The 121,896-nt window shown below is 43.1% G+C and overlaps 4 protein-coding genes and 2 non-coding genes across 28 annotated transcripts; 1 reads left to right on the plus strand and 5 right to left on the minus strand.

Moving 5' to 3' along the window:
* Positions 1 to 4,672: 4,672 nt before the first annotated feature.
* Positions 4,673 to 31,859, minus strand: CCNB1IP1 (cyclin B1 interacting protein 1). 6 transcript variants are annotated; one of them, XM_058738352.1, is made up of 9 exons: positions 31,798 to 31,859; positions 28,583 to 28,707; positions 24,539 to 24,632; positions 23,384 to 23,502; positions 18,639 to 18,715; positions 18,340 to 18,488; positions 15,306 to 15,638; positions 7,887 to 8,220; positions 4,673 to 5,658 (listed from the first exon to the last, which is right to left on the minus strand). In XM_058738352.1, the coding sequence occupies exons 7-9, from the start codon at positions 15,600 to 15,602 to the stop codon at positions 5,456 to 5,458; spliced, it is 834 nt and encodes a 277-aa protein (XP_058594335.1). In that variant the 5' UTR covers positions 15,603 to 15,638; positions 18,340 to 18,488; positions 18,639 to 18,715; positions 23,384 to 23,502; positions 24,539 to 24,632; positions 28,583 to 28,707; positions 31,798 to 31,859; the 3' UTR covers positions 4,673 to 5,455. The 6 variants fall into 6 exon arrangements, with proteins under 6 accessions (XP_058594335.1, XP_058594336.1, XP_058594338.1 ...); XM_058738353.1 differs by lacking the exon at positions 23,384 to 23,502; XM_058738355.1 differs by lacking the exons at positions 23,384 to 23,502; positions 24,539 to 24,632; positions 28,583 to 28,707; positions 31,798 to 31,859 and adding an exon at positions 18,807 to 22,456.
* On the minus strand, positions 22,199 to 22,345 carry LOC131518530 (small nucleolar RNA SNORA79). The gene has a single exon (XR_009265199.1). It is a non-coding gene; the product is annotated as a small nucleolar RNA SNORA79 (small nucleolar RNA).
* Positions 24,278 to 24,354, minus strand: LOC131518536 (small nucleolar RNA SNORD126). Its single transcript, XR_009265203.1, has one exon. It is a non-coding gene; the product is annotated as a small nucleolar RNA SNORD126 (small nucleolar RNA).
* A 6,986-nt stretch (positions 31,860 to 38,845) lies between the features above and the next one.
* PARP2 (poly(ADP-ribose) polymerase 2) lies at positions 38,846 to 47,652 on the plus strand. Of its 3 annotated transcripts, none has more exons than XM_058738374.1 (16): positions 38,846 to 38,987; positions 39,978 to 40,139; positions 40,431 to 40,501; positions 41,097 to 41,147; positions 41,356 to 41,452; positions 41,862 to 41,937; positions 42,569 to 42,671; positions 43,652 to 43,811; positions 44,071 to 44,209; positions 45,518 to 45,581; positions 45,660 to 45,794; positions 46,065 to 46,192; positions 46,347 to 46,446; positions 46,801 to 46,899; positions 47,140 to 47,264; positions 47,383 to 47,652. In XM_058738374.1, the coding sequence occupies exons 1-16, from the start codon at positions 38,945 to 38,947 to the stop codon at positions 47,540 to 47,542; spliced, it is 1,713 nt and encodes a 570-aa protein (XP_058594357.1). In that variant the 5' UTR covers positions 38,846 to 38,944; the 3' UTR covers positions 47,543 to 47,652. The 3 variants fall into 3 exon arrangements, with proteins under 3 accessions (XP_058594357.1, XP_058594358.1, XP_058594359.1); XM_058738375.1 differs by having other exon boundaries at positions 40,431 to 40,492; XM_058738376.1 differs by having other exon boundaries at positions 38,861 to 38,975.
* A 104-nt stretch (positions 47,653 to 47,756) lies between these two features.
* TEP1 (telomerase associated protein 1) lies at positions 47,757 to 92,917 on the minus strand. 14 transcript variants are annotated; one of them, XM_058738359.1, is made up of 55 exons: positions 91,912 to 91,933; positions 88,977 to 89,564; positions 87,469 to 87,651; positions 87,023 to 87,157; positions 86,106 to 86,267; positions 85,551 to 85,712; positions 84,710 to 84,784; positions 83,216 to 83,337; positions 82,849 to 83,006; positions 79,599 to 79,708; positions 78,831 to 78,921; positions 78,413 to 78,599; positions 74,201 to 74,369; positions 73,449 to 73,607; positions 73,192 to 73,269; positions 72,286 to 72,416; positions 71,913 to 71,972; positions 70,571 to 70,729; positions 69,722 to 69,898; positions 69,372 to 69,492; positions 68,663 to 68,787; positions 68,287 to 68,400; positions 68,064 to 68,181; positions 67,710 to 67,904; positions 67,415 to 67,590; positions 67,172 to 67,328; positions 66,880 to 67,059; positions 66,339 to 66,431; positions 65,912 to 66,044; positions 65,605 to 65,755; positions 65,224 to 65,357; positions 64,926 to 65,014; positions 64,552 to 64,666; positions 63,672 to 63,915; positions 63,356 to 63,479; positions 62,421 to 62,545; positions 62,197 to 62,296; positions 61,829 to 61,984; positions 61,470 to 61,682; positions 61,063 to 61,216; positions 60,744 to 60,956; positions 59,961 to 60,121; positions 59,606 to 59,719; positions 58,289 to 58,396; positions 57,791 to 57,923; positions 57,634 to 57,710; positions 57,119 to 57,251; positions 56,844 to 56,980; positions 56,569 to 56,693; positions 55,136 to 55,279; positions 54,888 to 54,984; positions 53,870 to 53,975; positions 53,559 to 53,764; positions 53,351 to 53,455; positions 47,757 to 48,074 (listed from the first exon to the last, which is right to left on the minus strand). In XM_058738359.1, exons 2-55 carry the CDS (start codon positions 89,538 to 89,540, stop codon positions 48,015 to 48,017), a joined length of 7,818 nt encoding a protein of 2,605 aa, XP_058594342.1. In that variant the 5' UTR covers positions 89,541 to 89,564; positions 91,912 to 91,933; the 3' UTR covers positions 47,757 to 48,014. The 14 variants fall into 14 exon arrangements, with proteins under 14 accessions (XP_058594342.1, XP_058594347.1, XP_058594344.1 ...); XM_058738364.1 differs by lacking the exon at positions 47,757 to 48,074 and adding an exon at positions 50,369 to 51,578 and having other exon boundaries at positions 91,912 to 91,932; XM_058738361.1 differs by lacking the exons at positions 47,757 to 48,074; positions 91,912 to 91,933 and adding exons at positions 52,678 to 52,897; positions 92,778 to 92,917.
* An 11,861-nt stretch (positions 92,918 to 104,778) lies between these two features.
* On the minus strand, positions 104,779 to 114,161 carry KLHL33 (kelch like family member 33). 3 transcript variants are annotated; one of them, XM_058738377.1, is made up of 5 exons: positions 114,002 to 114,161; positions 112,945 to 113,718; positions 107,613 to 108,537; positions 107,334 to 107,501; positions 104,779 to 107,226 (listed from the first exon to the last, which is right to left on the minus strand). In XM_058738377.1, the coding sequence occupies exons 2-5, from the start codon at positions 113,696 to 113,698 to the stop codon at positions 106,674 to 106,676; spliced, it is 2,400 nt and encodes a 799-aa protein (XP_058594360.1). In that variant the 5' UTR covers positions 113,699 to 113,718; positions 114,002 to 114,161; the 3' UTR covers positions 104,779 to 106,673. The 3 variants fall into 3 exon arrangements, with proteins under 3 accessions (XP_058594360.1, XP_058594361.1, XP_058594362.1); XM_058738378.1 differs by having other exon boundaries at positions 113,989 to 114,161; XM_058738379.1 differs by having other exon boundaries at positions 114,030 to 114,159.
* Between the last annotated feature and the right edge of the window lie 7,735 nt (positions 114,162 to 121,896).

A 121,896-nucleotide genomic window follows, 5' to 3' on the forward strand; every position in this document is an offset into this window, starting at 1 on the left:
CCACCCCCATCGTGGAGCCAGAGCGACATCTAGGGTACTGGAGGCTTACCTGCACCTGAGTAGAGGAGCTGGTTGGTTTGGGTTTTACATGTATCCAAACGTTATTTTTAATTTTAAAAAAAATGGACAAATTATAAATTTGACAAATCACAATGGTAATTTATGATTTCAGGGAAAAAACAAAAATTCTCCAGTTTTCTTATGAGAATCACTATAAAGTTATAATGTAAACACATTTCTCAATGTGAAAAGGCATAAAATTTCCTTTATAGATAACGTGTCACTTATCTATCATGTAATATCAAATGTACCTGTAATGCCTTAAAGTAAATATGATTCTTTTGAGCAAAAAGAGCCAAATCAAAGACATCATTAAGGAAAAACATGCATACGAGACTGAATTCTATGGAGGACAGAGGCCATTATTTTACTTATTTTTAATTTTTTTATGTTTATTTATCTTTGAGAGAGAGGTGGGGGAGAGGCAGAGAGACAGACAGAATCTGAAGCAGGCTCCAGGCTCTGAGCTGTGAGCACAGGGCCCCATGCGGGGCTGGAACTCACAAACCCCAAGATCATGCCCTGAGCCACCCAAGTGCCCCTATTTTACATATTTTTAAACTCAATAGTTCTGACAGAGCTCTAAGAACATAGTTTCTCAGTTAATGGGCAGCAAACTGACTTACTGGTTAAATTAGCAACCATGCAGCTGCCTGACAACAATTGGATAATTTAGGAGTAACTGGCTTCTGGACATTAATTTTAATTACTTTGAAAAACCATAATTTAGTACCAAATGTTTAAACACCCACTATAATTGCTAAGCTGTAAAGTCAGCTTTATAACAGATCAGCTATACAAAAGTCATCAATTTTCTTCAAAAAAAAAAAAAAAAAGCTAGTAGAAATCCCAAAGAATAAAGAAAAAATTACTAAAGGTCACATTTACTAATCTAGTACCATAAGTCCAGTCTTAGGCCATCCCAAGTAGCTGCAAGGAGGAATGGCAGAGGTGATGATGTTGGAAAAGGGTACTTCGTTTATTTATTTATTTATTTATTTATTTATTAGCTTTGGGGCGCCTGGGTGGCTAAGTAGGTTAAGGTCTGACTTCAGCTTAGGGCATGATCTCACCTCTTCTGAGTTCAAGCCCTGCGCAGGGACTCTGTGCTGACACACTGTGTCTCCCTCTCTCTGCTCCTCTCCCACTAACGCTTTCTCTGCCTCAAAAGTAAATAAACGTTAAAAAAAATTTTAACGTTTATTTACTTTTGAGGCAGAGAGAGACAGAGCGTGAGTGGGGGAGGGTCAGAGACGGAGGGAGACACAATCCAAACCGAGCTCCAGGCTCCGAGCTGTCAACACAGAACCCAACGCAGGGCTCAAACCCACAGGCCAAGAGATCAAGACCTGAGTCGAAGTCCGATGCTTAACAGACTGAGCCACCCAGGTGCCCCACCCAGAAAAGGGTACTTCTTAACCTGTGGGCCCTTTTGTGCTGTAAGGCAACACAGGATCTAGCAGAGAGGAAAATCGATGAGGCGGGAATTTAAAACAAAAGTTTTTGGTTCGGATGGTAAGGAGGCCCTCAAGAACAGCAGAAATCAGTATATCCAGGAGGCAGGGCTGGAGTCTACTTCGTGAACTAGAGGGTTTCTTCTTGGTATCCAAGTCCCTTTTAAATTTCTTCAAGTTTTTTAGCCAGGTTTGATATGTCATAATTCTGAGCCAGATACATTCCAAACACGTTGCCAAAAGTAAATCCAAGCAGGATCTGGAGCATGGGGTCTGCAAGGAGGGGGAGGAGGGTGCAAAGGGTGGCTAAGAGCTGGTTTTCAAGGAAGGGCACCACGGCAAACCAACTTAACCCAATACCTGTAGCTCAAGAGAGGCTCTATAAATCACTTTGAGTTCATAAACTTGTTTCTTTCCCAAATCCTGGAAACATACTAGTCTCAACTTAATTGCATGTATATTTTTGTTCTGTATCTTTTTATTTTGGGGGGGGGCAGGGGGGAGAGCACCAGCAGGGAAAGAGCAGAGAGTGGGAACAGAGGATCTGAAGCAGGCTCTGCGCTGACAGGCTGATAGCAGCAGATGACGTGGGGCTCCAACTCACAAACCACAAAACCATGACCTTAGTTGATGTATGCCATTCAACTAACTGAGCCACCCAGCAACCTCTGCTCCGTATCTTTCTACTTATACCAAGATTGTATTACCACCTCCCCCTGCCAAAAAAGGACAGGTTAAGACAGTGTATGCCTGTGTTGTAAGTTTAAAATTTTGAAGGAAATTGAATATTTTCCAAACACTCAGGATGGTATCATGAAAGCCATAACTAATACACTGACAGTATATTGACACACTCTTAATGCCAATATATTGACTACATCTAGAATATATAAGAAACAATGACACTGTCTCTGTAAAGGGAAATGGGGACCAAGAGTTGTCAGTGGGCAAACAAAATTCTTTTGCTGTGTACACTTTTGAATTTATTATGTACATGTACTATTCAAAAACAATTTAAGTTTTTTTTTTTTTTAATGTTTATTTTTGAGGGAGGGGAGGGGCAGCAAGAGAGGGAGAGAGAATCCCAACCTATCAGCGCAAAGCCCAACATGGAGCCCGAACTGATGAACCACAAGATCATGACCTGAGCCAAAATCAAGGGTCAGATGCTTAATCGACTGAACCACCCAGGCACCCCAGAAATAAATGTAATTTTTAAATAAAATATTAGTTGCTTCTACATAGCCTATCTCGGAGAGAGACACAAGACACTGACAACAGTTGCTTTCAGAAAAGTGAGGTGACTGGGGGACAGGGGTGAAAGGGATTTCACTCTACGCCTTTTTTTGTACCCTTGTGCCATGTGAATACATTAAACTCTTCAATAAGAAACTTTTTTAAAGTGGCATATAATAATCCTAATAAAGGCTCTCTTTACTTTTTTTTTTTTTAACGTTTATTTATTTTTGAGACAGAGAGAGACAGAGCATGAACGGGGGAGGGTCAGAGAGAGCGGGAGACACAGAATCGGAAGCAGGCTCCAGGCTCTGAGCCATCAGCCCAGAGCCCGAGGCGGGGCTCGAACTCACAGACCGCGAGATCGTGACCTGAGCCGAAGTCGGCCGCTTAACGGACTGAGCCACCCAGGCGCCCCTCTCTTTACTTTTTATTTATAGCTTATTTGTATTTCAAACTGATCCTGTGGGGTCTGGGGAAGAAAAAGAAAAAAGAAAGAAAAACTGATCCTGTGAACCTAACAAAAGAAGCAAAGGTCCAAGGCAGATATCATGAATATACATAAAATTATTTCCCCAAACCATTTTCTAGCAAAATTTAAAACTGCTTAAGGAAGAAAAATACTTTGTAACATAACCTATGAAATCTGTGTTAACAGCTATGAAATGGGGAGAAGGGTTTTAAAAGATTTTTAACCTTTTTCTCAGACACCATTTTAACTTTGGAATACAGAAAAAAATAATTTTTAAGTGAAGTTATATTCTATACTACTAACAAAGAAAACATTACTTCCTTTCTATCCAATTATATAAAGCAAGGGTATTTACTTGCCTTTCTACAACTAAATATAAAACCTCTTCAAATGCTTTCAGTATGACTTTATTACCCAAATAACAATGGGATTTGACATTTAGGGTAATCCCATTGTATTTCCTCCCAAACTAATAAAAATAATAATAAAATCCAAGAGGTAGAGAAGGGTTAAGATAATTTAATTCAGTCCTTCATTTTACAGATGTAGAAGCAAATTCCCAGAAAGTTTAAATTCAAACTCACAACCAATAGGAAAAAAACATAATTGGAACCCAGGTGTCCTGCCTCTGCAATCAGTATGCTTTCAAGTCACGCCCCTAAAAGGATGTAAGGTAACTGAAAGTGTCATTCAAATTTCTTTCCTGGCTCCACATTTTTCAAAATTTTTTTTAATGTTTATTTATTTATTTTTAATTTTTTTTAACGTTTTTTATTTATTTTTGAGACAGAGAGAGACAGAGCATGAATGGGGGAGGGGCACAGAGAGAGGGAGACACAGAATCGGAAGCAGGCTCCAGGCTCCGAGCCATCAGCCCAGAGCCCGACGCGGGGCTCGAACTCACGGACCGCGAGATCGTGACCTGAGCTGAAGTCGGACGCTTAACCGACTGAGCCACCCAGGAGCCCCAATGTTTACTTATTTTTGAGAGACAGAGCGTGAGCAGAGGAAGGACAGAGAGAGAGGAAGACACAGAATCCGAAAGAGGCTCCAGGCTGAGCTGTCAGCACAAAGCCCCACGCAGGGCTCCAACCCATGAACCGTGAGATCGTGACCTGAGCCAAATGAAGTCGGATGTTTAACCAACTGAGCCACCCAGGGCACCCCTTAGCTCCACATTTTAATGTTTATTTATTTTGGGGACAGACAGAGACAGAGCGCGAGTAGGGGAGGGGCAGAGAGAGAGGGAGACACAGAATCTGAAGCAAGCTCCAGGTTCTGAGCTGTTAACACAGAGTCCGATGTGGGGCTCCAACCCACGAACCATGAGATCATGAGCCAAGCAGAAGTCGGTCACTTAACCGACTGAGCCACCCAGGTGCCCCCACATTTTAAATAAGTAATCTGTGATAGTAGTCAGAAATGCTATTTAATAAAGGAAAACAAGGAATAAATCTTTAAAAGTATTTTAATTAATATAATCTCTTGAGATCAATAATATATTGTTTAAATTTTCTGCGTAAGTAGGCCCAAGGCAACTGCTGGCAAAAGGGTAAAGAAAAAGTAATTTCATTTTAAAATAAATGCCAAAAATCAACTTTACAAAATAACTTTATCAATATGAATCATTTTAAAAAAGAAATATAAGACTTCATATACATGCATCAAATTGTACTCTCATTCACTGACATGAACACACCTCCACAAACTAACAAGGGCAAATAAATAAATATATACAAATAGATATACATGGCCAAATAACGAACTACAGATTCACCTGCCATTTCCAGAGACCAAAATCTTCTTATAAATACACTGGCAAACACAGCAAAATACCAATATAAAGGAACACATATATACATATATGCATAAATACCAGAACCCAAAGTGACATGTAGACATATACCACAGTGCTTATATACACATACATCATAAATAAGCATGTAGTCCAGAAAGAAAACAAATGGTGATCCACAAAACAGTCAAAAATATACCCTTTTCATTGCTGGTGAAAACTTAACAGTTCACAATAAAATTGAGTTTAATATAATGCTCATGTCTTAAATAATGGAAACAGAAAAAGAAACTAGACTCTAAAGCCATTCCTACAGACACTGAGTCTCTCATAAAAATATAACAGCACAATGATGGGGACTCCTACCCTAACTAGAATAAAGGTAATTTGCTAAATGAGACCACTGAAAGTGATGAGAGAAACATTGTGTAAAATGAGCTAAATTCTTTTCACTTTAAAGGCCCTGCTAGAGATTTGCTGCTGCTCTACTTCACGACCTGGGGAGGCAAAACTAAAAAAGCTGTTGCTGGGTTCAGGTGCTGTGGGAGAAGCCACAAAAAATGGTCTGAACTGAAAATCTCCATCTCCACCACCCCGATTTCGAACTGGTGTACTGTCCAAAGGAAACTTGGAGTTGTTCCCTAGGAAAAAAATAAGGAGAAAACTTAAGCATCCATTTGCTTACAGATCTTTAGGTACAAAAAGACAAAATTCATTTAATAAATATTTTAACAGAATCAATTCCTATAAGACAGTAAAATATAAACTTAATATTGGATAGAGAAAAGGGTTATGATGGCTCCTACTCCCTCCCCCAACCACAGTATATACTATACCTTCTGCTGTGATGCACTTTCCAGTAGCTATGAACTCATCACCAAAAGTAATTTTACAGTGAAATGTTTTTAGTATAGCCAGAATTTACAATTCATAATTTCATTCATTATCTATGTAATCTACTTCAAAGGAATAGTGTGTGTGTGTGTATGCGCGCATGCACGCACGCGTGTATATAAAGCCTTTTGTCCCAGGTTCTTTAAGAATAATTTTATTTATTTACTTACTTTTATTTTATTTTTGAGAGAGAGAGAGTGCACCTAGCAAGGGGGGTACATACAGAGGGAGAGAGAGAATCTTCAGCATGCTCATCTGGTGAGGAGCCCAATGCAGGGCTCAATCTCACAACCATAAGATCAGGACCTGACCCAAAATCAAGAGTCCGACGCTTAACTGACTGAGCCACCAGGAGCCTCTAGAATAAAATTTTTTTAAAATACTGCCATAAACAGGAAATATATATCAACTATGAAAAACTGGCACATACTCACAGTCCAAGATTAGAATAACATTAAAAAAAAAATCAGACAATAGATCTGATTAAATAAACATTTTAACAACTTCCACTGAACCATTCTTTGGCTTCTACAAGTTTTAAATGGAGTATGTAACTAAAAAAGAATGCTGACTATAAACATGCTTCAAGCCAACAGCTGTAACAAGAGATAAAAGTAGAAAGGTTAAGGGGCATCTGGGTGGCTCAGTCAGTGAAGCGTCCAACTTCAGCTCAGGTCATGATCTCACGGCTTGTGAGTTCAAGCCCCACATCGGGCTCTGTGCTGACAGCTCAGAGCCTGGAGCCTGCTTCAGACTGTGTGTCCCTCTCTCTGCCCCTCCCCTGCTTGCACTCTGTCTCTCACTCTCTCTCTCTCAAAAATAAATTAAAAAAAAAAAGTTAAAAAAAAAAGGTTAAGTGTGCATATAAAGTGAAACAGGAAAGAACTGATGAATATAAAGAAATCAACATAAATATGGATTGTAACAAGGAAAAAATATCTATAATGTTAATATACAATAACACTGACTAAATTATAATTATGATTAACTGAAATTTAAGCAAAAACTTGTTTTTGCTTCAATTCTTATATCTGATATTCTTCACCTTATTACTTCCTGCCTTTTCTAGGACATCTCTTCCCCTACTAAATGTTTTTCCTCAGGCTGTAATTCAAAAAACACGTATTTAGGAAATTAAGCACATGAAACTTCACTTTTTTACATTCCAAAACTAATTTATACTAATAGCATAGCAAAAATCACTTGGATTGTATTATATCAAGAATAGTATAAAGAGAACTCAGGAAGAGACACGAGTTTCATTGTATCTGTCAAGGCACCTAACAAGCAGAAAAGAACTGGTAACTTCCTAGATTGTGCACTTCCAGAAAGCAGGAATCCTATCTGCATAATCCTTATATTTTCATTGCCTAGGATTATGTCTAGCAGACTAGTACATGAAGTATGTTTGATAAATACTTGATGAATGAACAAAAGCAAACCAACAATAACTTAAGTACTGTGCAATCAGTATTGCCATGTGAAAGAAAATGAAACATGGACTTCTTGAGGATAGGAAATGGTTCAGTGTGGGCTCTGAAGATAGTTCTGTAACTTAACTAATTTACTGAAACTTTCTGTGCCTCAGTTTTCTCATCTGTAAAATAAGGGTAATAACTACTTCACAAAGTTTTAAAAATAAAATGAATATATGTAATATTATAACAGTATCTAGTCCTTAGTAAGGAATCAAAAACTGGCAACTAATATTACTGCAAGGAAACAGCTTTTCACTTAAAGTATCAATTTGCAAACTATTTTGAAGAGATTTACTGTTTACAATGAAGATATAACTTAACCACAAGCAAATAAAAATAAATAAAAGCAAAGATGTACATGTTTAGACCTGGATAAGGAATCTGGAACCTATCACCACTCTAGGCCTTTGGAGTCTCCACTGACTTTCTAGAACTGTGCAGAACACAATGTGAAAGATTTAAAGAACAGTTATTGGATATTATATGTCCTTTCTTACCTAATGGAAAGCCAAAAACACCAGATTGTGCAACCATGGATGGTTCCAGCATACTTTCTTGGTTAGCAATAGTGATGTTTCGCAGCCTGAGGCTATCATACAGGCCTTGGAGCTTTTGATACTGACGATTTCGCTCCATAAGTTTCTCAGAGATGTCACTGAACTTTTTCTTATATTCTTCTAGCACTTTCTTCATGGAGGTGACTTCCCCCTTCATAGAGGTCAATTCTACATCCTTACTCTGTATTTGCTGAGTGTATATCTTCTCCATCTGTTTCAGATGGCCCTCAGCCTTGCTGAAATTGTATTCTTGATAGAGACGCTCCTGATGTACCTGCCCCAAGAGAAAAGGAGATTTTTAAGGTAATAAGTACAAAGTTATATATCATAAAACTTTACACAAAAAGATTTACACCAGGACATTACTAATTTAACATTTAGAACCAGATTAAGAAGCAAACTAGACGTACAATTGGATGGTTACTATAGAAAATAATACACCATGTCACTAAACGCATAAGAAAAAACTCTGGAGGAATACTCTCAAACTGCTACCATTATACCAACAAAAGTATCTATCTAACCCTGAAAAGTGACATGTAGTCTTAGTATTTTTAAAAAATATGAATGTCATATTTCAAGTAATCCATAATATGGAGAACAGATAAGACAGTCTCCAATTATCCCTGTCTCCTTGTACTTAGATTGTCTCCTACAATGTGGGCAGAAGCTGTGACAAGAATACAGGTAAAATGAAAAGATGCTGCTTGACATTACATAAGACTATAAAGTCGGCCTTAGCACACTCTCTTGCTGGCTTTGTAAAAGCAAGTAGCCATGTTGCAAAGGCCAAGGCAAGTAATTGAGTACAGCCTTTGAGCAACAGCCAGCACAATACTGAGGTCATAATGAATCTAAACATAAGACTGTACACAACCTTCACAAAAATTAACTCAAAATGGATCACAGAACTAATGTAAACACAAAACTATAAGATTCCTATAAGATAACAGAGGAGAAAATCTAAATGATCTTGGGTTTAATGGTGACTTTTTAGATGCAACACAAAAAGGCACAATCTGAGAAAGAAAGAACTGATGAGCTAGATTTCATTAAAGTTGAAAATTTCTGCTCTGCAAAAGACAATGTCAAGAGAATGAAAAGGCAAGCCATAGACTGAGAGAAAATATCTGGGGGCACCTAGGTGGCTTGGTCAGTTAAGCATCCAACTTCGGCTCAGGTCATGATCTCATGGTTATAAGTTCGAGCCCCCTTCGGATCCTGTCTCCCTCTCTCTCTGCCCCCCCACGCTTTCTCTCTCAAAAAAAAAAAAAAAAAAAAAAAAGACATGATAAGTCTGTTATCCAAAACATACAAAGAACTCTTAGAACTCAACAACAAATAACCCAACTTAAAAAATCAGTCACAGGGGCGGGCACCTGGGTGGCTCAGTCAGTTGAGCAGCTGACTTAAGTTCATGTCATGATCTTGCAGTTTGTGAGTTCGAGCCCCGCATCAGGCTTTGTGCTGACAGCTCAGAGCCTGGAGCCTGTTTCTGATTCTTGTCTCCCTCTGCCCCTCCCCTGCTCACACTCTGTCTCTCTCTGTCTCAAAAATGCATAAACATTAAAAACTTAAAAAAAAAAAAAGTCACAAACCTTAATAGACATTTCACCAAAGAAAATAAACAGATGTGAAGTAAGCATATGAAAAGATATCCTGACAAAGCTGTAATCATCAAGACAGTATGGTACTGGCACAAGAACAGACACTCAGATCAATGGAACAGAACAGAGAACCCAGAAATGGACCCACAAACATATGGCCAACTCATCTTTGACAAAGCAGGAAAGAATATCCAATGGAATAAAGACAGTCTCTTCAGCAAGTGGTGCTGGGAAACTGGACAGCGACATGCAGAAGAATGAACCTGGATGGACCACTTTCTTACACTATACACAAAAATAAACTCAAAATGGGTGAAAGACCTCAATGTAAGACAGGAAGCCATCAAAATCCTTGAGGAGAAAGAAGACACAAACCTCTTTGATCTTGGCCGCAGCAACTTCTTTTTTTTTTTTTTTTTTTTTTTTTTTTTTTTTTTTTTTTTTTTTTTTTTTTTTTTTATTTATTTTTGGGACAGAGAGAGACATAGCATGAACGGGGGAGGGGCAGAGAGAGAGGGAGACACAGAATCGGAAACAGGCTCCAGGCTCTGAGCCATCAGCCCAGAGCCTGACGCGGGGCTCGAACTCACGGACCGCGAGATCGTGACCTGGCTGAAGTCGGACGCTTAACCGACTGCGCCACCCAGGCGCCCCGGCCGCAGCAACTTCTTACTCAACACGTCTCCAGAAGCAAGGGAAACAAAAGCAAAAATGAACTGCTAGGACCTCATCAAAATAAAAAGCTTCTGCACAGTGAAGGAAACAATCAGCAAAACTAAATGGCAACCGACAGAATGGGAGAAGCTTTTTGCAAATGACATATCAGATAAAGGGTTAATATCCAAAATCTATAAAGAACTGATCAAACTCAACACTCAAAAATCAAATAATCCAGTGAAGAAATAGGCAAAAGACATGAATAGACACTTCTCCAAGGAAGACATCCAGATGGCCAACCGACACATGAAAAAATGCTCAACATCACTCATCATCAGGGAAATACAAATCAAAACCACAATGAGATACCACCTTACACCTGTCAGAATGGCTAACATGAACAACTCAGGCAACAACAGATGTTGGCGAGGATGTGGAGAAAGAGGATCTCTTTTGCATTGTTGGTGGCAATGCAAGCTGGTGCAGCCACTCTGGAAAACAGTATGGAGGTGCCTCAAAAAACTAAAGATAGAAATACCTACGACCCAGCAATTGCACTATTAGTCATGTATCCAAGGGATACAGGTGTGCTGTTTCAAAGGGACACATGCACCCCCATATTTATAGCAGCACTATCAACAATAGCCAAAGTATGGAAAGAGCGCAAATGTCCATCGATGGATGAATGAATAAAGATGTGGTATACATATATATACAATGGAGTATTACTCAGCAATCAAAAAGAATGAAATCTTACCATTTGCAACTACGTGAATGGAACTGGAGGGTATTATGCTAAGTGAAATTAGTCAGGCAGAGAAAGACAAATATATGACTTCACTCCTATGAGGACGTTAAGACACAAAACAGATGAACAGAAGGAAAGGGAAACAAAAATAATATAAAAACAGGGAGGGGGACAAAGCAGAAGAGATTCATAAATATGGAGAACAAACTGAGGGTTACTGGAGGGGTTGTGGGAGGGGGGATGGGGTAAATGGGTAACGGGCATTAAGGAATCTGCTCCTGAAATCATTGTTGCACTATACGCTAATATGGATGTAAATTTTAAAAAATAAAATTAAAAAAAAGAAAAGATACCCCATATCATGTTATCAGGTAAATGCAAACTAAAACGAGATACTACTACACACCTATTAGAATGGCCCAAATCCAGAACACTGATAACTAGCAAGGATGTGGAGCAAAAGGAACTCTCCTTCATTGATGGTAGGAATGCAAAGTTACAGCCATTTTGGAAGACAGATTTCTTATAAGACAGCAGTTTCTTATAAAACCAAACATACTCTTACTATACAATCCAGAAATCATGCTCTTTGGTATTTATCCAAAGGAACTGAAAACATGTCTTGCACACAAATGTTTATAGCAGCTTTATTCATTATTACCAACACTTGTAAGCAACCAAATTGTCCTTCAGAGGTGAGTGGATAAATAAACTGTGTAAAATCTAACAACAGAATAGTATTAACATTAAAAGGATATGAACTATCAAGACATGAAAAAACAGAGAAAATTTAAATGACTATTACTAAGTTAAAGAAGCCAATGGAGCGCCTGGGTGGCTCAGTCGGTTAAGCGTCAGACTTCAGCTCAGGTCATGATCTCACGGTCTGTGAGTTCGAGCCCTGCGTCGGGCTCTGTGCCAACAGCTCAAAGCCCGGAGCCTGCTTCAGCTTCTGTGTCTCCCCCTCTGCCTCTCCCCACCTCACACTCTGCCTCTGTCGATCTATGAAAAATGAATAAACCTTAAAAAAATTAAAAAAAAAAAAGAAGCCAATGAAAAAGACTACAAACTGTAGGATTCCAACTGTGTGACAGTCTGAAAAAGGCAAAACTATGGAAATAATAAAAAGATCAGTGGTTGCCAGGGGTTAGGCGAAAGGAGGGATAAAGTTGGTGCACAGATTTTTAGAGCAGTGAAACTACTCTGGATGATATTATCATGGTGCATATAAGTCATTATACATTTGTCCAAATTCACAGCATATATATAGCACAGAGAGAACCCTAATGTAAACTATGGACTTTGTATGATAGTGACATGTCAATGTACGTCCATCATTTAAAACAAATGTACCATCGCGGTGGCAGATGTTGATAATGGAGGACTATACATGTATCGAAGACAACAAATATATGGGAAATCTCTCCATCTTCCTCTTAATTGTGCTATAAACCTAAAACTGCTTTAAAAATAAAGTCCCTTCGGGGCATCTGGAGGACTCAGTCAGGTAAGCGCCCGACTTCAGCTCAGGTCATGATCTCATGGTCTGTGAGTTCGAGCCCCATATCAGGCTCTGTGGGGACAGCTCAGAGCCTGGGGCCTGCTTCAGATTCTGTGTCTCCCTCTCTTTGCCCCTCCCCGACTCACACCTCTGTCTCTATTTCTCTCAAAAGCAAATAAACATTAAAAAATTTAAAAAATAAAATAAAGAATAAAATCCTTTTAAAAAACAAAAAATATGGCCCTCAGTTTCACATGCCACTAGGAAGTGAATGCTGCCAGAGCATGAGCTTGGAAGCAGATCTTTCCTCAGTTGGCCATACTGTAGCCCCTGTCAACACCTTGATTATAGTTTTGAGAATCTGAGCAGAGTCCATGCTTGAACTCTTGACCTATACAAACTGAGATAATAAACATGTTGTTTTAAGCCACTAAATTTGTTGATTAAGCCATTAAGTTTGTTACACATATACAACTACTATATACAGACACAAATTTTAGCTTATCTTTGGATTCACTATCCTTTATATACTGACAAGAATGAAATATGACCACTCACCTCTAAATTTTTTTTTAATTTGCCCATTCAATATAGCGTGATGTAACTCCACCAAGTCTGGGTTACCAGTCCCTTCTATGTAGTCCCACAGCACTCTGTACTTTCCTTATAATGTACACATTACAATTATAAATGTCTGGGGTTTTTTAATCTTTATCACCACTAAACCGTAGCCTTCTTGAAACTCATACATTTTGTTCATTACTGTATACTCAGTACCTAAGAAGGTGCATGAAATATAAATGTTTCCAGAAAATATTTGAATAACTAAATAGAAAAAAAAAAAAATTTATTTCTGACTACCTTACTCATTCACTGCTTTCTACCATATTTGAAAAGATGAAAACAGTAACACATTCATGTTCAATCAGTACTATCCCCCAAATAGGAATCCACTTTAAGATATAGTGTCTATTCATTCAGTCAATAAATATTTACTGACTTAAGACCAGTAACTATGATGGTCACTCAGGACCCAGAGATAAAGTATCAAAACTTGACATAAAGAACTCTCCCAACTAGAAGACATGAACAAGTATGCAGATAATTATAATACCATATAAATAATATAATAAAAGTACACATAAGATACAGGAGCATATAAGAGGGATGCCTTACCCAGAAAAATATAATGAAAGGATTAACTTGTTGACAAGCAAAATCTTTAAAAAGCATTATAAATGTATATGCAAGATATACAATATAGTCAAGGACACGATTAAAGTTCTCCACAGGAAAGTCTTTCTAAGAAGGTACCAGAAATCATGAGTTAAGGATGTGAACTTGGTAATAAGGATGCTCATCATAGTGGTTTTAATAAACTAGAAAAAAATTATGAGACATTTCTATTATATCAAAAAAAAAGACTAATAAAAGATAAATAAAAAAAGAGATAATATCTTGCAATATCTGAATTACATACATATAAAGAATTCTTGTAGTACCTGGGTGGTTCAGTCAGTTGGGCATCTGACTTCAGCTCAGGTCATGATCTCTACAGTTTGTGAGTTCAAGCCCCACGTTCGGCTCTGTGCTGACAGCCCAGAGACTGGAGCCTGCTTCAGATTCTTTGTCTCCCTCTCTCTGCTCCTCCCCCACTCATGCTATGTCTCTCTTTCAAAAATGCATAAACATTAAAAAAGAGAGAGAGAATTCTTACAAATCAATAGGGAAAAAACCTACAGCAAGTGAAATAAGCAAACTAAAACAGGCAATTCATAAAAATACATGAAAACATACAAGAAAATGTTTTCAGCTAACCGTCATCTAAGAAGTGCATATTTAAACAAGATTTTACTCTACTCATTATCTAATTGGTGAGTAGAAATATGAACAATCAGGCACCCTCATACATTTAAGGGACACAAAAGGTCCTACCTGGAGGACAATTTTAAAATACTGCAATTTGGGGAGCACTTGGCTGGTTCAGTCGGTAAAGCATGCAACTCTTGATCTCAGGGTTGTGAGTTTAAGCCTCACATTGAGCAGAGAGATTACTTAAAAATAAAATCTTTTAAAAGTTAAATTAATTAACTGCAATTTTTAGAACTTTGAAATATGTATTCATCCACTTTCAGGAATTTAATATTAGCAAATAATTAAATACGTGAATTTGATAAGAATGCTCATCACATTTTTTTATAACTTGGAAGTAATTTATGATACAACTATTAAAATTATGATTATAAAATAACTAATTTAAAAATACTAAAATATTCTAGTAATCATAATATATTGTCAGCTTTAACTGATATTATCCTACTTTGGGACAAAAAATATATATATGTAAAACATATTTATGCCCAAAAAAAGTCCAGGAATACACAAAAATATCAACAATGATCTCCAAGTTATGGAATTATGGGTGATTTTTTTTATTTTCTTCCCTTTGGATTTCCAAAAGTAAACATATGACCTTTTTAAATTTTTTTTTAGTGTTTGTTTATTTTTGGGAGAGAGACAGAGACAGAGCGTGAGCAGGGGTAGGGCAGAGAGAGAGGGAGACACAGAAACCCAAGCAGGCTCCAGGCTCCCAGCAGTCAGCACAGAGCTGACGTGAGACTCAAACCAACAAACCACAAAATCATGACCTGTGCCAAAGCTGGATGCTTAACCAACTGAGCCACTCAGGGACCCCTAAACATACTACTTTTGAAAAAAAAAATTGTTAAAAAGAAAGTTTTCTATATATTCACAAAAAATAAATACAAACACAGTGAAGGAAAAACATTAGAAGATTCCACATGCCTCCAATCATACTGTCCAGAAAAACTAGCCTAAGCACTAACCTGATACGTCCAGAAGGCCAGTGCACGGGAGCTGATGTCCAACACAATCTCTGGTCGAAGTCCTGCCAATACCATGGCTTTATATTCCTCTGATGGACTGAGTTCTGTGCGGACAATGTCTAGCTTTCCAGAAAGGGTACTGTTGCAGGCAGGGCAGATAGCTGGTGAACGACTAAACTCACCACTGCCATGCTGATCACAGAAGATGTGAGAGCAGGCAGTGACCCACGCATAACCAGAGAGTTTGAGACGACACTTGCGATAATTACAAAGCAGCATGTCTTCACACAAAGACATAATAGAAAGTGAGGTCTCCAGATGCTGAAAAGAATCCTAATAAGGGGTAAATGAAAAGGCCAAATAAGTCAACTTTTAGTGAAAATGAAATAAATAGTAAATAAACAGACCATGTTTTCATTTAATTACGATAAAATAATGTATTTTATTGTTTTTGTAATTATTATCAATGTTACATTGATTTCACTCAATATTAACTGTGTTCTTTTGTGTAAACCGCTAGAAAGTCCATGAAAAAGAATTTTAAAGAAACAAATTAAAGACACTAGTGGTCCAAATCTTACTAAAGCCAAAAATAGTATGTACGTAGAAAATAAAGTTCAGGAACATTTTGCAAAGTACAAACAAATAAAAGTTAATTACGTCCTTCGCCATTCCTCAATACCTAAATAAAAAAGCCAAATTTATGACCGTCCATAGTTTGCTAGCATATTTTAGTATCACTTCTCACACTTGGCAGACTTAAGTCCAGGCACTGATTTCAACCATTCTTTAGTGCAAAGTGTCTTTTAAGTTACATTTTTAGGTTTTTCATAATACATGGACTTCTCAGATTCTTTACCTGCATTGCCTTAACTAAAAAGCCGGTAGTAATCTGCTAGTATTAAAATAATTTAATTCGTCCAAGCAAATGACTATTATGAAACCTGAACAACTGTATAAAAGCTGCTTTATCATCAAACAATTCCTTGCAAACAAATTGCAAGGATAGCATTCAATATTAATACAAATACTATTGAATGCTATCCTTGCAATTTTTTTTAAATGTAAAACTAAATAAATACTTTTAGGTTACTTTTCAATATAGCGTCCACTCTCACTGGAGTTTTACTAACCGAGACTGGACAGCAATATTGTGGATATATCAAAATCATATACTGTAAGAAATAATTGTGACACATCAATTATACACCAAGGAAAAATGTTCACATTTATCAACCGATAAATTCTGTCAAGAATGTTGCCTCAGTCACAGGGGTCGACGAGGACGCTCTGACACCTTTATCCCCAAAGTACCCGCTGAGGTAGGCTCCAAAGGTAAATGGCACCTTGCAGCCGGAGTTATAAGGCTTATTTTACCTTCAGCAGGGTTAATAGGCATGGGGCGAGCAGAAAAGCTGGGACGTTTCGAACCAGAGCCTTCTCGGGCAAAGCGAGGGGAGCGGCTAATTCCCAATTTTCCCTGACTGGGGGAATAAAGCCAATTTAGTGAGCTGTCCAAGTTACCGAGGGCCAAGTTTTTGAGAATTAGACTCACAGAAACTTCACTCTGGAGTTGTTGGCCTGCTTCCTGCGGTCTACGGAGAAAATAATAATACAAATAAAATATCTAACCTGAGGCGCCCAGATAAAGCGCGGGAAAACACCGTTGCCGCCACAATTCCACAACTACTGTAGGGAGGGCTCGGCCTGCGGCTCTTACTACATCTGAGAGCGCACGCGCGGGGTTGCCCCGGAGCCTGCCGGGTACTGGGCACAGGGCTTCGTACGGCTCGGGATCCTGGGACCGGTCAGGCTGTGGCACCCAGACTTGGTTGGGGACGTATTCCCGGCGCAGGCGCATATCAGGCGCTGTGAGGGTGCGAGTCTCACGTAGTGTGGTCTAGGTTTCCCGTTTGGGAGCCCAATGGATACAGCCATTGAGTTCCCTTCACTGCCCTCGAATGGCAGAAGAGTTAACATCCTAGCCCTCCTGGGTGTAACAGCTGAGGTCAGTCTCCCCAGGTAACAGCAGGCAGGGGGGCGAGAGGCAGTTGAGAAGCTAACAGAACCTCTGAGTACACAGGCGTGTTTGTCCTAGAAACACTTGGGGATGACAGGCTGGGCAGCACATACTTCCTAAGTAGGAAAAAGTCCCGGAAATGTGATGCCCGTAATTGGATAGCTATCACCTCCACATTCTAGTTCTGCCATTTTACTTTTTATCCATCTTGGTACAGGGATCTTTATAGCTTTCACATATCTTCTAGATACATTTAAAAATAGAAGTTTTCCTTAGTTTATGATGTTACCAACATTTATTACAGGGCCTGAAATGAAGGGAGAGGATCAGGGGTCACAGCTTTTTTGAGGTGATCTACCTGTGTGCTCTCCTGGACCTACTTTTAATTGTTTAAATGTTTGTGCCTGTTTTACCCTAATGCTGTCACCTGCCAATTTCTTTTCTGTTCTGTGTAACCTGCGTGGTCTTCTGCTCAATCTATAGAAGCCTATTGGAATTCATATTAGAAACTAAGCTGAAGAGGGCTTGAGGGGTCCTCAGAATACAAGCCTTAATGCTGTCTTTTGCAGCCACCTGTCCGCATAATGTGTAGTAACAGATACTATACACAATGGACACCAAAGCCCTGTAAACCCCTTTATGGGTTGTAAATCTCTAATACTAACCCTTTCTTCTTCAAACAAAACCTATCCTAATTACACAACTTTTGGCTAGTTTTCTGTCTACTTCCAACTTGTTCACAGTAATTAGAAAGGGTCCTCTTGGCCTTTGTACACATTTCCTAAAATGTCGTCTGAGAGTTTACAGTGGTAACTTAATTCTGGTGTACAAACCGGATTCAAACAAAAGTGGGTGTTCATGTGTAAACCCCTAACATCTCTTTTGCATATCTGAGCAGTTTATGCATTTCCTGATTTTAATTATGCCAAATATACTACAAAAGTGTAGAATCTAAAGTTAGAAAACACAAAGCATTCAAATTCAACCAATACCTAACTTTGTGATCTAACTTACCGTTGTACTGCAACATGATCTCTTCCTGCTTCTTCATCAAGACCATTGATTCCCCAAACCTTAGGGTTTCAAAACTAAGTCAGTTTCAAAGTCAGTCTCAAATTTCCTCTAGAGTCAGTTTCACATTTCCAACCCATTTGGCTAAAAGCCTGTAAGAATAATATACATATTATGTGGGTGTGTATGTGTGTGTATGTATACTTTTTTTTGCCAACATTTTGCCGGATAGAATAAAAAGGGGCAGGGGGCTACAAAGACTTAGTATCCCAGTTATCTGGAACACCAGGAACTGAACTAACCTCCTTCTTAGTGGCATTGTGTCCTCTTGTTATGGCAAACCTTTCACTGCCTTCACTGGCTCTTTTCTGGAGGGCTCCTGGGGATGAGATTACTAAAATCAATCAAGGCTGAGATACAGAGACCCATCCACCAAACAGAACTTTTTAAAATACTGGTTTTTGGGGTACCTGGATGGCTCAATTAAGCATCAGACTTCAGCTCAGGTCATCATCTCCCGGTTTGTGAGTTTAAGCCCCAGATCAGGCTCTCTGCTGACCTCTCAGAGCGTGGCGCCTGCTTTGGATTCTGTGTCTGCCTCTCCCCCACTCATACTCTGTCCCTCTCTCTCAAAAATAAACATTAAATTTTTTTTTAAATATTGGTTTTTATTATTAAATATCAAGCATACAAAAAATGTGACAAATGACCATCATGCAGCTTTAATAAACTGAAATCTTTCTCACATTTGATTTTCTTTTAAATGAAGTAACATATTATAAATATAACTGAAGCCTCCCCATTTTCTTCTACCTCTCCAGAGGTAAACAAGCCAGATTTTGGTATTTATCATTCTCATGCATGCTTTTATACTTTTAGTATATATGTATATATCAATCTTGTTTTGCATGTCCTTAAACTACTAAAATCTTATTTTGCATGTCCTAAAACTACTTATCATAGTATGCATCACTTTGCTATTTTATTAACTGTTTTTGACATGTAGTCATGTTAATACACATACCTTTCACTAATTCATTTTAACAGCCAAATTCTAAAAATTTACCACAATTTATCCATTCTTCTAATGGACATTTCTTCCAGGTTTTTAAAATTAAAAACAATACTTCAATAAACTTTCTATACATGTCTTCTTGAATACACATGCCAAGAATTCCTATAGAACATAATACCCAGAGACTGGATTTGTGTATAATCAACTTCAAATAAATTTCACTACCACCAGCAAAAATGAGAGCACACTGCTTCAGACTCAGCAACATATGCAAGTGTCATTTTTCTGGTTTTGTTTTCATTTTTGCCCTTATGATGGCAGTAAAATGGCATCTCAATGTTTTAACATGCCAATTCTTTGATTATTAGTGAGATTAAGCATCTTTTCAGGTGACTGACTACTCAGAGATCCTCATCTGTGAATTACTCATTCATATCCTTTGATCATTTCTATATTTCTTTGGAGTCTTTTGTTGATTACATGGTATGTAAACCTAAGTTTTAATTTTACTATATACGAATTTATCAATCTTTCCTTTTGGTGCTTAAGTCTATTCCAATGTCATCATATTCCTTGTTTTTCTATAGGTTTAAAGTTTTGCTTTTCATTTATAGATGTTTGATCCATTCTTCCTAATATAAGGATCTGGATAAACTCTATAATTTGTGCTTACGCATTATTTATACCATTTAATTACAGATTATCTTCACATTTCAAAAATGATTTTTTTATCATAAAGTTTGATATTGATCTTGGGTAGATATTAAGTATCTATCAGCTATACGGAGTATATACCACATTGCTCTAAAAATTTCAAAATAGTAATCTCTCCTGTTATCATTGAATCTTAGAATGTTAGCATGATCTACTCTAAACTAATTTGATACTTATATTCATTTTAATGGAAGAATCCTAATCTAAAAATTAGATTTCAAATTCTAACAAATTATTATAGTGACGTACCATTTCTATAATTCTAGTATGAGTATTAAATCCCATTTCAAATCACAGGGATAAGTACTAGACTTCCAATACCTGAATTTGTATGTTATATCCCTTGCAAGTAAAATATATCCTCAGGGATATAAATATACTATGTAGGGCAAAAAATTCTTTACAGTATAATTTAGCCAAAACAATTATAAGTATTTCAACATTAACTATAAAGCAGAAATAATGACTTTTTAACCATACCTGAGTGCTCTGTAAAACTTAAATCAATGATAAATGTCCAATTAAGACTATAAATAAAATGCTCATAATAAAAGATATCCTATTAAATATCAGTAAGCTTTTGGGGTGCCTGGGTGGCTCAGTCGGTTAAGACTTCAATCGACTTCAGCTCAGGTCATAATCTCATGGTTCATGAGTTCAAGCCCTGCACTGGACTCTATACTGTCAGCACAGAGCCCACTTTGGACCTTCTGTCCCCCTCTCTCTCCCCCTTTGCTGCTGGTTCTCTCTCAGAAAAATAAATAAACATACATACATACATAAATATAAGCTTTTATATAATTATTCCTCAAACCCAGTTTGTTTTGGCAGCCATTCTTCATTGACCCTTAAAGGATCAAGCATCATAATCAAAGTAATCTCTACACCCAGCTTGGGTCTTGAACTCACAACACTAAGATCAAGAGCAGCATGCTCTACCAATAAGCCAGCCAGGCACCCCAAGTATTAAGACTTTTAGGTAGACTCACTGGTACCCAGATGTACCTATATATACAATGTACCTATATATACATTTTTCATCAGAGGCAAAATTTAAGTCCCAATTATTACATGTAAATGTCTTGCCAAAATGCCATTAAAAAGGGTGCCATTTTCCAGGAACTTAAAAAAATATCTAATGGAGGTTTCACTTCACATATTTTTGAGTATCTACTCTAAGCCAGGCATTACAGATAAGGAAGTTTTCCTGCTTTCATGGAGTTTACAATCTAGCAAAGAATCTAAGAATGATGAAAGAAAATATTTTACTCTTCCTGCCTCTTACATTTTTGCAAGGTTTTTTTAACTAATTTTCTTGCATTTCTTTTAAAAAATTTTTGTTAATGTTTATTTTTGAGACAGAGACAGAGCATGAGTGGGGGAGGGGCAGAGAGCGAGGGAGACACATAATCCGAAGCAGGTCTCAGGTTCTGAGCTGTTGGCACAGAGCCCAATGCAGGTCTCAAACTCACGGACCTCGAGCTCATGACCTGAGCTGAAATCAGATGCTTAACCAACTGAGCCACCAGACACCCTGCAAGTTGATTCTATAAACCCTTTCTGAGGAGAAGTCTGTTTCCATCTTTAATTTCCATCTACTTTCATGCTGTGAAGAAAAATACATTTTTTAAAAATGTTTATTTATTCTTTGAGAGAGAGAGAGCACAAGCAGGGGAGGGAGCAGAGAAAAACACACAGAATCCAAAGCAGGCTCCAGCCTCTGAGCTATCAGCACAGAGCCCAATGCAGGGCTCATAAACCGTGAGATCATGACCTGAGGTGAAGTCGGACGCTTAACTGACTGAGCCACCCAGGTACCCCGAAAAATACATTTTTAATACTAACCTAAAATGTGTAAGCAACCACTCGGTAGAAAATTGATCAGTAGAAACTCATCAGTACAAAATGATTAAACAACTTAAAATGTAAACATGAATGACTTCAGTTATTGTTTCAGAAACTCTCAATTTACTAAACCACTTTCTTTCATAGCCCTAGGTCAGTGCTATTCAAATACTATTGCAGTCAAAGGATTGTCAATAAACTTACACATCCTTATGTTTTAATGTTAGTTTTGTTTTATTTTTCAATCACAGGTACATTGTCTTAACCTAGAATCACCACCTGCTTTGTAATTGTTTGACTCCGCAAAAATCAGAAGACACTAACGGACGGCCAACCCATCCCCATGGTGCCCTGAGTGAAAACAAGTCAGCTTGGATATATGATGGACTAAAATCTCACTACCTAAGCTCTAAGCAGTGAGAGGAACAGCCATCAAAATTTATCTCCAACCACTTTAATAAATGTTTTAAGAATGTTTTAATGTTTAAGAATGTTTTAATAAATGTTTTAAGAAACATTTATAAAAATAAAGATATTAAGTCATTCTTTTTTTTTCAAGTCAGTCTTAATAGGAATCATTACATCTAAATTTTTAAAAAGTCAATTAAGAGCTAAATGAACCATCAAGTATCATCTGCTCCAGCTAAGACAAAATGAGGAATAGGATGATAAATAACTCTGTGCCAAAACAAGATCAATCAACTAAAGAAATGTTATTGGAACAGTCACATAGAGATACACACTAGTCCTGATTATCATACTTACTACCATAATTCTAGAACTTTAAATTAGGTTTTGTGTGCTGGAGGTAAAGATGTCAGAAACCACCAGGTAGAATAGTTTAAGATAAATATGCACATGGACTTTGATGATAAAACAGCTAATATCTAGGGGCACCTGGGTGGCTCAGTCGGTTAAGTGCCCAGCTTCGGCTCAGGTCATGATCTCATGGTTCATGGGTTGGAGCCCCACATCGGGCTCTATGCTGACAACTCAGAGCCTAGAGCCTGCTTCAGATTATGTGTCTCCCTCCTTCTCTGCCTCTCCCCCATTTGCACTGTCTCTATCTGAATCATAAACATCAATAAAAAAAAAAAAAAAAAAAAAAACAGATAATATCTATTGAACAATCACGATATGCTTAAGCAGTGTTCTAAGCCCACAAATTTATTATCTAATCTTCAAAGTGACATACTATTCTTTTGAATCTGGCACTATTATTCTCATAAGATATTAAGACACTGAGATGTTAAGAAACTTGCCAAGGTTACATAGCTATTAAGTGACAAAGGATTGGTTTGAACTCAGTCTCACTCCAGAATCTATGCATAATATACTATGCTACCTCAACATCTTTGACCTTTTAAAAAATTAAATCTGTAGCAACTTAGCAGCTGGCCACGAAGCCACAAAGTTGAATTTTCAAAGATTCATATGTCTGTCAAAGCTTCTCAGCTTCAACATAAGCCTTACCACAAAAAAAAAAATGTTGTCATCATCTGTTGTATATCCAGGACTTACAACACCCAAGAATTCCAAGCTGGGAAAGAAGTCAGACTCAGATCTAGTTTTGGTCTCCTGAAACGTCATTGCTGCAAAAAGACATAGCCAAAGCTGAAAGCTATTTCAAGTACTAATGTTATTTTGGATTATTTGCATTTCCTGTATTTCTCCCTCAGATGTACCCCATTCTCTGCTGAAGCATGCAGGCACAGATAAAAAGAATAGAAGCCTGTTCTGTGTAGGTTCAATTAATACAATACATGAATATAATAAAGTCAGAAAACACAGGGTAACAGGATCACCCTTAGAATCCAATTCTAGAAACAATAATCCCTAGTATTGAGTATATCCTTTCATAAAATTTCTGAAGTAAACATAAGTATATGAAAATATTTAAGCATAAAAGGGATTAGGCACACTGCTCTATAACTTGTTTTTAACTCAATGTATCTTGAATATCCTTCCATTTCAAAAAAGGTAAACCTGTATCAGAACTTTTAAGTGACTATTTAGTGTTGCATTTTATGATCCTGACAAAATTGACTGAACCAACTCTGAAATCCTCTTAATCTTATATATAAATTAATAAAATAGTGATTAGTTAAAAACCGCCAAGTAAAGTGGGTGATAGAATTATACCAGTTATCAGTGCTTTTTCTGTAGTGTTTGAATGTTTACACTGAGGAAGATTCTTGACCCTGGTTCTATCTCAAAAAGATATCACAAAAGGTCAAAGCACACAACAAAGTATTGTAGTGTCAGATCTGTAATTCAAAGATTTAAGATTTACCTGGGACTGGGGGGCTAGATCCCAGTAAGAATTCCAAGAAGCAGAATTCAACTCCAGGTGTTTGCCCTAGCTTTAGTCTGCTCAGAGCATGTGTTTAATCAGGGTGATCAGCTGAAACACGGACTTAACATGCATTTCATCATGGCAAACTGTAGGTGACTGATGAAGGGCAAACCACCACAGGCTCCCGTCTCTAAACTAGGAGGACACTCTTAAGGTTAGAACTAAGGTTTTTTCAAACTACCAAATTCCAGCCACTAAGGACACTGAACCCCAAAACTTAGTAGATGATTAGAAATCCAAATCAAGTAAAAAGACTTTTCTTTTACACTTACCTCTGGTATCAAATCCATCAGCTTCTATCTAGAAATTAGTTGAACCACACGATCTACCAACTACCTGCATATCATCTTTCCAAATGCATCATCTCTGAAAAATAAAGAGTAAATAATAAAGGTTATGATTACAGGACTTAAATGCATACCAGCCTACTCCCAAGCCACATCTCTATAGCCTCAAGGAAAATTAACCTCAAGGGAAACCATTCTTTGTATCAATCTCCAACCAGTAATATAAATTGACCCATCTATTTGGAGAATGAATGGCATGAAATGCCCAAATGCCCAAACTCAGTATCACATTAGGACAGGACTTCTTACACAAGCTCAGATTCTTGTATAAATTTAAAAGTTTGGGTAAAACTGTACAATAAGTTTAACCAAACTCCAAAAGTTACATGTCCAGAGTCTCACAATAAGAGAACAATATGGAAAAGGAAGGAGCCATGTGCTGGCTGCAACCAGAGCTTTGCAGTTATGAGAACAAATTCAGTGAGATGGGGCATAAATGACATGGGTTACTGCCAACCTTTCCAAGTCCACAGGGTGTTCAACTACAGAAAATACTTGTAACCAGTCATTAGATTCACAAAATCCTTTAAAAAAAAAAAAAAAAGAAAGAAAGAAAAAATAAGGAAAAGAAAAAAAGGGCGCCTGAGTGGCTCAGTTAAGTATCTGACTTCAGTTCAGGTCATGATCTCACGGTTTGTGAGTTCAAGTCCCGTGTCAGGCTCTGTGCTGACAGCTCGGAGTCTAGAGCCTGCTTCAGATTCTGTGTCTCCCTTTCTCTGCCCTTACCCTGCTCATGCTCTGTCTGTCTCTCTCTCTCTCTCTCTCTCAAAAATGAACAAATTTTTTTTAATAAAAAGAAAAAAGAAGGAAAGAGCCAGGAACTCATAAAATAAATAAGGTAATCTCGGGCCCATGGCTTACTCAGTCAGTAGAACATGGAACTTTATCTCAAGGTTTGAGTTCACGCCCCACATTGGGCATGGAACATACTTAAAAAAAGAGAGAGAGAGAGAAGGTAATCCAAAATAGTTAACTTTTTTTTCAAAGCATGTTTCAATTTCATGAGACAATGCTGATTGTATTTAACATTTACTTTTGGTAAAAATTTATCACAACTAAAGAAAACTTTCCTGACATAGCAAAATTGAATTAGCATCATTTAGAACCCAAGGCAGCCACAAGATGGCAATATAAGAAAGCATAATTTCCTCTTCCAAGGCTCCAGTGTAATCTAACTTTCAGGTGAAAGCCTAGACACAAAGCTCATCACTGCAGGCAATCTTCAGACTATTCCCTATTATTAACTAGAAAGTTTCTTGTATTATTATATTTAATGATAATCTAAAACTTACTAAAACTATTATATTTTTATTATGTTCCTTTTCATACAACAATGTGAAGATTTTAAAATCCATAACCTCAGATACAATCTAGTTAGAAATACAAGACTGATGCAGATTAATGTCCATGGGAAGTACCAAAAAGTGGTATAGCAAGGATTCTTAAAAATAAGAATCATTGGTCAGGGTGCCTGGGTGGCTCAGTCGATTGAATGTCTGGCTTCAGCTCAGGTCATGATCTTGCGGTCTGTGAGTTTGAGCCCCGCGTCGGGCTCTGTGCTGATAGCGCAGAGCCTGGAGTCTACTTTGGATTCTGTGTCTCCCTCTCTCTCTGCCCCTCCCCCACTCATGCTCTGTCTCTCTCTGGGTCAAAAATAAACATTTAAAAAAGTTAAAAAAAATAAATAAGAATCATTGGTCATAGTAGTCTTCATGAAGAAAAAAGTTATGTATCTTGAATGAGCCTTAAAATAATACCATATTGTATATTTGGAAGTTGCTAAGAGAGATCTTAAAAGTTCTCATCATAGGGTGCCTGGGTGCCTCAGTTAATTAAGTGTCCAACTCTTGATTTGAGCTCAGGTCATGATCACAGTTTGTTGAGTTCGAGCCTAGCACTGGGCTCTGCATTGACAGCACAGAGCCTTGCTTGTGAGTCTCCATCTCTCTGCCCCTCCCCCACTCACACTCTGCCTCTCTCAAAATAGATAAACTTAAAAGGGGCGCCTGGGTGGCTTAGTTGGTTAAGTACCTGACTTCAGCTCAGGTCATGATACCAAGGTTGGTGAGCTCAAGCCCCACATCAGGGCTCTGTGCTGACAGCTCAGAGCCTGGAGCCTGCTTCAGATTCTGTGTCTCCCTCTCTCTCTCTGACCCTCCCCACGCTCATGTTCTGTCTCTCTCTCTCTCTCTCTGTCTCCCAAAAATAAAATAACATTAAAAAAAATTAAATAATTCTCATCACAAGAAAAAAATTGCACTACCCAACAGGTAACACCACATACAGCTGTTAAATTTTAAATTAAATTCCTCAGTCACATTTTAATTGCTCAATAACCACGTATGGCTAATGGTTACCATGCAGAATACAAATATAGAACACTTCCATCACAGAAAATTCTGTCGGATAGCAGTGCCTTAAAGGATGGGTATGACTAAAATAAGGTGACAGAAAGGGAAGTAGTATCTAACATTCTTAAAAATTCCTATTATCTGGGGTCACCTGGGTGGCTCAATAGGTTAAGCATCCAACTCTTGATTTCAGCTCAGGTCTTGATCTGATGGTTCCTGGGTTCAAGACCCATGTGAGGTTCCACGCTGATAGTGCGAAGCATGCTTGGCATTCTCACTTTCTACCTACCCATCCCCTTCCCCTCTTGTGCATACACAGGTACACTCTCTCTAAATAAATTTTTTTAATGTCTATTCATTTATTTTAAGAGAGTGAGAGAGCACGAGTGGGGGAGGGGCAGATCGTGAAAGGAGAGAGAAAATCCCAAGCAAGCTCCCCAATGTCAGCACAGACCCCAACAATGGGCTCGATCCCAAGAACCATGAGCGCATGACCTGAGCTGAAATCAAGAGCCAGAGGCTTAACCCAGGGACCCCACAAAATAAATAAGCTTAAAACAAATTCCTATTCTGTCAGAAACTTTAAAAATCATTTCACTCAAACTTTATTATCCCATATTTATTGTTAAATTTGAGGCTTAGAGAAATTAAATTAACTAGCTACTAAGAGCTATTAAGACCTAAGATTTAGGGACACCTGGGTGGCTGTCAGTTAAGCCTCCAGACATTTGATTTCGGCTCCAGTCATGATCTCAAGAGTTCTGAGATCGAGCCCCACATCAGGCTCTGCAAGATGATGTGGAGCCTGCTTGCGATTCTCTTTCTGACCCTCCCCCCCTAAAATAAGTACATAAACATTTTTTTTTTAAAGAGGATTTAAATTCAGTTCTGTCCACTTCACCATGCTTCTTCCTACAAGAAATAGGAAGCAGAGTTACAGAAGATGGTTGGTTTTAGCATATAATGAGAATGACATACTGGCTCAGTAGGTCAGAAAGAAACTGACGTGGTTTAAGTACCTGAGAGATATAATCAAAGTGTTACTTTACTCCCATCTGACAGTTGAATAACACTTTAATTATTTAAGGCTGTTTTCAGATGACCAGCATATTAGATTAACTAAGGGAACATAAGTAAGACATGAAGTGCAAGCTTTCTACAGTTCTACCAATGGCATTCTACCAATGAAGGCCATTTCATAATTACTAAGCATTTAGGGAACTCAAGTAAATATTTTATAAATACCCCATAAACTACCAATGACCCACTCATTTTGTCCCCTGTGAGAAGTAAAAGCTTCTAAGTACTGGTATTCATGGCCAAAACATACATTTTATGTATGGGAACAGATGCTTCATGAAAACCTGATATAAACTACAAACTGATAATACCAAATCTGAGGCTTCTAAGATGACAATTGCCTATTCAGTTCCATGCCAATTACTCAATGCCCACTGTGTGCCTAGGATTATGGGATACAACAGTAATTTAAAGAACCTATCTTTCTGAGATAGAAAAGACACATATTCATGGGACACAGAGAACACTTTAAGGCATTATCTTAGTCAAAGTTCCAAGTACTTGCTTTATGGTCCCATCAGCCTTTAACCATTCCTACCGAGAATGTCCAAATCCAAGCCCACTTGATTGATGTTACAGATGATTTCACAGTGCTACTTCTGGGCTGGCACATAGGCTTTTGAAGACCCAGGCCTGCATTCCTCCATGGATTCCATCTTCAACCTGAAGCAAAAGGAAAACACAAAATTCTGCATAGGAATTAAATGCTACACTGTCACTTGGCATAGTTCTCTTTTAGAGATAGCTCTATAAGGCACTACTATCAGAAAAGATTCCAAGTTTTGTTTCTCACTCACTGTCAGCTATTTTAGCCCAAAATACCAGTGGTTTTAACCTCAGTGCAAGCAGAATCCACTCAGAGCATATATAAAAGTGAGGAGCTCAGAAACACAGACGGGCCATGCAGCTCATACCAAAAGACAACTATTTCACCAGGGTCACAAATGAAATACTACCTGAGGGCTTTGGATCACAACATCAGGAAAGAATAACTTGAAATCAGAATACAACAGGCAGTAAAAGTCTACTCTGTTAACTTGATGTTTTATCTATTCCATTAATACTTTGCCTATCTCAGAATTTACAAAGCCCTTTCTATATATTGCCTCATTTTGCAAATATAGGTCATCTCCATCTTATAGGTCTGTAAGCATGGTTTGGAGACTAATGGCAGGCACCTTTGTGGTTAACATAATGGATTTTTTTTTTTTTTTAATTTTGAGACTCTTCAAATTTTATTTTTTTTACGTTTATTTATTTTTGAGAGAAGGAGAGAGACAGAGCATGAGTGGGGGAGGGACAGAGAAAGAGGGAGACACAGAATCGGAAGCAGCCTCCAGGCTCTGAGCGCTCAGCTCAGAGCCCGACGCGGGGCTTGAACTCACAGACTGTGAGATCATGACCTGAGCCGAAGTCGGATGCTTAACCGACGGAGCCACCCAGGCGCCCCCATAATGGATTTTGAAGTCAGACAAAACTGGAGCTTGACTCCCCCACCTATTTGCAACTTTTCTAAGCCTTGGTTTCCCTTTCTGTAAAATGAGGACAAATACCACCCACCTCTTAGGGCTGTTGTGAAGATTAAATGAGGTAAAATAAACATAAAATACTTTGCACAGTAGCTGACATGCAACTAAATTGTTTAATATGTTGTTTCTATTAAGTGTCCAAGCTCAACCAGCTAATGAGTAGGAATGGGGATATTCTGCCTAAAAATTTCACTTTCACAATATCTTGAAGCCCAGAAAGTCACTCCCTAATGGGAGTGACACATCCCTAATAAGTCCACTTTCAAATCCAAGATACTCCTAACTGGAAAACTAGAGGTTTCACAAGACATGATCTTAGCCTTTTATGACTTAAAAAAAAATAAATAAAAAAGCTTTGGTGGAATTCCCAGAAGCTTTTGTTTTGCATATTTTCATCCCAAAAAAACATTTGTTTTCCCTAACTTAATGCTAAAATATGAGTTTACTCACTCAACACTGTTATTTCAGGAAGATATCCAGCATGCATTCTGCTAAGTAAACACTGGAAACATGCTCCTTCTGCCCATGTGGTTTCTCTGGTTCATGTTGCCATTCCTTCTCAACATTAAATGTGTTCACAGCAAAATAAACCATCCCTTAAACTGAAGTGGGCAAAGATCCATTCACATAAAAGCCATCAGCGTGGTTTTGCTTTTGATAAAAAATCCTTTATTGCTCAATCAGGACATTTATGGTGTTGGTTGGTTTCCAGTTATCACCGTGTACAAAATAAATATAAGTAACAGGAAGCAGTGCATGTTTAGAGTCCTTATAAACTATATCAAACCCAACTGAACTGTGGCATGTGACAACTGACTTATATACAAGGTTATTCATTTTGGGGTAAACAACAAGACTGTAAACTACCTAAATGTTCACCAATAAAGCTTAAATTATGGTATGCACATACATTAGATTACTGTGTAACCATCATAAAGAATATGGATGTTCTTTATTCATTTGGAAATCTCAAGTGGGAAAAGATACATGGTAGAGTATGTAAGAGGGGAGGGTAAAATACATATATTTGCCTATACTTATATAAAATATCTCAGAAAGTATACATAAGAAACTGTTAATGCTGTTACTGGGTAGAGAAATTAGGCGACGTAGGAGACTTCATGATACACGCTTTGATCCCTTTTTAATTTAACCATGTAACTGTTACTTTCCAAAAAAATAACATTAATTTAACAATAAAGTGTAAGAATTATAAGGATTTTGAGAAGTCTACAACATTCTATTACTACATTCCATCCACTAGTTTATTTCTTTCACATCTTCTGCCTGGAAGAATAATGAACACATACATTGTATTCAAACTAATGTATATCAAGGAGGAAAAAAAAAAAAGGGAATCCATTTACACTCAAAGTCACCAGGCAAGACTTTTTATAAGAAAAAATATATCCAAAATAAATTTACTGCTTACTTCTAGAAGGTATATAACATTTATTATAATGCCTGGCCTTCGTATATTTTGATTTTCAACAGCGGGACCTCATAGTGGTCCACTGAGTTACCCAAGGTCACTGGAGGAGTAAACTGTAGTGCTAGAATTTGATTTGGGCTTGTCCCGAGCTAAGGCCCCTGATTTTTTCTTTAGTAGTTCTTAGGCTTTTTAGGGCACCCTCACTACAGTGGCGACATTAAAATTGGGAGCTCCTCTGAGGGCTCACTAAAATCATCTAACTTCAGAGTTTGCTGCCTAGGCTCACTAAGAAAGCTATAATGAATGCTCTGAGCAAAGACCAGGGAAAAAACAACGTTCGCTACAGCTCCCACAAACGCAGTGAGGGCCTGGGCTCTACAGACACGAGAGAAAATGTACTAGTCTGAACCTCTTCCCAAGGTCTACCCTCCGGCCAGGGAGATCTAAGTCAAAACAGCATCAGAATAGTAACAATACCTTCCCCTCCAAGCAAAAGGAATCCAGGTATTTTCCAGGAACACGGGGACTCTGTACATGAAGCAGAGTCCGTTGTTTCTGGGTCACCAGGTCTCGGGGAAGGAAGGCAGACCCAGTGCTGCAGAGGCCCACGTGGAAATAAGCCAGGCAGAGCATTTCACTGCCTTCTCCCAATCTCCACAGCCGAAATTAATCGCCTTGTGACTCACACACACTCTAATGTTTGCTTGAAAAAAAGGCCTGCCATCAGGATACAGGGCTCAAATGGAAAAGAAATTCAGAACAATCAGGGAGCAAAATTAAGTGCATACTCACCAGCCCACCACCAAAACGGAGAGACTAAGTGGAGAGACAGGAAGTGGCTTTGAGAAGTGGCCTCAGAGTCTGATTGGCTAATGAGTTAAAAGCAGGGTCCCTCCTCCTTTACCTTAAAAGGTACCGAAATGATACAACCCCCCCCCCCCTTCACCTACTTGTGTCTTTATAGAACAGTGATGCTACTTGCACTATTTTTAGAATGACCTTTTTAAACCAAGTTTCCTTTTGAGTTCAAGTACTTAACACAAGCAAACATAGGCTAATTCAAGCTATTTATACACATTCTTGTTTAGATGGCCCTACTGTAAACAATTTTGTTCCTTTAGGATAATTTCCTAACCTTTGGACTTCAATAGGGTTAATTTATGCAAAGTAACAGGTTTCATTATAAACAGTCTAGATCCATTCAAATTAGAACTTACCTTCAGGGTAATATTCCAGTTAACAAGCCGAGTGACTAAAAGATGGGTGTGGTTAAGCGTTTAGGCTTTGAAAATTTAGTTGCATAAACCAACCTTATTAAACTAACCCTTATCTTTGTAGCTCTTTCTTCACCGGTTTCTACTACTAGTTCAAAGCCCTTTGTCTTTTGTCAATTCTTCACAAATTTATTGTCTCTTTGTCTAAAAGTTTAAAAGTTTCCTACTCTGGTCACTTCTTCAGGTCTTCATTCTGTGAAGGTTCCCACGTACATACATGTGAAAATTCAATAAAACTTGTATGTTTTCCTCTTGTTAATTTTTGTCAGTTCAATTTTCAGATCGTGCCAGGGACTCTAAGAAGGTTAAGGAAAACTTTTTCCTCTTTTAGAGTAGCAAATGAAAATCTCTATTTCAAGGTGCGGGACAGGGATATTCTGAGACATTTCACATAAATTGTGATAGTTTCCAAGACATTTCTAGCTGCACAATCTGGAATAAATTTCTTAAACTCTCTGAGACTCAATTTTCTCCTCTGTACCATGGGGAAAGTAATACCTACCTCCCTAATATATATACAAATATATGAAAGAGTCTAACAAAATGACTGGTCATAGTACATAGTCAATTCATGTTCTCCTTCCTTCCTTGCTCATCCTTCATTCTTAAATAGAGAGGAAATGAAAAAGTAAGTAACTGCTTGCATGACTTTACTTATAAACTTGTATTTGTTTACACATCATACAATTCTTTCAAGATATAAGAAATCAATGGAAATTAGTTTTTGCTCCTAAATTCTGTGATTACAGACCTATACTCACTCATAATTTCCTGCTTCTTAAAGTAACAAGATTACATTGCAGATTTTCTTCTTCTCCAGTGAGCGATACTAGCAGATCATTTTGGAACCCCAGAAAGATGAGTATAAGGCTCTCTGAAATCACTGTGGAAAAAAAAACTACTTTAGTAAAGAACTTTAGAATACCAAGATGACATATAAAGGCAGAGGTGCACGGACCCTACGTGTTTCAAGGGTGGATAGGAAAGGCTGCCCAGTCTCTAAAGTGAATTCAGGAGAAGGGAATGCTCCTCCCTGAAGCCCTAAGTATTTTTACAGAATTCTGGGGAAGAGAGAGGCTTGTTGTTCTTAGTAAGGCACTGGGAAACAACAATCTCCCCATCCTCCACACACACTCTAAATTTGTGGAAGAGTTCATGTCAGTTACATATCTATAGTTACCAAATGATATAAAGAATATACAGTATCACAGATTTAGCCTATTATCCCAATTCCTGCTGTACCATTATAAACAAAAACAAAAGCAAAAGAAAGCAAACAAGTTTCCCCCAAAATCACCCTTTTTCAGAAACCTCCTTTCTCAGCTCCCTCTGTAGTCACCTCTGTGGTAGCTACTCTGTTCATCTCTTTTGCTCCACTTAATATTTCTCTTCATCTCTTCCCCACTTCCATTCTTCCATAGGATATATTTTACAAGAAGTCCTTGACCTTGAGACACTCCTGGGTCCCTTTGCTGTAATCACAATCCTTCACCAGGCTTTTCAGCTGGTTTCTTCCTTCTTCTCTGGACCTATAATTCCTTCCCCTTCCCACTTTATCCCATCAGTAGCCCTGCTGATACGTCTTCTCTTTCTTCCCCATTGGTCAGGCTCTGCGGGTCTTCTGAAACCTTGCTACTATTTCATTTCCCAAAAGTTGAACAAATTTATGATGCCACAGCAATATGAATATTGCTGGCATGTCCATGGAAAGCATACAAAAAATATCTTAATGATTACAAGTCCGAGCAGTAAACTCACACTTACATTGTGCAAATACGACTGTTAAAATTTTTTATCCTTCTTTTTCCACTTTCTTTTCCTCCTTCTCTCTCTTCCTCTTCACTTTTCTTCTGCTCCTGCTATTTCTCCCTATATATTTTATAGATTCTGGGATTTCAGAAATTTTTTTAGATACTACTTCTATACCTTCTCAGAACCCAAATAAAGAAAATAAAATCATACTTATTTCTAGATTGTTTCAGCCATTTGAGGTTTGCATGATCCTAGGTACGAACTAAAAGATTCTTATCTGGACATGGGAACTAATTACCCAGTCCAGTGGGATACAAACCTAAACTTGTCATTAGGAAGAGTCCTTTTCTATTTTAAAGAAATATCTGTTTAATCTTGGGTATCATAAATCCATTTTTCACGCACTTTACTTTTTGAAATATGTAGACTTCCCCCGAAATTATGTATCTTTTATGTCTAGCTTGATTAATCAAAGTTTTCCTGTCATTATGACATGATAAAAAATGTAAATACATCTTAGGAATATCACATTATAATCAGTAATACTACCTAAAATATTCACTTACCAGGATATGAAGTCTTGATTTGCAGTTGGCCCTTCTCTTTAATTACAGTTGTCTTGACTAATTCATCCTTTTTTTCCATCATTTTTTCCTTAATGTATCTTCAATGTAATATGACAATTTTAAGTGCACAGAAAACTAGAGAAAAGAATATGATGGACATCTCTACATAGATTACGTACATTTAACAATTGTCTGTATTGTACAATATTTGCTTCATTTGATTATTTTGGTTGAAGTATTTCAAAGCAAATTCCAGATATCATGACATTTCACCCCTAATTCATTTTTTATTTTTATTTTTATTTTTTTTTTAAATTTTTTTTTTCAACGTTTATTTTATTTTTTGGGACAGAGAGAGACAGAGCATGAACGGGGGAGGGACAGAGAGAGAGGGAGACACAGAATCGGAAACAGGCTCCAGGCTCTGAGCCATCAGCCCAGAGCCTGACGCGGGGCTCGAACTCACAGACCGTGAGATCGTGACCTGGCTGAAGTCGGACGCTTAACCGGCTGCGCCACCCAGGCGCCCCCCTAATTCATTTTTTAAAGGAACTTTTTAAAAATCATAGCTACAATACCATTACCACATCTATATAAATAATCCCCTAAAATCATCTAATATTCAGTTCATATCTGCATACCCTCTTGCTCCCAAAAGGATTTTTATTGTTGGCTTGTTTGAACCAGCATCCAAATACCAAACACTGCCTTTGGTTGTTATGCCTGAAAAGTCTCTTTTAATTTAGAACAGTGCCAATCTTATTCTTTTTTTCTTATAACAATAACTTGAAGAGAACAGGACGATTGTCCTGTAGAATACTAATACCAATACTTTGCATTTTTATGCCATATGAGCCTGAAAAATTTTTCCATGTCCTTGCTTTTCATATTTGCAGTTTATTCATATCTTTTGTTCAGTTATCCACAGAAAATTTTGTTTCTCTTATGACTATTAGATAGCTCTTTATGTGTTAAGTACATTGAATTCAAATTTTAAACACTGTAGCTTTCCATTAGGCATTTTCTAAAATTCTTTCATTTTCTTTTTTAAGAATCAATAGGCAAATGTATTATTTTCCTCTGTTTTCTTGTTTTGTTTAAGACCTAAGAAAATTTTCATTCACCACACATTTGTTAAATAGTTTCTTCTAGTTATCAATGATATGTTTTAATACTGTTTTGGTTATGTTTACTTTGTGTCTGACTATAAAAAGTTATATCTTCAGGGCATCTGGGTGGCTCGTTCTGTTGGGCTTCCGACTTCGGCTCCGGGCATGATCTCATGGTTCATGGGTTCAAGCCCCGCATTGGGCTCTGTGCTGACAGCTTGGAGCCTGGAGCCTGCTTGGGATTCTGTGTCTCTTTCTCTCTCTGTCCTTCCCCTATTCGTGCTCTGTTTCTCTCTGTCTCTTAAAAATAAATAAACATTAAAAAAAATTTTTTTAAAGTTATATCTTCAAAATATATCTCAGTAATTCTCACTCTGACTACCATAAAAAATAACAACTAAGAGAAGAAAAACTAAAAATAAAAATAAATTTTTAAAAATGTGGGGGGTATGGTAATTACTACCAAGAAACTTGACCAATACAATAGTCTAATAGATAAAAATAAATTTTGGAGTTACGTAGTAGATCTGACCTGCCTCTTATGAACTGGGTGTTACGAGCTAAATTGTGATCCTGCCTCCCAAATGCATATGTTTTAAACCCTCCCACGAGCTCAGAATGTGACTGTATTTGGAAATAGGACCTTTAAAGAAGTAATTAAGGTAAAACAGGTCATATGAGTGGGCCTTCATCCAGCATCACCAGTGTCCTTTTAAGAAGATGAGATTAGCACATAGACATAGAGGGAGGATAGTGATTGGGAAGACAGGGAAGAAGACAGCCATCTACAATCCAAGGAGAAAAGCCTTAGAAGAAACCTACACTGTAGACACCTTTATCTTGGATTTCTAGCTTCCAGAATTCAGAAAATAAACGTCTGTTGTTTGAGCCACCCAGTGTGTGAGCTAGCTATGGCAGCCCTAGCAAACAAATAGACTGTGTGAGCTTGAATAAATTACTTAAAATGTTCTAAAGCTCAAATTCTTCAGCCATAAAATGGGGACAAAAACAATACCTACCCTGTAGGGTTATTGTGAGAATTAATGTATGTAAAGCTCATAGCATAGTAAGCACCAAATAAATTCTAGCTTTTATTATTTTGAAGATTAAATGAGATTATGCACGTTAAAGCACTTTACTCAGTGTCTAGTACACAAAGAAAGCTCTGCTGAGTATTAGCTAGTTTTAATAAATTTTCCATTTTTAGTACATTTTCCTATCTCCAAACTAATGCCTTTTAGACCAGTCTAGCTTATTTGTGCTATAATTAAGTTAGATGCAACAGATTTTGACCTACCAATGAAAGAAATTAACCAAACCAATCCCATCCAACAAGCATTTGTTGAGCATCTACATTTTGTTAGATTTATTCCCAAATACTTAATACTTTGATGTTATATTAAATACTATCATTTCTTAAAAATTCTATTTCTATTTGTTTGAAGTTCTGTTATAAAAATGCAATTTATTCTTACAGGTTATTTTCTATCAGCCTTGTTAAACTTTCCTATTGAGTTAAAAATTTTATCCTGTAGTTTCTTCTGGATTGTTTATATTCACAATCAAACCACATGCAAACAATGAGAATTTTGTTTTCTTTTTTCTAAATTTTATGTGTTTTGATGAACAAAATTCTTTAATTTTAATATAATTAAATGCATTAATATTTTCTCTTATACTCAGTGACTTTTGTCTTAAGAAACCCCTTCCTTACCTCAAGATCTAAAAGATATTTGTGTGTATTTTCTGCCTAAGAGTTTTCAAGTTTTATTTTTGAATATTAGTCCTTAACCCATCTGTCGTTCATACACACACACGCAGTAGGACAAAATATAATTTCTAGTCTAGCTTGCTGTGGAAACTAGCTGCCTCTCCGGCTGATCTCATACCACGCTTCCTTTTGCACTCATTGTTTCAGCCATTTTTGTCCCCTGTTCACTTTGTGATTCTCCAATACAGCTCAACTCCTGTCATGGCCTCAGTGATGAGTTCCGCAGTTTACTCTCCCATTAGAACTTCCTTCCATTGTAGCTGTACTTTTGCTTCTGCTTGTGTGATTACTTGATTAATATCTGCCCGCAGCTACACTGTGAACTCCATGAAGACACGAGTTCTATCTTGGCCAAACTATTCTCTATCTTGACCAAACTATTGTAACCCCCAAACCCAGTAAGGTCCCCAATAAATATTTGTTGAAGTAATGAATATATAAATATCTCTGTATCTATACATATAATGAAAATCACCAACACCAGGGTTGCCAGGTGTTATCGGTAAGAATGAAGACCCTCACATTCAGAGCATCTGGGATGGGGAGCAGGGATCTGAAGTCTGTTATGCTTGTTAGATGCACTGCCCTCACCCTCTGTGGGGCAGTGGCACCCAAATATCTGAGAACTCCTAATGTCATCACCAAGTACCTTTGTAAAAGCCAAATGACCAGGTTTCTCCGGTCTTTCAAAGTCTCCCTAGATCATTAGCATTCCCATAGCTCCCCTGACCCTTGTATCCCCCTTTCTTCCCCTAGCCAAACTCAACTTTCTGAAGCTTTCACTACTCAAACTTCCACTATTAGAGCTTTCTATTCTAGCATTTCCACTATTAGAGCTTTCTATTCTAGGATTTGTAATTGTAACTTTCTCCCTGTCCCGCTTTATTTTTTTCAAAAGGAGGACGGGGGAGAGTAGTCTGAATTGGGTTATGAGGCCCCCCCCGTTGGGGGGTACCTCACCTCAGCCATTGAACTCACTTCGCTGGCCGTGAGTCTTTTCCAAGCTCCGGCTAAGGAGGCATCCGCCAGGCCCCTCCTCGAGGGCGGGGTCCATGGCATCTCCTGCCCAGTCTGCCCTCGCGCGGAGCCCCGTTCTCTGGGAACTCACCTCCCCGAAACTCAGGGAGGACCCTGTTAGGGCCGCTTTTGGCCCTAGTCTCAGACCTTCCCAGGGGACATGGGGTAGAGTGACTTAAGGCACTCAGCGCGTAGCCCCACCGATGAGCTTCCCTCCGCCCTATGGGAAAGGGTGGCCCCGCCGAGCATTTATAAGACTCCCATACCTAAAGACATTTCTCAGTTATGGTGACTTCCCACAACACACAGCAACATGCAAATATCGAGGGGTGTACCGCCCCTGTCCTTTGTAGACGTCTTCTCTCCAGGACGCACGCGCGCTGTATTCCCGCCTTGTGACTAGGCGGGCGATTCCTGGGAGAGGGTTGATGACGTCCAAGTTCTGGCTTCATGGCGGCCCGGCGGCGGGGGACTCGCAGCGGTAGGGCACGAGGTTCGGAGCACATTGTAGGGGGCTAATGCTGGAGGGGCGGGGAGTCTGAAGGGAACGGTGCCCTCTGCCCTAGCCCCTCCCCTTCCGTCGCCCTTTGACCCGCCCTTAGCTATCAAGCTAGTTTAGGTGTAAAACTTTTAAAATTTCGGTTCTCAGACCTTTTTGGATTACAGAATTATGAGAAGGGCTTGCTTGTAGACATCTAATAACTAACAGTGCCAGCACTATTTTAGACACCTAATGTCCAATTAAAAAAAATTGTGAGGTGCATCATTATGTATCACTAAGAAAGGAAAAATGCTTCCAACTAAAACGTGATCCATTGCTTATATGTCATCCACTGTAGGATGCATACCAGTTTCAGAGATAGTAAAATTCAGGTTTTAGAATTGATGAGCCATCATACTCTCTGTGTATTATGTTTTTAAGTGCGTAAGTCCATCCTACAAATTATATACCATTTTTGTTATCCTCTGGATTTTACAGTGGGGGCAACTAAAGTACAAAGAGATGAAATAACTTCTACAGGGTTTCACAGCCAGAAGAGACAGGGCTAGGCTCTAAGCTAGAGACAAACTCCAGAGCACTCTACTAACCATAATCTCATACCACCTTAGTTTGAGGATAGGTGTTGAGAAAGTTTGGGGGCACGAATAAATAGAGATAAGCAGGCTATGAGACTCTTGCCTTAGGCTATGAGCTCACAAGAGCCCATGGGGCTCCATTTTAATTTAATTTAATTTAATTTAATTTAATTTAATTTAATTTAATTTAATAAGTTTAGTTTATTATTTGGCTAGAATAGCAGTTTAGGAAGTGATTTCTCAGACTATTATCAAGAACAGTGGTTTGCAGTTATTATTTCTTTGTAAATTTACAAAACCATCTTGAGCCATTTGTTTAAAAAGATGATGTTTTTTCAAAGTAGGGTCGTGTTCATTGGGTACTCATTCTTTCTTTTGGTTCTTTGCCCATTCTTTGTGCCCGTAGCTTCTGCAGCATTAAACAAAGCTGGAAGAGTTAATAATAGCAACGTAGCTACAGAAGACTGGCCTCCTGCAAAGAAAACTCGAAGATGCGAAAGGCAGGGGGTAAAGAAGGAGCCTGTGACTGAAGGAAAGACCAATAATGACAGGACAGCAGATAAGCAAGGTCAGCTTCAAGTGGTAGGCCAGGGAGGCTAGCAAGAGTGTCTATGGGAGGCTGTGGGTGAGGGATGTCTTGTTCTTTCAACTCTTCTTCCTTTCTCAAAGATATAATTAATATTCTATCCTTTGGGTGTAGTACTCATCTACTTTCTCGGAATCTTCAGTTTCATGTAGTTTAAACAGCTTGAGAACTGGGCAGATCAGGGTTGCTTGGGAAGGGCAAAGTTAATTATGACATGATAGCTATTTTCGATCCTCATATAAGTAGCTGTAGTCTGTATCTGTCTTTCCTCAGAGTCTGTGAAGACTTTGCTGTTAAAGGGAAAAGCTCCTGTGGACCCGGAGTGCACAGCCAAAGTGGGGAAGGTGAGAGACTCCTCTGCGCATTGGTTTCTCAGAAAGCAGTTTTTCATTTGTTACTTGGATTCTTGTCCAGAACACTGGTAGGATTCATTTTAGGAGTCCTTTCCCAAATACTGCTTGTGATTAATTTTCTCTAAGGCTAGGAGATGGAAGTGGTGGAGTTTGGGGATAATAATCAGAGTATTTCTAAATTCTGGGGTTGTCATCAGCTTCCCACACCTCATTCTCTTTCTCAGTTAGAAAATTATACCATTATCAAGGAAGAACCATCTCTGTTCTAATGAGAAACTGCCCTGGTATGGCATGAGTTACTGATAAATGTGAAAAGGTTGTGAAGAATACAGAAAAAAGGCTTCCTCTGGAGGTTTTAACTGTCAGAATCATTTGTTTTTCTGTAATTACAAAAAAAGCAACGTGTTTTCATTATAGGAATAACAGGTTATGGGGAGAAGAACATACTTTGGCATTTCTTTCCTTGGAAGATGGCTGTTGGCAGTGCTGGAGAATGACACCTTGAGGCAGAAGAAAATTTAGTGTCACTTAGGATCTCATTAGGGCTGAAACAATACTAATGTCAATTTTTTCCTTCTCTCTCTAGGCCCATGTGTACTGTGAAGGGAAGGATGTCTATGATGTCATGCTAAATCAGGTAAAGGGAGGAGCCATTCTATTTATGGCAATTCTTCTTGATAATTACTGATGACAGTGTCCCAATGCCCAGATCTTTCATTCTGAAGTCCCTTATATTAGCCTTTTCCTTATAGCAATAACTGGTACCTGTGACCAAGGAAGAGTCATCGGTTTATTGGCTTCCATTTGTAAACCTCTCTCTTATGTTCATATTTCTCTCATCATAGACTAATCTTCAGTTCAACAACAACAAGTACTATTTGATTCAGCTCTTAGAAGATGATGCCCAAAGGCACTTCAGTGTTTGGATGAGATGGGGCCGGGGTAATGACTTTTATTATGGATCTTCTGATTGGTCATTCAGAAACCCTGAAGCGGCTTAGTGAGTAACCAAAAGATCCCCTGGGTTTCAATTGGTAGAATGGAGGCTCTGTAACCTGGGAGGAGCTTGCAAATGGAATAGCAAGCATCCTCATTGGAAAAACCTAGGGCAGCCTGTTGAGGCTGGGAGTATCCTGCAGTTGGTCTGCTAATGCTGCTCAGGGACTGTGGCAGTTAGCAGGTAACTAGTATCAATAGGATCAGCTTCCTGGATCCATTCACCTTTCCTTCTCCCCTTCCTGCCCATTTGTCACATGCTAAGCAGGGAGACCTTAGAGAGCTGGCTTGTTTCGAGAGAGAACTCTTCTTGGATTGGCAGGAAACCATCTTATGTGTGGCACTTACTTTGCAGTGGGGAAAATGGGGCAGCACAGCTTGGTGGCTTGTTCAGGGGACCTCAACAAAGCCAAGGAAATCTTTCAGAAGAAGTGAGTACCAAAAAAATACTATTCTTCTTGGATGTGTCTTCTTTAAGAATTTTATAGGAAGTGTGATTTGGCCTCACTGTTAATGTATTTCCACTGTGACATTCTGTGACTGAAACGCCAAACTGCCTCTTTAGTTAGTGATTATATCACCTAATGTTGAAATTGACTAAAAATAGAAGAATCTAATATAATTAGCACATGACCAACAATTAAGGAAACTTGGGAAACCCAAGTGGGTAGGATGAGAATATTGCAGCTAGAGTTTTAAAAATTCTTTCACTATGATGTGGATGCAGAGCTTTCTGGAGTCTCTGAGAATCTTTCAGAGACAGGGAGCAGATAGGGATCTTTAGTCTAAAATCTCAATGGCTTATGTGGTATTTTGGGGCCTTTAAGAAGCTCAAGGACCCTTTTTTCCCATCTTTTTGTTCCCTTTGTCTCCAGAGCTTTTCTTTCTATTCAGGATCCTAATTTAGAGTCCAGATTTGTGGGAAGTTGGGTATAAAAGAGTTCTAAGAAGTTTGGGGGTTGGGGGGAGACATAGTTTGGAGATGTTCTAAGGAAACAATTATAAGCCCATTCCTAGTAGACCCTTATTTGTAAGATATTCTCACCATCATGGATTCTACAGATTCCTTGACAAAACAAAAAACAATTGGGAGGATCGTAAGAAGTTTAAGAAGGTGCCTGGAAAATATGATATGCTAGAAATGGACTATGCCACCAATGCACAGGTAAACCGACTACACATTTGGGGAGAAAACTGTTTCCTTTTAACCAAGGTGAAGTCTAACAGAATGGCTTAGATCAGGTCCTAGACTAGAACAGACCAGGGTGTCTTGAGTCTTGCTGTTCACCACCTAACTGAAGATAACAGCTACCTCAGGGATAACTTTCACGGATCTTTGTAATCTTAAAGGGACTATAGAATGAAGATAGAAAATGCTGTCTAGTCTCTACTGTCTAGTATGGTTCTTATAAAATCTTAGGTCCTGAAGTTTAATGTATGGATCCAGAGAGGAGTAATATATAGTCACAGTGATGAAACTGCATTTAAAGTTGTCTTCACTTTTGGGGCGCCTGGGTGGCTCAGTCGGTTAAGCGGCCGACTTCGGCTCAGGTCATGATCTCGCGGTCCGTGAGTTCGAGCCCCGCGTCAGGCTCTGTGCTGACAGCTCGGAGCCTGGAGCCTGTTTCAGATTCTGTGTCTCCCTCTCTCTGACCCTCCCCCATTCATGCTCTGTCTCTCTCTGTCTCAAAAATAAATAAACGTTAAAAAAAAAAAATTTTTTTTTAAATAAAGTTGTCTTCACTTTTGGTTATATACTACCAGTATATACCATACCAATAAAGAAAATAATAATAATTTTGACAAATTGAGTTGCAACCAGGATGCTGAAAACTGTTACATACAGTATCTGAAAAATGTAAAAGTCTTAGTCATTTTAAGATGAGAAGATCTGAGACATAGTAGCTGTCTTTACATACTTACCAGCATATTAGGAGAGCCTTTTAGACTTATTCTGAGTGTTTAACTATGGGAGGCAGTTGTAGGAGTCACACTGAGTACTCTAACTACGTTAATAATGGAATGAACCTGTGGTCTAGCAAAGGCTGATTGATGTTCACCTGACAGGAATATTGTAGAGCCATCCCTTGTAGGGACCTCAAAATAGATACTTTCATATTTTTCTTTTCTTTTTTTTGGCTGTAGAATGAAGAGAAAACAAAAAAGGAATCTCTTAAATCCCCCTTGAAACCAGAATCGCAGCTAGATCTCCGTGTACAGGAGCTGATAGAGTTGATCTGTAATGTCCAGGCCATGGAAGAGATGATGGTAGAAATGAAATATGATACCAAGAAAGCCCCTCTCGGTAGGACTTCAGATTCTATCCTACATTCCCTCTGTATATTTCCTAGTTCCTTTCATGGAATATTTAGTCACCTTCATGATTTAAAGCTTGCTGATAGTATGAATGAAGAACAGGAGGTCTGGGGTAACGGGTAGTATGAGGGGAGAGAAGCTGTTTTGAAAGTTGAGTGGTGAGAGTCTTTGTTGGGTAGGCATGTGAATACAGTTTACAGGGTAAGACTCCACGTGTGGGATCTGATGCTCTTTGGCTGGGCCTACAGGGAAGCTGACAGCGGCACAAATCAAGGCAGGCTACCAGTCTCTTAAGAAGATTGAGGATTGTATTCGGGCTGGCCAGCATGGACGAGCTCTCCTGGAAGCATGCAATGAATTCTACACAAGGATCCCACATGACTTTGGGTAAAGCCTGTGCTGTTACTTCTCTTTGGTCTTCTACCTAACCATATCCCCTATATCACTCAGCAGCAACTATAATTTTTTTAATCTTTCATTTCTAATTAAATGATCATCTTGGATAAACACAGAGCCAAAATAATTTAGAGATAGCCTATTTAGTCGGCTTACAAGTTTGGAATGCAAACTCCTGACCTGATTACAACCATATTTTCTGACCAAATGGAAGTTACCCAAGAGAATATGGGTCTAGCTATCTAACCAACAAGTAAAATACCTTCAGACATATAACTCCCTAATTCAAATGATTGTAGGTATAATACATTTTATCTTTGTTGATGCTATATTCTGGTGTTGATTCTGTTTTTATTCCTTTCATTGCTTTATAGAGCTCTGTGACCTAAAAATAACCCTAAGTGGTCAACAGGTCTACTTCTGCTTCTAGACAGGACTATATCCAAATTATTCTTTATGGATATTGATATAAAGATTCATCTATTATTTAAAAAAATATGGGAAATAACAAGTGTTGGAAAAGATGTGGAGAAAAGGGAACTCTCATACACTGTTGGTAGAATTGTAAATTAGCACAGCCACTATGGAAAACAGTATGGAGATTCCTCAAAATACTAAGAATAGAACTACTATATGGACCAGCTATTCCACCTCTGGATATTTATCTGAAGAGTATGAAAACATCAATTTGAAAAGATATGTGCATCCCTGTGTTCATTGCAGCATTATTTACAATAGCCAAGATATGGAAACAACCTAAGTATCTATTGACAGATGAATGGATAACAATGTGGTATATTTATACAATGGAATACTACTCAGCCATAAAAAACAATGAAATCTTGCCATTTGCCACAACATGAATGGATGGATCTTGAGACTGTTATGCTAAGCAAAATAAGTCTACAGAGAAAGACAAATACCATATGATTTCACTTATGTGGAATCTAAAAAAAAACAAAACAAAAACTAATTCACAGATACAGAGAACCAGACAGAGGAAGGTGGTTGGGGGTGGGCAAAATGGGTGAAGGAGGTCAACAGTATGGTGAGGGATGGTAACTGGACTTGGGATCACTTTGTAGTGTATACAGATATCAAGGTTATATACATAACCTCTCTTCATATATTTATATATTTGGAACCTCTCTTTATATATATACAGATTCTCCCTCACGTGGAAAACCCCAGTTTTTTATACTTATTTTCTAAAGGACCTGTCTTTAGTCTGTTACTTTCAGTCACATGCCTTCGGTCACACATCAGAGAACTGATTATGAATTATATCTCTGTTCTTAGACTCCGTACCCCTCCATTAATCCGGACAGAAAAAGAGCTGTCAGACAAAGTACAACTACTAGAGGTGAGACATGTGTAGATTGGGAAGCATTAACTCTGTTCCCAAGTTCCTACACATTGATCCTGCGTCTCATCTTGCCAGGCTTTGGGAGACATTGAAATTGCCATTAAGCTTGTGACGATGGAGCTGCAAAGCCCAGAACACCCATTGGACCAGCACTATAGGAAACTACATTGTGCCTTGCACCCTCTAGACCATGAAAGTTATGAGTTCAAAGTAAGAAAAATGATCATGTATTTTCCTGCCTTTAAGACCCATCCCCCTAATCCCACTGTTCTCTGAGTGCTTCTGGTTAAGAGCAAACTTGTACATAGAGCAGAGTTTTTGTGTACCAGGAACTGGGGAAAGTACAGCTCTCTCACTGCCTTGTGAGACCATTAGGGAGCAGGAAGTCTGCCAGTTTTTGCCAGAAGCCCCAAGGTTCTTCAGCTCAGTCTGGTCTCTTGTACAGTCCATATCAGCCATTTCTTTCATTTTTTTTCACAGGTGATTTCCCAGTACCTACAGTCTACTCATGCTCCCACACACAGGGACTATACCATGACCTTGCTGGATGTTTTTGAAGTAGAGAAGGAGGGTGAAAAAGAAGCCTTCAGAGAGGACCTTCATAACAGGTCTGAGTTTAGCTTTGGGTTTGGGAAAACATTCCCTTGCCTGAAGTGTGGTTATGGGACTTCTGGAAAATGGCAGAAAATGGCTTTTTTGTGCTTATGGCCTATCCCTGCTGGAGAGCAATAGAGGGCAATAATAATAATGGCTTTTCCCTAGGATGCTGTTGTGGCATGGTTCCAGACTTACTAACTGGGTGGGAATCCTGAGCCATGGGCTTCGAATTGCCCCACCTGAGGCTCCCATCACAGGTTACATGGTGAGTAGAAATTGAATCCTGGAAGGAAGCTCAGGGTAAAGGATAACAATAATTTTCGCAGTCCTTTTTTTTCTCTTGTATTTCTAGATTAGGATTCTTCCCAAGAATTAAAACAGCTCACTAAAAACCCTAACATTTCTTACCTTTTCCCTCTTCCTTTAAATTCCTAAAGATATCCCATCTACCCCCTCAGAAAGAGAGACTCACCAATACATCTGCCTTCTCTGGCAAGGAGAAACGGAGAAGGGTCTATATAGTGTTTAAGATAATGGCAACATAGGGTCACTGGTATAGGCCTCCTTTCTAACACAGTGGGTTAAGCAGCTGACCTTCATGGCTGTTGATATATTTCAGTTTGGGAAAGGAATCTACTTTGCCGACATGTCTTCTAAGAGTGCCAATTACTGCTTTGCTTCTCGTGTGAAGGATACTGGACTGCTGCTTTTATCAGAGGTGAGATGAACATATTTATGATCTCTAGTTTGTTATGAGTTCCTATTTTTCCAAAGAGAACAGTTTGACTCTGGAACCAGGAGGTATACCTGGGAGAACGTGAGAGGGGACCAAGGGCAATTTTCATTCTGTTCCTCTGCAGGAGTAGGGGAAGAAAGTACTGATGGGATTTTCTGTTTGGCCTTAGAGCCATCCACTTCTCAGTAGGATGTGGGTGTTAAAAGATCTTTTGCTTTGCAGGTAGCTCTAGGTCAGTGTAATGAGCTACTAGAGGCCAATCCTGAGGCAGAAAGATTACTTCAGGGCAAACATAGCACCAAGGGACTGGGCAAGATGGCTCCCAGTCCTGCCTCCTTCATCACTCTGTAAGTATTCAGTCTAGAGGGCCAGAAGACTCCTTTTGGTCAGATAAGACTCTCTACTTTTTGTGTTCCAACTTTTGACACTGACGCCGATGTTGACACACTTTCTTCCACTTGGCAGGAATGGGAGTACAGTACCCTTAGGACCAGCAAGTGACACAGGAATTCTGAATCCAGAGGGTTATACCCTCAACTACAATGAATTCATTGTCTATAGCCCCAACCAGGTCCGCATGCGATACCTTCTAAAGGTACGGTTTAATTTCCTGCAGCTGTGGTGAATGTCAATAGTAAATAACCCGGATAAGATGTGATCTTCAAACAAGAAAATGTGTAGTGTTGTACTTTTGACTTTTCTGATATTTTATGTAATAAAAATAGCACAAATCTACCATTGGCTTCTTTGGGCTCAACTTCTCCAAATACCTATTTCTTCTCACATTCGTACTTCTTCATTTTCAGGACAGAAAGTACCCATTGCTCTATGTATCCCACAGCTAGCTACAAATTACTCAGGATCCTGTTTCTTCACAGAAGAATAGCTTCTGTGCATTGACGATGCTAATGGATAGTGATGTTTTCCCCCCACTTAATTCAATTTTTATGCAAACTGAAGTTTGTTGGGTATTCTTACAAGAAGGGTAGAGACAACAGAGGCCGAATTGTTCCCTTGTTCCCATCCAAATCTTCTAACTTGACTTTTTCCCCCATTTACCAACTGCAGACCAGGTCTCCCACCACTTATCTTAGGATTCAGCAGATGTCCAAAAATCTGGAAGCACTTAGAGGACTTGTCACTAAGCCTAAATACATCTCAGGGAGGAAAGGAGAGAATAGAATGAATTTTGACATACCCTGTTCCATTTAAGAAGTACCAAAGTCCAGGTCAGATCCAAAGACTTCCTGATTATTTGTAAACACATGCAACACAGACACACACACACACACAAACACAGACAAAACCATACTTCACTAGATAAAAGTGAAGGTTATTTAAATGAAAACAGTAGCCTGTAACTTTTTAGAGATCAGATTACCAGTCAAAACTTAAAATGTACATACCCTTTGACCTAAAAACCACAGATCTGCATGTTTGTATAGATGATGTCAGTGTAGCGTTGTTATATGTAAAAAAAGATCCCTAGTTAAATATATTCACTCATTGAAATACTGTGCTGCTATTAAAACTAGACTACACACTTCCCCAAAAAGTAAGAGTATTTCCCAACTCATTCTATGAGGTAACATGAAACCAAAACCAGATAAAGTTATCACCAGGAAAGAAAACTATAGATCAACTTCCCTTAAGAGTATAGATGCGCAATAAAATGCTACCGAGCCTAAACCAGTAACAAAACGGATGATACACCATGATGAAGTGAGATTTATCAAAGGAATGCAAAGTTGGTTCAACATATGCAAATCTATCAGGGTAGGACAAAAGTCACATGACGATCTCATGAGATACAGAAAAGGCATTTGGCAAAATCCAACACCCTTTCATGATAAACATTCAGCAAAGACTGGAAAGGAATTTTTAAAAAAAATTTTTTTTAATGTTTATTTTTGAGAGAGAGGTTGAGACAGACCATGAGTGGGGGAGGGGCAGAGAGAGAGGGAGACACAGAATCTGAAGCAGGCTCCAGGCTGATCTGACAGCACAGAGCCCAACGTGCGGCTCGAATTCATGAACTGCAAGATCATGACCTGAGCCAGTTGGACACTTAACCAACTAAGCCACCCAGGCACCCCCTCAAAAAAAATTTTTTTTAAGTGATCAAAATTAACATCACCAGTAAGAAGTCATGTTGATAACATGTGCTTCAGATATGATATAACAAGAAGGACATATCATATCTTTTATTCTTCCCTTAAATCCACAATCTTAGTTCACTCATGAAAAAACATGAGACAAAACCAAACTGAAAGACATTCTACAGAACACTGAACCAGTATTCTTCAAAAGTGTCAAGGTTATAGAAAGACTGAAAAACTCACAATTGGCGGAGACTAAGGAGACAGGATGAGTAAATGCAATGTATTCTGGACTATAGAAAATGGGAAATCTAAATGTGGCTATGGAAGTTGTTAGTGTTAGAGGAAGCTTGGTGAAAAGTATATAGGAATACTCTTCTGGAAATCTTAAATGATTTAAAAAAAAAGGATTAAGAGCCATTTTACTGGAAAAACACCAATGCCAATAGGTTCTTTAGGGGTATAACTGTGTATCTGGTTCCTGGTTCTCCCCAGTACGAGATAGGATGATACCTCTCTCCCTTTTGACAGTGGGTAGGGCTATGTGACTTGCTTTGCTCACATTTACAAAATATGAGTGGAAGTGATGTGTTTTATTTCTAGACTGAAGACTTAGAGCCCACAGATTTTGTTTGTTTGGTTGGTTTTTGCCACATTTCATTTTTCCTGCCTTTGCAGTCACTGAAAATGTTAAGCGTGAGCAAAGTAGAGCAGAATCGCTCATGAATCCTTGCTGTGGCATGAGAAGAAATAAATCTTTGTTATTTTAAGCTGTTGAGATTCTGGGGTTGTTACCATAGCATAACCTCACTATCCTGACAGAAAACACATCCATTTTCCTGGACGGAAAGATAAGGTATTTGAAAGAATATCAGCTCCACATATATAAGTTTTTTGAAAACTGAAGAATTTAGCCCAGATTTCATCTGACCAATTAAATAAATACCAGTAATGAAGACATTTTTGAGGAAGAGTAACAAGGTAATACTTGCACTATTGGGTCAGTAAAAGAACAGTCAAGCTAGACTTACTGAACACTTAGCACATCAAATGTTTCACCCACTGCGACTCATCTAATTCTTACAATATCCCCAAGAAGTAGGTCCCATTATTGTTCCTATTTAATAGACAGGGAAAGGGAGGCATGGAGATTTGAACTCAGGCAGGCTTTTTCCAAGTTCATGCTTTTAGCCACTTGGGTACCGGGTTTCTCTTAAATAGTGTTTCTCAAACTTTCTGTGATGAAGGACCAATTGTTTGTTTCTTTGTTTTAATTTCTGGTCTGTCATGGAACAATACTTTCATAAAATTTAATAAAAATGAGGAACTAGGAAAATGAAGTGAAAAGCATACAAACTACAAGCTTCAGTTTTTATTATTAAATTTGTCAGATATATAAGATTACTGTTCAAATTTCTATAACAATTTCTAAATGCTTACTCTCAATTTCTGTACTTACTGTGAACCACTAATAATTTGTAGACTGGCAGGGCACCTGGGTGGCTTAGTCAGTTAAGCGCCAGACTTCAGCTCAGGTCATGATCTCACGGTTTGTGAGTTTGAGCCCTGCGTTGGGCTGAGCCTGGAGCCTGCTTCGGATTCTGTCTCTGCCCCTCCCCCACTCATTCTCTGTCTGTCTCTCTCAAATATAAAAAATAAAACAAAAAATAATAATAATAATGATTTGTGGACCGGCACTAGTTTACAAACTAAACTTTAAGTAGCTCTGCTCTCGATTTGAAAACAGATTGTGAATAGACAGGTAGAAACATGTATAAAAATTTGGTATATGAAAAATATATTTTTGTGGATGGGTAGGAGAAGACTGCTCTGATGTCCTATGATCCCACAATCCAATAGCTATAATTGTGGAACTCATCCAGATACTAGGAGACACTGAATTTTTTCTTAATGATAAGAACTCAGAAGATGTTTAAACTAAAACCTCAACTCCCTTGGGCACATACTTACTTTTACCTAGAGTCTCTTCTTCTTGTCACTCATAGCAAGTATACTCTGACCTTGCCAGATACAAGGTCTACAAGATAAAAAAGATAGAAAAACCCCTTCAAGGAGGCCTGGCCAACAAGGCTGAGTCTATTGAGCAAAGGTCAAGTTAGCCTTTTAATTTTCTTTATCTCCATTCCTCTAGCCTTCGGTGGGGTGCTTTTGTAGAATTTTTAAGCATGGAAGACAGACATCTAGGGCTTCCTCCTGTCCTTGGCCCATGCTTTCAAAGGAGGAAAAGGCCAAAGATTGAAATCAGCAACTTTTAGGATGATGCCATGCCATGGATCTCTAGCGTTTCTAGGTAGTATTATAAATCATAAATTTCAAAAAACCTTCATTTGGACTTCTAGTCACAAGGTGTATGGAGGAGGTGGTCTTGAAAGTATTTTTAGAGTCCTTGCATGAGGCACATGAGAAAAGACAGAAGCATGACCTATGATGAAGACATCAGCTGATGGCATTTCTTATGTCTTTATCCTCTGGCTGAGGGAGACCATGAGGCATTGGTAGAGGTAAGGAAAAAGTCCCTCAGGTGATTTCTCCATGTAAAACCTAGAATCAAGGTGCAATGAGAACAAAACTCAGTACCCCTCAACTCCCCAAATCCACAAAACTCATTTCTAGGTCAGAGTGCAGTGGTATTTCTTTAAGAGAACCTTACCAACCAGGACAAAATCTTGGCTTCTCATATACAAGTCCTTGAATTCTTGGGACATAGATCTTTAACCTTTCCCTAACCCTTAGAAAGGGCCTCAGGGAACTTCCTCTCCCATAAGATAGAATTACAGGAAAATAAGGTTCTAGAGCTTAGAAGGATCACAGTCCCTGGTGAGTCCATTGATATAATTATTCTACCTTTTCATTTGTTTTAACCTGTGTGAACTTCAATTTGAGAGATACACTTTTGTGATTTCTTCCAAGAATGCAAATTACTATATTGACAAATGTATGTAAGTCAAATGGCTGCTGCTGCTCTGTCAGAGGGTGTGAAAACCAGAAGTCTCGTTGTAGTTTCAGTGGCCTGGCTTTTCATCTCTTAGCTGGGTAGGTAGTTCTGCATAGAAGACACCGTTTCTATGAGTGGAGCCTAATGTTCTCTCTAAATGCCCTAATTGGGCACTTTCAACTCACTCTTCCTTCTTTTATGCTTTCTTCTTTTAGTTTTTTTTAATGTTTTATTTATTTATTTATTTATTTATTTATTTATTTATTTATTTATTTAGGGAGAGAGAGAGAGAATCCCAAGTACACCCCGCATTATCAGTGTAGAGCCTGACACAGGGCTCGATCTCATGAACCGTGAGATCATGACCTCAGCTGAAATCAAGAGTCAGATGCTTACCCAACTGAGCCACTCAGGCACCCCTCTTATTCTTTGTTGACTAAGTGAGAGGTCTTCAGCTCTCTGTTCACACTAAGTGCTGGCCAACATCACTCATCCCTCCTACTGGCAGGAATGGTATCTTAGGATCCTGGGGTTAGCAAATGATAGAAGATTTCTAAAGCCTGGTTTCAAAGAATGTCTACTATAGATTTGGTTCTTTTTCTTGCAGTTCTAATAAGAATTAATGTTAAATCAGAAAAAAAAAAAAACATTAGAACTCCCATATTCTTGGTCCACATCCACTTCAGAGCATAGGCAAGACTGCACTTGAGGTTTTCTGACACTTTATTTTTAAAATTTAATCAAGAAAGTAGCCACTGGTATCTTCAAGCTTTGCATCTCTAGCACAGTGGTGTCTCTGCCTTCATTCCCAGGACAGAAAGTACACATTGCCCTGTGTGTCTCCCACTGCGAGCTCCAGGGTGGAGTTAGGGCCCAGCCAAGGTTCCAGGCAGCTCACAGCCCCTTCGCATTGGAACAGGCCCAGCTACAACGGGGAACAGAAAAGGGGGAGATAAGGGCTACAAGCCTAGGGCCTCTTTACTAACTTGTTTATCTCTCACATTCATGCCTTAAAAAAAAATTTTTTTAATGTTTATTTTTGAGAGAGAGAGAGAGACAGAGTACAAGCAGGGTAGGAGCAGAGAGAGAGGAAGACACAGAATCCAAAGCAGACTCCAGGCTCTGAGCTGTCAACACAGAGCCTGACGTGGGGCTCAAACTCACAAACAGTGAGATCATGACCTGAGCTGAAGTCAGATGCCTAGATGACTGAGCCACTCTGGCGCCCCTCACATTAATGCCTTTAATCTGGAAACAGGTCAGTTGCACGTCATAGCAAAGACAGAAGAAACCAGATTTTTGATCTTTTGTACACTCTTTGCCTAAGTTTCCTCTCTTGTGACATCCTTTAGCCCTTCTTACACATATATGCACTTACCAGTTGCATACTGGGTCTCTCCCACAGCTTAACATCTCTGTCCTTTGAGGCTGTCACCAGCAGCCCTGGCAGCACATGGAGAGCCGTGACAGAGCCCGAGTGAATCTTGGAGGGAAAGGAGAAGCGGTATGGTGAGCTGTTAGGAAGCATCAGTCTGTCAGACCTAGAGCCTCCTTCCCTCTATTTGTGATCCTTCCCTCAAACTCACCTTTCTACGCTGCTGTGTCTTTAGCTGTGGGGGCGGTGACCAGCTATCTATGCTGTCATTCATAGATGGCTCTGTCCCTGGAGTTGGAGTTTCAGGCATTTCTGCTTCTTTCTGCCAGATGTCACCTGTGTCCCATTCTCCTTCCTGGGTGCATTTGGCGAGTTTCAATAGCATCCCATCAGAACTGGCACACAAATATGACGACTCTGCCATTTCAAGGGCAGAGGTTAGAGCTAGGTTTCCAGCCTTGAAGGACCTACCATCCCCCACAAGGCATCTCCAGACTCCTTCAGTCCACTCATCACACTCACCAGATTCAGGTTTGGCCTGAGTTACTAACACTAGGGTCCCATTTGGATTCTCCAAGGTCAGATCAAAGTTCAGGCTCTGCTCAAACTCTCCTGATTCCTTTTGCCTCTGTGAAAGGATGGCTCATTTTGTTTAGCCTACTTGCACTTGACCCTATCCTGCCAAAGCAACTCTTTTCAGCTCTGGGCTATTGAGAACTTTTCTTAACTGTAATTTAGATGCAGTAAAGCATATGAATCTTACATGTATGTCTGAATGAACTTTTACACATGTACACATCCATGTAGTCACTGCTCAGATCAAACTGCGGAACATTTCCATCACCCTGGAAACTTGCCTTCACGTCCCTTCCCTGTCAATGCCAGAGCACCCCCACCCCCTGTGCTAACAACATTCTGAGTTATCACTGTAAATTACTTCTGCTTGTTCTTTAACTTCATTTGAATGAAATCATGGAGCATGTACCCTTCTGTGTCTGCCCTCTTTTACCCCATGTACTGTCTATGAGATATGTCTGTTTTGTTCCAGATATTAGTACTTGCAGTGGCAAGGCAAGAGAGACATTAAAAAATGCAATTAAGAAAACTCCTATGTTGATGGTTTCCCATGATCTTTTTAAAACTAGAATCCTTTTTTGTATCAAAAAAACCTCATAGGAAAGCCGAAACCCACTATAGAATGCTCCAGTGAAGGAAGAGAAGGGAATTTAGAACCAATGCCTTTCCCTTCCTCTTATCCTCAATCATGGTCCCAAGGTTTTAAAAATATTGGTCCTGGGGGGCACCTGTTGAGCATCTGACTTTGGCTCAGGTCAGAATCTCGCAGTTCGTGAGTTCAAGCCCCACATTGGACCCTATCAGCCTGTCAGGGCAGAGCCTGCTTCAGATCCTCTATCCCTCCTCTCTCTGCCCCTCCCTCACTTGCGCCCTCCCCAAAATAAACAAATATTAAAATATATATGTATATATATATTGGCCCTGGACAAATGCTCATTTTAATACATACTCAAATAGGACTTACAATGAAATAAAGAACTCCAGAGTTCCCTAGCTGTAGGACAAACACACCATAGTCTTGATGGGTAGACAACATAATAGGATATTCTGTAAAGCCGCTCCTGGTTTATAAGAAAGAAAGAAGGCAAACCCATGAACATCTCTCTATGAGATCCCAGTATTTTGTTCTAAGTTAGACCAAACTTCAGGGTAACCACTAACCCACTTTTCCTCTTTCTGTAGCCTGAGAGGAAACAGCATTTTGGATCCTACCAGATTATAGAGGGAGCATCCCCTGGCTTCATGTGCAGCAACTCCAAATCTGCTTTGGCCAAGATGAGGGTGTGACCGTCTGGGGCCAGGGCCACACCTGTCAGGAACCCTAAGTCCTCCAGCAGAACTCGGTTCAGGCGAAGACTGGAGCGCAAAAAAGTTACATGAGACAGAAAGTTCCTATTTTAGTCCCCCTCTCTCAGGCTCCTCTGCTCCCCATGAATTCCTTAGGAGTGAAGTACAAACACAATGCATTACCTTCACTATGAATTCTCTTCCTCTTTCTGTTTTCCTTCTGTCAGTATTCATTATCACCATCTCCTTACCTGCCCAAACTAAGAATCTCTTACATGCCTGTCTTTTCCTTCCATCCTGGTTGATAAGCACTGCGGATTCTACTTGTTACAGATGCCTAAACCTCTCTCCCCACTTTGCATCCTACTGCCCAGCTCAGGGCCCACATTATTTCTTCCCTGGACTAGAACAACTAATGTAAAGGTGATCTCCCTGCCCTTCACATCTTTCTACTACTATCCATCCTCCATACTGCCACTAGAATCCTCTTCCTCAATTTCAGATCATTATTCTGTTCAAAATTCTTAGCACTGTGCTCTCCACAACCTGGCCCCAGTTTATCTTTTCAATCCAAATTCCCCGACACCCCCACCCCCACTCTCACCAAGAATCCAACATTTGGCTGTGCCCAGAATATACCATGCACTCTCATGCCTCCTTGCTTTCTGTTAATGCTACTTGCTCTTCCTGAAACATCATTCCCTTCCCTTATGGGTCTAGAAAACTCCTGCTCATCCTTTAAGCCCAACATCAAACAGCAACTCTTTTGTACACCATAAATTTCTCAAATTCTGCACCCCCAGGAATTATGTATCTCTCTCTTCATTATAGCACTAACCACTCTGCATGTTGCTGGTGGTTTACTTAAGTGCACATTCTTCCACTGTGCTTCCTTAATTAAAAGGTAATTTCAGGGGTGCCTGGGTGACTCAGTCAGTTAAGTGTCTAACTCTTGATTTCGGCTCAGGTCATGATCTCACGGTTCATGACTTCAAGCCCTGCATTTGGCTCTGCCTGACAGCGTGGAGCCTGCTTGGGATTCTGTCTCCCTCTCTCTTTGCCCCTCCCCTGCTCTCTCTCTCTCTCTCAAAATAAATAAAAATAAACTTAAAAAAAAAAAAAGGATTTTCAATCTGGTTCATACTGCCTGGTTCAGAGCTTAGCATAAAGTAGGCACTTGGTAATTATTATTTAAATTGACATGATGAGGAACCAAAAACAATTTCCCAGGGTCCTTTCCCCACTTACTAACATCCTGTTAGTTCCTAGTTCAGAAGTAGAGGTGGAGTGATTTGCTCAAAATCCTGGGTGTGAGGAGACCACCGTGGTATCACATTAACCCAGCTGCCCCCTTTCACCTGAAATTTCTCTGTGTCGAACCCTTCTGCAATTCCACTTGCCACTCGCTGACTTTTTCATTAGCACTGAGAACAATCAAGGTGTGTGCTGAGTACCAGATCAGAGCACTGATGGTGCCTGGAGCCTTGAGAACACAACAGGTCCATTTCAGTATTCCTGAGGAGCCAGGACTAACCTTCCTTCCACTCCCAGACATCCCTCTTACCCCAGCACATGCCACTACATGCACAGCCAGAACTCACATACACAAGGAACCAAGGTTGCCCCAACATACCTGTGCTGTGGCCACAGCTTTAGCTCCATGCCACAAGGTTAGTTCCCCAGTTTGATTCCCAGACACTGCCATAGAACCATCTGGGGCCCAGGCCACAGCAGTGATGGCTGTAGGACTCCTGGGCATATACCTGTCATCTGGAGAAGGAAGGAAGTGATGGATTAGAAGCTGAACCACTATTGAGATGAAAGAGGAGATATCAGGCCACCCTGACCTTCATGGTCCCATGAACACACCACTCTTTCATATGTTGCCTCGCTCCATGACTCACTCACCTGCTTCCTTAGGTACCTGCCAGAGCCGAATGGAACCATCCTCTGAGGTAGTCAACAGGAGGCCTGAGGTCTCTGAAACAGCAGCTGCACTGATTGGACCACTGTGTCCCAGGAGGGTGTGTGTTTGAAACACCTAGGAGGGGGGTGCCTAGGTGGCTCAGTCAGTTAAGTCAGTCAGACTTCAGCTCAGGTCATGATCTTACAGTTCGTGGGTTCGAGCCCTGCACAGGCTCTGTGCTGACAGCTCAGAGCCTGGAGCCTGTTTTGGATTCTGTGTCTCCCTCTCTCTGCCCCTCCCCAACTCTCTCTCTCTCTCTCTCTCTCCCTCTCAAAAATAAATAAACATTAAAAAAAAAAAAAAAGTGAAACACCTAGGAGGAAAGGATGGAGGTGGGCCCAGCGGTGGGGGGAGGGGGAGGCACAGGAATGTCAACACAACAAAAGGCTGTTCCACTATACCCCCTCCACTCCGCCCACCCCCCCCCCCCCCCCCCCCGTCCTTTCAGGGAACTCACCAAGAGTGGATGCCACAACCGTGTGGCCCCATCCAGTCCAACAGTCACCACTAGAAGCTCTGACCCAGGCTGCCCAGCTGATAAGGCACAGAGACTAAGTCAAAAGAAGGGAAGAAGCATGGGCGAAAGGGAGGGAAGGGAGCTGACAATCCCTTACCTGGCTGGGGCTCCAAGGCAGCTGCACAGTGGCTGATCGGTCCTGAGTGAGCAGGGATGCTCGTCAGCTCCACGCCCTGATGGTCCCACACTTTCAAGGTCCCATCTCGGCCCACAGACACCACATGTTCTTCCTGCCCCAGAGCACAGGATCAGTACAGAGTCCTATTGAGCAGGATATGGGGAGTGTGACTCCTACCAGGAGGTGAGGGCAGACCACTAAAGGCTTAGGCATTGTCAAAGAGTGAGGAAAACGCAGGGACAGAGTCTGGGTGGCTCAGGACTGCAATCCTGCATGAGGTCCAGATACTAAGCTGCCCTCTTCCTCCCATCACACCAACCCTCAGCCTCAATATCCTAGATCGGTTCTAATCCAGGCCCGAGTATCTCATTCTTTATACTTCTTTTACCTTTGAGATTAGATACCCAAGGCACCCAGTGTCCCAAAGCCTACTTAGCTTTCCTAGAGCCCCCACTGAGCTCTCCACTGCCTTCTCACCACGGCTACCACGGCGCTCACGGCACTCTGATGACCTAGGAACTGGCCAAGCTGCTGTTTCAGTTCTGGGTCCCATAGCCCCACAGAGCCATCACTGGAGCAGGAGACCTGCAGAGTCAGAGGTTGGAGGAATGGGATTATCAGCATGCTTCCAGCATTTTTGTGTGTTTATAATATTGGGGAGGAGCAGTAAGGCTTGTGATTAAGAACATGGGATGTCCTGGGTTCAAATCCTAGCTCTGCCATACTTTACTTTGTGACCTGGGACAAGTTCATGTCTCTAAGCCTTAGAATTCTTATCTACTCAATAAGGATAATAACAGTGTATCTATCTCATATGGCTGCTGTGGGGCTAATGCACCTGCCTGGACTTAGGACTTAGCACACTGCCTAGCACATACTAAGCACTGAATAAATAGGGGCTATTGTCCTTGTTATTAATATAATGTCAGTCAACAAACCCAGACAAAGGTGAAAAGTCTGCAATGCCAAGAAAAGATCCAGCTGCCTAAAATGCAAGGACAGGGCAGATATGACAAGTTTATTCAACTGATACTCCTTTCTCATCTCTTCTTGAGAATAAAATAGGGACTCTGCATTGGAACACTAGGTTTTACCAACCTTGAGCGCATAATTTGAGTTGGTTTTTTTTGTTTTTTTTGTTTTTTGCCTTAGGACTAAAGAAATCATAGCAATAGCCTTTAACTGCAGGGACAGGGCACACTAAATCCTTAGGGAGACAGTGTGTGTTCTTGTTAACAGCATGGGCTTTCTTTTCTTCTTCTTCTTCTTTTTTTTAATGTTTATTTATTTTGATACAGACAGAGAGCATGAGCAGGGGAGGGGCAGAGAGGGAGACAGAGAGAATCCCAAGCAGGCTCTGCACTGTCAGCACGGAGCCCCACGTGGGGCTCAAACTCACGAACCATGAGATCATGACCTGAGTTGGAATCAAGTCAGATGCTTAACTGACAGAGCCACCCAGGTACCCCAAGTGCATGGGCTTCCTTATGTTTACTGGTTCAGTTCATAACTTACCTGACCTTAGAAATGTTCTTTAATCTATCTGAGCTCTATATCCTTGTCTGTGAAAGAGATAATAGTAGTATCTGTATCTGCTTTACAAGGAGTTGTAAAGAGTAAAAGAGGCAAGACATTCAAAGAGCTTAGTTCAATGCCTGGCACATACTAAGTGCTCAATAAATGTCAGCTATTACTATTATTATAAATGGGTGTTAGAAATAGGATGAGATGGACAGTGTTGTCCTCCCCCAGGAACCCTGCTGAGCTCTGCCCCACCCCCACCTCTTCCCTTACCAATAGATTGTCTTTGGTCCAGGCACAGCCAGTGACCCAGTCACGGTGACAAGCAGAGAAGGAGTAAATCAGAACAGGGGCTTTGGGCATCCGCACATCCCAGCAGAAGAGATTCTGGATAGGTCCCAAGAGAGGGGGCAGTCAGGACCACAGGAGGGAGGCAGGAATACCAGGGCCATTTGGGGCAAGAAATTTTAAAGGGAAAGGGGATATCAAGGAAGGGATGGTGGGCAGATGCGGCAAAGGAGATATGGCAAAACAAAATGCCTTAGGGAGCAATGGGAAATGGGCTGTTGAGGAATCCAGGGACCAGAGGGGCTGTGGGGCCCAAGGCGGGAGAACCCCTGTGGCTCACCCTGTCCCTGCCCCCAGTGGCCAGCCTGCCTCCATCAGTGTTGAAGCTACAGCAGTTTACAGGCCCCTCATGTCCCCGGAGCTCAGTGCCACAGGGAAAGTCTTCTGCCTTTTGGGGCAGTGTCAGCAACTGCTTTGGCCAGAGCCGCACTGTGAAATCTTCTGCATTGGAAATAGGGAGAAGGGAAGATTCTCTGAAAGAGGAAGTGTGACAGGACCCCAAAGACAAAGGCAATCATGCAGGGCTAGGGCGATGTCCCACGGCACAGCTCCAGGGAGAAAAGCAGTGAGTCATAGGCTGTGGAAAGCCTGAATAGGGGGTTAGTCATCATATGAGTTCACAGGACAGGAATATCAGGGACTCCCAGCTCTCGATCTTCAGCTGTCTAACTCCCTGCTACATCTCCAGACCCTCCTCTTCTCAAGTGCCCACTATTACTTGGACCAAGCTTCCTACCTAGAGAGGACTAAGGCCTCTCTCCTCATTTTCACCTCAACATCTCTCCTCATAAGGGAATATCATTCCTATACAAAGCAAAGTGTCCCACTGGGCAGAAACTCAAAGAATTATAGGGATTACAAAGAGGTCCCAGAATCAGGGCTAGGAAATAAGAAGAAATAGTCTAGACTGCTTATGTAAGATAAATGCATTTAAAACCACTTTCAAAGTTGTAAAAAAAAAAAAAAGTATGTGTGTGTATTTTCTTGTATGCATACACATATAAATTGAGGGAAACTATTAGCATCTTTAAAAGAAAGCTGCTCACTGCCCACCCAGCAGTACCTGATGCAGAAGCTAAGAGTTCGTTGGAGGTGGCCAGTCCCAACACGGGTTTCTGGGATCTGGACAAGAGCCAGAGGGACTGAAGGGAACTTTCCGTGAGATGCCAGCCTTGCAGGGACCCATCTTCTGCACCACTCACCAACACCTTAGGGCTGAGCCAGGCCAGTGCCGACACTGCCACATCTAGTGTTTGACACTGAGCCCCCTGGGAACCTAGAGAATGACCAGAAAACATAGAGTAACACATTCCAAAAGGGAATTCAGGATAGGGAGGTTCTTTCCAAAGGCCCAAACACCCCATCCTCTCTCTCTTCAGTACCTGAAGCAACTTTATAGATCCTAATGCCATCTGCTCGGTACCCAACAGCCACTCGATCGCCATCTGGGTTGAGAGCCACAGAGAGGGCAGGAGAGAGGGGAAGGGAACCAAGGCATCCCCGGGGCCGACCCAGAGATCCGGACCACACCTGAACCTGAGGGCCAAGAACAGGACTTAAAGATACACCACTTCCACCCCCAGAGTGACAGCCACCCCCATGAAAGTCCTCCTTCCAAAGAGTCTTCTCTGGAGAGCTGCTCGCACACACACCTGCACCCCTCTCCCTGTAGCTTTCACCAGCTAAGCTCCTCCCCTGTCTCCCCGACAAAGGCTCCACCCTTACCCAAATATTCCCTGCCTTTTGTACCCCCTCCTCAGAACCCACCACCAGCCCTCTGCAACCTGACCTTGCCATCCTCTCCGGCTGTCAGTAACTGGCACCCAGCGCGCAGGAAAAGGGCAGCGGCCACTGTGCCATGGTGGGCAGGGAAGGCAGCCAGCCGTGCCCCCTCATGCCAGGACCACAGCTCCACCGTCCCGTCCAGCCGACCCACAGCCACAACCCTCCCAAGCACATTGAAAGTCAAGGTACGGACGGAGGCTCCTGGGGTTCCCAGTTCCTACACGAGGAGGTAGAAATGGAAATGTCGGGAACTGCTCTCAACACAAGCCCAAAGTGAAACAGAACATGGGTGTCCGTCACTCCACATCTTCTGCTCCCACCCTCTTGAGCTTCCTCCCCCAGGGCTACACAGGACCATCTCACCTTGATAGCTTTGAGCCCGTCCACATGGAAGAAGCTGAAACTGCCAGCCCAGCTGCCTATAGCTATCACCTGCCCTTCTGGGTGGAAAGTAATGCAGTTCAGGGGCCTGGGACATGTATGTTCGAAGGCCAGCTGCCAGCGGACTGTGTCCCACAGCTGAAGGAGAGAGAAGGAGAGGAGTCTAGATGCTGAGTACAGATGCCTGAGCATCACAGTCCCAGAAGCCACCTTATCCAGTCCCCTGCCCTCAGCAGGGAAGGCTTCCCCCAGCTAAGCAGTCAGCAGCTCTGCCTCACAAAGAAAACAACTTCACGGGGCTGACTTGGCAGTTAAGGCCACTTTGACTACCACAGCCCCTTGGTCATTACCTTCAGACATCCTCCCAGGCACACAGTGGCCAGCAGTCGGCGGTCTGGGCTGAGGCAGCAGCCGGTGATTTGGTACTGGTGAGCCTTGGTCTGGAGCACCCTATCCCAGGGAGACAAAGTCAGGCTCCTGGGGCCCCTGGCCTCCCTCATCTTTCTTCTCCCCTGGGGGCTCCCGACAAGCAGGGAAGGCCCTCACTCCCAGACATGAGGGAGGGACCCCTTACCGACAACCTTGCTTCAGGTCCCAGAGCTCCAGAAGCCCATCAAAGGCAGTGAGAAAGAGGGCACTGTCCGAGAGGAATGAGCAAGAGGATACCCCATCACAGCCGCTCACCAAAGACTTCTCCTCCTGTGAGAATGAGCAGGAAAGCATGCTCAGGACATTCCCTTGACCCCCCAATGTCCAGCACTCCAAGCCCCAATCAAAAAGGAGGCCAAGGCAAGAAGGGCTGGAGAAAGTGTGGCCCTTTGTCCCCACACCAGGAATGCTTGTTAAAAGTAAAAAGCATTGGGCCCAACTCCAGATGTCGGCCAAGCTCAGGTTCAAGTGGGGCCACAAAGTCTCCCCTACTCCAAACCCCATAAGTATCCCCAAGTCACAGAAGATTCTAATGGGTCTGAGGAGGGAATGGTGTTACATGCATGCATGCTATGAGGGTGGGGGGGTGATATGGGTGGGAAGCAGAGAGAGGTTGTGGCTGTGGGACCCACCTCTGCAGCCTAATCTGCTGTTACTATCCCTTAAGCACCCTCTACTCATTCCAGCAATTTCCAGGAAACATTCTCCCCTATGCCTTTCACTCAACTGGAATGCTTGCCCTTGTCTGTCCCTGTTCTCCGTTAAGTACCGGCTATGTTTTGGTTCCTTTTCCCCTTGTATGTCATATCTTTCAACAAAACTGACCACTTGGTGGGCAAAGACAATGTCCTACCCCTGTTTTCCTTGTGATGCTTAGTACAGTACAGCCTCAGTACAACTTTGAATGGAAGGTGTGACGCAAATATTTGGAAAGCATGATTGATTTTGTGACCAAGCTTTCGATCTGATGTGAGGAAATAAAAGTTGCTGAATCAAACAGGGTGAAAACAGGCGGGGTTGGCTTGCCTAGTCTGTGAGGCTTTTTCTGGAGGCAAACTCTGCCCGCCTTGAGCATCATACCTGCCAGGTTTTCAGGTCCAACAGGTAAACCATCCCACTGGCTGTGCCCACAGCAGCTCTTTGCCCCCTGGGGCACAAGGCCACTGCAGTGGGGGATGAGGAAACTGTCAGAGACAGGCTGGAGCTAGAGAGAGTAGCAAGAAAGGGAGGAAATGAGGAATCAGGGAAGGAAGCAAATGGAAACTCGTGTTTGCATTTCTGTCCCTGAATCCCCCTCTCCACAGTGACTTTGGTCTGTCCTTTTTTCTCCAGTTTCAGAAAGGACTGTAGCTTGCTCTCTGGTGGGCTTACCAGCATCTGGGGCCAAGGGCCTTACCTCTGCCGGCCCCACACGGTGTGGGGCTTATTCAACCATCGTAGCATGTGCTGGAGGCGCCAACGCCGCTGGGAAAGCTGGGGTGCCTGGTGGCAAAGAGGCGAGTCCAGAGGCTGGTTGGCTGCCTGCTGGGGCAGGAGCAGGGGGTACTGGTTGAGGATTGGAGCCTGCTGCCTCAGGAATGTGTGAAACACAGCAGTGTCAGTCTCAGGAAGACTTGGTTCCTCTTCGGGGACTGAGGAAGCTGTGGAAAAGAAGCACTGTGTCACTGGCGGGGCTAGCCTAGACCCCCATTAACCCCATTAGCCAAGTATGTCAGGCAGTGTCTAAAATGTCGTCTCACAAAACATAAGAGACTCTTAAATATAGAGAACAAACAGAGGGTTGCTGGAGGGGTTGTGGGAGTGGGGATGGGCTAAATGGGTAAGGGGCACTGAGGAATCTACTCCTAAAATCATTGTGGCACCATGTGCTAACTAACTTGGATGTAAATTATAAAAAATAAATAAATTTTAGAAAGTAAAAAAGAGAAAAATAAAATAAAATGTCTTCTCAAAGTCTTCTGACCCCACATCAGGAACACCCATTAGACGTACAAAGCCGTAGGCCCCACTCCAGACCTAGGGAAATGGAATCTGGGGACCCGGAGATCTGCAGTTTGAACAACAATCCTAGGTAATTTTATACCTATTAAATAATGTTTGGAAACCTCTGGTCTAAGAGATCTGGGCAGAAGGTCCCCTGAAAATTACTTGCTTACCCCCTTGGCATTTTTAACCTAGAAGAGAAATTTAACTGTTCTTTGCATTATACCTCCCCCGGAGCAGACCCCCCATGAACACACCCAGGAGGCCCAGATCTCAGAGAAGCCACCTCTCACCATAGAGGGCATGGGCCTCCAAGAGCCGAGAGACCAGACCCAGTTCCAGATGTGCAGCCACCACGTGAAGATTGGTGAGGAATTTTGCAAGAAGGTCACGGTTCCCGCTCTGGAGCTGGGAAGGTCATTGGATTCATTAGGATATGAAGAGGCAGGTGAGGAGGAATAGTCTAGTTTTAGACCTTGTCTGTGCAGCCAGGACCTCAACCTAGGAGCTGGGACAAAGGACCTCAAGGAAGAGGGCAGGAAAACTGAAAGGAGAAAGGTAGAGGGGCATCATGGTAGTGGTGATGGTGCAGTCAAGAGGGAGTGGGGTCTCAGAACAGTCAAAGCAGCTGCTTGGGAGAAGGTGTCTATGGGATCTCGAGACTAACCAGGTGGTGAGGCAAGTCTCCCAGAGCCTCAGGAAGGCAACTTCGGAAGATGCCCGAGGCATCGGGGTCACATGTCTTCCAGAGCTGAGCTGCAGGTGTGGATCACAGAACAGACGTTGAGATGGGCTCAGCCCTAAAGCATCTCCAAAGATTGTATTCCATAGGCTACCGCAAAAGCCATTTGCTCACTGGGGTGGCAGGTGAGGGGCCAGCTGATGGGGAGCACCAGTAGGTGGTCCTGGCCTCCGGGTATAGGCCCCACACTCAGTGCCCCGGGGTCACTTTGGGCTCCAATCACCTGCAATGAGGGTGTGTGCTGTCTTCTCCAGCCCTGGTCTCTTCCCGTATCGACATCTGGCTGCTGTCCTCAGGGGCCCAGCAGGGAGGCAGAGCCGGGCACCGGTGCGCTCCAGGGGGCCCTCCCCTAGCAAACTGTCCTCATGTGAGGGAAACAGAGCAGGAGAGGAGGGAAGGGGGCCTGTCAGTGAGTACCTGGCACAGCTGTGGACTCCCGTTCCCATCCCATATAGTGGTAACTTGAGTGGCAACCCATTCAGGGCCTGTGTGTCAGGGCCTATACTGAGGGGAGGGTGGAATGAAGAAAGGACCACATGGGGTTCTGGCTCAAAGATGTGAAGGCACAGGAGGTTGGTGGGAGCTCAGCTGGGGGCAGCTGTACCTGCGCAGACTCTGGACGAGGTAGGCGAATGGGCCCATGGGGAAGGGGTCCCCGCTGTTACCAGCAGCCACTGCTTCGTCCCAGCTCTTGGTTCCCCTGGGAAGTATCCGCCATGCACTCAGCACTCCGTACAGCTGGTCCACAGTGAGACCTGCAAACCCCAGCTCTCTGAGGCCCTCACCAAACCACACAGCACACCCATCCCATGACACCTGGCTCCTCCTCACACTGCTCACGGAGACCCCAACTGAACCAAGGTCATCCAACCCCTGAACTCTCGTTCTCCCAGCCCATCCCAACCACTGACCACTGCGTGTGGCCTCAAGGGTGGCCAAAGCTTGGGGAAGGACATCAGGGCCATGCTCTTCCTCCAGGGTGCCCAGGATGTGCTGCAGCAGCAGGGGGACAGTGGCCGGCAGGGTCCGGAGTCTGTCAGACACCTGGGAGAGGACGGAGACCGGGCTTTAGCCAGTGAGGGGAGGAGAAGAGGTGGCTTTCGTTGTGGGGAGGGGAGTGGGCAGGTGGAGAAATCATGGGAAAGGATGAGAAAAGGAAGAGAAACAGTGGGAAAGAAGTGAGGGTAGTGGTGAGTCGAGATGGGGAATGGTGATTACAAGATGACACAGGACAGGGTACGAAAAGTAGAGGGATGGGGGTGAAAGGAGCTGAATGAAGAATGGGAAGTGGATTAGGACTTAGAAAATAAGTGGTGAGGGTTTACATTCTCAACCAACCTGCTCATAAAACGTGTAGAGCCTCAGGTGATCCGTGACCAAGCGCAGGTAGAGTGGCAGGGATGATCCCCGCTTCACCAGCAGCAGCCGCATCTGACAAGACGAAGGGGACTCAGTGTGGGGAGCAGAGAGCCTGCCACAGCCAGTCCTCAACCCCCCTGAGCTCCACCCCAAGCACCCAGCCCACTGCAGGGCAGTTCCTCCTCTGAGAATCCCCAGCAGTGACCTGATGGCATCACCTCACAGCCATCCCTTTGCTATACTGCTCTGCCAGCCAGCCCTACTTTCTGGAAAGCCCCTGTGGTTCAGCCCACCCCACCCAAGAATCACAGCCTTACTCCTCCCCTCACTGGGATGGACCCCGGGAGGCTATCTCTAGGGGAAAAAGGCTGGCTGGTGTTATAAGGAATCCTGGTTATCTTATTAACAGCATCCCCTGGCACAGAGTTCCTGCAGAAACAAAGCAGTAGGGCTGCACGGGGCAGCTAGCAGCCTCAGCACCCTGGGGCCTCACACACTCCAGCCCTGGCCCACATCCAACCTGGTTGTTAAAAGGTGACTCCTCCAGCCGCTTCCCATACAGGGCCAGCTCCTCTCTCACCAGCCGGGCCCGGGCAGATAGTTTCAGAGGCCCCAGGGCCACCACATGGGCACCTTGGCTCTGCTCCAGGGTCTCCCCCAGGCCTGCGTCAGTAGACACGCTCAGTACCAAGTGCACCCGCTGTGATATTTGGGCATAAAGAGAAGAAGGTAGAAGGAAAAAGAAGAGGAGAAGGCTGGAGAGCCCCCGTCCCCACTACTGCATCCCACCCCCACCTCCTTCTCACACTCACCGGGGGAAGTGTCTTTGGGATCCAGTCTGAGACCAGCTGCCCATGCTGACCCACCAACCTGTCAGCCCCATCGATGATCAACACCAGGGTTTGGCCACTTTTCAGGGACTGAGCACAGTTGGGCAGCAGTTCCTGCTGGAGCTCCCATACCAGGCCCCTGTAAGGACCAGGATCAGTGAGAGAGGGAGATACAGGGTGGCATCATGTGGAATCAACAAGGCTGGACTAATGGGGGATACACACCGGTAGGTGGTGGCAAGGGCACCTGGCTTTTGCAGTTGGCTATGTAGATAGGCACAGAGGCGTCTGAGCAGGGTGAGGGCAAGACCCTGGTCAGGGCGGGCCCCTGAAAAGTGGAAGAAGACTAACGGGGCCACCTTGGCCACATCAGGAGCCTGCAGTGCTGACACAAGGGATGCCTGCATGGACAGCAAAGAGAAAACATGGTCACATTGTTACATGCACAACTCCCTGTGCCCTGCTTCCTTAGCCTACATGGCCCTCACTTCCTCCTGCCCGGGGCTCTGAGACTATGTACCAGGAAGGCCGTCTTGCCCTGTCCTGACTGCCCGGTCACCAGGCTCAGCCTCCCTCGGTGCAGCGTTAGCTGCTTCACTGTGTCCTGAAGAAGGTGCAGTCGGGCAGGACTTGATGGATTCTGCAGCTGCTGGAAGGTGGCCTGGACCAAGTCATCATCTGGGATGGACACTGGCTGTTCCAGCTGGGCCCCAGGCTGAGGACACATGGGACAGTGACTGATAATGTTTCCATGCCCCTCAGGAACCCCAGACCTGAAAACTCACAGAGCCCCCACCAAATTACTTCCCATCCAGGACTACCCAGACCACCTTACCTTCTCTCCACTACCCTGGCCATGGGCGCCCCTGCTGACCTGTAGGTAAAGCTTCTGGATCATATTCCACACATCCTGCAGGACCAACTTTCCAAACTCCTCCAGCCCCCCAGCATAGGGCCGGCCGGCTGCCACACCCCCCCATTCACAGGGGTATCTACAGGTGAACCATGCACAAGCAGAGTCAGAGTGGGCCTGGCCCCACTCCATATATTCCTCCATGCAGGGGCTCTCTACCCACCCCACCCCCACCCCAGCTCACCTACGACAGGTAATCCCTTGTTGTCTGCTCAGGTAGCTCTTCAGTTCTGAGAGTCGATGTGCGGCCTCTTCAGACTCAGAAGTAAAGTCAGATTTCCATGCATCTGGGACACAGCTGACCACCAAAGATACCCCAAAAGTGAGGCTACACTCAGACCCCAGCCTCTCTTCAGCCCCAACCATCAGACCTGGCTGTGGTTCCCTAAAACTCCGCAAGCAGAGATCACCTGGCTTCAGTGGCAAGGCTTATTTGGTGCTGCAAGGCAAGCTTTCTGAGCCTTGTACTCTCTTCTAGCTCCCCCTCCTGTACTCTGAATGCTATGGAGAGAGAAGATCTGGCCCCTGAGCCTGCGAGGTCCAGAAGCAACAGCAGGTACCTGAGGAAGCCAGAATCCCGGAAGTAGATGAGAGCTTGTGCAGAGGGCTGCTGACGAAGGCCCCGATTCAGGAACTGCATCACCTCCATCTCTGTCACAGAGCGACCTGGAGGGTACTGCTGGGCCTGCAGGGAGAGGGCAGAGAACAGGCTGGTTCAGTCCCAGGTCACACTGACCCCTCCCTTGAGACCTACCAAGACCCTAGGGTTCCTGCATCTCAGCAATATTCCTCCCTCCCTCCAGACACAAGCCAACAAAACACAGCTAGTAGCTAACATGTACTGAATGCCTGTCACATGTTGAGCATTTTTAAAAATAGATTTCTAATCCTCATAGTAACCCTACAGTATAGACTCCACTGTTCCTCTTTAATACATGGGGAAGTTGAGGCTAGGTTAGGATAAGCCGTTTCCCACAAAGTCACACAATCTATAAATGATAGAAGGGAGATCAGAACCCAGATCCGTCTGATAGCAAACCCTAAACAGACCTACCCTCTTACCTCTCGCATCCCTTGGCCAACTGGGAGGTACTTCTCAAAGGAATTCCCTCATCTATGACTTGGCCGCTTGCAGAACCTTCCGCCTGGGTTTCACCTTCAAGTCTCAGATCTAGTCCCAAGGTTCCTGACACACTGTGGCTTCTCTCCACACTTGTCCCAACCTTTGTTTCCTCCCCAGACCCCACTCCAACCCCCAACCTGCCTTACCCAGCGGAAGTGAGGATGGTCAGGGAGGTTGTAGTTGGGGGGAACGTAGCCATAGCGCGAGCCCAGAATCCCCACAAACAGCTGCGAGTTCTCCACCTCCCCAAGGCACACTTCCAGTTGTCTGCAGACATGGTTATGGAGGCATTGGATCAGAGAATACAGGTATAAATAGGAAGATAGGGCCCTGGCTCAAAACTGAGCCAAGTAAAGGCAGACTGCTCTTGTTAGCATCCAAATAGCAGCCCCTGCCCTAGGCCCTCAGACTCCCTTGTAGCCTCAACCCTACCCACCTCAATTCTCCCACTCAAGCCCCTCATCTCTGTCCCAGCTCTTCTCTGTGGCCCCCTCACCTGTTCCTCCGGGTCTCCTCCTCAGTGACGCCCCAGCGCAGGTCAATGGCATGAAGGCTGATGTGGTGAGGGGCCGCTCGGGCCTGCAATGCTGGCAGCACAGACCTCAGCAGCAGGTCCCGCTCCCCGTGCATGTCCCGGAAAGTGGAGGAAATGAAAAGCCTGATGCTGCGCCATCTGGGGGTAAGCAGAGGCTTGGGCTCACTCTAGCAATCAGCCCCACAACCCAATTCCACAGATGCGGCTGAGCACATCCTTCAGCACAAGCCAGTACAAGTAAGGTATGACAGATGCCAGGGGGAGGTCCAGCAGGCCTCCAGAGAATAACCTGCTTATAGCCTCTCCTGCAGAGCCCTGGAACTTAAACCCTACTTGCCATTTCTCACATATCCCTCTTTGTCAGCTAATTATTATGCACTTACTATTTGCCCATTCTGTGAGGTAAGCACCATCATTATTTCCATTTTACTAATAAAAAACTAAAGTTTTTAAGAAATTAAAAACAACTAGCCCAAGATTCAAGCTACTACTTGGCAAAGCTGTGATGAGAAAGCCAGAGCCTATTCTCCTAAGCCCTCTGCCTGAGCCCTGGCTGTATGTCCACAGTGCATGCTGCCCGCTGCCTGCTGCCCGCCTCACATCTGACCCCCTGCCCAGGTAGAGAAAGTAGTATGCTCACTATCTGACAACTTCCTCCGTCAGGGAAATCCCTACCTGGGAAAGAGATGAGTTCTACTTAGTGAGTAGAACAAACAGCATCTCCACAGCCAGAACTGCAGCCACCAGAATTTCTGCAGGTTTTGACCACAGTGTCTCCCGATTCACAAAGGCATAGAAACATAGACTAACCCATGCTGGGAAATCAGAGCCAAGGGGCTTAGAGTGACCTCTTCCAGTGGCCGGAGAGACAGGTCCCCAGTCTTTCCTGGGGGTGGTGGAATCTTGAATATTTTGTCCATTTGCCCCACGTGCTCTAGAAGACAGGAGACTCCACGCTCTGCAATGAACCTGACATAAATATAACAAAATAAGTAAGAGTGAATACCAGAGTCAGAATCAGGCAGGTCTTCCAAGGGGGCAGGGGACAAAGATATAGAGAGGTAGGTCACCCAGTTAACTGGAGCCCCTTAAGAAGACAACCATAAGCAGTGAATGTAGACTTAAGATAAACAGGGGTGCAGAACTACAGGGATGAAGGAACAGAGAAGACACCCAGCTCTAGCATGGTCATCATGGGCTTTCTGTTGGGCCAGGGGTAGTTAGGCTGGCAAAGGGTCAGATTAAAGATTAAAGACTAAGGCCATCCCATTCAGAGCTTGATCAGCTTTGTATCAGCTGTGAAAGCTCTCTGGAGGAGGAATGGGCCTGAGGCTTCCTACTAGCAGCTGGGGGGCGATGGAGGCATACAAAGGAAAAGGTAGGAGAGAGAAAACAAGTAAATGAGAAGGCTAAGCATAGAGACAAAGTTAAAGGATTTCTGTAAATTTGGCATCTATAAATAAATTTATATTTATATATATATTTATATATATATATAAATATATATATATTTATATATTTTTTTATATATTTATTTATATTTATATATATTTTTATATTTATATTTATATATATTTTATATATAATATAATATATATATTTTTATATATATATTATATATATATATTTATATATATATATTTTATATTATATATATATTATATATATATAATATATATAATATATATATAATAATATATATTTTATATATATATAAATATTAATATATATATATTAATATTTATATTAAATGAGATTTACTCTGGATCAAGAATGGAACAGAGGCGGCAAAGAATGAATAGAAATGATGTGACCAACCCTTGCGTTGTTCCCTTAAAAGAGAACAGTGCAACCTCCCCTGTCCCCTTCTCCTCTTTCCTACTAGGTGTAATGCAAAAATGATGACTGGGGCTGGAGCAGCAGTCTTGAACCGTGAGGTGAAAGCAGAGTATTTGAGGATGGTGGAACAGTAAGATAGAAGGTGTCTGGGTCCCTGTAACATTCTGCTGCTGCTACATCTGGACAGTGGCAAAAGAGGAATAAACTTCTATCTTGCTTAAAAACAGAAGTAAGTGGAGTAGAAGACACAAGTAATCTCTGAAAGACGTTCTAACAAAGCCCCCAACCCCTTGTGCGTCCATTCTGTACTCACTTCAGGATCCCGTCATTACAGCCTGAGAGTGTCACGTCATTGGGATTTGAATCTGATAATCTGGCAAAGGAAGAAGCAACCATTAGAAACAGTGCCAGGAACACAGAGGCCCTGCGCTCTAGGATGGATACCCCACCTCTGCATGTTTAATTAGGGTCATGTGCTAGGTTGGGGCTGGGATGGACCCCTACAAAGGGGTATGGAGCTAGGCTAAAGACTTCAGAGAAGGTTCTAGTATTTGAAGTGCAATCAAGGTAGGAGGCAGAGATGGAAGGCATCTGGTGAGTGGGAATGCCCCAAGCTCCAGTGGGGGTAGAGAGGAAATATGAAAACCTATCTTTTGGCACTGGACAAGGAGTTTGAGCGTCCTTACGTGTCACATATCCTACTTAGGGGAACACAAACAAAGAGGCACTTGGAATTCACATGCTGCCAGAAACGCTGTTTGGCCTCATTTATCAGTTTCTCATACATATCATTGCCGAAGAGGATGACCCTGTCCACCTGTGAGATGAAAAGGGAGGGGCTGAGAACAGGGAGCACAGGGACAGAAGAGATGCTAATAAGCTTAGGACATCAAGAGAAGAGATCTCTGGGGCTGAGGGGATTAGGAGAACTCTGAAGGGAACTGAAGGGAATGGAAATTGCCTCTCATGAGAGTCCTTAGGATGGGGGAGCCACTACACCCTGACATGGAGGGGCGAGAAAGTGGGGGAGGGGCAGTGGTGTGCTGTAGCTGGCTCACTCAGGCTCACAAGAGCTAACTGTTACTTTTTAGGAATTTTGTGATCCAGTTGTTAAATAGTGCCACTGCTAAACATTGAAGAGTATAAACATAATTAAATAAATTATATTAAAAACAAAGGTAATAAATACTTGAAACTCATCATTTCCTAGTTATTTTACTACATTTTACCATTATCTAGATCTTATTTACATACTCGATCTACGTTGTAGAAATACCATATAATGGTGTGCTACTGAGCATCTCTTCTCACCTCTGTTCACTGATATCATGCTGGCAGCTTGAAATCAGCCATGATTGGAGTAATTTACACCTTAGAAACTAGCAAATGCTATTAACCAAGATTCATTTTTTTCCAGAGCACCGGTTGTTAAACAATTACCAGCACACCACACGGCAGAGGGCTGCAGCCAGCAGGAAGTGGGTGTGGGTACTGCCCCTCATTTGAAAGATGACCTTTGAGAAATTACACACATCAGTTGAGGAGGGAAGGGTGAGGGCGGGAGGGTTTCTCAGGGACTGGGGACTACTCACAGGGACCCTTTGGGCAGCCAGAGACAACAGGTACTTCCCAAAAGTGTGCAGGGACCATTCATCCTCTCCATCTGGCTCCTGAAGGAAAGAGTCTCATGTTCCTTATTTGCATGGGAGACAATCGGTAAGCAACAAACACCAAATACTGCTTGGGAATCTTCAGCACTGTATATATCCAAGCCTTTCCTGATTTTCCAGCCTGTGTCCAGGGCTGTGACCATTCATGCATTTTTGCATGGTGGGGGCAGGTGTCTGACCTGGACTTGAGCCTGGAGTATGCCGGCCGTCTTCAGGATACCTTCTTCTGCCTTAACTGTGATAGTCTTCACAGTGCCTCCTCCGCACAGTAAGAGATCCACCTGCTCCGCCCGTGCAATTACCATCCCAATCAGCAGCAGCACATAGTTTAGGTGGGGCTGATTGGACAAACATCAGGGTGAAATAAGGATCTCCTATTTTTTTAAGTAGGCTCCATGCGCAACATGGGGCTTGAACTCACCACCCTGAGATCGAAAGTCACATGCTCTACTGACTGAGCTGGCCAAGTGCCCTGGCTCCCCTTTTTTGAAATCCACCCTTGCCCATCCAGCCCTGAAGGCCAAACGCCTCCAGCCTCCATTAGTTGGGGGAAAAGGACAAAATCTCCAGTTAGGAAGGGACAGCTTCAGCAGCTTTCAGTAAGAGCTGGCCAGGGTGGAGAAGGGCCAGCAGTCCTGCCCAAATTCAACATTGGGATATAGGATGTAAAAATGAAACATACTTCGGTGACAGAAATTTAGAGAGAATTAAGCACCAGCCAAATGTGAAATATAAGTATTGTAATCCATAAACAGGCTAGAGACCACATTCTAGGAACTGTCCCTAGGAACCAAGGTCTGATACCAAGAAGCAAATGTTTGCCATTTATTTCAGTTCTGAGTGCTTCCTTGGGAGAACCACATCTGGGAACAGGATAGTTCTCGGGATCCCCAGCATCCTACCAACCCCCCACCTTTTAATTTTTTTTTACCCCTTCTGGGTTGCGCTTGGGACAGAACTGGTCTGCACCGCCATCTGTCAGATAGACCAAGATGGTGCGGCCTGGCAGCGGGGGCACGTTGTGTTTCACGGAGAGGTTCACAGCTGTCTCTAGGGCCTGACGATACCGAACCAGCATCTCACCATCATATTTCCACTGTCTGCAGGCAGAAAAGACACAGAAGGGCTCAGGGGCTTCTATATTTGCCATTTCGAGGCAGATGGGAAGATGAGAACTTGCCACCCCAGAATGAAGTGTTCACACCACTTCCACAGCCTGCCTCCATTGCTGCCATCCTATAGGACTCTTCTAACCCAGTCTCATGGCTGGAGAGGAGAAGTCATCTCCTGATCCACTCTCTGAAATCATTTGCCACACTTCCCATAACAATCTATACTTACTTCATGAGGCAAGATTTAACTTACTTTTAAATTGTATTTTAAAGAATATTAACTCCTTATTCCAAACACTGGAAATTATTTTTTTAATTAATTTTTTTTTCTTAACATTTATTTATCATTGAGAGACAAAGCATGAGCATGGGAGGGGCAGAGAGAGGAGGAGACACAGAATCCGAAGCAGGCTCCAGGCTCTGAGCTGTCAGCACAGAGCCCGACGCGGGGCTCGAACCCACAAACCGCGAGATCATGACCTGAGCTGAAGTCGGACACTCAACCGAGCCAACCAGGCGCCCCCGAAAACTGGCAATTAAAGGGGACAAAAAAAAGAACATTTGTCCCACGTTTCTAGTAGAATCTTTACTTCAGGGTAACTAAACAGCTTTAGTTGATAAGGCAAGTTCTTTTTAGAATTCCAGCTAATGAATATGGGAATGGAGAAAATTCCCATTCTAGAACTGTTAATGAAACAATTGGTTCAGGAAAAGATCACCAATGGATAAACTATCAACTTCCAGTGAAGAGATCAGGCTATAACCATTTAAACACATGGGTCAATCTTCGTTAACATCACACTGAGTAGGACCACAGATCTTTGGCGCCTCATGATCCTTTATCCTATGAGGAAGTTAAAAAAAAAAAAAGTCTGCTGGTCTCACTCATAGCATACAAAGGATCTCCTATGAAATATTCTTGCAAGAAAAAAAAAAAGTGAAATCTGAATCTGTACAAGCCTTTGGAGTTAATGCCCTCAGTACATGAAACAGAAACAAGTTAGAAGACACCATGAGGAAGTTGACAAATCCAGAATGTGGGACATTCTGCAGAGCCCTTGAACCCAGTGTCTACAGCAAGTCAATGGTATGAAGACAAAGAAAAGATTAAAAGAGATATGAGAGACTTAATAATCAAATATAATGTGTATGCCTTATTTGGATTCTGATTTGAATAAAATTGTAAAATCATACTTTTGAGATAATTGGGAAATTTGAGTATGGACTAGATAATAAATGATAATACCAAGGAATTATTTTCAGTTCTATTAGGTATATTAATGACATTTTAATTACATAAGACAATATCTGTTTTAATTTCTTTTTCTTAAGTACTTACTTAAGAATAAATAAATTTTGAGAAATTTTGAGAGAGAGCTAGCATGAGCAGGGGAGGGGCAGAGGGAGAGAGGAGAGAATCCCAAGCAGGCTCTGCACTTTCAGCACAGAGCCCAACTTGCGGCTCAAACTCACAAACTGTGAGATCATGACCTGAGTCAAAATCAAGAAGCTCAATCAACTGAGCCACCCAGGAGCCCCAAAAATGCCTGCTTTAAAAGACACACATGAGCGGCGCCTGGGTGGCTCAGTTAAACATCTGACTTTGGCTCAGGTCATGATCTCACAATTTTGTGCGTTTGAGCTCCACATCAGGCTCTGTGCTGACGGCTCACAGCCTGATGCCTGCTTCAGATTCTGTCTCCCTCTCTCTCTGTCCCTCCCCTACTTGTGTTCTGTCTCTCTCTCTTTCTCTCATATATAAATAAACAAAAAAAAAAAATTTTAAAGAGACACACATGAAATATGAAAGGATGAAATAAAATGTATCATAATATTCAGCATTTGTTCTTAAGAACATCTTCCACCAAAAAAGAAGGGACCAAAAGAACTACAGTAAAATCTAGATAATCACTGAATATGGCTAATAGTTTTATGAGAGTCCATTATACTATTCTCATTATTTGTGTTTAAAATTTTTTCATAATAATGTTTTTAATCTAGAAAATTCAATAGTCCCTACCAGTATTATCCAACAGAATTAAATTACAATTAATGGAATGAAATGAAATGAAAATTACACATGTAATAAAAAATGTTTAGTAGCCACATTAAAAAAGTAAAAATAGGAGAAATTAACTTAATATGCCATTTGATTTAACATGTTAAAATATTTTCACCTTAACACATAATTAACACAAAAGTTACGAAACAGATATTTTACATCCTTTTTCATACTGTCCTCAAAATCCAGCACATCTCAGGCCCAATTAGCCACATGTGGCTAGTGGCCACTATATTGGCCAGCAAAGGCACGTTGTTTGGCCTGGATGCCAAGCTTGATTCTTTTTTCTTTTTTTTAAACTTTTATTTATTTTTGAGACAGAGAAAGAGCATGAACGGGGGAGGGTCAGAGAGAGAGGGAGACACAGAATCTGAAACAGGCTCCAGGCTCTAAGCTGTCAGCACAGAGCCCGATGCGGGGCTCAAACTCACGGACCATGAGATCATGACCTGAGCCGAAGTCAGATGCTTAACCAACTGAGCCACCCAGGCATCTCACAAGCTTGATTCTTAAATGGCCCTCTGTACAGTCACTGATTCACTGATTCAGGAGATAATCAGGCCACTGAGCGGCCAGGAACCTCCTAGTAGGTTAGATGAGCCCTGAATTTGTCTTGAATGAAAATGAATGAAGATACTACTGAAGCATCTAAAGCATAGAGTGCTGGGACTTCATCAAACTTACAGAACAGGGTTTATGTCTGAGTTTGAGCCTGCTTGATGTTAACTATCTTTATATATATGTAAAGACTATATATCTATATATATAGAAATGAGAAAGTAAATGAGTCAGAAAATAAGGACAGAGAAAGAGAGAGAAACAAAAAGAACAAACAGATATCTTAGAGAAGAAAAGGAAACTGAACCAGAGCAGAAGCAGAGGACACTAGCATACACTAAGAGAAGGGAAATGTTATGCAGATTCACAGAACCCACAGAAACCTATAAAACAATCACATAATAAATAGGAGGCCCAGGGGCGCCTGGGTGGCTCAGTCAGTTGAGCATCCACCTTTGGCTCAGGTCATGATCACACAGTACCTGAGTTCAAGCCCCACATCAGGCTCTCTGCTGTCAGCATAGAGCCTGCTTGGGTTCCTCTCTTTCTCCCTCTTTCTCTGCCCCTCCCCCAACTCAAAAATAAAAAATAAACATTAAAAAAAATAAAATAGGGGCGCCTGGGTGGCGCAGTCGGTTAAGCGTCCGACTTCAGCCAGGTCACAATCTCGCGGTCCGCGAGTTTGAGCCCCGCGTCGGGCTCTGGGCTGATGGCTCGGAGCCTGGAGCCTGTTTCCGATTCTATGTCTCCCTCTCTCTCTGCCCCTCCCCCGTTCACGCTCTGTCTCTCTCTGTCCCAAAAATAAATAAAAAACGTTGAAAAAAAAAAAATTAAAAAAAAAAAAATTAAAAAATTAAAAAAAAAATAAAAAAAATAAAATAAAATAAATTGGAGGCCCAGGGGCGCCTGGGTGGCTCAGTCAGTTAAGAATCCGATTTCAGCTCGTGTCATGATCTCAGTCTGTGAGTTCGAGTCCCGCGTCGGGCTCTGTGCTGACAGTTCAGAGCCTGGAGCCTGCTTCAGATTCTGTGTCTCCCTCTCTCTCTGCCCCTCCCCTGCTCATACTCTGTCTCTCTCTGTCTCAAAAATAACTAAAAACATTTAGAAAAAATTTAAAAAATAAAATAAAATAAAATAAAATAAAATAAATTGGAGGCCCACAGTTTTTTTTTTTTCTATGATCTCACCACAGGACAATGTTAAAGACAAGGTTTGCTATGCAAGAGACAATTGGAACCAGGCAAGTCTGAGCCACTGGGACAAGTATGTCTTACAGAATAAAATTTGGGGTTGTCAGATGACTCCCAAGCCCTGTAAGGGTGCCTCTTGTTGCCCAGCCTTTGCTCCCAGATAGCACACGCACATATGCACATTTGTGTACGTGTGCGCGCACACACACACACACACACACCTGGCCTTTTGTATTTTCAGCTTTTCCCGCTTAAGCTGCTCATATATCACAGGTATCATCATTGTTGTCCGAAGTTCCCGACGACTTGGGTTGCGAGGATACCTCCGATAGGTCCAATTCTTGTTCTTTCTCGCATTTCTAATCATTATTGAATGCATCAGTTTTGTGTTGGAAGGAAGTGGCAATGCTGTGTGAAGACAGGTAAGCATCTGAGTCAAGCAGCTTCTAGTCCCTCCTCTTGTCCTCCCACCAATACCGGTCCTGAGCCTGGACCCTTGGGCTGGCAAGTGTCTCACCTCTGCCCACCCTACACTCTGAGACTAGAAAGCAAGAGGCTGACACATATGAAGGCTCCTGTTTCACCTACTCTCAGACATGAGAAACAAATGGGATTCAGAAGAAGACAGATAATAAATACCTTTATTTCTGAGTTGAGTCTCAAGGTTACTGATGGAATCATGGGCATTAAGGAATCTGAATGGAAACTGCCGACTGTGGATCACCGATTTCTGGAAAGCAAAGGAGGGGTCATCACGTTGGGCTCTGTGCTGACAGCTCAGAGCCTGGAGCCTGCTTTATATTGTGTGCCCTCCCCCCGCCCTGCCCCCGCTCACGCTCTGTCTCGCTCTGTCTCTCAAAAATAAATAAATGTGAAAACAAAACAAAACAAACAAACAAACAAAAACAAACAAAGGAGGGGTCATGAGCAAAGTATCAGGGAGTATGGGGTGGGGAGGTAATCAGGGGCCTTAGGAGCCAGGAATCTGAGATAACTACTCTATTAGACTTGTGGGCAAGTGAGGACATATAAAATGGATATTACAGAAGAGATACAGAGAAAACTGGAGAAGAATAAAGAAAAAAGAAAGTTGTCAAGTGAGAAAATGAGAAGAGGTAAAGAAAAATGGAGAAGTAACAGAAGGAGCCTTGTGTCTTTTATATCAGACTCCCTCTGAAGTCAGTTACATCACAAAAGTGCTTCTTCTTGGTAAATCAGTAATCCCAGAAAATAAAAAGGAAAAGTTTTTATACTTGAATCTCTGGGGGTTGTCTCCCTAGATCTGTCTCCCCATGTACCTGTGTATAGCTCATGTGGAATTAGCTTGGTAGCCATGACCTTCCCCAGCCACAAGGAAGATGTGGCAGCATCTCCACACCCACTAGTCCTCCTGAGCCTCACACATACCTCATGCTGGAGTTTCTGGAGCACAAGCTCATGGTGGCGGGCACTGATTCCAACCCGCAGCAGGTTGCACAGATTCCGAAGCATGGCCATGAAGGGTAGCTTCCCATTCTCTGTGGAGGGTCAGCACAGGGTGAGGAAAGCAAACAAAGGACGAGTAAGAGAGGTCACAGACCAGAGCAAGAAGTCATGTAGAAAATTCAGGATGGAGAGAGTGAGGTACTATAACATGTGATCTATCCTACTCAAAATGTTTTAGAGGTCTGGAAAGATAAAAACAGGATTGGCCTGAAGTGTGGAGCAAGATTTATACAATACTGTTTATGGAATGTCTGTTTGAATAAACAACGTCTATTATTACTTTGTCTGCTGGCTCTAGCCCTAAGATTGGACTTAACTGACAAAACATATTCTCTTAATCTAGAGTAATGATTTCCAAGGGCGCCTGGGTAACTCAGTCGATTGAGCATCCATCTTCAGCTCAGGTCATGATCTCACAGTTCATGAGTTCAACTCGGAGTGGGGCTCTGTGCTGACAGCTCAGATCCTGGAGCCTGTTTCGGACTCTGTGTCTCCCTCTCTCTCTCTGCCCCTCCCCTACTCGCACGCGCGTGCACGCGCTCTCTCTCTCAAAAATAAACAAACATTAAAAAAAATTAATTTGTTAATGATTTCTAAACAGTATAGATGGTGAAATGTGAAATTTCCTAGTGTAAGTTTGTTTATTAATAAATACATATGTACTGCAATCAGTAGTTAATATTTCTAGGCACAATATACACCTAAGGTAAGGTTCACCTTCAATTATAGTGAATGTAAGTTCATATTTCAAATAATCTTCCTGCTTATTTCTAAGTTCTCTGGCAAACTTCTTGTGAAATATGATTAAATAGTCATTGCTTTTCATTTAAATGCAGGTGAAAAAGATTTGCACTGAAGCAGAATTTCGCCCCATCACTTTCTTATCATCCATTTGTTTTGTAATACTAGTATCATCTTCAAGTCATAGTTTCTCAATAATAATCTTTTTAAGGCTTATGCCTATTCTATTTTATTTTATTTTTGATGCTTATTTTTGAGAGAGATAGAGTGCAAGTAGGGAAGGGATGGAGAAACAGGGGGACAGAGGAACCGAAGCCAGCTCTGCAGTGACAGCAGTGAGCCCTCATATGGGGCCTGAATTCACATGAGATCATGACCTAAGCCAAAGTCAGATGCTCAACTGACCGAGCCACCCACATGCCCCAAGGCTTATGTCAATTTTAGATGGTTAGTTTGGTTAAGGCTGAATAATAATTCTAAATCCACTTACAATTCAAGGATAAATACTGATAAGTCATTATGCAGAAACCAAAAAAGAGTGAGGGGATTTCATGGATGCACATTGTGAAACCCCTACTCTTCCTCAATAAACTTGAACTCTCATATGGGACATGTACCATAGAACACATGGACTGAGTGATGATAGGGGTTTGATTCATATGGTAAATAGTGGGAAAATTCTTTCTTTTAGATAAGGGTAAACATAAGGAGGAGGTGTGATAGTTTTCCTGGGTACCCCCAGAGGTGTATTCAGACCACTTTAGAGACATGACCTGTCAGCCCCTGCTCCCACCCCAGGCTCTTCCAGCAGCTTTCATCAAGAGAGTGGTGGTGTCTTTTTTTAAGGTGAAGTAAGTCTCCTTTGAATTATAGGGAGAAGCTTTCAGCCTTCTCGAAGTCCTGGGGTTCTCAAGTTCATAATTCTGGTTCACAAAGTGTATAGAACAATTAGGTTGATATATACCATGTAAACTATGTGTGACAACTGGTAAACTATTACATCCTTCATCAACTCATAAAGTGTTCTCAACTATTGCTGTGTATGAAAGGCTTTCTAGATCACTCGGATAAGAAATTAAGTCAAATATCATATTTATGATACTAAAAAATAAATTGAACATTTATCCTTTACACTGAGAAATTCACCGACTGCATTCCAAAAAACTGTTAGTGCGTTATTAATGAGCCCTGTGTTCTCCAAAGAGGGGTCTGTCTATGTAATTACACTTAATCTTAGATTTTATTCTTATTCTTATAATTATTTACATTTTTTGTATTTTATTTATTTATACTTACTTTCAGATCTGTATTTACATAATTATATTTTATGTATTTCCTAAAGTACATAATTTATTCGTACATATATCAGACTGTTTTAATTATATATACATATATTCTGGTATATTCCAAAACTTTTTGTGTAATATAAGATCAAAAAACTCTGGAGACAACCAGATTAGACTATGGGCATTAGTCTCAGCCTAGATAAATGACAGTTTTAATTTTCAGGGGCAGAGGGAGGAAGTGGAGATGACACATACCAGAATCATCTACACATCCTGGATGCCATCCTTCAGGACAGACTTCATCCTATTCCACTCAAAGTATCAAATGTTGGGGAAGAGGCTATCAGGCATGTGTGTATGCATGTGTGTATTCAATTCCCATGTGATTCTGATGGCTACACCACCACAGTGAGAGCAGGGACAGATAAACAGCTAAGCAATTTGGGCTGCCGTGAGTATAATCTGTACTTGGCAGTTCACTGAGAAACAGGTCAAAACAAATGGGGCTTCTGAAGCTCTAAAATATGAAGTCTCCAAAACTCAAGCAGTCAAAAGATCTACAGCAAGATATTTTTCAACACATAGAAGCTGACTTGAAATTTTCAAAGATGAAAGAGGAAGTAAAAAAAGACAAAATCGCATAGAAAGAGCCTTCTATAGTTAAAAATAGGCTAAAAGACAAACAGAAGACTGAAAGTAACTTGGGCCTCCCAATTTAAAATGTTTTTTTTCTTTATCAGTATGGGCAAATGCCCTAAATAGTCCATGTCCTAAATATGGGTTTCTGTGGAGATTCCAATATGCCGTGTGCCAGTCCTATCTTGTTTGGATGGCTTACCCAGTATGATGCAAGTGAAATCAGAGAGAAGGTACCACTTTTGTCACGTGTCGGTAGAGGCTGGTGCATCACCTAGCCACATCTGGAAGAATGATCTCCCTTAGGATGCCAATGCTACTAAAAGCAGGTACCCCTGGTCCACTTTGGTACGGTCAGTGGCAAACCTCATAAATCCGATCACTTTCAGTGATGCAACCACCAGGCAAGAGAATAACTGTACCATGCCATGGAAATTAAGTCAGGGTCCAAAATGTAGAGGTATGCACGGGGAAGAGAGGAAGGGCATATAGGGTCAAAGTTACTCTACCAATGAGTTCCTCCCAGACAGAAGCTTTGTTTCCCCGCAAGCTCAGCTCCCGCTCCCAGGTCTCCGGCCGAGGGAGCTTCATCCGCTTCCCAGCTCTGCTAGAATCCCATGGCCCAGGGAGGCGACTTCGAGAAAACTTTTGTAGGGTGGATGGGTATCTGCAACAGAGGAAGAAAAGCTTATCATTTCCAGGCCAGCTGAAAATAACTCAGAAAAGAAAATGTCAGTCAGTCAAAGTCACGTTTACAGGCCATGTCTGCCTAAACTAATGTTGCCGGGGTCAGAACTACAGGCGCTGGGACCATGGATGTTGAAAAAGCCATGGCGTTACCCAGGTGGAAGGTATGCTCAGGGTGTGTCTTCTCACCTGTAGCCCAGCAGAGCTTGGACATGCTGAGCAGGCTCCTGGATATGCAGTCGCCGTACTAACTTCTTCAGGGTGAATCTCGGCTGAATTTTCTTTGGCACTGCATTGTAGGTCTCCTCAAACTGTGGAAATATCCCTCAAGTCACACAGGGGTCATTTAATCTATGACCATAGTCACTTGCTTCAGAAATCAGAACCTCAGACCTCCTATAGCTATGAGGTCATTTCTTTCCCCAAAGTAGATCTAGGTAAAGAGTAGGAATGGGGGCAAAAATCTCCAGCAACAAGAGTTTCTGCAGAGAACACATGATAGTAGCTCTTTGGGGTCACTGTGTTTATTTATACAAGATTGAGCTAACAGTAGTTACCGTGAAATAATTGGCTTGTGAAAAACAAGACTGGGATAAAATGAACAGAGAACATTTTATTCTTAGAAGGAGGGAAAGGAAAAAAGCAGCTCTTATTTAAATCACTGAGACTTGGAGGAGGAGGTAAATGGAGGTATCAGCACAATGCAAGCTGTGAGGAATGAATAAACTGAAAGAAGTGGCTTCCAGAATCATCTGTGGTAGAAAAGCCAAGTTTGGTTTGTATTAGGATAAAGAGAAAAAATCAGTTGACCAACTGAAAATGTATTCTCTTATAACACTACCATACATTTTCCTAACAATCAATTTTAATGATGATTGGTGATAGCTAACACTTATTCAGTGCCATGTACTGTTAGTATGTATGTATGTATGTATGTATGTATGTATGTATGTATGTATTTAGAGAGGGAGAGACTGCAAGCCGGGGAGAAGGGCATAGGGAAAAAGAATCCCAAGCAGGCTCCACACTCAGCACAAAGCATGATGCGGGGCTCAATCTCAAGACCCTGGGATCACAATCTGAGCAGAAATCAAGAGTTGGATGCTCAACTGACTGAGCCACCCAGGTATCCCAGAAATACTTCAAATTCAGTAACTGATTTAATCTTCACAAAACCCCAATGAAGCACCCAATGAGGTGCTATTATTATCCCCATTTTACATCTGAGAAAACTGAGGGAAAACAGGGTAAGTCATTTGGCTAATGTCACATAGCCCACAAGTGGTGGTGGTGGGATTGAAACCCAGGACTAAGTCCTGATTCTATGATCTTAACCACTAAGTGCAGTGCCTTATTTGTCATTAAGGCAAAAAGGTTTTGTTTGGTTTGTTTTTCAAACATCCCATGAAAGGCAGATGTTTCACACATTTTAAAGTCACTTATCCCGCTGGACATGCCACCTGTCAGTAAATACCAAGGGGGGCAAACTGAAAAATAAAAGGAGCCTTTCCCTGTGCTCTCAAAATCTGACCCTATTACCATGACCGAGAAGTGACCAGGTAGGAAATTGATATGTGCCTACCACACCATTAGTATTTCTAAACTAAATGGAATTCCATTTCAAAATATTAGTTGAGAAAAAGTTGAACATGCACATATAGAACCCCAGAACAAGGTACTCACCTTCTTCTGTTCATCTTTAAGAGGCTTAAGGTACCTTGGCAAACGTTGTGTCTCAGAAAATGGTCGCCCTGTCTTCTGCAGGGACAGAAAAGCAATTTCATTTTATTATTTATTATTTATTTTTTTAATGTTTATTTGAGAGAGAGAGCGAGCACGCATGCGTGCACAAGCTGGAGAGGGGCAGAGAGAGAAGGACAGAGAAAATCCCAAGCAGGCTCCATGCTTAGTGCAGAGCATGACACGGGGCTCAATCTCACGACTGTGTGCAATCATGACCTAAGCCGATATCAAGAGTCAGATGCTTAACTGACTGAGCCACCCAGGGGCCCCAATTTTTATTTATTTTTTTTAATTTGAGAGAAAGAGAGTGAGTGAGGGAGGGAGGAAGAGGGAAAGAGATAATCTTAAGCAGGCTCCACACTCAGCGTGGAGCCCAATGTGGGGCCTGATCCCATGACCCTAGGATCATGACTTGAGCCGAAACCAAGTCAGATGCTCAACTGACTGAACCACCAGGTGCCCCAGAAGAAGCAAGTTCAAAAAGGGAAATGGAGCTTGTCCCTAGAGAGGTTCATTCCAATAGTTCCAAAAGCCCCTCTACCAAAAAAGAAGCCACTCTGGAAAGAGGTAAGCCCTGCCCCCTCTGCCCCTGAGCTCTGCTCGGCTCTTCTGCCTTTCTCTGACTCCTTTTATTTCTGGTAGTAGGAACATCCCAGATGCTCAGTGTGGGACCTCCCAGAGTCAGCATGTTCCTTCAACCCCCCCCCCCCCCACCAACCCCTGCCACCTTCCAGAAAAAAGGGGCCTGGGCTGTGAACCACCAGGTTGACCAGGGACTGACTGGAGGGAGGGGGCGCCGGTGGGGGCGTCTCTTGGCCCGGTGCTTCCAAGGGTTGTACTTAGCCAGCTGGTACTCATCAAACTGGGCAAATTTGTCAGTCATAGCTGCACGCAGGCAGGCAGGCAGGGGCACCAGCTTGTCCTCCTCTCCTTTAGCCAGGTCCTATCAGAGAGGGAGGAGAGGCCATCAGAAGTAAGACACAAACCAACCCTCTAAAACAGGGGAAGACCACTTCATGGGGTTAAGTGAGAGCACATAATTCGGAGGTGGTTCCGAGCCCCAGCTCTAAAGTGACAACTTCTATGATACTAGGCCAGTCATAAACACGAAGTCCAGAATCAGACCAATTTTCTCAAACTGCGGTCCAGCCCTTCTCAATCATCTTCCCCCTGTTGGGCAACCCAACCCAGTCAAGGGAGAAGCTGTCCTGCCTAGGCTGTAGGGTTGAAGACAGCTGAGGGAAGGTAAAACTGGCTGAGAATTTTCTACAGGGATGCAATGAGCAAAGGAGAAGGAACCAGTAAGAGCCAAAGCTCAGGAAACTGAGTGCCATACCTGGTAGAACTCAGCTACCTGGATCCAATCAGAAGGCAGCTGGACAATGGCACAGAAATATCGTCGCAGGTGAGGGCGGCAGACGGGCAAGAAGGCAGCAATGGCTAACATTTTGTTGGCCACATCCCGGATGTTCAGCTGCTGCCTAGTGTACAGACATGCCTAGGGCACAGGGTGGGGAAGGCAGGCATCTTGGCCTCTTGTCCCACAACGTCATGCCCAAAACTAACTTGTGACCCTAATCTGCCTTCATAAAACCTTTCCTGAGCCCTTTATATGGTCTATAAAATAGAAAGTCCAAGCCTCCGGGCTTGGCATTCTACATCTCCATAATCTAGACCTTATCCACCTTTGCAGCATGGCTTCTTTGGAGTCTACTGATCACCTCCCAAGTCAACCAGGCACTTAGAAGGCTTCCCACCATCAAGTTCTATGGAAATTTTACCCAGGGTTCAAACTGCTGATTAAACCTGATGTCTTCCAAAGCCTCATAGAAAAACACTTTTTCCCCCTCTCCTCTGCTTCTGAAGCATTCACTACCTATTACTCCATTTGCATTTATATAATACTTGGTAGTGTTCAGCTTCCCTAACAATATCATAAGCTCCTTAACAGCCAGATTCAAGTTTAATTACATCTGTTAGAATGACCCTCAAGGCATAGCACTGTGTACTTAGCCTGTGTACTTACTAAACAAATGAACCCTAGTATACTCTTTCCCAATCTCATCCTCCCCTGCTCCTCAGAGAACCCCAGGGACTAGCCCGCAGACTCACCCAAAGATCCTCTTCCCTTCCCAAGTGAACTTCCTCCTTTCCACCCCCCGTACCAAGCTGGCCACCGACCCATCACACACCACGGCCACAGTTCCCACCTCCCTGCTTCCCACTCCCATCCTCTGCCTCACAGCACAGTACCTTGAGGATGAACTCAGGCTCCAAGGGGGCAAGTTCACTACAGATTTCGAAGAGGGACACCGAGGTAGGGTCATGTGCATCTTTTATGTTTACATTTGATGCCAGCGTGGAGCACAGCAAGCTCATGAGAACCATCTGAGAATCAGGAAAGAGAGGGGAGAAGGGAAAAAAGAGGGAATGAGGACCAACTCAAGCACCCGCACAGGCCAACTTAGGAAATCTAGAACAGAGAGAAACAACTCCACATTCAGGAAGATGTTTGTCCAACTTGAGAGGTTTGAAAAGAGGATTAGGGAGTGAGAAATAAGAGCTGGGCAATGCCCCCTCTCTTTCCCCTTCCATCTGTGGAGGGGATCTGGCTCGGCCTTTGGTCACCACCCCTCCCATGCCACCCCACACCCACCCCTCCACCATCATCAACTTCTCTCCAGCTCTGGAACTGTTACCTTCTTTTCCTTAATGGCCTGGTCAGTGGGCTTAGAACAAGATCCAGAGTCCCCAGCAGTGAGCTTCAGGACCGGCTCCTCGACTTTCTCCTCGTCTCCCAAGCTTAGATTATAAAAAGGCATTTGAACCTCTGCCCGTTCCTTCTCTTCTGGCATTTTCTCTTCTGAAGAGGAACAATGATCCTGGGGATAGTGGCACTTGTTAATCACAGCATGCACCCACAGTCCCTCAAAGACTGATCTGAAGGCAGCTCCCAGGGACAGGAAGAGTCTACATCTATCTTCTATCATCTAAACTCCTCCCCCTCTCCCTTTACTCCCCAGCACGGATCTGTCTTGTCTGAGGTAGTGACCCCTCACTGTTACACACACCATCTTTCCTGATTCAAGCTTCTGATGCTTTGGGATCTCCCCCTGCTTTTTTCTCCTTGTTGATGCCACAGCTTAGGAGCCTGGGGCCCTTCACAACACACCTCCTAGGGTACTATTAAGGTATTTTGCATTCAGAAGAAAAAGGGCCAAGTCCCAGATCAATCCCCCAGCAACCTTGAGCTGCTTGACCTCAGAGCCTCAGCTTTTTCATTCCCTACCACCACCTACCTGATGGTACCATTAGATTAAATGGGATAATATATGTACGGCCCTTTGCAAATTGCAAAGCCTCAAATAAATGTAAGATGGCAACAGTAATCCTGAAAATGACCCTATGAAGTAGATTTTCATTGACCATATTTTTTACATAAATTAAGTAATTAATTTTTTTTGAGAGAGTGCGTGCAAATGGGGGAAAAGGACAGAGGGAGAGAGTGAGAGAATCCCAAGCAGGATCCACGCTCAGTGTGGATCTTCAAGTGGGGCTCTATCCCACGACCCTGATCTCACAACCCAAGCCAAAATCAAGTGTTGGGCACTCAACTGACTGAGCCACCCAGGAACCCCTCATTGAACGCATTTTAAAGAGGAAGAAATTAAAGCTTCAAAAAGTTAAATCTTGGCCAAGGTTGTATGGCTTGTAATTGGCAGAGATAGTACAGCCTTTGCCTCAGTCTGAATCCCAAGTCCAACAGAAGGAATATGTGTTTATCTACCGATTCTGCCCTGTATGTTAAATGCGCTTGTACAGATGTGTACAAGTGGATGTACCTTTACACATATACATACAGGAAAGTGGACCCTGGTATAGCAGATGTGTCTCATGCCTGATGTAAAATCTCATAAGCACTTAATTGACTGTTCCTGCAATATCACTACCTCTCCTCCTGAGCAGAGGCTTTCTCAGGACTGAGCCTGTTTTGGCTCTGTTGTCTAGAATATCTGAACCAGATATGCAATAAAACTAATGATGCTGAATAACACAGTCCAAGGGTAAAGGTCACCTCAGGAAGAGGCTCTGAGGGCAGAAGGTACACAGGCACAGAGCAGCACAGAGGGAAACTGGCATCAAAATCTAGGGACTACAGCATCCAACAGACATGGGTGGATTCAACATGAGTGCCTGGAGCTATTACCAAAGCTGTTTCAGGAGATCTCTCTGTGGCAGAGATGGATTTAAAGGCCCCGGGACAGGTCAGATGGCCTAGCCCCTCAGAAAGGCACTGGCCCCTCCAAGTTGGAGGCTCAGAGAGCAGGCAGTTGCTGATGTTCAGGCTACGATCAGCTTTCACCAAATCAGCTCTCTGGAGACAGTGGAGCAAGGGGCTGGCAGACACAGTACTTTTTAGAATGGGGAGTGTGGCCAGGCACTGATTCTCCAAGGAGAGGATGTCTGGGTGGGCAGACACATGCCCATGTGGTTTCTCCATGGTCTTCAGGTCAGGAAGGGTGGCCAGGCACCGGTTTTCTAAGGAGAGGATGTCTGGGTAGGTAGACACATGCCCACATGGTTTCTCCAAAGTCTTCAGGTCAGGAAGTGTGGTCAGGCACCGGTTTTCTAAGGAGAGGATGTCTGGGTGGGCAGACACATGCCCATGTGGTTTCTCCATGGGCTGCAGGTCAGGGAGTGTGGCCAGGCACTGGTTCTCCAAGGACAGAATGTCCAGGTGGGTAGACACATGTCGATGGAGTTTCTCCATAGCTGGAGCCCAACCAGTATATGCCTAGAAGGAAAGAAAGACAGGTGATGAGCTCCTGGCTTCACTGGAGTGCATTTGCACCGGGAATATGTCTTTTCAATAGTCCTCCTGGCAATGCAATGCCAGTGATGTGCAGGCAGAGAACAAGCAAGGACTGGGTTCGTTCTAAGGACGCATTCAGAGATTATTATACAGAGAGAATACAAGGAGTACTCTAAGTGAGAAGAGTAGGGAAAAGGTAAGGCAGTAGCTTAAGAGCAGGGAAGTTTAAAAAAAAAAAAATGTCTGGAGATGAAAAGGACATGTCTTCTCATGAAAGAGCCCCTTAAAGCTTGAGTGTGATCCCAGCTAAATATAGGGATCACACTCATAATCTGAACTCTAGATTCTTAGCTCTAGAGGAACAAACATTTTGATCAAGATGTCTATATCCACCAACCTCAACTTCCTTGCCTCCTACTCACTGTTCAACCAACTAAATGGGATTCTGTGGCCCCTATTCCTCCAAAGCTATGCTATTGGTTAACCAATGGAATCCTTGTTACTACAAGAACAGACACATCTTGGTCCTTATTTTAATTCATCTCTCAAGCAGAATATGACCCTGTTGCTTACTCTGTCATTAAAACTCTACTTTCCTCTGGCTGCCTTGGTGCTACTGTCCTGGTTGTCTTCTTACATCTCTGATCTCCTCCTTATGAAGATCCTTTCTCTGTCATCCCCTGAATGGTGAAGCTCCTTAGAATTCTATTCTAATCCTTCTATATATTTTCCCAGGGAAGTCTCACCTACTCTGGCTCCATATAACATTTTCATGCTGGCAACTCACAAATTCATTCCTTGACCTAGATCTCATCTGAGTTTCATATCCATTTATCCATTTGCCTGCTGGACATCTCCACTTGGATGACTCAAAGGTACCCAAAACTCCAGACCCCAAATGTATCACCTTTCTCCCACTCATCCCCATATCCAATCCCTCTCCTTTTCCCCCCTCTGCTTACAGGGGTATGGAGTGAAATAGACTTGAGTTTGAATCCTGATGGAACCATGAATCTACTTGGGCTAGTTACTTAAACTCTCCGTGCCTCAGTTTCCTCATCTACAAAAACTGAGCTAAATGCCTACCTCACAGAGTTATTACGGCAATAAATAAAAAATATTAAGCATTTAGAGCAGTGCCTGGTAATTAGTAAGTGTTCAATAAATGGAAGCTTTTATTATTTGTTATTATCATCATCCAGTAAGCTACTAAATCCTATTGATTCTACTCCCTCAGCGTCTGTCAAATCTATCTAATTCTCTCCATTCTACCCACCACCACCTTTGCTGAAACCCTCCTAGCTACATGGCACACAATATGTAGATCTGTCTAAAGGAGCTCCTCAGTACATACCCCAGCCACTATTTACTACATCACCTTGTTTATTTTACCATGAATAAAAAGTGATTTTGTTTGCTTACATGCCTACTTGTACATTGTTTCTCCTTACTAAAATAAAACTCCCTGAGGGTCAAGGAGCTCCTCTTTCTTGTTCACATATGCATAACCAGCATTGTACACATAACCTGGCTTCTGATGCTCTCCCAGCCTCATCTCTTATTGCTACTTACATCTAAGATGCAACCATACAAACTCTTTTAAGCTTATGAATTGCCCAGGTATCTCTTGACCTTGGATCTTTACACAGGCAGACGCCTAAAACACTCTTCCTTGTGCCAAGACCACTCCCTTCCCCAGCCCCTCCTTTACCAGTCCAAATTCTACTTTCCTGCCACTCTGCAGGCCTCAATCTAATAGTTCTTCTAAGGAACCTTTGCTGACAGCCAGGGCCGTCTGATGTCGATAGCTCTATGTTCTCACAACAGCAAACTTTCTCTATCATAGACACATCCTTATATTGTAATTGCCTGTTTGTCTTCCCCCCTACTAGACTATAAGTTCCTGAGGACAGAGACCCCTTTAGCCTTGTTCACCATTGTTTCTACAATGCCTAGTCAGTGGGATTCAGAGGCTTTTGAGAATCTAGTGAAAGCTATGTAGATTTTTCACAGAAAAACATGAGTATATTCTATTTTGCACTTAACTGTCAGGGAGCCCATTCATGGATCTCCTAGAATCCCCATTAACAGCAATTTTAAAACCTCTGCCTGAGAAAATGCTTGAATTTATACCATTACGCGTGTATTTACTTACTCATTTGGACAAGTGCTTATCTCCTATTTACATTTAAGTACTTTAGGAATAAGTATGCTGTTAAGTCTATCACTTAGATCTTAATATACAAGAGCTTAGGGACAGGAATGCAGAATACTTCCAAGACTTGAAGGGATTGTCAAACCAGAACTAGAAAAGACAGTGATATCTCACCAGATACCAGTGTGAGCAAATCACATCAAGAATGTCGGCCTCTGTGCCCTGTACACTTCCGTCATGTCTTTGCATTATATAAGCCCCTAGGGAAAGGAGTGGGGGAATCTCGGAACTGACTCAAGATTGAAAACAAACAAACAAAAAACTTACAATAAAAAGTAAGTTAAAAGAAAAATAGGAGTTAAATATTTTTTGCACCCTGGAGTTTGTGACGGGAATTCAGCTGGACTACCAATGAAAAGTAAAATCCCATCTCTAGCTCCGTTCTCCAGAGATCACCACGACTAACAGTTTGCACGGTTTCAGACACTTTTCTATGCATATACAAATACATGTTTCTCCACACCCCCCCCCCCCGCCCCTCTTCTTCCTGTCCACAAACAGGAGCATTTTCCACACTTAGTGTGTCTTGGAGACCTTGCCATGTTAACACATGAATACCCACTTTTAAGTGGGCTGCCAGTCTCTCCTGTTCCAGCACACCTCCTTATTAGAGGCAGTGCTCGCACCACCTACGGTTCACTAGCGGCAGCTACTCTCCCTTCCGAGGAGCACTCCGGGCGGAGGAGTGAACACTCATCTCACCTGGTCTCTTCCCGGGGCCTTCCATCCCCTGCCCCTCCCTCCTCCTCACGGTCCCAGCCGGCTCTCCCATTTCCCTTTCACACCCACAATCCCTCCCTGAGTTCCGGGAGGGCGCGGCGGGAAGACTCCACCCCCCCACCCCCACCCCCACCCCCAACCCGTCGGCGCAGGCCCTCCGCGCTCCCGGGCGCTTCCTAAGTGGCGGCACTGGGCCCTTCCCCGCCGGCTTCCGGCTGCCGAGCCCAGCCCCGGGTCCCAGGGCCCGGGCCGACTTCTACCTGCGCCTGGACCGCCCCCGGATCCAGTGGGGCCGGCGACCCTGGCTGTCGGACGCGGGGCCTCTCGGTTCTCGGCGGCCGGAAGCGGGAGCTGGGCTCTTGGCTCCACTGTTGGGAGGAGTGGAAGCCGGAGGAGGAGCTGGCGGGGAGCGGGGAGGGAAAGCGTCCGGGCGGGGTGTGGCAGCCCTGGTGCAGGCCTGCGAGCCCAGCGCCGCTGGGAAGTGAGGTGCCCGTAGGGGATCTGAACACGTGAAGGACCCTGCAGCCCCCTCTGGGACCCGAGTTTACCAACCCCCTCCCCCCCCATTTCCTGGTTCTTTTTCTCCTGACCAAATCCCAGTTTCGCTAAATTTCCTCTCCTTTCTCCTGTTACATCTTCAAACTCCGTTTCCTGGGAAGGATTTTGGCATGTTCTCTGCCTATCTGGACTCCTTTTCTCTTGGTGTCAAAGAGAGTTGGACTCTTAATTCATCGTCAAGTTACTTGGTGAAAATGGAAATAAAAGGTGAGGGAAAGTCTAAAGGCAATGAATGGCCTGTAACCAGATGTAGATATGGAATAATTAAGGCGGAGTGAACTGAGAGCGTGCCAATGTCCATCTGAGAGAGATCCGTGGATTACAAAGAATCTATTTGGAACCATCCTGAAAGGCTAAGCAGAACTCTTCCCAGAAGGTGGAGCCAGGGGGAGGAAAAAGACAGTGACCTCTAGGATGCTAATTCTAGGGCCATTTCATAAAGAGCAGAGCCAAACAGATAATAACAGAAGAAATGTGTTTACATTGGGTAAGACAGATTATCTGTCTTCTGGAAGATATCCCCTTCTTTAGGGAGGTACCCTTCATTCTCAGATAAACACCTGAGCTTCAGCTCAGATTTGGGTGCCCCCAAATCCTATCTTCTCAATTTATTGAGCCAGATTCGTTTCTTTCCTTCGATGCTTCCCTTACTACCTACCCTAGCAGTCCCAACACTCCCTTCTTATAACAAATGTTTTTATGCCCCCTTTATAACTCTGAACTACAATTTGTAAATAATGTATTATACCTACATAAACAATTTTAAAATTTATAAAATGTCTAAAGAGATATAAAAGGGTAAAAGGAAGATGATTTTTTATATAACACTATGTGTTTATGTATGTAAATGTTTGAGAGGGCCCTGCTTGGCTCAGTCCATTAAGCATCTGACTCTTGATTTTGGCTCAGGTTATGATCTCGTGGTTCATGAGACAGAGCCCTGTGGCAGGCTCTGCACTGTCAGCAAGGAGCCTACTTGGGATTCTCTCTCCCTCTTTCTCTGTCCCACCCCTGCTCATGTGCACACATTCTCTCTCTCTCTCTCTCTTTTTCTCTCTCAATAAATAAATAAACTTAAAAAATATGTTTGGGCACAATATTCAAGAAGACACAATATAGTCCTCAGATGCATGCAGCTCTATATAGAATCACCTTGAATGTAACAGCCACAACTCTAGCATGATATGGGGATGTTATGATGGTAATTCAAATACCATGAATAGAGGTGCTGATGTGGCATGATTTTCCAAAATGACAAATAATCTCTGGCAAATTTTTGAACAAAACAAGGCGTGATCATCCCATGATATTTATAGCAGTGGCACTCTGGAAAGTTCAGGATATATTAAACCAAATATGAAATGCCTGTGTTTACATTTAAAATAAATTCAGGTCCTAATTTCAATGGCTTTTCAACTACACAAATGACTGGCAAGTCATTCAAAGTTGTCAGTGATGCAGGCATGTTCCTCATTATGTGGGAGGGCCCTGCACAGTTGCTGAATGTCTACCAATCTTGGCTAGATGTTAATCCTACTCATTAAATGTCTATGGATAACTCTAATGATTATGAGAGCAAAAAAAGCTTCCATGAATTCCTGAACCCACCCCCCAGGCACGTTACTGCCCATTGGAAGTCTGCCTATAGGGGAAGGGGAGGAGTTTGGTGAAAGAACACAGATCTAGGGAACCCCCGAGAAAGAGGCTGTGCAAGGAGACAGGAGTGGTGGCGTATCTAGAAGATGGAAGGAAGAAGAGTCTACCCAAGACTTCCTTCTGAAGGCCTAAATCTACAAGACCTCTTCCCCTTGGAATAAGGGAGGTACTGTAGGTAATTGTCCCAACCTCAAGGTGTCCTCCTCTGTAGCTCTCTGTAGGAAATGTCTGCCTGCCCTACCAGTGAAAGAACAGCACATGCAAGCCCTTCCAGCTTAGTCCAGTGAGCACTGAAGCCTCAGATCTGAGGACACTAGGGATGCAGGAAGAATAGCAACTGGGGACTACCACTTCCTAATTTACTACAAAGATCTAGAGTTTACTTTCTGATTAGTTGCAGCAGCAAAGGAATTCAAGGCCAGCAAAGCCTAAACACTGGAACCACTGGAGAACTTTTAAAAATTCCCAATCCCAGGCCACACCCTAGACTAATTAAATCACAGTCTCCAGAGTAGGACCCGGGCATCAGCAGTTTTTGAAGCTCCCTCAATGATACTAATGTGCAGACAAGTTTGGGAACCTCTGCCCCAGGGTCTTGCTAATTTAACAGTGGGCTGTGGACCACCATCAGCAGCAGCACCTTGTTAGAAATGCAAACTCTTGGCCTACATGCCTGATCTGTGAATCACAAACTATAATTTAACAAGATTCCCAGATTATTCCCACTCACATTGAACTTTGAGAAGCACTAATCTTAACAAGAGGAGTGCACCCTTAACAGCATTTCCAAATGCTGGAGGCCGAGCCTGGCGACTGGTGTTTTAACAGGTTCTTTGGGCAATTTTGACATATGCTGAAGTTTAATAACCCCTGATTAAAACTAGGATTGTTGCTTACCATCCTCCATTACCCACCCCCCACCTTGAAAATTTCTGATTCAGTAGATCTGGGATAGGACCCCAGAATTTGTATTTCTAACAAGTATTGCTCAGGTAATATTGATTCTGATCTCTGATCCCAGGACCACATTTTGGAAACCACTGGTCTAGAGTGATTCCCCAAAGAGATAGTCACTACCTACCCCAGTGAAGCTTAATAAGGAATGCCCTTTGCCACATCTGAATTTCATATATATATATTTCATATATATTGGGCCCAATTTGATTCCATCTCAGTTAGAGAGCCACTGACTGATCCCTAAAGGATATTTCAGCTGGACTTCGAGAGAGCCAGATAAACTCTCTCTGCGTTGCAACAGAGAAAATCTCTCAACTGGCAAAAAGTTTACAAAGTCCAAGCTTAGCTTTTCTTTCAGGTGGACAATGCTAAAGGCATCTTGCCAATATTTGTTCTTTTGAGTTCTGCTTTTCTAAATTAGCCACCCTCTTGAGGAGAAGCAACCTTTCTTCAGATTACTATCATTGATTAAAGCAGGGAGTGTTGCCAAACAAATAACTATACCAGAGCTGAGGAGGCATTGCATTCTCCACTGTGTTAACTTTCATAGACTGATCTTATTTGCCTCATTTCCTAGTTCTTAGAGGATACCACTCCGTTTTTCCTTTATATCCAGCCTACACCACTAATTGCTCATCAGTGGCACTGAGCTACATGTCTAAGTGATGAGTGTGGTGTCCAGGCTGATTCCTTTCTGGGGTAAAGGAGCACTATCCTCTCAGCCCTTAGAAGTCCCTTTATTTTTTTTAATGTTTATTTATTTTTGAGAGAGAGAGAGAGAGAGAGAGATGGGGGGTGGGGAGGGGCAGAGAGAGAGGAGGACAGAGGATCTGAAGCAGGCTCTGTGCTGACAGCAGTGAGTGGGGCTCAGATTCACAAACCATGGGATCACAGCCTGAGCAGAAGTCTGACACTCAACTGACTGAGCCACCCAGGCACTCCTAGAAGCCCCTTTATTTAGGGCCTTACCACCTATGAATATTGCTCATCTCTTCTCGTCAGTTTTATTGCACATTTCTTGTCCTCCCTCATTTTGATTCAACAAACACCTGTTCACTAATATAACATAATAAAGTGTCAACTACACTTCAATTAAAAATATTGTTTAATCTGTTAAGCATCTATCAAGTGCAAATGATAGCATGTAAATTGTATAAAACATGAGTTCTTCTCAAGGCTTCATGGTCTCATGAAGGAGATAGATACATGCAGAAGTCACAAAAATACCAGGCAGATTATGAGAAATGCTATATTCCACTAAGAAACAAACTATAGGGTTATGTGGGGAAGGGACTTTGAGCAATTACCTTGAGGGATAGGACTTTGAACTGGGAAGGGCAGGCCTCCGATAAGAATGTAAAGGCCAGCGCCCTGGGTAGCTCAGTCTGTTAAGTGCACAACTCTTGCTTTGGCTCAGGTCATGATCCACCGAGCCCCTGGTGGAGCCCCAGTCACACTCAGTGTGGAGCCTACTTGGGATTGTATCTCTCCCTCTCTCTCTCTGCCCCTCCCCCACATGTGTGCATGTGCACTTTCTCTCTCACTCAAAATAAATAAACAAACCTTTAAAAAAAAGATTGTAAAGACCACTGGTTTCAGTGGATTTTTCCTCATTTTAAATAATTGCCTTTAGATTTACAACTTGTGTTTCTGTTCAGTCTAACCACTGCCAACTTTAAAATATCGCACAAATTGTGATATATGTGATATCCTACTACAGTAGTACTTGGCATCCCAAAGGAGCCCTTCTGGGCCATCTGAAAGCCACAGAAGCCAATCAGTAGGTTACAACAACTTCAGGGCCTTCTTTCTTCTGACTCCTCTGACTCAAAGCAACCTCGCGACTGGTCTCCAGCCTGTTGACATTTACCAACACCTCTCTTCATCCTCCTTCAATGAGCGTTTCCCACTATGAGCCCTCCTTCCCTGCCTAGTCTCCTTTACCAGGTATGGCAGATTAAAGAAGACCACATATTTTTTGCTTCTCCTGCCACTGAGAAATGGAGTCTGATTTTTCCCTTCTTGATTCTGGGCTGACCTGGTGACTTGCTTGACCGAGATACATGGCAGAAGTGTCAGTCTGTGACTTCCGAGGCCAGGTCAAAGGAACTTCACACTTTCTACCCAGGACTCTTGGAATACTACCTCTGGGGGCTGCCACATAAGTTCAACCACCCTTAGACTGCCACATGGAAGAGCCACATACAGATGCTTCAGTTAACAATCTCGGCTGAACTTAGTTTTCCAGACATCATCACCAAACATGTGAACCAAGCTGGCTTGGGCACTCCAGACTAGTCCACTTGCAGCAAATACAACCAAGTAACTTCTATCAATGAAAATAGGACAGAAGAATCATCTAGCTAAACCCTGTCCAAATTTAAGTGAAACCAATGACACACAAAGTCATGAGAAATATAGTAAAATAGTTTTTGTTTTAAGTCACTAAAAGTTTTGGGTAGTTTGTTATGTATCATTACATCATTGGAACACTAGACCTGCAACATTTAAGGCTAGTTTACATCAGATTACATTGTAGTGAACTCATTGTCCTAAAATCTTGGGGTTTTTTTTTCAAGTTTATTCACTTTGAAAGAGACAGAGAGCACAGGCAGGGGATGCGCAGAACGAGAGGGAGAGAGAGAGAATCCCAAGCAGGCTCCTCAAGGTCAGTGTGCAGAGCCCAATGTGGGGCTCAAACTCACAATACCGTGAGATCATGACCTGTGCAGAAATCAAGAGTCGGATGCTCAACTCATTGACCCGCCCAAGAGTCCCTCCTTAAATCTTCTAAATCACTTAATTCCCCATACATTGGTTTGTGCAATAGTTCCTTGTAATAGAATTGCTTATCATGGAGGTAGGTTAGCTAAAGTAGATGCCAATCCATGTGGCAAGCAGATCTGCCTGGACAAGGAGCCTCATATTTACAGAATAGGTTACACTCCCTCATCATTCATTCAACAAATATTTATTCATTGATATCAAATTAATCAACATCCAAACCAATCTCTGGGATGTATGCAGTGAAGTCATGTTTTTCTAATAGCTGTACGGCCCATAGTTAGAGTCAACAAGTACAAGGAGACACTGGATCTATCAGATCCAGCACTCCTTCCTACCCTTGATCTAGTCTTTGTAGTGAGGGAAGTGGCCCTGTTTCTCAGCTTACAGAGAGGTATTGGGAAGAGGTCTCGACAGAAGACAATGAATAGATTTAATATACTGTTCCCATATATTCTTCTGCCTTTTGCATAAAAATTTAGTATCAATTTCCATACCCTCTTGGGATACTGGTTTTTAAAGAGTATCAGCACTAAATGATCCCTGTTGTCTAAAACCTAACAAACAGGTAACTTTGGCACCTTCTCTTTGCATATTAGCAAACAAGTGTTTAAACAGACTATGCAAGTAGTCAGAGGTCATTTGGGATAGCCACATTCTAGGTATGTAGCCGCAATAAAAACTTACCAAAATTCACTTCAGAAGTTACTATGGCCAGGTACTCTAGCACTTAGCATCATATCCCTTAGCACTGCCTCTTGTAAGGACCTGGAAAGAGGAGTCCATGCTGTGGATTAGTGATCCTGGAGGCTGTAAACAGGGCTTGGACAATCTTACCTCTTGCTTGCTAGCCACATTTTAACAGTTGGAGAAAAACAGGTCTTAACACTTTCCTAACTCTCACTTGACAGTCCAAAGGGTTCAAATGACTTGCCCAGGTTGAAATAGTTGGTCAGAGAAGGAGCTAGGACTAGAACACCAGTCCCTTGATTCACAGTCCAGCCCTTGGCCACAGTAGCACCTGCTTCCTTTGACATGTCTTTAGCATTATTGTCTATAGAAGGTCACTGCTAAAATGAACCATTGCCCTGAAGGCCTTTTACATGAACACATTAAAAGAGTATATCGGGGACGACTGGGTAGCTCAGTCAGGTAAACATCCAACTCTTGATTTCAGCTCAGTTCATGATGTCTTGATCGTACCATCAAGCCCCACATGGGGCTCTGCATTGAGCAGAGCCTGCTTAGGATTTTCTCTCTCACTCTCTGTCTGCCCCTCCCCTTCTCACTCTCACACTCTCCCTCTCTCTTCCAAAATAAATAAATAAACGTTTGTTTTTTTTTTAAAGACCATGTCAGCAGTCCATAAGTCTTGGAAAATGGGACCTGCCTGAGAAGTACAGACTCATGTCAAGAAAGTAATCATATTGGGGCTGCCTGGGCACTCAGTCTGTTAAGCATCTGACTTCGGCTCAGGTCATGATCTCAAGGTTCATGAGTTTGAGCCCCATCTGTGCTACAGCTCAGAGCCTGGAGCCTGCTTCAGATTCTGTGTCTCCCTCTCTCTCTGACCCTCTCCTGATCATGTTCTGTTTCTCTCTCTCTCTCTCTCGCTCTCTCTCAAAAATAAATAAACAAAAATTTTATTAAAAATATTTTTAAAAAGTAATCACATTAAAAATATGATCAGGACACCTGATCTCATATAGGACTTGAATGCTGTTACTGGGTGGGCAGGGCATTTCAAAGTAAACTTTGTATGTTAAAATAGTGGACTTGGGGGCATCTTTTAATGGCTTATAGGAACAATGAAACAAAACATGGGAATTAGGATGGTCCCAGGAGGACTGGAATACTTGGCCACCATGTTAGAGTAATCTAAGATGGGTGGAAATGGTATAAAATTGTATAAATTTGCACTCTGGAGTCCAACAGATCTGTGTTTAAATTCAACTTTGCTATTGATGGGCTGTGTGACCTAGGCCACAGAAAAAAATAAGATAAATAATCTCATAAACCCTGAATGGCATAAGAGACCGGCCCTTGAGTCTGCATAAGACCAGATGATGCTGATATGGTAACAGGGCCAGTCAGGGTCCTCTATTTGAAAAGTTTCACCCGGTATATTGTACTCATAACAATCCCTGACTCAACACATCTTAATAAATGAAACAAACTATTGGAAGAAGAGCCCCTTGCTCTAGCTGAGCTTTGAAATTCATAGTATGTGTTATAGTAGTTGGATGTCAGATTCTTCAAGATTACGTCTCTAAGCCTCCAATACCATGTATACCCTTTAATTTCTCCCATTTGTAGAGTCCAACGATGAGTTTCATGAATAAATCCTGCCCCTCCGTGGAGATGGATCTACGTCGGAGAGATGGCACAGTAAAGAAAGCAGGCTCGAAATCCTTCTACTTGAGTTTAAATACACGCTCTACACTTACAAACTGTGTAACCTTGGCTAAAAAAAATTCACTGCTCTAAGCTTTAGTTGCCTTATCTGTAAAATGGGGGATAATAACAGCATCCACTTTTGATGGGTTGCATTGACATTTAAACGAGATCATGTATATAAAGCATTTAGCACACCTCCTGGTACAGAGCAAGCATTTAAACAATGTTAGCTATAATCTCCAACAAGTGGTTTTTACTTTGTTATGAGAGAGTTGGCTTTCATCAATGACACTTTGCTTGAAAAGTATGTATTGGGGATCAAATTGCCTATCTGATGATTAGTCAGGCTGGTATATAGTTAGAAGAACCTTAACCCCCAAAATGCTTTTGCCTTAGCTAGAATCCCGATGAACCCACATCCCTATCTTGGGAGCAATGTTAGACCAGAGTAGCTGGGGATAAACTTTGTAACCCTTTGTGTGGCACTCATGGTCTCAGGGGCCTATCTTGTTTGACATCATCTAGCTCACTGACCTAAAAGGATGTGGCCTGGGAATGCAAGCTGGTGCAGCCACTCTGGAAGACAGTATGGAGGTTCCTCAACAAACTAAAAATAGAACTATCCTACGACCCAGCAATTGCACTACTAGGCATGTATCCAAGGGATACAGGTGTGCTGTTTCGAAGGGACACATGCACCCCCATGTTCATAGCAGCACTATCAATAATAGCTAAATTATGGAAAGAGCCCAAATGTCCATCAATGGATGAATGAATAAAGAAGATGTGGTATATATATGTATATATATAATGGAGTATTACTCGGCAATCAAAAAGAATGAAATCTTGCCATTTGCAACTATGTGGATGGAACTGGAGGGTATTACACTAAGTGAAATTAGTCAGGCAGAGAAAGACAAATATTGTGACTTCACTCATATGAGGACTTTAAGAGACAAAACAGATGAACGTAAGGGAAGCGAAACAAAAATAATATAAAAACCAGGAGGGGGACAAAACAGAAGAGACTCATAAATATGGAGAACAAACTGAGGGCTACTGGAGGGGTTGTGGGAGGGGGGATGGGCTAAATGGGTAAGGGGCACTAAGGAATCTCTTCCTGAAATCATTGTTGCACTATATGCTAACTAATTTGGATGTAAATTTAAAAAAATAAAATGTAAAAAAATAAAAAAATAAAAATAAAAATGCAACAGATTTTTGTATATTGAAAAAATAAAATAAAATAAAAAAATAAAAGGATGTGGCCTTGGAACTATCAAGGCACACTTAAGGACTACCAGAGCATACTTTTCTAAATGTGCCTAGAATTCCTTAAGACTGTCCCAGGCTCTGGGGCTCACAACTATAACAGCACTCTGATGTTTATAGTACAGCTAGTCTTCCTGTTTTATGGATTAAGATACTGGCATTCAAAGTGATTAAGGGATTTACGATTACCAAAACAGTAATTGATTTGGGGCTCGAACCCAAGTTACTGATTCCAATTCAATGTGCTTTCAAGCTGTACCTTTTTTCCATCATTCTAATCACAAATACAGATGATTATATCTTGAATCATCAACTATAACAATAATATCATGAACATCTATCTCTGAGGAAAAAAAGACTATAATCTCATGGCTAATGACATATACTTTATCCCTGCATATATGTATTTTTTTTGTATTGCTAGTACCTGTGATAAATTCACACTTTTCCACCTATAGCCCCTTGATCCCAAAGGCTAGCCAGTATTTCGAATATAAATAGCCTGTGGCCCTGAAAGAGTGTTAGGACTTTCCTGACTATAGACCTAAACCATGATGCTTGTTCAAGCCATCCACTTGATTCTTAGGTAAAGATATGTCACATGGAAACTGCTCTCACAAAAGACTTTCCTCTTCATTATCCAGACTGTGCCACATTCCTTGGCTCTTTGCACTTTACAAAGAAGGGTTTGAATTACATGATTTCTAAAATCTCTTCATTCCATGATTCTATTAAATAATCTTTCTGTGCAGTATTTCACTCTTCTGGTTGGACACTGTTGCTTCTACAGTCCAGACCATCTGGGTAAATAAGGATACATGGTTTTGTAGCTAGTAGGATCTTTCACCCTCCCTTTTTTTTTTTTTTCCATTTTTAACCCTTTGCTGCCTTCAACTTTCCAGGTGTCCAAAGCATCATACATGTCGTGTATTTGACAGAGAAAACATTGGGACAAGAAACCAGTTACGTTTCTATTTCAGCAGTTCAAAATCACATATGAGTCAAGTGAAGAAGAAAGATAAGGGGAAAACAAGCCTAAATGACTTCAAAGCTTTGTGTCTAGGAAAAAGGGCAAATGAGAGTGTCAACGAAGCCTGATGAGTCTGAAGTCATGATAGGGGTACATCCAAGTAGAGGTGAAGAATGCTGAAAAAAACAATAGTCTAGAACCCAGGTGAGTTATTACGACTTTAGATGGAGGTGAGCTTTCTGAAGAGGAACATAAAACAAGGTAAGAGAGGAACATGGGCAATCTATAATGAGGCACAGGAGACAAAGGACTCAGGTAGTCCAATGCATTTACTGGTACATCAGCCCACATGCTCAATCCTATTCAGTCCCTGAGTCAGTCTTGAAAAGATGTGAGCAATAGTAGAAATCCCTCCCTCACTCACAAAGGAGGTTGAAAGAAGAGCATAGAGGGAACTAGTAGGGGGAATATCTAAAACACCTTGCCTCTGGGGCGCCTGGGCGGCTCAGTTGGTTGAGCGTCAGATTTCAGATCAGGTTGGTTGTGATCTTGCAGTTTGTGGGTTCGAGCCCCGTGTTGGGCTCTGTGCTGAGAAGTTCAGAGCCTGGAGCCTGCTTCAGATTCTGCATCTCTCTCTCTGTCCCTTCCCCGCTCGTGCTTTGTCTCTCAAAAATAAAGAAACGTTAAAAAAATAAAAAAAAATAAAAAAAACCAAAACACCTTGCCTATCATCTGATGTACCAAAGGTAAGAATCCTGGGCCTCTATACACTCACCAGACTGTAGCCTAATCCCTGGATGGCCATGATTGCCCACTCTGTGTGAATGTTTTCCAGCCTAATTCCTGTTTCTCCTTCCTCTTCTGTTCTGGGGTTGCAATACTACCTTGAATCTCAGACCACTTGGCTAGGGCCCCAACCTGTTACTTGCCCTATATCAGTCCTCTCTCACTGAAGAGTGGACTGTTGACTGGTGTCCTGCTACAAATCAGAGGCCTCCTTCTGTCTTCTCACTCTATCCCTAGTTTAAAAACTAAATAATGAGGGGCACCTGAGTGGCTCAGTCGGTTGAGCATCTGGCTTTAGCTCAGGTCATGATCTCACGTCCATGGGTTTGAGCCCTGCATCGGGCTCTGTGCTGACAGCTCAGAGTCTGGAGGCTGCTTTGGATTCTGCATATCTCTCTCTCTCTCTGTCCCTCCCCTGCTCATGCTCTGTCTCCGTCTCTCAAAAATTTTTTTAAAAAGTTAAAAAATAAACCCTAAAAACTAAATAATGAGAGCTAGAGACTTCTATAACTAATTACCTCCATCTGTATACTTTTGGACCCTCAAGTTGTCACCTCCACCTGGGATGGAGCCATTCCTTTGGACAATATTATTTGGTTTTTCTGGATACCTGTTTGGATTGGTGAAATAAGAGAAGGCCCAGGAGAGTGTGCTCTCTGGAGCCAGGGGAGGAGAAATTTTTTAGGGTAAGAGTCAGTTTTCAAGCCAGTTGACACCTGCAGAAAGATGAAGGAGAATGAGGATGGCCTTAGATTATTTGGTGAGAAGTAGGTCATGGTGACGACGAGGCAGGGTAGTTTCAGTACTGTGGTGGAGATAGGAACCAAATTACAGGGGATTTTTGAAAACTTTTTGTATTAGAGAAACTCAGACGAGAATCATTCAACAATGATGAAACCTTTATTTAAGGCTGTTTTTGCCTCCAAACCACAAAGAACATGTTCATAGAAGTTAATCTTAAAGACTGCATATTCATAGTGTCTCAGTACCTTCAATTTCCTTCTTTCCTGGTTCTTCAATTTTTCTTCCCTTTTCTCAAATACATCCTATATATCCCTCCTCATTTTCATCTATGCTCCGAAACAGAGATATAGGGGAAAAAAGAACTCAATAATGAAATCTCAAAAAAATAAACAAAGCATGTGAACACCTCTAGGCCAGGATGAAGAAACGTAGAAAGGAGTCTCCTTTATCTCACCCTTAGGAATATGAGAATCTTAACAAACAATGGTAATAGAAAATTGACCTATACAAAGAACTGGCCCTTCTTTGCCCTGAGCTGCTCAGGGGTCAGAAATGGAAATACCAGGCAGGAAAGACTTAGAGGAGTTGTGGAGGGAGGGAATATACAATTAAGTGAAAGCTATTGTCTTCAGAAAAGCTCCAGAGTAAAAGATGGGCTGGTAACAGCAGCAGAATTTTCTAAAGAACCCTCTGGAATACTGACTTCCCCTTTGCCATAGAGACACAGGGCACTACATGACCCATGTGCTTCTTTTCTCTGACTGGAGTGCCTTCCTCCTGCTCTGACTGGTGAGTTTCCAAGTAGTCGTCAAAATCCAACCCCAACTATACCCATTTGATGATGCCTTCCTTAACAGGAGCCTTCCCTGGGCAGAGTTCACTCCTCCAGGGTCTGGGCTGTCATACCTCTAAGTGCCCGGTGTGAGAGCGACAAGGTAAGTGTCCATACCCCTAAGTCCACTACAAAACCTGCATTAGTTTACAAGTCTACCTGCTGGTCAGGACCTCTCTGATCTTTGTATCCTTAGAGCCTCATTTAGTGCTGGCACCTAGTAGGTGATTGATCACTGTGTGGGAGAAGGGAGAAAAGAAAGAAGGGGGGAAAGAAAAGGAAGGAAGAGCAGGGTGGAAGAAGGAAGAGAGGAAGCGTCTGATTTAACTTTGCCTGGCCAAAAAAAAAAAAAAGGGAAATGGATTTTTAAAACTCTAGAGAAAAGGGAAAGAAAGGGGGAAAACCACTTTTCTGAGTCTTCTCTGCCACTCACTTTTCTCTCTGCCACTTCCTCTCACAACTTAGCAGCTCACACCATAGCTGTCCTGTTGTCATTCCTGATCCTTGACTACACCCCAAAGGGAAGGAAAGAAGGCAGTCAGGCTTCTGGCTTCTTCCACCCCACCCCTCAAACCTCATGCCATCCCTTCCCCACTCCAGGCGCCTGGCTCCTTCACCTCCGCCCTCCTCATCTTCCCCACACACAGCACTCGCGCCTCATCAGCCGGCACCCTGTGCAGCGCCAGGTCCAGGCAAGGACTTCCGCCTCAGAATGAAAACCCAGAGGCTCTTAGGGGCTGCAGGCTGAGGCAATGCTGGACTGAGCCTGCAAGTTACCTGAGAAAGAATATAGTTCATGGTTGGCCTTTCCACATTTTTCATCTTGATCCATGGGTCAGAATCATCATTTTTCTGACTCTCCTCTCTTGGCCCCTACACATTGGCTACTGGAGCGTCTTGACTGTCTTCCCAGCCAAACGCACTTTCCCCACCAAGAATGGTGTCAGGGTCCCTAAACCTTGTGGAGTTGTTCCTGGGCCTCCTCTCCTTCCCTTCTCCAACAGCGTTTTCCAGGAATTCTGGAGCCACCTTTTCCTCAGTGAAGACCATATATACAAAAGCGGTTTGTGAGTTGTAAAACACTGTGCTGGAATAAGATGCTATCATGAATCAAGCCTTCTCTTTCTCCCCCCATAATCTCTGTCCTTCTCTCATGACGTTTCTCATCCCTTCCTCCCTCCATGCACCTCCACTCCCCACTCACCCAGCAGGTTTTGTTTGGTGCCGTGTGGGAACCAAAGCTACGTGCTGCACAGTGGGCAGGGTCAGGATGCAGGCAGGCATCTCAGCCCGAGGCCTTGGCAGAGTTCCCAGGCAGAGCCATCGGCCCAGGCCGGGAGAGTAAGCATGGATAAGGTGGGAGAGGGCGTAAGTACGGTGGCTGTAGCCCCCCAGCACCAGAAGCTCTCCCTGCAGCGCAGCCCCTGCGGCCCCCACATGGGGGGAGGGCAAGGGTGCCAGGTGAGTCCAGCTATCAGTCCTTGGTTCATAGGCCTCGAAGCTCAGCAGGTCCCCAGTCTCACCTAGCCCACCCGCGACATACAGCCGTCCACCCAGAGCGGCCATGACGTGGCCAGCCCGAGGTACCCCCATAGCGCTCAGAAGCACCCCTGGCTTCTCAAGTTTGGGGTCATAGTGCAGCAATGAGGCCAGGTATTGGCCAGCCCCGCTGCAGCCACCGCTCACGTACAATCGGCCCTCCAGAACCGCAGCTGCGTGGGCAAAGCGTGGTGCTGGAAGAGCAGGTGCCGGCCTAAGGGAGAACAGGGCACACGATCAGGCAAAAATCCTCTTCAACTCTCCTCCTCCGAGTCCTCTAGGCTTCCCCTGATGTCTAGAAACAGCCCCTTCCCTGCTCACCTCCAGACATTGAGCTCGGGGTGATAGGTCTCCACAGAGTTGAGGGCGACGCCACCGTTTCGGCCGCCCAGGGCATAAAGTAGTCCGTCCAGCGCCACCAGGGGAAAAAAGCTCCGAGCCTGGCACAAAGGCGCCATCTCCTCCCAGTCTTCTTGACTGGGGCCCCACCTGGACACAGCGGGACCAAAGAAGAGTGACCCCGGGCCCCCGTGGCTGGCTGGGCCAACAATTCCCCCTCAGCTGCCCACCTCGGGGACTGCTATTCCGTGGGGCCCCTACCTGAGAGTCGAAGCCAGGGTGTTGGAGTGGCTGTAGAAATCCTGTCCCCCACACACGTAGAGCTCACTTCCTGCGAGGCTCGCAGCCCCGTGCCGGAAGCGCCCCGGGGCAGGCAGGGCAGGCAGCCGCCCCCACTCCACGGTTCGCACCAGTCCCGTGCCGCAGCAGAAGGCGCGCGCCCACCACACTCCTCGCGACGGCTGTCTTATGGCCATGTCTGCTCTGAGCCCGTCCCCGCCGATCACTACCAGTGCCTGGTCGGGCTCCCTGCGCCGCTCTTGACCTGGAACGGCAGCCTCTACCAGGAGCTGATGCAGCAAGTCTCCGGTCAGGGGTGGAGGCAGCCCCGCGGCCCGCACCCTCCTCAGCTCTCTGGTGGACATGCGGCCGAAGCGAACACATCGAAGCAGGGCCTTGGCCTCTGACTCTTGGGTCTCGGGGTTGGCAGCTAACCAACGCCACGCAGCCATGAAGGCCTCGAACTCCTCTTGCACGTGTAGTTCGTCACTATCCAGGAGCTCAGCCAGGCAGGCAGCCGGCAGAGAAGGGAAAGTGGGGCACAAAGCCACAGCAGGCAGGTGGGTGAGGAGGTAGCGACGGGCTTTGCTCCAGAGCCTCTCTAAGCCCGGGGCTTCCGTTATGGGGAACAGGGCCAGGCAACGTGCGGGGCTGAGGCCCCGTGCCAAGGCTCTCTGGCACAGAGCAAGGCAGGAAGAGCTCTGGTACTGGAGAGCAGCCTGGGCAGCTCTCAGCAGTCCTGGCCACCTTGCCCGCACAACCCCGGAGTAGGCGAAGGAGACGAGGAGTCGCAGGTCCTGGGCAGAGATAGTGTGCAGAGACACCTCTGTGCCCTGGGATTCCCTCATCCCACTCAGGAGCATGGCACCAAAGAACTCGCTGCCACAGGCCAGGGCTGCTCGGTGCACTGCAAGGAGAAGCAGAGGGGAATCCAGAGTGTTGCTGATTGCCAGGCACCCTGCTGACTCCACGTCCCGACTTTGGGCCAACCACCAGAGGCCACAGGCTAAACCATGGTGTGCATCAGAATACCGTGCGGTACTTGTTAAACTACGGGTTTCAGGGACCCACCCCCAGAGATTCTGATTCAGTAGGTCTGGATGGAGACCCTAGGAATTTGTATTTCAACATTTTCAAGCACCCTGCATGATTCTCATGTTAGTGGCCTGAAGATACTGTGATAAAAATTGCTTTAGTTTTTTGATCCAGGTCAATTAGAAAAAGAGTCTTGACTGATCAAGTTGAGTAGATGCTATAGACAGCTTTTGCTAAAAGGGGGCACAAAATAAACTGCAAAGACCAATGGTGCAAATTACATAGGTCCCTATCATGCACACACAAAAAAGTTCTTTCCTTTACAATTGTAAGAGCCACTGACATCGGCCAGGATTTTACTTAGAAAATGGTACCACACGGGGTGTTTGGGTGGCTCAGTCAGTTTAGCGCCCCACTTTGGCTCAGGTCATGATCTCACAGTTCATGGGTTCGAGCCCTGCATCAGGCTCTGTGCTGACAGCTCAGAGCTTGAAGTCTGCTTCAGATTCTGGGTCTCCCTCTCTCTCTGGCTCTCCCCTACTCATGCTCTGTCTCTCTCAAAAATAAATAAATGTTAAAAATTTTGCTTAAAAAAAAAATGGTACCACACTTACGAATCTCTGTGACCTAACCTAATCTAACTGCCATCTCCTGCTTAAGATTTCCCATGTGCAGCTTTTCTCTGCACACCCCATCTTCATCTCAGTACATTTCAGGTAATCGTGACATTTTAAGCTGGAAACCTTCAAAATCATCCAGTTCGATTGCTCCTTTTAACAGAAGGAAACTGAAAGAGAGGAAGTGATTTATTTTCTATTCCATGTAATGGCTGCCCGAGCAGATCTTCATCCCCCAATGCCACTGATGTCAGGCTGCAGTGAACATACTTGTGTATCGGTACCCTTCTTACCTGCATGGCCCTCACGCCACTGAAACTATTCTGTTACCAGATGCCATTAAATATAAATGTAAATAAATGCTTTCTAATGTAATGCAATTTGAGATACTTGGCACCAGGCATGGAGTATTCTGACTAAACTGTTGAACCTAAATCTAATTGAACCCTTAGATCTAAATTCAAATTTATAGGAAATTGAGAAGCTAAAGGAACAAGCTAAACAAAACCATAATGGAAAACACACACAAATCTAGAAAATGGAGCATTCTATAAGATAACTAATCTTATTTCTTCAGTAAGTCAAGTCATAAAAAAGGAGAGGACTGTACAGTAAAGGAAGCTTAAAAGACATGTATCTGAGTACAGCATAGTCCTTGATTGACTCCTGGGTTGGATAAGCCAGCTCTACAAGACATTTTTTGGACACGTGGGAAAATTTCAACTTGGACGAGGTGATACTAAGGAATTATTGTTAATTTTGTTAGACATGAGTAAGGTATTGTGGTTATATGTCCTCTTTTAAAGAGACATGTACCCAAGTATTTGTAAGGGAAATGTCACAGATTTACTTTAAACTTCAGTGATAAGTAAAATAAAGAGATGAGACAAATATCATAAAATGTTAATTGTTAAGTCTGAGATATGGGTGTTTGAGTGTTCATGTTAATATTTTCTTGGGGCGCCTGGGTGGCTCAGTCAGTGAAGCATCCGACTCTTGATTTCAGCTCAGGTCATGATCTCACAGTTTGTGGGTTTGAGCCTTGTGTTGCAGAGTCTGCTTGGGATTTTCTCTCTCTCTCTCCCTCTCTCTCTTTCTCTCTCTCTGCTACTCCTCTGCTTGTGTTCTCTCTCGCTCTCTCAAAATAAATAAACTTAAAAAATATTTTCTTAATTTGCTATGTGTTTGAAATGCTTCATAATAAAAAAGGGAGAAAATGCTGCCAGAAGTCCTCTTAGGCAGGTACCAGGGCCAAACACCCAGTGAAGCTATGAACATGAGGCTGCTTTGACCGACTGTGGCACGTTTGCCTCTCTCAAAGGACATGTGATGTTAATGTGGCTTTCCATTGTCTTTTTAAAAAAAATCTTAAATGTTTATTTTTGAGAGAGAGAGAGAGAGAGAGAGAGAGAGCAGGGGAGGGGCAGAGAAAGAGGGAGACAGAGTATCTGAAGCAGGTTTTGTGTTGAGAGCAGAAAGCCCAATGTAGGGCTTGAACTGACAAACCATAAGATCATGACCTGAGCTGAAGTCAGATGCTTAACCCCCTGAGTCATCCAGGTGCTCCTCCATTGTCATTTTAAGCAGCAGGTAGTGCCTACATGCTTCCCAAATGGTAACTATCAGTGACAGTTTTCAGATACATATTGCCTGAGAAAACCTGCATTCCTTGAAGCAGGTAAGCCATTTCATTTTCCATGTAATCAACCAACCTATAGCTCAGAGTCACTGTGAAAGGGTCACAACTACTTACATTCTCCCTCCTCCTCATCATTATTCCCTAGAATTTTAAGTGACAGGTTTCCACCATTACGTTGGAATGTTTCTTAGGAAAATGAAGGCAAGGATAGAAGTATGTTTAAATTTGAAACCCTAGTGAGAATTTTATAACTATGAAATTTTATTTTATCTATTTTTTAAATAATTTATTATTGTTTATTTATTTTTGAGAGGGACAGAGTGTGAGCAGGGGAGGGGCAGAGAGAGAGGAAGACATAGAATCCGAAGCAGGCTCCAGGCTTGGAGCTGTCAGCACAGAGCTTGATGTGGGGCTCGAACTCACCACAAGATCATGACGAGCCAAAGTCGGATGCTTAACCGACTGAGCCACCCAAGTGCCCCATAACTATGAAATTTTAAATCCCCCCTCAATCTACTACTATCAGAAATAATAACAAACACTTTAGAGACCTGCTATGGATTGAATGTTTATGTCTTCCTCCCTCCTTCCTGTGTTGAAGCCCTACTCCCCAGTGTGGTGATATTTGCAGGTGGAGCCTTTGGGAGGTAATTAGGTATGAGAGTAGAACCCTCCTGAATGGAATTACTGCCCTATATAAGAGATATGACTGAGATAATCTCTCCCTCCACCAAGTGAAGAGGATACAGTGAGAAGGTGGCCCTCTGCAAGCCAGGAAGAGAGTCCTAATCATAACCTGACCATACCAGAACCCTGACCTTGGACTTCCAGGCTTCAGAACTGTAAGAAATAAATTTCATCACTGGGTTCTACTCCTGAAACCAATACTACACTGTATGTTAACTAACTTGAATTTAAATAAATACATTTTTCTAAAAAAGAAATAAATTTCTGTTGTCAAGCCACCCAGTCTATGGTATTTTTGTTAATGCAGTTCAAGTTAAGACAGGATGCTTTTTCATCTGGGGGTCCCAGAAACACTGTGGGTTCCAGTCATTCTAATGAGCAGTAGCTATGTGACTTTGGACATGTCTTGAAGTCTGATTTCTTTGTCAATAAAGTATAAAAGCTGAACTAGATACTCTCTAAAGCAATACCTTTTAATTTAACATTTTTATGTGCCTGCATTCCAACTCCATTTGTCAGATCCTGTGTTTTTGGTTTGGTTGCACAGGAGGCAATGCATGGCCTAGTGAAAACAGACTGGGCTAGTGAATACTGGGCTTATATCCTGGTTCTCACCAGTTAACATTTCTGAGTTTAATGTTCTTTCCTTACACCTAGGGATAGTGGCATCCACCTCACTAGTTTTCAGCGAGAATGAAAAGACATGGCGTGTGTAAAAATTCCTGGACCCCAGTACCTCACTCAGTACTGACAGAATCTGAATAACACTCAACTTATTCAACCCTCCTTAGCTTTCCTAGTAATGAGCCTAGTTAACTTCAAAGTGCCAGGTCCTGGTAGCTTTAAGATTATGGCAAAACAAAACCAGACCTTGCTTGTTAGCTGTAGAACCTGTATCTACCATGGAGTCAAGGACACTTAGGTGAGAGGACACACTGTGAGTTATTCCACCATATTCATCTGGCTTTCCTGTGTCCTAAATAAAAGATGCCAAGAAGGGCCTTTGGTTAATTCCCGTTTAAGTCAATCACTTTCTACTTGTTCCCCTGGCTCAGACTGTACTCATGACACCAGCCAACTGGCTGGAAATTCTTTGGTACTGGCCACAGGGAAAGCCACAGGTTGAAGGGTCAGCTTAAGTCTGCCTGGTGTTTCTGGGTAAACAACTCAACTGCTCATGCCTTGCTCTCAGTGGGTCAGGAAAGGCACCAGAGGCCAACCCCAAGGAAATTCTGCCTGCAGCTGGGATCAAAACCACAATGGAAGGGATCAAACTACCTGCAGCTTGCACACACATAAATGAACCTGCAGTAATGTAATGCCAAAAGGCCCTCACCCCGCAGCCTGCAGCCGCCTGCCTCCAGCTCCAGGTCACACCCGATGCCCTCTTGGTATAGGAGCTCGATGCTCCGCAGGTTCTCCCTCAGCTCCTCTGCCTGGCTGAGCTGCTTTTCATCTTCCCTGGCTCTTCCAGCCCCTTTGCATCTCCACTGGGCCACGGCCTTCACCCGGGGCGCTCCCAGGGCCTCTGCCACGACCAGCACATCTCCAGGCCGTGCAGGGCCCAGCACCCCCTCATAGGCAAATGTCAGTACGGCCTCCCAGGCCCCGGCGGCCACGTCCAGGCTGAGGGGGGGTCGTGGACCTCTGCCACCCAGTAGCCTGTCACGGAAGAGGCTGCTAATTGCAGCCAAGATTACCCGATGCACCCCATATACTCGCCCCTCAACTGACACCTCTTCGTCCAACAACAACCTCTGCTCCCGCAGCCGCTGTGCCTCCGCGAAAAACTGGCTGGGATGCTCCTCGCTGCGCAGCTCCTCGGGCTGTGCCGTGTCTTGTTCGTCTTGGTCGTCTTCCTCCTCTTCTTCCTCAAGGGACAAGACTGGAGAGGGAAGGCTCCCTGGGGCCATGGGCCTGGGGACAGGCTCTTCCAAAGGAAAGGGGGGCAAACTGCGATCCTCATCTGGGGAAGGTGGCCAGGAGGGGGTTCTCGGGTCGGGCAAAGGTAGGTCAAGGCGATCCTTCTGGGCGGGAGCAGAGACGCTCCCAGGGTCCGAAGGACGATGTGAGGAGTCCGAGACGCTCATCGTCCAGGTTCGCTGTTTTGCTACAGGTGAACAGAGGGAAGGGGTGGGGGGTTCAGAGCTGGACCCACAGAGGCCGGAGGAACCCCTATCTCTAGCCCGGCGACATGGCAGTCCCTCTCCCTACTTCAAAGCCCACTCCCCACCCCCTTCCCAAGGCTCGAGCAGCTAGGCTATACTGCCCAACACTGGGGTTCACGAAGAGCACCGAAGCGTGCCAGAAGCATGTGTACCGATCCAGTACCCGGGACCGTATGCCACCCGGCTTGCCCCCATCCCACCCGGATAGTCACCCTCCCGAGACACCAGCGTTCCTCCTGGCTCTCCCTTGAACCTTCTCCGCTTCGCTTTGGACCCTGTGACAGAGGAAACTTGCCCCTCAATCGGGTCAGCGGCCCCACCCGACTAATTATAGCCGGCGCTGACCGGCTAGGGGGCTGGGCTCCGGGAGCCCAGACTCTGACACCCAATCCCCCGGGCTCCGTCCCGAGATGACCTCCTCCCCCCTTCCACCTGTAGGTCACGTCCTTGTGCTGAGCGAGGCAAATTCAGAAGCCAGGGAGGATGTGGGGATCGGGTGGAGTGCGCCAGGCCGGAAAGGCTGCGTTCACAAGACGGGTCTGGCGGAGCGGGGGGAGGGAGAAGAGAGTCTGGACTGCGCAGACCCTCCTGAACGTAGGGCCAGAAGAGGGAAGGGTGTGTTTGGAGTCAGATCTAGGCTTTGACTGTTGGTTTTTCTGTGCACGATAAAGCTACCGACCCTGGAGCGAACAATACCTACATGAAATGCACACATAACGCAGTTGAGTCCACCGAGGGCGAGCGGGAAGGGGAAGGGATCAGGGCTACGTACCGTAGGTAATCCACCCCCGGCTCAGAATTTCCTCCCTGTCCCCAGGTGGGGTCGGTGGTGAGCTAGAAAGGCCCAACCCTGTGTGTTCAGGAATTCTGGAGGAGTCTCTCACCTAGATGAGAACAGATCAGTGGAAAGTGGGGTGACCGACGCTGCGGGGACCAAAGTCCTGGACTGGATGGGCCGGGGCGGGGGTGGTGGGGGGGCGAGTAAGCACTCTCACTTAGGTAGGACACCAACAGCCACTCCCTCTGCCCAGGATAACACCTCTTTCCTATCCTGAGACACACCCCGCCCCAAATCTGGGCATTTTTCGCTGCATTTCTAGGTATCCTCGTGGGGGAAGAAACTTAGGGAATGGGACAGCGATGCCACTTCCCTCCCGTCTCCTGGGAAGGTGGGACAGGCCCAGGGGGCTGCTGGGGGTGAATTCTCTGGCCTATAAAAAAAATTGGTCCAGTCTGGATGGATTGACCCAACAAGCTGACTTAACTGGTGAGCAAACGATTATTCCTTAGGACTCTGTGAGAGGGTGGTGTTCACGTGAGGGAGGGGTGAGACTTGACCGGCTCCTCTTTCCTCTCCTCTCAGGTGGCACGCACTTCCTTATTTCGCGCAGCCTGAGTCCAAAGCTTGGTGTTTCCATCAGGATCATCTTCAGTTTCGCCAATGCCTTAGTCATGGCTGTGCACACGGTGGGCTTCACAGAAGTCCTTTCAAACCTGCTCAGGGCAATGCCCATCCCCTCCCTTGATATGCCCTTTTCCCAAGTTGGTTCACCACCAGCCTGTACTTTTTGTGACTCCAGCCTGGGCAAGTCATTTTACTGAGGGCTGATGGGGGGTGGGAGGGAGGGGAGGGTGGGTGATGGGTATTGAAGAGGGCATCTTTTGGGATGAGCACTGGGTGTTGTATGGAAACCAATTTGACAATAAATTTCATATATTAAAAAAAAAATGAATCAGATGGGGGAGCCTGGGTGGCTCAGTCGGTTGAGTGTCCCACTTCGGCTCAGGTCATGAGCTCACACTCCTGAGTTTCCACCCGGTATTGGCTCCGTGCTGATAGCTCAGGGCCTGGAGCCTGCTTCAGATTCCGTGTCTCCCTCTCTCTCTGCCCTCCCCTTGCTCAAGCTCTCTGTAAAAGGAATAAATGTTAATAATTTTTTTTTTTTTAATCAGATGGAAGCATCAAATCAGTCAATAAAGTCTCTCTGACCCACTGCCTCTATGTTCTGCCCTTCCAGGAGCATGGGTGCAGCTGCCTAAGGTGGATCTAGAAAATGAGTTGTTTGGTGGGCATGGTGACCATGACCATCCCTCTGTGCCTGGCAATGGCTAGTGTGGAATGGATGTCTAAGGCAGGGGGCAGGGAGTCAAGGTAGGGGTAAGAACTTTGGGGATGGGGGAGAGAGCTGGACATATCTGGAAGAGGCCAGCGTGGGGAGATGTGGAAGTGTGTGTGTGTGTGTGTGTGTGTGTGTGTGTGCGCGCGCACACACTTGTGTGCATACACGCTCCTGCTGGCAGAGCAGATTCTCAGGGACCCAACCTGAAACTGGACAAATTTGCTGGAACAGACTCCATATACCAACTCTTTAAGGGAAAAACAAGGACGTATTCTAGGGATCTGTTGGGACAAGCACTAGACAAGACTACCAGATGAGAAATGGTATTTCCTGCTCCCAGATAGTTACAATCTTGAGAGCCATCCCTCTGGCAAGGGAAGGGACACTTTGTAGTTTGTGGCAAGAAGGAAAAGGACACCCATTTACCCTTTTAGCTAGACTCCGTTATGGGAAGAGGCTCATGGGAAAGGGAACTGGAGGATGGGAAAGGAGAGTGAGGAGGAGGAGGAGGAGGAGTTATTCCTCCCCTTACATTTGTACTTCTCTTCCCCCTCTCCCCCATGGTATTCCCAGCCCAAATGATCTTAATGGTCTTCCTGATCCTCTCTTTTATCAACTATCTGCCACAAACCCCCCATTCCTCCCCACAAACCCCAGCCTACAAGCCACTTGTTTCTTTAGGTGAACTCAATGGGAAGCTGGCTGAGAAATGTATTAAGGGGAAGGCATGCCTCTGAATGTCACCTCCCCTTGGTGCAGGGTACGTCATTACCCCAAGCCTCCTCAGAAAAGACACACATTCTGTATGACATTTGCAAGTTGACCATCACACTCAGAAACCTATAAGTCCCTGGGCTGGCCAGTTTACAATCTTGCCTTATTTGTCCCAGCCTAACCTAAGTCATTGACACTAAACTGGGTAAAGGGGTAATGATCTTGGCTGAATGAAGGCAAGCTAGGAGGTGCCCCCCAAAAACTTAATTTTTCTCTGTTCTTTTACATAAATAGTATTTTCTTTGAAAATATGGTCCCACGGCGGTGAGGTCCAGAGGGTAGTTGCTTTGGCATGTTTTCCATCTTCTCCTCAGCCACTGGGGTACTCACAGAGACCAGGATCTCTGGAGACCTCAAGGTGAGAACCATGTTCAGGCACAGAGCACACTTGTTATCTCCCCACCTTGTCTTGCCACTAATCGTTCAACTTCTGTTTCCGGGACCCTGCTACAGCTATCCTTGCCTTCCTGTGGACATACTTTCCTACCTGTGCATTTCTGCCACAATTGGCAAGGCCCTCTACTCCAGCCTTCTGTGCAGAATGACCTAGAGCCCTGGTTTCTGCCTGAGGGCCTAGGGCATAGGTAATGAAATGGCAAGAGGCTTCACCAATCACATCAAGAGTAGATTACACATAGGTAATCTCACATCTCACCTTCCTTCACCATTTCTCCCCATCCCTCATTTCACTGACAAATTGTATGATGTTCTTTGGTTATCAAATTTGGTATTTCCACCCCCCCTCCCCCAACTTACACACAAACTTCCATTCCCCTCTTTGGCACTGGTGGTACCTAGATAGTCCTACTGCTTTGGGATGGGGTTCTCTCCCCACGAAGAATGTGTGTTCCCAATCTCATTTCCAGGCTCCTGTATGACTGGAGATGCTCCAGGAAATAGGACTGGCATGGGTGTGCGGAATGGGAGCTGCCTGGGGCCAGAGTGTCAATATGGCTAGGATTTATGCAGTTGTCAAGGGCAAGGGTCTTGCCTGTATGGGCTCCCTAATCACTACTAGGTGAGTGAACAGAGGGGCAAGATCAGTGAGATAAACTTTACCTAGCCCACTGTCTGGCATAGAGGAGATGCTCAAAAACCAATAATGACTTAAGGGGATTCATGTGGGTGGGGTAAAACCTTCAAAGAATAGGATAAAACTTAATATGCCCAGCAACCTCTAGGAAAGGTAGGTGAAAATATGAGTGGAATGCATTGCTTCTGAAATGCATTGATTTCTGCCTCTGCCTGCTCTTCTCCTCAAGCCATGAGCATGGTGTCTGCCTTTATCCCCCTGAAGTCTACTGGAATCTTCGGTGCCATTCTGTCCTCTGCCCTTTTCTGTTTTGCTTCAACCCCCAAAGTCTTCTAGGTTAGTTGGTATCTTACCAAGAGGCTTGGGGGAAAAGGAGAAAATGCAATAGAGTCTAGGGCCATCTTAAGAGTATATTTTTGAGGAGGAGTACAAGAGGGCTCTGTCTCAGCTACCAGGAGTTAGATGATGATTTAGGGAGGTGGAGAGGACTGTGGTTGGCTGGTGTTTAGGAGACAATCCAAGCTCACATAGCAAAATTCAAAGTCTGCCTGTATATCAAGGCAAAGTTTGGGGAAGGTATCAATCTTCCATCTGCCTCCTGTTTTCCCTCCCCACATTACCAGGAATCTCACCACAATCTACTCTCATCCTTTCTTCATGGTAAGACCTGTAAGCTCCCTCAGCTCTTTCCTCTGTGCTCCTCACTTGCTCCTGCCTCCCTATAGGAGTAGGAGCTATCATTCCCCCTCTTCCTGGAACCATCCCCCAACGACCACCATGCCTTCTTATAGTGGTTGTGCCAGAATAAACTGTACCCAGTAGTTGGCTTTTTTAGGAAAAGCTATGGCAGGAGCCATGAACCTATGTGAGGCTATCTGCTCACGTTCTGTATTGCTATAGCTTTCATCCTTACTGGTGAGTACTTCTTCTCCACCCTCACACAGGGCTTCATTAATCACCTTTCCCCTCATGGCCCTCACTGCCCTACCTCTGACTTTTAGGGCTTGACCCTAAAGCCTCTTTTCTAGATCTCTAGTCTTGAAAGTGGAAGTCTGTTAACTTGGTGATGGTATGCATGGAAGTTGGAGGGGGGAGTAGGGAATAGGGAGCATGGGGGAAGGAAGCCAGAATATGATGATGTCCTTGTCTCTCTAGACCTCAATCCCATGACTCATTTGGAGACCAACCTCCTGACCTTGCATCTCTTCCAAAGCTGATGTGAACACCACCCTATCATCTCCAACTTTTTCCTTTGCTCCTATCCCCTTGTCAACTTTGGTAGTTTTCATGCCTCCCTTAACTGGGTGCCTGGTTAGTATGGGCATGTATTAGTATGCGGTTATACTAACAGGGCTAGGAGGACCTGAGAGACAGGAGCATCCTTGGGGTGCAAGAGTGGGTGGTACTGAGGCTAGGACAAAGGATTGGCTGCATTTACTCTCCCCTGCAGTCTAGTGCCCTTCTTTTCACAAGTACAGCCCCTGGCTCACCCTCCTGGGCTTTCTGCTCTGCCTGCTTATCACATTCCTTCTCACCTGGTGGGCAGCACTCACTGCTATGTTGCTTATCCTTTGGCTACTGCTCTTTATATTCTACAAGAAACCTGGTGAATAAGTGGGCAGGTGGGTAAGGGAGTGAGGGAGTGTGATATGGCACGAGGTTGACACCCATAAGAAGCCCAGAACTACCAACAATAACTCATTTCCTTTCCTACCTGAGAAATGAGGCCCCACCTCTAATCATTCTGCACCACCCCTTCCTCAGCAGATGTGAACTGGAGCTCTTCAGTCCAGGTGAGCATCTATCACATGGCACTATCCTATTCAGTGAACTTGACCAACGTGCAGGACCATGTCAAGAACTTCTGGTGAGATTGAACACTGGTGTCCTCCGGAATGGATCTTACCTGCGTGAGTTTAGATGGTACAACGTTTATAATTTTTAAAATTAATTGCCAATATTTAACATGCATCTGGTAATTTGGGGCCTCCATCCCACATGAGCTGGAGCTGAGTAGCTGCTGTCCCGTGGGATAGGGCACTGATTCTTCAGTTTGCCACAGTTCCCACCTGGTCCACTTTATTCTTTGATACTATATAATGACTGGTTCTTAAAGGCTTCTGAGATTTCAATCCCTGCTCTAGCCATAAAAGGAAACCAGCTTCCCAAAATCTAGGAGGGGCCGTGAGGAAAAGGAAGGAAACAGAATTCTAGCAGGGTAGATGGAGTAAGCCTCCCTGAGGAAGGATGCTCCATGGCAGAGCAGATGCCACAGGAATCACAGTTACCAGCTTCCCTTGTGCTCTGAGATGGAAAAGCCTAATACTCTTGGTTTCTCTCTAAAATCCCCCAGCAGGTGGGGAGGAGCTGTTCTCTATTCCTTGCTGAAACTGGAATTCTTTTTTCTATAGCTAAAAGGCTTTTGAAGACTTAGTAGCCTTATACCAGGTACAACAGCTACCACCAAAGGGGGAACCTGAAATGTACTTTTCTCAACACTCCTGTTCCTTCAGGCTACACCTCTGAGCAGGACTTACAGGCAAATAAAAAGCAGGTATATAGGAACAGGGCCAGCAAATGGGGAAATAGTCTCAGAGTAGGAACTGACCATGGTGCTCTCCTGTCCTCTGCTCATTCTTCCTAATCATGTAATCAGAGTGGCACATATCTTCATGAAGTCCTGTGGCAATATTCCCAGGATGCTGCCCTCATAGACATGTGAGTCTGGGGAAATTCCAAACCACAGAGTAAAGGCCCCAAGGGTAGGGCTGATCTGATGATTAGGTAAACTGAGGAACAGGTTCCCTTCCTCACACTGCCTTTTGTTATCAGGAGCCTACCTTTGATCCCTCAGTCACCCTGCCTTGGGGCCCTATACATGACTTGATTGGATGCTATCCAGGGGCCTGATAACCTCCCCCACTGCCTTCATCTGTGGAAATCAGCAGGACACAATGATCTTGTATACTGTCAATAAGAGACTCAGGAGAGACTGAGCTAGGAAGAGGACTTTAAAAGTTAGGACCCAAGGAGCCATGATTTTAGTCTCTTGGTTCTATAAACTGTGAGACTATCTTGGGAAGCCTCAGCCAAGAGCCCAAAGCTCCCTAAGGAAAGAAGTCTCCTAATAAGCAGTACCAGCTGGGTCTACAGTGCTAAATGTCTTCCCTCTAGGATCCACTCCATCCTATAATAGTAATAAAAACTTATAAATAAATACCCAAAGCTACTGTATAACATACTTGATTCCTATTTATAAAATTAACTCCCCAAGCCTAGAGGGCACAGATCATTCTTGTACTCAAATATATTCAAGGAGAGGAATTTATCTTTCTACTTGTGTCCCACTCTATCTTCCACTGTCAAATTTCTGATTTTAAATGTCCATGTTTTAGTGTATTTTCAACCCTCTATGGGTCTTTGTCCATGAAAATGTCTTTATCAGCACTTTCTACTTAGTAAGTAACTGAAAACATATTATTTTCCTAAGAGCATATAATCCCAATTCTTTTTATCTTTTGGCCCAAGTCTTACATTCATAGTCTTTGATTATCTCTTTGGTTTACCTCTGCATCAATTTATTCATTCATTCAGCAAATGCTGAGTGTCCACCCTATTCTAAGTACTGGGAGATGACATGGCAATGAATCAAACAAGATAAAAATCCCTTCCGCTCAGGGAATTTGTACTCTAACAGGAGGAGTCAAACAACAAACATAAATAAAACTATTAGATTAGAAGGTGGTAAGTGCTAATAATAAAGCAGAAAAAAGGAGGGAAACAAAGGCAAAACATCATAATGCAAGACTTAGAGAACTCAGTGACTTATAAAAAGGAATAAAATTGGAATCATAGGAGTCCCAGAAGATGAAGAGAGAGAAAAAGGGGCAGAAGGTTTATGTGAGCAAATTATAGCAGAAAACTTTCCTAATCTGGGGAAGGACACAGACATCAAAATCCAAGCACAGAGAACTCTCAGTAGATTCAATGAAAACCAACCATCACCAAGGCATACTGTAGTCAAATTCACAAAATACACAGATGATGAAAGAATTATGAAAGCAACAAGGGTAAAAAGTCCTTAACCTATAAGGGAAGACAGATCAGGTTTGCAGCAGACCTATCCACAGAAACTTGGCAGGCCAGAAAGGAGTGGCAGGATATTTTCAATGTGCTGAATCAGAAAAATATGC

This window comes from Neofelis nebulosa, chromosome 7 (assembly GCF_028018385.1).
Source record: "Neofelis nebulosa isolate mNeoNeb1 chromosome 7, mNeoNeb1.pri, whole genome shotgun sequence".
NCBI classification, from domain to species: domain Eukaryota; kingdom Metazoa; phylum Chordata; class Mammalia; order Carnivora; family Felidae; genus Neofelis; species Neofelis nebulosa.

Coding starts and splice junctions, on each gene's coding strand:
- CCNB1IP1 (XM_058738353.1), bottom strand. CDS start 15,602: ATGTCTTTGTGTGAAGACATGCTGCTTTGTAATTATCGCAAGTGTCGT. Junction 8,221..15,305: donor TGGCCTTCTGGACGTATCAG/GTTAGTGCTTAG, acceptor CTCTTGGGGCAG/GTACATCAGGAGCGTCTCTA. Junction 5,659..7,886: donor TGTTTTTGGCTTTCCATTAG/GTAAGAAAGGAC, acceptor TTTTTTTCCTAG/GGAACAACTCCAAGTTTCCT.
- PARP2 (XM_058738374.1), top strand. CDS start 38,945: ATGGCGGCCCGGCGGCGGGGGACTCGCAGCGGTAGGGCACGAG. Junction 41,938..42,568: donor AAGGAAATCTTTCAGAAGAA/GTGAGTACCAAA, acceptor TGGATTCTACAG/ATTCCTTGACAAAACAAAAA. Junction 44,210..45,517: donor AGGATCCCACATGACTTTGG/GTAAAGCCTGTG, acceptor CTCTGTTCTTAG/ACTCCGTACCCCTCCATTAA.
- TEP1 (XM_058738361.1), bottom strand. CDS start 89,540: ATGGAGAAACTCCATCGACATGTGTCTACCCACCTGGACATTCTGTCC. Junction 73,270..73,448: donor TACTCCAGGCTCAAGTCCAG/GTCAGACACCTG, acceptor TCTTTCCTTCAG/GAGCCAGATGGAGAGGATGA. Junction 56,981..57,118: donor GCAGGTACCTAAGGAAGCAG/GTGAGTGAGTCA, acceptor TTCCTTCTCCAG/ATGACAGGTATATGCCCAGG.
- KLHL33 (XM_058738377.1), bottom strand. CDS start 113,698: ATGAGCGTCTCGGACTCCTCACATCGTCCTTCGGACCCTGGGAGCGTC. Junction 107,502..107,612: donor ACCCTGGCTTCGACTCTCAG/GTAGGGGCCCCA, acceptor CGCTGTGTCCAG/GTGGGGCCCCAGTCAAGAAG. Junction 107,227..107,333: donor CCCGAGCTCAATGTCTGGAG/GTGAGCAGGGAA, acceptor GTTCTCCCTTAG/GCCGGCACCTGCTCTTCCAG.